The sequence below is a fragment of the Felis catus genome, chromosome X (genome assembly GCF_018350175.1).
Source record: "Felis catus isolate Fca126 chromosome X, F.catus_Fca126_mat1.0, whole genome shotgun sequence".
NCBI classification, from domain to species: domain Eukaryota; kingdom Metazoa; phylum Chordata; class Mammalia; order Carnivora; family Felidae; genus Felis; species Felis catus.
The window spans coordinates 82,463,594-82,565,413 of record NC_058386.1 but is presented as its reverse complement, the minus strand read 5'-3'; the positions used below and the strand labels follow the sequence as shown (position 1 = coordinate 82,565,413).

At 39.0% G+C, this 101,820-nt stretch overlaps 1 long non-coding RNA gene and 1 other non-coding gene across 3 annotated transcripts; one reads left to right on the top strand and one right to left on the bottom strand.

Annotated features, from left to right (window-relative positions):
• The first annotated feature begins 17,172 nt into the window (after nucleotides 1-17,172).
• On the top strand, nucleotides 17,173-93,148 carry LOC111558725. 2 transcript variants are annotated; one of them, XR_006593154.1, is made up of 7 exons: nucleotides 17,173-17,497; nucleotides 31,451-31,530; nucleotides 82,468-82,550; nucleotides 82,993-83,184; nucleotides 84,157-84,367; nucleotides 85,258-85,321; nucleotides 85,430-93,148. It is a non-coding gene; the product is annotated as an uncharacterized LOC111558725 (long non-coding RNA). The 2 variants fall into 2 exon arrangements; XR_002739848.2 differs by lacking the exons at nucleotides 85,258-85,321; nucleotides 85,430-93,148 and having other exon boundaries at nucleotides 17,176-17,497; nucleotides 84,157-84,551.
• Nucleotides 80,914-81,020, bottom strand: LOC111558908. The gene has a single exon (XR_002740018.1). It is a non-coding gene; the product is annotated as a U6 spliceosomal RNA (small nuclear RNA).
• Nucleotides 93,149-101,820: the final 8,672 nt, after the last annotated feature.

The following is a 101,820-nucleotide window of genomic DNA, read 5'->3' as shown; positions in this document are numbered from 1 at the left end:
CAAGATAAAAAGACAAGGGAAGAAATGTAATATTAGATACATTTTTTTTGACTGAACACCATGTTTGTCCATGCATTCACTCCTTCTAATATGAGTTAAATATATTCAGGTTCCCTTTTTGTGATCAGCACACAAAATGGTTAGCCAGTCCTATGCTTTTTGGCTTTGTTTTCATTTTTTCATTGTGATATAATTTGGGGGGATCTTCATGTCTCCAAACTATTCTTCAAAGTTGCAACAGCTGGATGGATGCTAGTTGGGCTCTACTCTGGTTGGAGTGAGATGAACTATGTCCTCATTGCACCAGTTCTACAAGACAGGGTAAATCCATTCTCCTGGTTCTCAGAGGGGCTGTGCTCAGGTAGTCACTGAGGTAGACTTGGCTGTGCTCACCCAAGTCACTCCTCCTGAGGGTGGCTCTATGATTTCTCTGTTCCAGCCTGCAGCAGGCACAGACTCTCTTAAGATGATGGCTGGGCTGCCCTGGACATACTTGGAGGACAACATCTGTCCTCATTGCAGATCAGAGCAGTTTACCTTTGCTTCCTTCTCCCCTTCTCTTTTAAGGAACTTTGTGTATGGGATGAGATAAAGCCCCAAAGATTCATAACCAGAAACATTGGTTTATGATCATCTTTGTCTATGCAATTGTCTGAACTGGGTTTGGCCAGGTAACTTGGAGATAAAGCTGAAGAGGTTGACTTTTCTTTCAGAGTCCAGTGAAGTAGCTCCCAAAACAATTGGGATGAAAATGGGTATAGATTTCAGGCAAGACCTCTATCATTCTCCTACTATCCAGCTTGCTCAGACTCCCAGAAGGCCTCGGTTGTGTCTGGGCCTGTTGGTGTGGTTCTGCAATAACTCTGTGTGTGTCTGGTGCAGTGCTTCTGATGTCTGTATCAGCCCTGGCTCAGGGATATAGGAAACCCCAGGTAAAGGAAGCTTACAAGAGTATGTGGTCCTACAGTTCAGGAGAAAAGGGGTGTCACCTCCTGTTTGAACAACATCCTTGCACTGTGGGCTCAGCCCCCAACTTGGGGGCTAGAGGAGTTAAGTCATAAGTTGGTATGAAGATGCATTTGAAGGCATTGATGGTAGAGGAAACAATTGTTACCGTTGCTTTTTTGGTCTGTCATCTGAGGAATTATTACTTTTTATTTTTCATATCCTGAAAAACTGGTTGGGCAATAAGGTGAAGATAAAATTCAAGTTCTTGGGTTTAGGAAGGCAAAGTGGTTAAGTGTATGGCCTTGGAGTCAGAAAAAACTTGGGTTCCAAGCTGGGCTCTTTCCCTTACAGCATGTAACATTGCATTAATCACTTATCATTTTTTCTTGGAGGACACCTACTATCTTTGAGACTAGACCATTCATGGGCTCTCTGGAAATGGGACTCTTAGACCAAAGAGGAAATTTCCTCTCCATCACCATCACTGCTGTTATCATCATCATCATCATCATCATCAATGTCATTATCATCATCAAGGGATGGTATTGAGTGAATACTCAGTGGATTCCTGTTGGGTACAGGCCACATACTGTGAAGATTTCTAATGATCAATGAGCAAGCCCTGGAAACCTATCATCTGAAAAATGAGGCCAGTATAATGGAAAAGCAGTGGCTAGAATTGGATTCTCTATGTATAAAAAGTGTGAGCCCAGAGTGGTCCATTCATCTCTAAAATGAGTATGACTCTACATAAACCCACAAGACTGTTGTGGGAAGTAAGTGCAGAAAACTATGAAATTCCTGGCTTACAACAGGCCCTCATAGAATGTTAGATCTTTGATCATCATTATCAAAATCATCATCATCATCATCATCATCCGGTGATACTGAGATAATACTCAAATACAAAGTCAGAAAGTCTGTGCTTCCTTGACTCCATATCACCCTTCCAAAGCAAAAGTCTATTCTTGTTCCTTTCATTCAACCTCATCCCTTGCATAAAAGAAGCAAATAGTGCATAAACTAAATGGAATAACTGTCATTCATTTAGAATTATAAAATAAATCATTGAATTCCATATACATTTCCAGCATTTATGCACTCTGGTGGTATGTGTGAATTGTAAAACGAGAAAATATCCCTTTTTACATTTCCATGTTATTTAGCTACCTGCCTTAAAATTTGAAATCATGAGGAAAGTCTTTCTTTCATGAATTACAAAATATGATGTGGAAACATCTCACTGACATGGAAAGGTATTTCTGACCATCATACTGTTTCATGAAAAAGCCAGCTGCAACACACACACACACACACACACACACACACACACACACAGAAGTTAAAGAGAAATATCAAAATACTTCTAAATGGCATTATTATGGAAAATTTATAGCTTCCTCTTTGTTCTCTGTATTTCCAGTTTTAACTGTTTCAATGAGCATATGGATTTTTTATAATTAGAAAAGGATCATAAAGGTGAAAGTAGTATAATTCTGTTTCTCCTATCTCTTTAGCTGAGATAGGGCCTGATGGCTCTTCCAGTTCTTTGCATTCTGTTCCATCTTACTTCTGAGAACAACCTGGTATAAGTGTTAGACCTCTGAGGGTACTGGCTGAGAAGCTTCCCCTCTCTGGGCCACTCTCCCTTGTGTGAAATGCTGTACTTCTGTCTTTGGTCACAAGGTGGCATTTCATAACTACTTTCTAAATATTCTACTACAAAGTGATAATTAATTTTTCAAAAAATAGCAATAAACATAATTTTCAAAGAACATTATGAAACTGATTCCTAATTCTGCTTTTAAAGATACACAGATATAGAAAAATACTGGTAGGATATACCTTCAGTTACATTTGCCAGAGCTTCCAAATTTACATTTCATTTATTTACTCATTCACTGGATGCCTACTGTGTATCAGACTGTGCTAGACAAAATCAGTTTATCCAACCCAGACTTTTCTCCTGAGACTCTATATTCAACTTCCTGCTAATACTGGCCACATGGACTAAGATAAATGTTAACTGACAATATTGCATAACTTTGTATGGACACATACTCATCACTTAGCGAATTTATCCCTTAATCCTGGAGGCTAACCACGTAAAGTGGAGGCAGTATGAAAAAAACTGGGAAAGTTTAGGTTTAGAGTAAGAAAAATTTCATTGAAATGGACATTTTCTTATTTCATAACACTTGTAATTGATCAAAAGGATTCTTACTAACCTAGGAAATGGATTAATAATATAAGGTTTCAAATACAAGACATACCTTTACATCTAGGGTTGAAAGTCAGAGTCTACATTACACATTTGACAACCATTGATGTAGATGATTTCCATGGTCTGCTTCCTTTCCTTCCTTTATTGAGTTCCTGCTAGGTGCCCTGTCCCTTGGCTAGGTCCTGAGACACAGCAGTGAACAAAAGAAAGTTCCTGCCTTTATGATGTGCATATTCAGATAGACACTCTTTTAAAAAAATTGAAGTAAAACTTACATACAGTGAAATGCACAGATCTTAAGTGTATACAATTGTGTGTAAAATAGGACATTTCCATTACTCCAAAAAATTTTCCATCACTCCAAAAAGTTTCCTGTCCTTTTCCATAGTGTGAATATACTACAATTTGTTTATGTACTCAGATATTTTGAACATTTGTGTTATCTCCATTTTTGTCTATTATAAATATAGCTGCTATGAACATTCTTGCACAAGTTTTTTTTATGAATATGTGTTCTTATTTCTTTTGGGTAAATATCTAGTAGTATAGTTGCTGGGGTATAGAAAGAGCAACTGTTTGACATTGTATGAAATTGCCAACAGTTTTCCAAATTGGTTGTACAACATTTTGTGCTCATACAATGTATGAGAATTTCATTGCTCCACATTCCACCAAAATGTCAATGCCATGAAAGAATGAAGGTGAGAGAACTATTCTAGATTAAAAGAGATTAAAAGACATACCAACTAAATATAATGTTTGAATAAGGATGGTAGATAAGAAAATAGTATTACATTAATACTAAATTTCCTGAAGCAATCATTGTATTGTGCTTGTTTAGGAGACTGTCCTTATTGTTAGGAGATAAAATGCTGAAGTATTATAATATCTGTGATTAGCTTCAAAATGTTTCAACACGAAGAAAGAGAAAGTAAATATGTAGCATAAGAGAGAAAGCAATTGGCAAAATATTAATTGCTGAATCTAATCTAGATGAAGGGATTACGAGTATATGGACATTCACTTTATTATTCTTGAAATATTTTGGAGGTTTGAACTTTTTCAAAATAAAAAGTTAGTGAAAATGGGGGGAGGTGGTGGGAGAAAGCATAGATATCTGGTCAGCTCTCCAGAAGAAAAGGTGGCTAATGAGAATCTAGAGTCAAGATTGACAAATTCGGTTATCTGCAAACATGAGGTGATAGATTATGCAAATTTAAAGGAACACAAAGACAGGGGCAGCTGCTTGAACTCTGCTTGTGGAAATAGTTTAAGAAATCATTCCAGAGGCCAACTTGTTGGGACAGCCCACTACATGTCATCAAGACTTTTTTGTAAAAGTTAAAATAGCAGGGAACCTGGGTGGCTCGGTTGATTGATCTCCTGACTCTTGATTTTGGCTCAGGTCATGATCCCAAGGTTGTGGGATCAAGCCCATGTCAGGGTGGAGGGTGGGGTGGAGCTCAGCATATAGTATGTTTAAGATTCTCTCTCTCTTTCTCTCTCTCTTTCTGCCCCTCTCCTCCTCTCACATGCTCTCTCTCTCTCTCTCTCTCTCTCTCTCTCTAAATTAAAAAAATAGGGGCTCCTTGGTGGCTCAGTCAGTTGAGCATTGGACTTTGGCTCAGGTCATGATCTTGTGGTTCATGGGTTCGAGACCTGAGTGGGGTACTGTGCTAACAGCTCAAAGCCTGGATCCTGCTTCAGATTCTGTATCCCCCTCTCTCTTTGCCCCTTCCCTGCTTGCTGTCTTTCTTTCTCTCAAAAATAAACATTAAAAATTAATTAATTAAATTTAATTTAAAAATAGCAATATCTACACACCATGGATAGGATTAGATTATTGTGGGAGGAAGAGTGGAGCTTGAGAACATCTAAATATCCAATTAAAGGAAACGACCTTAGAGAGTTAAGACAAAAAATATATAGTTTAATAAGAAGAATTGAATATATTGTATGAGATATTGGTGATGTGAAAAGACTATGTGAACTGCTTTGCCAGCAGGGAACATATCAAAAAAGGGGAGTCACGGAGACCAAGGTTGGACCTATCCCATTCAGCCACCATCCAAAACAGGATGAAAACAGTGGTCAGAAGCCCTAGAGCAAGTGTTCACAGTCAGGAAGAAAATACAGCAATGGTAGGAATAGAGTAACAAGCGGTGTGAGGATGCAGCAAGGATGGGAGTAAAGCAAAAGAATCCAAAATAAGAGTAACGTAACCTGTATTTACAGCAAAGCCAAAGGTGAAACTGGACTCAGACTAGAAATATATCAGGACTATAGTATAAGTGGTGTACATAAAGTTACCCTCCAAGAACAACATTTTATACTAATGTTCTAAACATTCCACAAACGGAGTTCATCTCCAATAACAGCTAAAAACTGATATGAAAATATATAAAAAAAATGTTTTTTGTTTGTCAGGTTCTTGTTTGAGAATTCTGTAAAGTAGAATGAAGATTTCCCAAAGTTATTCATAGAGCTGTTTAAGGATTATTGAATATGACATTCTGGAATCACCTTAAATTTTTTTTTAATGTTTTTATTTATTTTTGAAGGAGAGAGAGACAGAGCATGAGCGGGGGAGGAGCAGAGAGAGAGGGAGACACAGAATTTGAAGCAAGCTTCAGGCTCTAAGCTGTCAGCATAGAGCCTGATGCAGGGCTCCAACTCACGAACTGTGAGATCATGACCTGAGCTGAAGTTGGACGTTTAACCGACTGAGCCACCCAGGCGCCCCTGGAATCATCTTTTTTTTTTTTTTTTAAAGTATATTTATCTATTTTGAGAGAGAAAGAGTGAATGCCTGAGTGTGTGGGGTAGGGGCAGAGAGAGATGGAGAGAGAGAATGCCAAGCAGACAGTGTGGACCCTGATGTGGCTTGAATCCATGGATCATAAGATCATGACCTGAGCCAAAATCAAGAGTCAGACACTTAAACTGAGCTACACAGGCGTTCTTGGAATCAGCTTTTTGTAGGATAGGACAATACTTTAGGTGGGGAGCTCAGAAAGGAGGCTGTTGAGTAGTTTAAGGGAGGTACAATCAATAGGTCTTGGTAACTGATTGTATGTGGACACTAAGAAAGTCTGGTTTAGGAAGCTTGTTGAATCTTAGTGTTTTAATGTAACTTAATTTAATTTAATTTAATTAATTTAATTTAATTTATTTTACTTTAGACCAATATAGTTAACATATGGTGTTATATTAGTTTCAGGTGTACAATATAGTGATTCAACAATTCCATTTATCACCCAGTGCTCATCATGACAAGTGCACTCCTTAATTTGCATCACCCATTTACCCATCCCCCCAATCACCTCCCTTCTGGTAACCATCAGTTTGTTCTCTATAACCAAGCGTCTATTTCTTGGTTTCTCTCTCTCTCTTTTCTACTTTGCTCCTTTTTTCCCCTTAAATTCCACATATGAGTGAGATCATATGGTATTTGTCTTTCTCTGACTCACTTATTTTGCTTAACATTATACTCTTTAGCTCCATCCATGTCATTGTAAGTGACAAGATTTCATTTTTTTCCATGGCTGAATAATATTCCAATGTATATATCACTCCTTTATCCATTTATCTATTGATGGACATGTGGGTTGCTTCCATAATTTGGCTATTGTAAATAATGCTGCTATAAACACAGGGGTGCATGTATACCTTTAATGAGGGTTTTGTATTTTTTGGGTAAATACCCAGTAGGGTCATTACTAGATTATAGGGTAATTCTATTTTTAACTTTTTTGAGGAACCTCCATACTGCTTTCCACAGCGGTGGCACAGTTTGTATTCCCACTAACAATGTAAGAGGGTTCTTTTTTCTTCACATCCTTGTAAACATTTGTTGTTTCTTTGTTTTTGGCCATTTTGACAAGTGTGAGGTGATATTCATTGTAGTTTTGATTTGCATTCCCCTGATGATGAATGATGTTCAACATCTTTTCATGTGTCTGTTGATCATCTCTATGCCTTCTTTGGAGTAATGTCTGTTCATGTATTCTGCCAATTTTTAATTGGATTATTTGGTTTTTGGGTGTATAGTTGTAAAAGTTCTTTATATATTTAGGATACTAATCCTTTGTTGTATAAGTTCTTTATATATTTAGGATACTAATCCTTTATCAGATATGTCTTTTGCAAATATCTTCTCGCATTTAGTAGGTTGCCTTCTAGTTTTGTTTCTTTCACTGTGCAAAAGCTTTTAATGTTGACGTAATCCCAATAGTTTATTTTTGCTTTATTTCTCTTGTTTCAGGAGACATATCTAGAAAAATGTTGCTAGAGCCAATGTCATCAGAAATTACTACCTATGCTCTCTTTTAGGATTTTTATTATTTCACACCTTACATTTAAGTCTTTAATCTATTTTGAATTTTTGTATACGGTGTAAGAAAGTAGTCCAAGTTGGGGTGCCTGGGTAGCTTAGTTGGTTAAGTGTCGGACTTCGGCTCAGGTAATGATCTCACAGTTCATGGGTTTGAGTCCCATGTCAGGCTCTGTGCTGATAGCTCAGAGCCTGGAGTCTGCTTCTGATTCTGTATCTCCCTCTCTCTTTGCTCCTCCCCTGCTCATGCTCCATCTCTCTCTCTCTCTCTCAAAAATGAATAAACATTAAAAATTTTTTAGAAGGTAGTCCAGGTTAATTCTTTTTCATGTAGCTGTCTAGTTTTCCCAGCACTGTTTGTTGAAAAGACTGTTTTTCCCCCATTGGATATTCATTCCTGCTTTGTCAAAGATTAATTGACCATATAATTGTGGATTTATTTCCGGGTTTTCTATCTTCTTCTATTGATCTATATGTCTATTTTTGTGCCAGTACTATACTGCTTTCATTACTACAGCTTTGTTATATAACTTGAAGTCTGGAGTTGTGATACCTCCAGTTTTGATTTTCTTTTTCAAAATTGCTTTGGCTATTCGGGGTCTTTAAGGTTCCATACAAATTTTAGGACTGTTTTTTCTAGTTCTGTGAAAAAATACTTTGTATTTTTATAGGGATTGCATTAAATCTGTAAATATCTTTGGGTGGTATAGACATTTTAAGAATATTTGTTCTTCTAACCCATGAGCATGGAATATTTTTCCATTTCTACATTAATTAAGATAAAGATCCCAGAGAGATTTTGGGTAGGGAGAGAGAACTGAAAGAGAAGACATTTAGTACAAGGTAGAGAATATAGGTGGTGAAGTCCAAAAGTAAGTTGAATAAAATAGCATGGAGCTCAAAAGAGAGATATATGGTAGAGACACAGTTTTGGAAGTCAATGTTTATATGACAGTGTAAATCATAGGATCATTTGAACATTGTAGTAGGCTGAATATTGTTCACCAAGGATATCCAGTTTCTAAATCCCTGGAACAGGTAAATTTTACCTTACATGGTAAAAGGGATCCTGCTGATGTGATTAAGTTAAAAATCTTGTGATGGGGAGATTTTCTTGGATAATGCAAGTGGGTCCTAAATGTAAGTGTCCTTATAAGAGAGAGGCACAGGGAGATTTGACTTCAGAAAAGGAAAAAGCAATGTGATAATGGAAGCAGAAAATATAGTGGCACAACCATAAGGCAAAGAATGTCAGCAGTCAACAGAAGCTGGAAGAGGAAAGGAATGGATTCTCTCCTGGATCCTTTAAAAGGAATCAGACCTGACAACACCTTGAGTTTAGCCTTGTAGAACTCAAAATTTGGAGTTCTGGCCTCCAGAATTCTAAGAGAATACTGTTATTTTAAGTTTGTGGTAATTTGTTGCAGCAACAATAGGAAACTAAACACTAAAACCTTTTCATTTTTGAGAATAAAAAAAATTGTGAAAGAACTCAGATGGATACCAGTATTTCAGGGGGCCTATAGCTTACCGGCCCTCAATACAAGTGGTGGTGTCAAACAGAGCTGGATTCAAATTCAGGTCTGCTCTTAGTAGCAGTGTGATTATGGGCAAGCTATTTAAACTATATACCTAAGTTTCTCTGTAAAATTGAGACAATAACAGAGCATCTGTCAAAGATCTGTTGTGAGGATTAAAAGCAAATATCCAATTATGCCCCAGTGCATTGTAAGAACTTCATAAATGGTGATTTTGGAGATCCATATGTATAAGCATGAGTTACAGCTATTATTGTGTAGTTAGTAAACATTTTTAATGTGGAGATGAATCAACAATGCTATTTTTTTTTGGAAGAGTTGTATTACATTGTTCAGCTGAGTTCAACAATGTATGAGAGCATGTGGAGGCTTGGTGGCAAAGCCTGCACTGTTAATAAAAAGTTATTAACAGCATTCATTTAGACTGCTGTATGTGTGTGTTGCATATATATTTTTGGGAAAAAATAGGTCAAAATGCAACTTGTTAAGGATGTGAGATGGCATCAAAATCTTTTTCTACTTTAATAGTTACTTTTTCTATTAAGATCTTTCTCCTTCCTGGTCCCCTTAAAAATTTCATGTATTTACACAGAAGTTAATTATAGTTACAATGCTAGTGATAAGCTCCCTTTACATATGAACATAAACTGATTTTTAAATTTCTTGCTTCTTTCTGTGGTGCCTGGGTGGCTCAGTTTGTCACATGGGCCCTCTCCATCCTCCAAAGAAAGGTGAGGTAAACTACCTAAGACCCTCTGCCTTTCCCCCTAAAGGGAGGTGATGTTGCCTGAAACAATCTTTTCTTTTGATAATAACTTCTTTGTCCCACCCTCATTCTTAATAAAGCCAATTTTATCTTCAAATTTATTAGGTTGATTTTTTTTTAACACAGGTCAGAAGACTTACCTGAATATGTTAATTATAGAGTGGCACAGGATTTAAGTTCAAGCTAAAACATTACATTCCTTACTCTATACCACACAGTTTGTATCCCACAGATCAATCTATAAAGCTAAGTACTGTGTACAGCATCATTATTTCCCATATATTATGCCCAGTTAAAACAAAAACATCTTTTTTATCATGGTCTACTAAGTAGTGCCTAATAAGGTATATTACTACCTTGATATCATATACATATTAAGCAAACACCCCATCATGGCAGGAATATACTACTCTCTACCTTGGGATCAATTTTTTCAAAGAATCTTTCTTTTGATATTTGGCTCCTGTTCTTGTTATGGGACTGAATGCTTACTGTAATTTCATTACCGCTCTTGCAAGTTGTGGTAGCTTCACTACTTGCAGTAGTGGAGCATTGCAAGCTCCTCCTACCTTTCACGCTGTTTGGTGGACCAGTGACAAACGTGCTTGGAAATTTCCATCTTACAAAAACATGTGAAAAGGTATTAAGTACGTAATGCCATTTTATTGGTTCTCAGGTCTGTTCTGATTGAGTTCTCATGAGCCAAGTGCTTCATATTTGTAACCTTCAATCTATTTCTTCTACTTTGGGATCCATTATGACCCTCATGCCTACAGAAGTGGTTTTCAAACCTTAGCGTACTCATAATCAAATGGCCGACTTGGAAACACAAATAGTTGGGCCCCACCTCCAGAATTCTGATTCATTTGGGCTGGAGTGGGGCCTGAGAATCTGCAATTCTAACAAGTTCTTAGGTGATGCTGCTAGTCTGACAACAATACTTAAGAACTACTGGCCTTAGGGGTCCCTGGGTGGCCTTGTTGATGGAGCATCTGACTCTTGATTTTTGCTCAGGTCATGATCCTGGGGTTGTGGGATCAAGCCCCACATCAAGCTGAATGTGGAGCGTGCTTCAGGTTCTCTCTCTCTCTCTCTCTCTCTCCCTCCCTCTGCCCCTCTCCCCTGCTCATGCACACATGCTCTATCTTAAAAAACAAAAAACAAAAACAAAACAAAACAACTATTGGCCTTAAATAATAATTGGTAGGCACTCAATAAATTTCTTGAATAAATGAATCTTTTTTATGTTTATTTTTAATTTTTTTAAACATTTATTATTTTTGAGAGACAGAGAGAGACAGAGCGCAAGTGGGGGAGGGGCAGAGAGAGAGGGGGACACAGAATCTGAAGCAGGCTCTAGGGTCTGAGCTGTCAGCACAGAGCCTGCCATGGGGCTCGAATCCATGGACCATGAGATCATGACCTGAGCCAAAGTCGGATGCCTAACCGACTGAGCCACCCAGGCACCCCTTGTTTATTTTTTTGAAAGAGAGCTAATGAGTGGAGGAGCGGCCGAGAGAAAGAGAGAGAGAGAGAGAGAGAGAGAGAGAGAGAGATTGAGAGACAGAGAGAAGATCTGAAGCAGGCTCTGCACTGACAGCAGAAAGCCCAATGTGGGGCTTGAACCCAAGAACCATGAGATCATGACCTGAGCCGAAGTCAGATGCTTAACCTACTGAGCCACCCAAGTGCCCCAAATGAGTCTTAACAGTAACCATTTGAAATAGATCAGAATTACCTTTTACAAATAGGATACCTGAGTGACAAAAAAGTTAATTGTGTATAGGGACCAAGGGCTGGCTCCCCCAAAATGTGCCACTTGAGTATATTGATTATTTTACTTTAGATTTTATTTTTAAGTAATCTCTACACACAACATGAAGCTTGAACTCACAATCCTGAGATCAAGAGTCACATGCTCTACCAACTGAGTCAACCAGGTTCCACTGCATATTGTATTTTAAATAAAAGGTACTTCAGAGATGGCCTATGCAGGAAGGTTCAGATCTTCTTCTGTCCATCCTGAAAGCAAGAAATAAATATCCCGTGTGAAAGGCATTCTCCCTGTACCAGGAGACAAAGAGACATATTTATCACCAGAGATGAGAAATTTAGAACTGAAAAGGCTGTATAAACAACCCTTGTTACTTTTTACTAATTAACTACCCAAGTCCAAATTCTGTTTAGAATTCGTTACGAATTGAAGCTCCCAAAGTCGTTTTCTTTTTCCTGTCAATTCCTCACAGATTATTGTCTCCTTGTCTAAAAAGTATAAAAACTGCCCACCTTGGTTACTTCTTTAGGTGACAATTTCATTATTGGGGCTCTGTGCACACATAATAAAACTTTGTGGGTTTTTTTCTGTTAATCTGTCATATGTAAATTTAATTCTTAGTCCAGCTGCAAGAACTTGACAGGCAGAGAAGAATTTTCCCTTACCTTCATGTACAAGGTAAGAATTTAATCCAATTTGTCTAAATCCAAAGTCATGGTTTTAAACAACTATGTCATGTTGTATCCTCAGTGCCAATTCAATGGCTTTCACCTTAGAATATTAGAGAAGTTGTTACAACCACCAGTGTTTGAATATTTTTTTACTATTAATATGTTCAATTATTTTTTATTTTTCTGCTATGTACATATATTACTGCAATCAGAAAATTCCATGAAGATTATTATAAATGCCTCAAAACAAAGTAATATTATAAAGCATGTTAAAATACAAATAAACAATGCAATGCAATATTTACAACATGTATTACAGATTTGGAATTAACCTTAATATTTTAGTAGCTCTTATAACTCAATAGCAAAATGAAATGCCAACAAAGGAAAAAAAATGGTAGCTACAAAATAAAATATATATACTTATTTGTAGTTTTTGGGATTGCAATCCAGGAAACACAGATATGAACAACATCAAAAGCATGCTCCAGAGAGACAAAGAAAGTTAGAATTTTTGAAGAGGAATGAGGAGATTTATATAGGTTTTTTTGAAGAAAATGCAATTGGTGCTGGTATTGCTACAGTTACACTAATCTATGTTTGACTGGTTCCTAGGGCTAGTGTTAGGCAGAAAGCCCATTTATGTCCATTTTATCATATAGCAGATGCCTTGTCTTTTAGCTGAGTTGAGTAAAAATTCTGATAATTTGAGACAGAAGATGTGCATGAGCCCCACCTCTTCAATATCTTCCCAGCTGGCCCCATTTTAAATTATTCTCTTAGCAATGGTTACTCCATCTTATTCTTTTCATTGTCAGAACTAAAGATATGAATAGGAAATTTACAGTAAGGGAAACATAAAGGACCAATAAACAAGCAGAAACTGAACAGTGAAAGAAATACAAATGAAAACAAAATAAACCCTTCCTTTCCCTATCAAATCAGAAAAGATTAGAAAGACTGATATGATAAGATTCTGTGTTTGGGTGTCAGTAAATAGGACTAGCACATGTTGCTGGTGGGAATAATGTATAATCACAATTTTTATAAAGGTGAGGTTTGTTTATGAATGTCAATTAGAACAATAATGATAATACTAAAACTTGAAAGCAACACAAATATGCATGAGTAGAGGATTAACTCAAAACATTATTAGACACATCGAAAGAAATAGTATACAGAAAATCAAAATAATTAGGAAGACTTCTGATTAAATGTTGTAAGTTGACTACAAGCTTTTATCTTACCTTTTTCATAAGATCTCACAAGAATTAAGTAAACTGAGACCTACATTAAAAAAATCTTTTTATTTTGGAATATTTTTTTAAATGTTTATTTATTTCTAAGACAGAGAGAGACAGAACATGAGTTGGGGAGGGGCAGAGAGAGAGGGAGACATAGAATCTGAAGCAGGCTCCAGGCTCTGAGCTGTCAGCACAGAGCCCAAGGCGGGGCTCGAACTCACGAGCTGTGAGATCATGACCTGAGCCGAAATCAGTGGCTCAACCGACTGAGCCACCCAGGCGCCCCTATTTTGGAATATTTTACACAAGAGTTACAACGATGGTAAAGAGAGCTCCTGTATACTCTTAATCCAGATTTCCCAAATATTAACATATTTCACCTGTTAAAATTAAGAAATTAACAGTCAACACTATTAACTAAACTAGACACTTTATACAAATGTCAACAAGTTTTCCCAAAAGTCCTTTTTTTCTGTTCCTAAGGTTTAATCCAGGGTACTAACTGTATTTATTTAACATGTCTCCTGATTCTACTACATTTTCTGAAAGTTGTTCTTTTGTTTCATAACCTTGATATTTTTTTGAAGAGTACTGTCAGCTATTTTAGAGGATGTCCTTCAGTTTGGGCTTGTCTGATGTTTTCTCATGATTATTGAGATTATGGGATTTGGGGAAGAATACTACAGAGGCAATGTGTCCTTTCCTGTGATGTTCTGTGATATGATTCATGTGTTATGATATCAACATGATTTATTAGTGATGGTGTTAACTTTGATTCCTTGACTAAGATGATGTCTGCCAAGTTCTTCCTTTGTAGGATCTTTCTCCATTTTCATATTCTATTTCTTAGAAGTGAGTGAGTCACTAAGTCCAGGCCATACTCAAGAGAAGGGAAATTAAGCTTGACCTCCTGGGGGAGAAGTATCAAATAATTTGTGGGTGTATGTTTTTTTTTTAAAAAACATAGTAATTAATTAAAATTTGGAGAGGAGCTACTTTGAGGCTATGCAAATATCCTGTTTCTCCTTAAAGTTTTACTCATTAAGTTTAGCATTCATCAGTAGTTCTTACATGCAACAATTACTACCTTGGTGTTCTAATGGTGATTTTCTATATCTATCATACTGACTACATTTATTACTTGGAATTATTTAGTAAGGAAGTTCTATTTTATCTATTTTTCTATCTATCTATTTGTCTATCATTTATTTATCTATACATCTACCTATTTATCATCTACCTATCATCTATATATCTATTTATATCAGTATGGATGTTGTTATTCTTTGTGATATAATTCAATAATATCTTTATTTTTTTCAAATGGATCCAGTTTTGGCCACTAGAAGCTTATTTGGATTGGCTTAAGTTCCTTTAAATGCCCAATGTGTTAGGCAGAATTTTCAAGACACCCCAAAGATTCCTGTTTTTTGGTTATCCAGTAAAACACCAATGTAGGTACTGCTGTAAGGGGATTTTTCAGATGTAATTTAACACAATAAGCTGACTTTAACCTTGGGAAATTTTCCTGGATTATTCTGGTTGGCCCAAAATAATCACATGAACTGTTGAAGCATAGAACCTTCTCTAGCTGGTGGCAGAAGCGGAAGGCAGAAAAGAAAAGAAGAGAAAGTTAGGGATATTCAAAGAATGAAATGGATTTAATTTATCATTGCTGGCTTTGTAAATGGTGGTGGCCAGAAGTGAAGGAATATAGGGAGTCTCTAGAAGCTGAAAACAACCTGCACCTAACATCCAGGAAGAAAACAGGGACCTCAGTCCTACATCTGTATGGAACTGAATTGTGTTAACAACTTGAATGAGACTGAGAGCATGTTCTTTCTCAGAGTCTCCAGACAAGAGCCCAAGCTGGTTGGCCCTTAATTGCTGTTTTTTTGTTTTGTTTTGTTTCATTTTTTTGAGACTGTAAGTAAAGAATCTAGTTGAACCCATCTGGACTTCTGTTTTAAGCCACTAACTTGGTGGTTGTTATGTAGCAATAGAAAATGAATACACTTGCATACTGTTTTTAAATCACATCCTTACTTTCTGGTACTATAAGATGTTCCGGGTTAATCTTGTATTTTCCCTTCTCTGGCCCAAGAATCAGCGGTTTTTCTAAGAAGTCCTGATTCCTTTTATTAGAAAGTGGTATTTAGAAATGAAGATCTTGGCCTTACATGTGTTCATTGCTAGAGGGACAGCATTGTGTCTAGACCTTCTCAGTGGACAGAACTAGTAAATATATTTACACTACTCTGTGTACACACACACACACACACACACACACACACACAAGTTCATATTGATATCTCTAACTCTAAAACTTTCTTCTGTGCAACTTCTTTCTCTGACAGTGAGAAACTTGGCTCCCATTATCTATATTAACTTATTTGTTCAACCCTCATATGCATGCAATGTATTTCTATACATGTAATAAATTTCTATATAATATTCGGTGAGAAACAAATATACCAACGAGAGTATGGTTCTTTTTGTCTTTAGCTTTGCAGTCAGTCAAAACACTGTTTTCCAAAGTTACTTAGGTCAGCTCCATTATTCTTCATCCACTTTAGTGAAGTGACGGCATACATTTTGCTATGGTCTGAATGTTTGTGTCCCCATCACAACCAAATTTATATGTTGAAATCCTAATGCCCAGTGTGATGATATTAGGAAGTAGGGCCTTTGAGAGGTGCTTAGATCATGAGGGTAGAACACTCAAGAATGAGGTTTGTGTTCTCATAAAAGAGACTCCAGGGAGCTCCCTAGTCCCTTTCACCATGAGAGGACACAGTGAGAAATCAGCAGTCTGCAATGCAGGAAAGGGCCTTCGTCAGAATCCAAACATGCTGGCACACTTGTTCAAGCCTCTAGAACTGTGAAAAATAAATGTTTATTATTTATAAACTACCAAGTCTATAGTATTTTATTATAATAGCTCAAATGGACTAAGACACATTTATGATACAATTAAATGCATTTGTTACAGTCTGTATTCCATCCTGGGTTCTTCTTACAGTCTGGCCGATTTAAAAAATTTTTCCATGCATATATCAAGGTTTCTCAACTTTGGCATTATTGACATTTTAGGCTTGATCATTCTTTGTTTGGATGGCTGCCCTGTGAATTGTTGGATGTTTATCAGTATTCCTGGCCTCTACCCACTGGATGCCAGTAGCACACACCTCCACAGTGTGAGAACGAAAAATGTCTGCAGGCATTGCTAAATAACCCTTGGTGGGCAAAATTGCTCCCAGTTGAAAAATACTGGCATAGGGAAAGAGTCACCTTTGGTGGTGGTGTATGTTCTATGGGTTTTAACATGTACATTAACTACAACAGTAACATATAGCAGAGTTTCACCACCCTAAAAATTCTCTTGTGCAGACTCTGTTATCAGTCACATCCATCACCCCCAGCTCCTGGGAGCCACTGAACTGATTCTGATTCTATAGTTTTTCCTTTTTCAGAATGTCATAAACTGTGATCATATTATATGTAGCTTTTTTTTTTTTTACTAAATTTTAATTTATTTTTGAGAGACAGAGAGCACTAGTGGGGAGGGGGAGAGAGAGGGAGAAAGAGGATCCCAAGCAGGCTCCAAGCTGTCAGCATGGAGCCCGTTGCGGAGCTTGAACCCACAAACCATGAGATCATAACCTGAGCTGAAACCAAGAGTTGTACCTTAACTGACTGAACCACCCAGGTGCCCCCTATATGCAGCCTTTAAGATCTGATTTTATTCACTAACATAATGCTTCAAATTTATTCATAAAACAAGAGTTTGTTTCTTTTCATTGCTTAGTAGTATTCCATTTAATGGATGTGCCAAGGTTTATTTATATATTCACTTGTTGAAGGACATCTGGATTGTTTTCAGATTTTGGTGATTATGAATAATACTATAATGAACATTTTGTGTACAGGTTTTTGTGTGAATACACACTTGAAATTCACTTGGACAAATACATACAACTGAGATTCCTGGGTCATATGGTAAGTGTATGTATGATTAACTTTATATTAAACTGTGGATATGTTATCCAAAGTAGCTGTATCATTTACATTTCTACAAGCAATGCATGGAAATTCCTCTTGTTACAAATCTTCACAAGTATTTGCAATTGTGGAGTTTTTCAATTTTATCCATTCTAATAGGTGTACACCAGTATTTCATTGTGGTTTTAACATGCATTTCTCTAATGACTAACAATATCAAACATATTTTCATATGTGCTTAGGTACCATTTGGATATATTCAGATATTTTGACAATTTCTTAATTGAGTTTTTTTTCTTTTGGTGTGTTTTAACAGTTTTTAAAAATATTCAGGAAATGTGTTTTATAAAATATTTTCTCCTAGTGTGGCTGTCTTTTTACTCTTTTAACAGGCCTTTTATATAGCAAAAGATTTTCATTTTGTTTAAGTTCCATTTATCATTTTTTTTCTTTTACGGATGTCATACATAAAAACTTTTCTTTTGTTGTCACACCTTAAAACTCGTTGCCAAAGTCAACATCACACAAATATCTCCTATGTTTTCTTCCAGAATTTATATTTTTTGCTTTACATTTACATTTAATGCATTGACATATCTGTTTCATTTTGAGTTAATTTTTCTATAAGTTCTGAGGTATGTGTTGCAGTTCATATTTTTGGTTATGCATTTCTAGTTGTTTTTGTTTTATTTCTTCTTTTCCAATATCTGATTCTTGGGGTTTCCTACATAGAAAATAATGTCATCCACAAGAAGGAAACTTTACTTTGTTTATTTGTTAAAGTATAGTTGACACAGTGCTACACGGTATAATTTTATTTTTACATTCCAAACTATATGCTTTTCATTCCTTTTGTTGTTGTTGTTGTTGTTGTTTTGTTGCACTTGATAAGACTTTCATTATGATGTCAAAGGTGACTGCTGAGAGTGGATATGCTTGCCTTGCTCCCAGACTTGAGAGAAAATATTCAGCCCTCACCACTACATATGTTACCTGGATGTTTTTGTAGAAGCCCTTTATCAGGTTGTGGAAGTTAACTTCTATTTATACTTAATTGAAAGTTTTTATCATTAATAGATGTTGTATTTTGTCAAAAGATTTCTCTGCATCTATGGCTATGCTCATAGAGTTTTTCTTCTTTAGATTCTTAATGTGGTGGACTGATTTATTTTCAAATATTGAATTAGCCTTTCGTTCTTGGAATAAATCCCACTTGGGGAGAGAGTGGGAGTGAGAGAGAGAAAGAGTGAGAAAGAGAGAGAGATTTAATCTGGTAATATGAGGGATACTACTCTTAGTTTTCTTTATTTGTACTATATTTCTCTGGTTTGGTTGTTGTAAAATGAGTTGGAACAGATTTCTTCCTCTTCTGTATTAGTTTTCTATTGCTGCCATAAAACATTACCACAAACTTAGTATATTACTTTAAATATAAAGGTTTTATATTATTTCACAATTATCTAGGTCAGAAGTCCGACATAGGTCTCATTTGCAAAAAATAATGATGTTGGCAGAGCTGTATTCCTTTCTGGAGGCTCTAGGGAAACATCTCTTTCTTTGCTCTAAAGAATTAAATTATTTTTATGCTTTCTATTGCTTTGCTCATAATTTCAGGTTTAATTAGTTTTTTTTAAGTTTATTTATTTATTTTGAGAGAGAGAGAGAGAGTGCACGAGCAGGTGGGGGCAGAGAGAAGGAGAGACAGAATCCCAAGCAGGCTTCATGCCCTCAGCACAGAGCGCCATGCGGGGCTTGAACTCATGAACTGTGAGATCATGACGTGAACTGAGATCAAGAGTCAGATGCGTAACCCAATGAGCCACCCAGGTGTCCATAATCACTCCCTTTAAAAGGAGAAAGATTTATATGGCTGTTAACAAGTTAAAGTCAGAGAAATTCAAAGCATGATAATGCTTGGATGCATTACCATTGCTGGCTTTGAAAATGGCATGGACCAAATGCAAGGATATCAGAGAAACCTCTAGCAGCTGAGAGCAATGCCCTGTCAAAAGTCAGCAAGGAAAAGTAAACAAGGGTATGGGGACATTAATCCTACCACTTCAAGAGATTGAATTCTCCCAACCACCTGAATAAAGTTTGAAGGGGATTCTTCCCCCTGACCCTCCAGATAAGAGGCTAGAACAATCAACACCTTCATTTTAACCTCATGAGATCCTAAACAGGAAACTAGCCAAGTCCTCCCAGACTATTGAGCTATAGAACTGAGAGTTAATAAAGAGATGTTGTTTTAAGCTGCTGAATTCACTACTACCATCTAAACTCAGGCCCCAATAATTTTTTTGCCAGTTATTCAACAATATCTTTTACACTTGATCTTAGCCAAAAGGCTGAGAAGCGATCATCAATATCTTTTATAGCAAAATGACATTCTAGTTCAGAATCACCTGTTACATTTTGCTTTCAGATCTCTTTATCTCCTTCAGTATAGAATATACCCTCCATTTTTTTCTTGACTTTCATGAATCTGTAAGTTCATGAAGCTACAAGTCCAGTTATTTTCTACAGTGTCCTTCAATTTGATTTTGCCTGATCATTCTTCTAGAATGGATTCATATGTTATGCATCTTTGGCAGGAATATCACAGAAGCATTGCTTTGGTGTGCTGTTTATCCTATCAGGTGACACAATTTCAATTTGTTCCATTATTTACAATGTCTTCTTTGACCATTTGTTTAAGGTGGTGACTTCCAGATCATTCCAGTGTCTTTTCCCTTTGTAATTATTAAATATTTTATGGGTAGGTATTTTGAAACTATCTAAATGTTTATTTTTATATTTATTTATTTAGATACTGAATCATATTTTTTTTGATCCAATGGATTACACTATCTTCTATCATTATTTAATTTGATACTCATATTGTCCTTTATTTGATTTGTAGGAGCCTGTTAATACCGGCTTATATGTCCTTTTGGTATGCCATCATTTTTTTGCCACTTTGCTTTCTGGCATTGCAATATGTTCCAGGCTCATTATGTTCTTTACCTACCACAACCATGTAATCAGCCATTTCTCCAAGGAGTTCTTATTCTTTTTATTCAATAATAGTATTTAAAAGACATGATATGGACACTAGGTCTGTTTCTATTGGCATACTGGGCCCCTGGGCTCTCTCAGTGGAAAGAATTAGGCAATGTTTGTATATACATGTACACACACAGACATAGGTACTCACACTTATATGCATTTACACACTTACATGTATATTTCTATATTTCTATATCTTTATCAATTGAGAGCCATATAGGTATCCTCTTCAGATTACTAGCAGGCTTCTGCATGGACATGTTTCTCACCCTGCTCAGATCTGAAATCCTGCTCAAGTCTGCCACATATTGCCTCCACATGGACACTCTCTTCAACCAAATAAAAAGAATCCAATGCTCCTCACCTGGATAGTTTCCTACCTAGGAAGCTCTCTTTACAGTCTTAGGCACTAAATCTTTACAATGAGTCTCTCTCCAAGGTTGCCCAGGTTGGATGTCTTCTTCACCCTGCTCAGGCCAATATAACTCTGTTCTCTGGCAAAAACACCTATCTTCCTTTTCCCTATCTAATGGTGTTAGAACTGAATTGTCCAGGAAGAGAAGGGAAGGGCTGAGGAAAAGGAAAACAAATATATATTTTTGTTAAATAAAGTCATCAAACTTTTATTCATCATAATAAATGTACTCTTTAAAACCCATCACCTATTTCAGCCATCCTTCCATCCAATTCTCCTCTAGTAACCATCAGTTTCTTCTCTATAGTTAAGAATCTGTTTCTTGGTTTCTCTCTCTCTCTCTCTCTCTCTCTCTCTCTCTCTTATTTGTTTTGTTTCCTAAATCCCACATATTAGTTAGATCATATGGTGTTTGTCTTTCTTTGACTGGCTTATTTTCCTTAGGATAATCCTCTCTAGCCATGCTGTTACAAATGGTAAGATTTTATCCTTTTTTAATTTTTTTTAATGTTTATTTATTCTTGAGAGAGAGAGACAGAAGAGTGTAAGCAGGGGAGGAGCAGAGAGAGATGGAGACACAGAATCTGAAGCAGGCTCCAGGCTCTGAGCTGAGAGCCCGACATGGAGCTTGAACCCACAAACCATGAGATCATGACCTAAGCTGAAGTCAGACGCCCAACCAACTGAGCCACCCAGGCACCCCAAGATTTTGTTCTTTTTTATGGCTGAAAATTATTCCATTCTCTCTATATAAACACCACTTCTTTATTCATTCATCAGTCAGTGCACACATGGGCTGCTTCCATAATTTGACTATTGTAAGTAACACTGCTATAAACAAACATAAAGGTGCATGTATCCTGTTGAATTAGTGTTTTTGTATTTTTTGGGTAAATACCCAGTAGTGTGATTACTGGGTCATAGAGTAGTTGTATTTTTAACTTTTTGAAGAAACTCCACACTGTTTTCCACAATGGTGGCACCATTTTGCATTCCCACCAACAGTATAAGAGGGTTCTTTTTTCTCCACATCCTCACCAACACTTCCTATTTCTTGTGGTTTTTTTTTTATTCTATTTTAGCCATTCCGACAAGTGTGAGGGGATATCTCATTGTAGTTTTGACTTGCATTTCCCTGATGATTATTGACGCTGAGGATCTTTTCATGTGTCCGTTGGCCATCTCTATGTCTTCTTTGTTCATGTCTTCTGCCCATTTTTCAATTGGGTTATTTTTTGGGGGGGTCTTGAGTTGTATCAATTCTTTATATATTTAGGATACTAACTCTTTAATGGGTATGTCATTTGAAAATATATCCTCTCATTCAGTAGGTTGCCTTTTTGTTTTGTTGATTTTTTCCTTCACTGCGTAGAAACTTTTTATATTGATGTAATCCCAAAAGTTCATTTTTGGTTTTGTTTCCCTTGCCTCAGCAGACCTACCTAGAAAAATGTTGCTATGGTTGATGTCATAGAAATTACTACCTGTGCTCTCTTCAAGGATTTTTGTGGTTTCAGGTCTCAATTGGTCTTTAATCCATTTTTTTAAAACTCTTTAATGTTTATTTATTTTTGAGAGAATAGAGTGTGAGTAGGGAGGGGAAGAGAGAGAGGGAGACACAGAATCTGAAGCAGGCTCCAGGCTCTGAGCTTTCATCACAGAGCCAGAAGCGGAGTTCGAACTCATGGACTATGGGATAATGACCTGAGCTGAAGTCGTATGCTTAACTGACTGAGCCACCCAGTTGCCTCAGTCTTTAATCCATTTTGAGTTTATTTTTGTGTATGGTAAAAGAAAGTGGCTTAGTTTCATTCTTGTATGTAGCTTTCCAATTTTTCCCAACACCATTGTTTGAAGAGACTGTATTTTTCTCATTGTATATTCATTCCTCCTTTGTCAAAGATTAATTGACCATATAATATTGGGTTTATTTCTATTTTTCTAATATTCTATTTGATTGATCTGTCTATTTTTATGCCAGTACCATACTGTTTTAATTACTACCATTTTCAATGATATAACTTGAAGTGTGGAATTGTGATGCCTCCAGCTTTGCTTTTCTTTTTCAAGGTTCCTTTGGCTATTTGGGATCTTTTGTGGTTTTATACAAATTTTAGGATTGTTTGTCCTAGTTCTGTGGAAAATGCTGTTGGCATTTTAATAGGGATTGAACTAAATGTGTAGATTACTTTGGGTAGTATATATATTTTAACAATACAGTAAAACCTTGGTTTGCAAGCATAATTCATTCCAGAAACATGTTTGTAATACAAAGCACTTGCATAACAAAGCGAATTTCCCTATAAGAAATATAATACACAGTAATAAAAAATACAAAATATAAAAAAATAACAAATTAACCTGCATTTACCTTTGAAAAGCTTTGTGGCTGATGTGAGGGGGACAAGACAGAGGAGGGTTATTGTGTATGATGAATTTCACTACCACTAATGTAATCACCGTTATCTATTGGCTCAATGGAATCTTTTTATTTTCATGCAACTTTAACAAGGAATCTATCCAATGACACTTCCTTTTGCCTCCTTTTTAGGATTTCATGGAAATGTAACATTACTATGACGATTACCCAAAATCCTGCAGCGAGAGAGAGAAAGAAAGAGAATAGTTGTGATCAGAACCAGTTGTGATCATGTGGTGTTTGGCATCACGTATTAGTCCTATTGCAAGACATCGCTCATTTATCAAATTACAATTTATTAGAAATGTTTGCTTGTCTTGCAGAACACTCACAGAACAAGTTACTTACAATCCAAGGTTTTGCTGTATTTTTTCTTCCAATCCATGAGCATAGAATGTCTTTCCATTTCTTTATGTGGTCTTGAATTTCTTTCATCAGTGTTTTGTAGTTTTCAGAGTAGAAGACTTTCACCTCTTTGGTTAAGTTTATTCATAGATGTTTTATTATTTTGGTGCAATTATAAATGAAATTGTTTTCTTAATCTCACTTTCCACTCCTTCATGGAAATGCAACAGATTTCTGTATACGAATACAACAGATTTCTGTAAATTAATTTTGTATGCTGCAAATTTACTGAATTCACTTATCAATTTTAGTAATTTTTTGGTGAAGCCTTTAGGATTTTCTATATTGAGTATCATGTCATCTGCAAATAGTAAAAGTTTTACTTCTCCTTTACCAATTTGGATGCCTTTTATTTCTTTTTTTTTATATGAAATTTATTGACAAATTGGTTTCCATACAACACCCAGTGCTCATCCCAAAAGGTGCCCTCCTCAATACCCATCACCCACCCTCTCCTCCCTCCCACCCCCCATCAACCCTCAGTTTGTTCTCAGATTTTACCAGTCTCTTATGCTTTGGCTCTCTCCCACTCTAACCTCTTTTTTCTTTTTTTTTTCCTTCCCCTCCCCCATGGGTTCCTGTTAAGTTTCTCAGGATCCACATAAGAGTGAAACCATATGGTATCTGTCTTTCTCTGTATGGCTTATTTCACTTAGCATCACACTCTCCAGTTCCATCCACGTTGCTACAAAAGGCCATATTTCATTTTTTCTCATTGCCATGTAGTATTCCATTGTGTATATAAACCACAATTTCTTTATCCATTCATCAGTTGATGGACATTTAGGCTCTTTCCAAATTTGGCTATTGTTGAGAGGGCTGCTATGAACATTGGGGTACAAGTGGCCCTATGCATCAGTACTCCTGTATCCCTTGGATAAATTCCTAGCAGTGCTATTGCTGGGTCATAGGGTAGGTCTATTTTTAATTTTCTGAGGAACCTCCACACTGCTTTCCAGAGCGGCTGCACCAATTTGCATTCCCACCAACAGTGCAAGAGGGTTCCCGTTTCTCCATATCCTCTCCAGCATCTAGAGTCTCCTGATTTGTTCATTTTGGCCACTCTGACTGGCGTGAGGTGATACCTGAGTGTGGTTTTGATTTGTATTTCCCTGATAAGGAGCGACGCTGAACATCTTTTCATGTGCCTGTTGGCCATCCAGATGTCTTCTTTAGAGAAGTGTCTATTCATGTTTTCTGCCCATTTCTTCACTGGGTTATTTGTTTTTCAGGTGTGGAGTTTGGTGAGCTCTTTATAGATTTTGGATACTAGCCCTTTGTCCGATATGTCATTTGCGAATATCTTTTCCCATTCCGTTGGTTGCCTTTTAGTTTTGTTGGTTGTTTCCTTTGCTGTGCAGAAGCTTTTTATCTTCATAAGGTCCCAGTAATTCACTTTTGCTTTTAATTCCCTTGCCTTTGGGGATGTGTCGAGTAAGAGATTGCTACGGCTGAGGTCAGAGAGGTCTTTTCCTGCTTTCTCCTCTAAGGTTTTGATGGTTTCCTGTCTCACATTTAGGTCCTTTATCCATTTTGAGTTTATTTTTGTGAATGGTGTGAGAAAGTGGTCTAGTTTCAACCTTCTGCCTGTTGCTGTCCAGTTCTCCCAGCACCATTTGTTAAAGAGGCTGTCTTTTTTCCATTGGATGTTTTTTCCTGCTTTGTCAAAGATTAGTTGGCCATACGTTTGTGGGTCTAGTTCTGGGGTTTCTATTCTGTTCCATTGGTCTATGTGTCTGTTTTTGTGCCAATACCATGCTGTCTTGATGATGACAGCTTTGTAGTAGAGGCTAAAGTCTGGGATTGTGATGCCTCCTGCTTTGGTCTTCTTCTTCAAAATTCCTTTGGCTATTCGGGGCCTTTTGTGGTTCCATATGAATTTTAGGATTGCTTGTTCTAGTTTTGAGAAGAATGCTGGTGGAATTTTGATTGGGATTGCATTGAATGTGTAGATAGCTTTGGGTAGTATTGACATTTTGACAATATTTATTCTTCCAATCCATGAGCAGGGAATATCTTTCCATTTCTTTAAATCTTCTTCAATTTCCTTCATAAGCTTTCTATAGTTTTCAGCATACAGATCCTTTACATCTTTGGTTAGATTTATTCCTAGGTATTTTCTGCTTCTTGATGCAATTGTGAATGGGATCAGTTTCTTTATTTGTCTTTATGTTGCTTCATTAGTAGTGTATAAGAATGCAACTGATTTCTGTACATTGATTTTGTATCCTGCAACTTTGCTGAATTTCTGTATCAGTTCTAGCAGACTTTTGGTGGAGTCTATCGGATTTTCCATGTATAATATCATGTCATCTGCAAAAAGCGAAAGCTTGACTTCATCTTTGCCAATTTTGATGCCTTTGATTTCCTTTTGTTGTCTGATTGCTGATGCTAGAACTTCCAGCACTATGTTAAACAGCAGCGGTGAGAGTGGGCATCCTTGTCGTGTTCCTGATCTCAGGGAAAAAGCTTTCAGTTTTTCCCCGTTGAGGATGATGTTAGCTGTGGGCTTTTCATAAATGGCTTTTATGATCTTTAAGTATGTTCCTTCTGTCCCGACTTTCTCAAGGGTTTTTATTAAGAAAGGGTGCTGGATTTTGTCAAAGGCCTTTTCTGCATCGATTGACAGGATCATATGGTTCTTCCCTTTTTTTTTTTTAATGTGATGTATCACGTTGATTGATTTGCAAATGTTGAACCAGCCCTGCATCCCAGGAACGAATCCCACTTGATCATGGTGAATAATTCTTTTTATATGCCGTTGAATTCGATTTGCTAGTATCTTATTGAGAATTTTTGCATCCATATTCATCAGGGATATTGGCCTGTAGTTCTCTTTTTTTACTGGGTCTCTGTCTGGTTTAGGAATCAAAGTAATACTGGCTTCATAGAATGAGTCTGGAAGTTTTCCTTCCCTTTCTATTTCTTGGAATAGCTTGAGAAGGATAGGTATTATCTCTGCTTTAAACGTCTGGTAGAACTCCCCTGGGAAGCCATCTGGTCCTGGACTCTTATTTGTTGGGAGATTTTTGATAACCGATTCAATTTCTTCGCTGGTTATGGGTCTGTTCAAGCTTTCTATTTCCTCCTGATTGAGTTTTGGAAGAGTGTGGGTGTTCAGGAATTTGTCCATTTCTTCCAGGTTGTCCAATTTGTTGGCATATAATTTTTCATAGTATTCCCTGATAATTGTTTGTATCTCTGAGGGATTGGTTGTAATAATTCCATTTTTATTCATGATTTTATCTATTTGGGTCATTTCCCTTTTCTTTTTGAGAAGCCTGGCTAGAGGTTTGTCAATTTTGTTTATTTTTTCAAAAAACCAACTCTTGGTTTCGTTGATCTGCTCTACAGTTTTTTTAGATTCTATATTGTTTATTTCTGCTCTGATCTTTATTATTTCTCTTCTTCTGCTGGGTTTAGGCTGCCTTTGCTGTTCTGCTTCTATTTCCTTTAGGTGTGCTGTTAGATTTTCTATTTGAGATTTTTCTTGTTTCTTGAGATAGGCCTGGATTGCAATGTATTTTCCTCCCAGGACTGCCTTCGCTGCATCCCAAAGCGTTTGGATTGTTGTATTTTCATTTTCGTTTGTTTCCATATATTTTTTAATTTCTTCTCTAATTGCCTGGTTGAGCCACTCATTCGTTAGTAGGGTGTTCTTTAACCTCCATGCCTTTGGAGGTTTTCCAGACTTTTTTCTGTGGTTGATTTCAAGCTTCATAGCATTGTGGTCTGAAAGTATGCATGGTATAATTTCAATTCTTGTAAACTTTTGAAGGGCTGTTTTGTGACCCAGTATATGATCTATCTTGGAGAATGTTCCATGTGCACTCGAGAAGAAAGTATATTCTGTTGCTTTGGGATGCAGAGTTCTATATATATCTGTCAAGTCCATCTGATCCAATGTCTCATTCAGGGCCCTTGTTTCTTTATTGACCATGTGTCTAGATGATCTGTCCATTCCTGTAAGTGGGGTGTTAAAGTCCCCTGCAATTACCACATTCTTATCAATAAGGTTGCTTATGTTTATGAGTAATTGTTTTATATATTTGGGGGCTCCGGTATTCGGCGCATAGACATTTATAATTGTTAGCTCTTTCTGATGGATAGACCCTGTAACTATTATATAATGTCCTTCTTCATCTCTTGTTACAGCCTTTACTTTAAAGTCTAGTTTGTCTGATATAAGTATGGCTACCCCAGCTTTCTTTTGGCTTCCAGTAGCATGATAAATAGTTCTCCATCCCCTCACTCTCAATCTAAAGGTGTCCTCAGGTCTAAAATGAGTCTCTTGTAGACAGCAAATAGATGGGTCTTGTTTTTTTATCCATTCTGATACCCTATGTCTTTTGGTTGGCGCATTTAATCCATTTACATTCAGTGTTATTATAGAAAAATACGGGTTTAGAGTCATTGTGATGTCTGTATGTTTTATGCTTGTAGTGATGTCTCTGGTACTTTGTCTCACAGGGTCCCCCTTAGGATCTCTTGTAGGGCTGGTTTAGTGGTGACAAATTCCTTCAGTTTTTGTTTGTTTGGGAAGACCTTTATCTCTCCTTCTATTCTAAATGACAGACTTGCTGGATAATGGATTCTCGGCTGCATATTTTTTCTGTCTAGCACCCTGAAAATCTCGTGCCAATTCTTTCTGGCCTGCCAAGTTTCAAAAGAGAGATCAGTCACGAGTCTTATAGGTCTCCCTTTATATGTGAGGGCACGTTTACCCCTTGCTGCTTTCAGAACTTTCTCTTTATCCTTGTGTTTTGCCAGTTTCACTATGATATGTCGTGCAGAAGATCGATTCAAGTTACGTCTGAAGGGAGTTCTCTGTGCCTCTTGGATTTCAATGCCTTTTTCCTTCCCCAGATCAGGGAAGTTCTCAGCTATTATTTCTTCAAGTACCCCTTCAGCACCTTTCCCTCTCTCTTCCTCCTCTGGGATACCAATTATGCGTATATTATTTCTTTTTAGTGTATCACTTAGTTCTCTAATTTTCCCCTCATACTCCTGGATTTTTTTCTCTCTCTTTTTCTCAGCTTCCTCTTTTTCCATAACTTTATCTTCTAGTTCACCTATTCTCTCCTCTGCCTCTTCAAGCCGAGCTGTGGTGGTTTCCATTTTGTTATGCATTTTGTTTAAAGCATTTTTCAGCTCCTCGTGACTGTTCCTTAGTCCCTTGATCTCTGTAGCAATAGATTCTCTGCTGTCCTGTATACTGTTTTCAAGCCCAGCGATTAATTTTATGACTATTATTCTAAATTCACTTTCTGTTATATTATTTAAATCCTTTTTGATCAGCGCCTTTTATTTCTTTATGTTGTCTGATTGCTTTGGTTAGGACTCTAGTACTGTATTGAATAAAAGTGCTAAGAGTGGACATAGTTGTCTTGTTACTGACCTTAGGGGAAAAGCTCTAAGTGTTTCCTCACTGAGTATGATGTTCACTGTGGGTTTTTCATATAAGGCCTTTATTATGTTGAGATATGTTCCCTCTAGACCTACTCTGTTGAGGGGTTTTATCACGAATGGATGTTGTACCTTGTTGAATGCTTTCTCTGAATTTATTGAAATGATCATGTGGTGTTTATCCTTTCTCTTATTGATGTGACATATCATGTTGATTGTTTCATGAATATTGAACCACCCTCTTAATTATTTTTTATTATTGAATTGTATGAATACATTACCAATCTAAAACTATAAAATATGTTGTGTTTAAGTTAAACTCAAATGTAAATGGAGCTTATGTGCTGTGAAATTGTTCAGGACACAGCACCTGATCACAAAACAAGCACTTTCTTCATAATAAGGTGGGGATATCTTCTGCCAATAATTCCATTAATATGACGTTAATGTTGTCTCTGACTACATGTAAGCAGAATAAGCAGAAGAGGAGTCAGTAAAACTTCTGCTCCCAACTTTGTGTGGGGAGAAAGAAGGTGTAGTTGTAAGCCAATAAACAAATAGCTTCTTCTGAGCGTCCAAGATTTCTGGAGATGCACAATTTAAACATTAACAGAAGTCACTTAGGCAGAGTGAGGGTGGACCCCTGCTGTTACCCTAGTGCCTAACTTCCTGAGAAAGTAGCCCCTGCCTTCCACACACATACTGGAAAGAGGAAGAAGACAGACTATTCATTGTTAAGGACCATAAGAGTGGTTGAGACTCCATGTGCCTCAATGCCCATCAATGACAAAGATGGGAGAGTTCACTTCCAAGTAGCATGGTCTCAGATGCTGTGTTGTCAGTGCTAGGCCTTGAGGAATGAGCAGTACAAGGATTTGGGAGGAAGAGGAGATCAAAGAAGGAAGGGGAAAAATTGAACTCTAATAGTAAGCCCACTTTCATTCCTTACTATGTCTTCCTTACCAAATTAGTTTATCTTCCCCTTTATGGGTGAGAGTATTCCTGCTTTGTTTGAAAACCTGTAACAGCCTGTCTGAAGGCACCTTCCAAAGGAGACCAATTGTCTTCATTCTCTCCCCATTGCCTTCAGTCACTCATTTTCTCTAAATCTATAACCCAGCATGCCAGGTGGGGAAGGAGGACACTATAATTATAAAAAATGAAATAGACAGCTCATACATCAGATGAATTGCAGAATTTTATTCTCTCTCTCTCTCTCTCTCTCTCTATATATATATATATATATATATAAAATAACCTATTTCAGTCACATTTTTGGTTGAGGTCTCAAGATAATTGGTTTCCACTACTGTCAAATTCCAAAGTGTAAAACAAGGTGATAAAAACAGGTCATGCAAAGGACTTGGATGAGTACTGAGTTGGTTACCCCTAGATAACTACACATTTTTAGACTACAAAAGACTTTTGAGAGGCCAAAAAGATTGTCAGAGATTGAAGAGGATTTTTAGCGAGAACTATTGGCATTTCATGAGTGCTTCCACTGTAGAGAAGGAGTTGCTGTTCTTCACTGTCACCTCAGTCCTAAGGCAAAAAAGTCAATGGGTCTATTCAGTGTCCCCATAACTTGTTAACACAGTAGGTATCTAACTCATCCCTGAGAAATCTAAAAGGCAAGACTAATTTTTTTGACATTTCAAGAGAAGAGCAAGTAAGAGATTTTCAACAATGGAGGAAGCCCTAGAGAACCAAAAAAGGGAACCACACAAGGGAAAGAGTTAACTTTAGATACCTTCACAACATAGAAAGTGCCAGTACTATATGGCCATAATGGTACCAGTTATACAAGTTATACAATTATACAATTGTTATTTCTTTTCTGCCTTAATTGAACGGAAACTGTTTTGTGACTACAACTGACAGGAGGATATTTTTACTTACAGACATGCAAGGAAGTCATGGGACATACCCTAGATTCAACTCAAGGGACAGGAGAACTAGTGTGAAAAAGTAGGTTTACATAGACAGCAGGTAAAAAAAAATGTTTTATTATGGTATCCTACAAATCCTACTTTTTCAATTTATTTGTTACTTCGGCAAATCTTGAAAATATGTGTGAGAATATTAAAGCTGGGAAATGGCATAATTTTAGCTACTTTTTTCAGGCATGCTTTCAATTCAGGTCCATTGCATTGCTTTTCCCTCTGATTGGAAGACTCTACCCTCAAATATCTGCCTAGATCACTCCTTTGCCTCCTTCAGATGTTTCCTCCTGAGCTTTGTCTTGTTTTTCCAACAGGAATTCAAGTTCTATGAAGACATTTTTTTTTTGCTGTTTTGTTTAGTGTTGTGATTCCCCAATACCTAGAACAGCACCAGGTATGTAGTACATGCTAAACAATTTGTTAAATTAATAAATTAAATTGAATTCATAAATATTTTTGCACATAGCAGAGATTCTAAATTCAATGTGTTGTCTCATGCAGCTAGATTCTTATTGTTTGCTCAGTTGGTTGACTGAACTACGGCCTCCTGACAGATGACACAAAATGTTGGTGTATCAGAAATTGCTTAGTATGATGTAAATAGTCTAAATAGTTATGGAAAAGGGAATTTTGGAGTGTGATTATCATGTATTACATACTCATCTACTTCCTAACTGTGTCCAAAACATACCTAGTAAATGGCAGACCTGGGATTCAAGCTTATATTCCTTATTCTTAGATGACAAGACTGGTTATTACGAACTTTTGTCATATGGTACCCATGCTTTATCATGCATAGGTGGAAATTAACTTCTTAATAGGGAGGGATGTTGGAAATAAAATGCTTCCCCCTTGGGCTGAGAGGCCTAGTTCTGGGAGTTACATTAATTTGCTGGTTCCCAAGTTAGCATAACACAAAGAAATGAGAAAAATATATTGAGTGACACAGATTTCTTTTCAGATTGACATGTCAACTTTGTCATATAGTAAAAGACTTCTTGATTTTTTGAGAAACTTCCATACTGTTTTTGAGAGCAGCTGCACCAGTTTGTATTCCCGATGAACTCTTGCCATGTGCAACAACGTGGATGGAACTGAAGGTTATTATGCAAAGTGAAATAACTCAGAGAACGACAGATATCATGTTTTCTCTCATATGTGAAATTTGACAAACTTAACAGAAGACCATGGGGGGAGGGAAGAGGAAAAAATAGTTTCAAACAGAGGGAGGCAAATCGTAAGAGACACTTAAATACAGGGAACAAGTTGAGGGTTGATGGGGGGTGCAGGGAGAGGAAATGGGTGATGGGTATTGAGGGGGGCACTTTTTGGGATGAGCACTGGGTGCTGTAATGTAAGCAATGAATATAGGAATCTACTCCTGAAGCCAAGAGAACACTGTATACACTGTATGTTAGCTAACTTGATAATAAATTATATTAAAAAAAGACTTTGGGGCACCTGGGTGGCTCAGTCGGTTAAGTGTCTGACTTCAGATCAGGTCATGATCTCACAGCTTGTGAGTTCGAGCCCTGTGTCGGGCTCTGTGCTGGCAGTTCAGAGCCTGGAGTCTGCTTTGGATTCTGTGTCTTCTTCTCTCTCTACCATTTCCCCACTCATGCTCTCTCTCCTTCAAAAATAAATAAACACTAAAAAAAAAGACTTCTTTTACCTAAATATGTCCATGTTACTGTTTATATATTTTTGTTTTATTGGGAGATAATCAAACTGTTTTATTTATTAATAATAAATTGTTCCATCTGGTTATTGATGTTCTCCTTTTTAATACCCCAAAAGGAAACTTTATATATACCCTTTAGTAGTCAAGCCCACCCCCCACCCCCACCAGCTACCACCACTATTCTACTTTTTGTATCAACAGATTTGTCTATTCTGGGCACTTCATATAAATGGAATCATATAATACGTGCCCTTTAGGTTTGGTTTTCATTTAGATAGTGTCTTCAAATTTACCCACGTTGTAGCATTTATCAGGACTTCATTCCTTTTTATGTGTATTGAATATTTTGTTACAAGAATATACCACATTTTGTTTATTGATTTGTCAGTTGATGGATATTTGGGTTGTTGGCACTTTTGCTATTATGAACATTTGTGTACAAATATTGTGAACATATGCTTTCAATTATTTTGAGTATATACCTACAAGGAAATCGTTAGGTCACATGGTAGCTCTATGTATAACTTTTGGAAGAATTGCCAAACTGTTTTCAATGGCAAGTGCATGGTTATACATTCCTATCAGCAATGTATGAAGATTATAATTCTCCACATCTTCATGAATACTTGTTATTGTTTGCTTTTTGATAATAGCCTTGCTAGTGGATGCAAAGTGCCTAAAGGACACATCTCCAGTGGTCCTGTTCTTATCTAACCTTTCTTCTGAAATTGGTCCTCCTGACTGATTTACTACTGGACCAGAGTCTGTCATTCACTTGGAAATGTTTGGCCTAATGGTCAGAAACCAGTTACATTTACATTGCTCTCTACATATGTCTTGTTACTTTCCAAATCAGTTCTTGGACACTGGCATCCTTCTCAAATCCCCTTATCAGAAAGGACCTGAATATGTCATTTACATGAAGCTGTATTTGACTGTGATGATTGTGGGAAACTTCCAAGAATGAAAAAAGAGAGAAGATATCCTATGTGAAAGACACAGAGTTTTCAACTTCTTTCAGGGGCCTTGTCCTTTTCCTTGACTGCTGTGACATCTATTTGTGTTTTTCCTTATAAAAACACTGTCCCTACTTGTAGATGGTATAAATGCTTATGTAAAAAGCTGCAGGGAATCTAGAATTAGCGACTAGAATTAATAAATGAATTTAGCAATGCCATAGGATATGAGGTTAATATAGAAAAAATAAATTGTATTCTTATGTAGTAGCAGCAACAATCGAGAAATTAAATTTAAAAATTCCATATATAGCAGCAACAAAACCAATAAAATACCTAGGAGTAGATGTAACAAAATATGTCCCTTAGACCCCCATAATGACAACTACAAAACGTTGCTGGGAGAATTTAATAAGATTTATGTCAATGGAAGTGATACCATGTTCACATATTGAAAATCTATTAATATAGTTATTCTCACCAAATACATATATATATATATATATATATATATATATATATTCAAAACAATCCCAATAAAAATTCTTGCAAGCTTAATCTTAATTGAGGTTGTGGGAAGATGGCGGCATAGGAGGATGCTGGGTTCACCTCGTCCTGCTGATCACCTCATAGATTTGATCCATATCTGCATAAATAACCCAGAAAACCGTCAGAAGACTAGTAGAATGGACTCTCCAGAGCCAAGTGTAGACAAGAGGCCCACGGAAGAGGGTAGGAAGGGCAGAGAGGTGGTACATGCTACATGGACTGGCGGGAGGGAGCCAGGGCCTTGGAGGGGCAGCCCACCCGGCAAGGTGGAATCCCTGAGTCTGGCTTGCAAAAGCAGAAGGGATGGACTGCATGAGTTCTGACAGCCAGCGGGACTTAATATCTGGAATGTTATAAGTCAACAGCTCTGTTCGGAGAGTGGGAGGGCGAGAGGACACCAGGAGGGAGAGGTGTTGAGCCCTGGAAGACAGAGCTCAGCTCGGTGGGGAACAAAGGCACTGGACAGCGCCATCTCCCTCTCCCATCCCCAGGGGAAATTCCAAAGGGAACCAGTTCCCTTCACGTAACTTGCTTGCACCATGCGGAAACAAAATGCTGTGCTTCTGTGGATCCATCCCTCCAATGGGTGTGCCTCCTTCCCAGTGTTGCAGGGCCACTCCCACAGGGGACCACCGATGGCAAAGCGAGCTGTCCTCCTGTCCCTGTGCACCTTTCGGATCCACCCTGGCTAATACGCCAATCAAAGTAGCCCCACAAGCCTGGCAGTGTGCAAGTAGCCCATACAGGGGCCACACCACTCTACAGTGAGTCCTGCCCCTGGGAGATGGGAAGATAAGGTACACACCAGTCTGACTGTTGCCCCAGTGGAGGGCTGGGGACAGACATCAGGCCTGACTGCGGCCCTGCCCACCAACACAAGTTAATCCAGACAGCACAGGGGAAGAGCCCTGCAGTTACCCGCCACACCAGAGAATATCAAAAATGACGAAACAGAAGAATTCTCCTCAAAAGAAACTCCAGGAAGTAGAGACAGCTAACGAAGTTATCAAAAAGATTTAAGCAATATAACGGAACAAAGATTTAGAATAACAGTAAAAAAAAATTAGTCGCTGGGCTTGAAAAAAAGTATAGAGGACAGCAGAGAATCTATTGCTACAGAGATCAAAGGACTAAGGAATAATCATGAGGAGATAAAAAATGTTATAAATGAAGTTCAAAATAAAATGGAAGCAACCACAGCTCAGATTAAAGAAGCAGAGGAGAGAATAGGTGAATTAGAAGATAAAACTATGGAAAAAACGAAGGTGAGAAAAAGAGAGATAAAAATATCCAGGAGTATGAGGGGAGAATTAGGGAACCAAGTGATGCAATCAAATGGAACAATATCCATATAATAGGAATTCCAGAAGAGGAAGAGAGAAAGGGGCTGAAGGTGTAATTGAACAAATCATAACTGAGAACTTCCCTGATATGGGGAACGAAACAGTATTGAAATCCAATAGGCACAGAGAACTCCCTTCAGATGTAACTTGAATGGATCTTCTGCACGATATACCATAGTGAAACTGGCAAAATACAAGTATAAAGAGAAAATTCTGAAAACAGCTAGGGATAAACACGCTCTAACATATAAAGGGAGAAACATAAGACTAGTGGAAGACCAATCTACTGAAACTTGGCAGGCCAGAATGTAATGGCAGGAAACCTTCAATGTGATGAAGAGAAAAAAATATGCAGCCGAGAATTCTTTATCCAACAAGTCTGTCATTCAGAATAGAAGGAGACATAAAGGTCTTCCCAAGCAAACAAAAACTGAAGGAATTCATCAGCACTAAACCAGCCCTACAAGAGATCCTAAGGGGCATTCTGAGTGAAATGTTGCAAGGACCACAAAGTACCAGAGACATCACTACAAGCATGAAACCTACAGACATCACAATGACTTTAAACCCATATCTTTCCATAATAACACTGAATGTAAGTGGACTAAATGCTCCAACCAAAAGACACAGGATTTCAGAATGGATAAAAAAAAACAAGACCCATCTATTTGCTGTCTACAAGAGACTCATTTTAAACCTGAGGACATCTTCAGATTGAAAGTGAGGGGATGGGGAACTATCTATCATGCTACTGGAAGACAAAAGAAGGCTGGAGTAGCCATACTTATATCCGACAAACTAGACTTTAAATTAAAGGGTATAAAAAAAACTAAAGGCTATAATAAGAGATGAAGGAGGGCATTATATAATAATTACAAGGTCTATCGATCAGGAAGAGCTAACAGTTATCAATGTCTATGCACCTAATACGGAAGTCCCCAAATATATAAAAAAAATCACAAACATAAGCAACCATATTGATAAGAATGTGGTAATTGCAGCGGACGTTAATACCCCACTTACAACAATGGAAAGATCATCTAGACACATGGTCAATACAGAAACAAGGGCCCTGAATGATACACTGGATCAGGTGGAGTTGACAGATATACTTAGAACTCTGCATCCCAAAGCAACAGAATATACTTTCTTCTCGAGTGTACATTGAACATTCTCTAAGATAGATCACCTACTGGGTCACAAAACAGCCCTTCATAAGTATACAAGAATTGAGATCAGACCATGCATACTCTCAGACCACAATGCTATGAAGCTTGAAATCTACCACAGGAAAATGTCTGGAAATTCTCCAAAAGCATGGAGGTTAAAGAACACCCTACTAAAGAATGAGTGGGTCAACCAGGCAATTAGAGAAGAAATTTAAAAATATATGGAAACAAATGAACATGAAAATACAACAATCCAAAAGCTTTGGGATGCAGCGAAGGCAGTCCTGAGAGGAAAATACATTGCAACCCAGGCCTATCTCAAGAAACAAGAAACATCCCAAATACAAAATCTAACAGCACACCTAAAGGAAATAGAAACAGAACAGCAAAGACAACCTAAATCCAGCAGAAGAAGATAAATAATAAAGATCAGAGCAGAAATAAACAATATAGATTAAAAAGAAAAAACTGTAGAGCAGATCAACGAAACCAAGAGTTGGTTTTTTGAAAAAAGAAACAAAATTCATAAACCTCTATCCATGCTTCTCAAAAAGAAAAGGGAGATGACCCAAATAGATAAAATCATGAATGAAAATGGAATTACAACGAATCCCTCAGAGATACAAACAATTATCAGGGAATACTATGAAAAATTATATGCCAACAATCTGGACAATCTGGAAGAAATGGACAAGTTCTAAAACACCCACACGCTTCCAAAACTCAATCAGGAGAAAATAGAAAGTTGAACACACCCATAACCAGCGAAGAAATTGAATCAGTCATCAAAAATCTCCCAACAAATAAGAGTCCAGGACCAGATGGCTTCCCAGGGGAGTTCTACCAGACGTTTAAAGCAGAGATAATACCTATCCTTCTCAAGCTATTCCAAAAAATAGAAAGGGAAGAAAAACTTCCAGATGCATTCTATGAAGCCAGTATTACTTTGATTCCTAAACCAGACAGAGACCCAGTAAAAAAAGAGAACTACAGGCCAATATCCCTGATGAATATAGATGCAAACATTCTCAATAAGATACTAGCAAATCGAATTCAATGGCATATAAAAAGAATTATTCACCATGATCAAGTAGTATTCATTCCTGGGATGCAGGGCTGGTTCAACTTTCACAAATCAATCAACGTGATACATGACATTATTAAAAGAAAAGATAAGAACCATATGATTCTGTGAATCGATGCAGAAAAGGCCTTTGACAAAATTCAACAACGTTTCTTAATAAAAACCCTCGAGAAAGTCGGGCTAGAAGGAACATACTTAAAGATGATGAAAGCCATTTATGAAAAGCCCACAGCTAACATCATCTTCAATGGGGAAAAACTGAGAGCTTTTTCCCTGAGATCAGGAACACGACAGAGATGTCCACTCTCACCGCTGTCGTTTAACATAGTGTTGGAAGTGCTAACATCAGCAATCAGACAACAAAGGAAAACAAAGGTATAAAAATTGGCAAAGATGAAGTCAAGCTTTCACTTTTTGCAGATGACATGATACTATACATGGAAAATCCGATGGACTCCACCAGAAGTCTTCTAGAGCTGATACATGAATTCAGCAAAGTTGCCGGATACAAAATCAATGTACAGAAATCAGTTGCATTCTTATACACTAATAATGAAGCAACAGAAAGACAAATAAAGAAACTGATCCCATTCACAATTGCACCAAGAAGCATAAAATACCTAGGAATAAATCTAACCAAAGATATAAAAGATCTGTATGCTGAAAACTATAGAAAGCTTATGAAGGAAATTGAAGAAGATATAAAGAAATGGAAAAACATCCTGTGCTCATGGATTGGAAGAATAAATATTGTGAAAATGTCAATACTACCCAAAGCTATCTACACATTCAATGCAATCCCAATCAAATTGCACCCGCATTCTACATGAAACTATAATAAGCAATCCTAAAATTCATATGGAACCACAAAAGGCCCCGAATACCTAAACTAATTTTGAAAAAGAAGACCAAAGCAGGAGGCATCACAATCCCAGACTTTAGCCTCTACTACAAAGCTGTAATCATCAAGACAGCATGGTATTGGCACAAAAACAGACACATAGACCAATGGAATAGAATAGAAACCCCAGAACTAGACCCACAAACGTATGGCCAACTAATCTTTGACAAAGCAGGAAAGAACATCCAATGGAAAAAAGACAGTCTCTTTAACAAATGGTGCTGGGAGAACTGGACAGCAACATGCAGAAGGTTGAAACTAGACCACTTTCTCACACCATTCACAAAAATAAACTCAAAGTGGATAAAGGACCTGAATGTGAGACAGGAAACCATCAAAACCCTAGAGGAGAAAGCCGGAAAAGACCTCTCTGACTGCAGCCGTAGCAATATCTTACTTGACACATCCCCAAAGACAAGGGAATTAAAAGCAAAAATGAACTATTGGGACCTTATGAAGATAAAAAGCTTCTGCACAGCAAAGGAAACAACCAACAAAACTAAAAGGCAACCGACGGAATGGGGAAAGATATTTGCAAATGACATATCGGACAAAGGGCGAGTATCCAAAATCTATAAAGAGCTCACCAAACTGAACACCTGAAAAACAAATAACCCAGTGAAGAAATGGGCAGAAAACATGAATAGACACTCCTCTAAAGAAGACATCCGGACGGCCAACAGGCACATGAAAAGATGCTCAACGTCGCTCCTCATCAGGGAAATACAAATCACAACCACACTCAGATACTACCTCACACCACTCAGAGTGGCTAAAATGAACAAATCAGGAGACTATAGATGCTGGAGAGGATGTGGAGAAACGGGAACCCTCTTGCACTGTTGGTGGGAATGCAAATTGGTGCAGCTGCTCTGGAAAACAGTGTGGAAGTTCCTCAAAAAATTAAAAATAGACCTACCCTATGACCCAGCAATAGCACTGCTAGGAATTTACCCAAGGGATACAGGAGTACTGATGCATAGGGGCACTTGTACCCCAATGTTGATAGCAGCACTCTCAACAATAGCCACATTATGGAAAGAGCCTAAATGTCCAACAACTGATGAATGGATAAAGACATTGTGGTTTAGATACACAATGGAGTACTACGTGGCAATGAGAAAGAATGAAATATGGGCCTTTGTAGCAAGGTGGATGGAACTGAAGAGTGTTATGCTACGTGAAATAAGCCATACAGAGAAAGACAGATACCATATGTTTTCACTCTTTTGTGGATCCTGAAAAACTTAACAGAAACCCAAGGGGGAGGGGAAGGAAAAAAAAAGTAGAGGTTAGAGTGGAAGAGAGCCAAAGTATAAGAGACTCTTAAAAACAGAACAAACTGAGGGTTGATGGGGGGTGGGAGGGAGGAGAGGGTGGGTGATGGGTACTGAGGAAGGCACCTTTTGGGATGAGCACTGGGTGTTGTATGGAAACCAATTTGACAATAAACTTCATATATTAAAAAAAAAAGAACACCATACCAAAGAATGAATGGGTCAACCAGGCCATTAGAGATGAAATTAACAAATATATAGAAACAAATGACAATGAAAATACAACAATCCAAATGCTTTGGGATGCAGCGAACGCAGTCCTGAGAGGAAAATACATTGCAATCCAGGCCTATCTCAAGAAACAAGAAAAATCCCAAATACATAATTTAACAGCACACCTGAAGGACATATAAACAGAACAGCAAGGACACCCCAAGCCCAGCAGAAGAAGAGAAATAATAAAGATCAGACCAGAAATAAGCAATATAGAATCTAAAAAAAACTGTAGAGCAGATCAATGAAACCAAGAGTTGTTTTTGAAAAAAGAAACAAAATTCATAAACCTCTATCCATGCTTCTCAAAAAGAAAAGGGAGATGACCCAAATAGATAAAATCATGAGGGAGAATATAATTATTACAACCAATCCCTCAGAAATACAAGCAATTGTCAGGGAATACTCTCCAAAATTGTATGCCAAAAATTTGGATAACCTGGAAGAAATGGACAAATTCTTAAGCACCCACACACTCTCAAAATTCAAACAGGAAGAAATAGAAAACTTGAACAAACCCATAACCAGCAAAGAAATTGAATCAGTTATCAAAATTCTCCCAACAAATAAGAGTCCAGGACCAGATGGCTTCCCAGTGGAATTCTGCCGGACATTTAAGGCAGAGATAATACTCATCCTTCTCAAGCTTTTCCAAAAAATAGAAAGGGAAGGGAAACTTCCAGACTCATTCTATGAAGCTGGCATTCCTTTGATTCCTAAAGCAGAGAGAGACCCAGAAAAAAAAGAGAACCGCAGGCCAATATCCCTGATGAATATGGATGCAAACATTCTCAATAAGGAACTCGCAAATTGAATTCAACAGTATATGAAAAGAGTTATTCACCATGATGAAGTGGGATTCATTTCTGGGCTGCAGGCCTGGTTCAACATTCACAAATCAATCAATGTGACACATCACATTAATAAAAGAAAAGATAAGAACCATATGATTCTGTGAATCAATGCAGAAAAAGCATTTGACAAAATTCAGCATCCTATCTTAATAAAAACTCTCGAGAAAGTCGAGATAGAAGGAACATACTTAAACATCATCAGCGCCATTTATGAAAAGCCCACAGCTAATATCATCCTCAGTGGGGAAAAACCGAGAGCTTTCTCCCTGAGATCATGAACATGACAGGGATGTCCACTCTCACCGCTGTCGTTTAACATAGTGTTGGAAGTGCTTGCAATCAGACAACAAAAGGAAATCAAAGGCATCAAAATTGGCAAAGATGAAGTCAAGCTTTCACTTTTTGCAGATGACATGATAGTATACTTGGAAAACCTGATAGACTCCACAAAATGTCTGCTAGAACTGATACATGAATTTAGCCATGTCGCAGGATACAAAATCAATGTACAGAAATCAGTTGCATTCTTATACACTAATAATGAAGCAACAGAAAGACAAATAAAGAAACTGATCCCATTCACAATGCACCAAGAAGCATAAAATACCTAGGAATAAACCTAACCAAAGATGTAAAAGATCTGTATGCTGAAAACTATAGAAAGCTTATGAAGGAAATTGAAGAAGATATAAAGAAATGGAAAAACATCCTGTGCTCATGGATTGGAAGAATAAATATTGTGAAAATGTCAATACTACCCAAAGCTATCTACACATTCAATGCAATCCCAGTCAAAATTGCACCAGCATTCTTCTCGAAACTAGAACAAGCCATCCTAAAATTCATATGGAACCACAAAAGGCCCCGAATAGCCAAAGGAATTTTGAAGAAGAAGACCAAAGCAGGAGGCATCACAATCCCAGACTTTAGCCTCTACTACAAAGCTCTAACCATTAAGACAGCATGGTATTGGCACAAAAACAGATACTTAGACCAATGGAATAGCATAGAAACCCCAGAACTAGAGCCACAAAAATATGGCCAACTAATCTTTGACAAAGCAGGAAAGAATATCCAATGGAAAAAAGACAGTCTCCTTAACAAATGGTGCTGCGAGAACTGGACAGCAACATGCAGAAGAATGAAACTAGACCACTTTCTTACACCATTCACAAAAATAAACTCAAAGTGGATGAAGGACCTGAATGTGAGACAGGAAACTATCAAAACCCTAGAGGAGAAAGCAGAAAAAAACCTCTCTGACCTCAGCTCAGTGATTTCTTACTTGACACATCTCCAAAGGCAAGGGAACTAAAAGCAAAAATGAACTATTGGGATCTCATGAAGATTAAAAGCTTCTGCACTGCAAAGGAAACAATCAAGAAAACTAAAAGACAACCAACAGAATGGGAGAAGATATTTGCAAATGACATATCGGACAAAGGGCTAGTATCCAAAATCTATAAAGAGCTCACCAAACTCCACACCCAAAAAACCAATAATCCAGTGAAGAAATGGGCAAAAAACATAAATAGATACTTCTCTAAAGAAGACTTCCAGATGTCTAACAGGCACATGAAAAGATGCTCAACGTCGCTTCTCATCAGGGAAATAGAAATCAAAACCACACTCAGATACCATCTCACGCCAGTCAGAGTGGCCAAAATGAACAAATCAGGAGACTCTAGATGCTGGCGAGGATGTGGAGGAACGGGAACATTCTTGCACTGTTGGTGGGAATGCCAACTGGTGCAGCCACTCTGGAAAACAGTGTGGAGGTTCCTCAAAAAATTAAAAATAGCCCTACCCTATGAGCCAGCAATAGCACTGCTAGGAATTTACCCAAGAGATACAGGAGTGCTGATGCATAGGGGCACTTGTACCCCAATGTTTACAGCAGCACTTTCAACAATAAGCAAATTATGGAAAGAGCCTAAATGTCCATCAACTGACGAATGGATAAAAAAATTGTGGTTTATATGCACAATGGAATACTAGGTGGCAATGAGAAACAATGAAATATGGTCTTTTGTACCAACGTGGATGGAACTGGAGAGTGTTATGCTAAGTGAAATAAGCCATACAGAGAAAGACAGATACCATATATTTTCGCTCTTATGTGGATCCTGAGAAACTTATCAGAAGACCATGGGGGAGGGGAAGGGAAAGAAAAGTTAGGGAGGGAGGCAAACTATAAGAGTGTCTCAAAAACTGAGAACAAACTAAGGGTTGATGGGGGATGTGAGGGAGGGGAGGGTGGGTGATGGGTATTGAGGAGAGCACCTGTTGGCAGGAGCACTGGGTGTTGTATGGAAACCAATGTGACAATAAATTTCATATTAAAAAAAAGAAAAAGAAGCAGAAAAGCTTGAGGGTACAATTTTATATTTTCAGACAGTTCTTATTCATACCCTAAGACTCAGACATTCCATGATTAGACATATAACACTTGGAAATGTGTGTGTGTGTGTGTGTGTGTGTGTGTGTGTGTGTGTACACAGAGAGAGATATAAATTTCCACCAAGAAGAAATAAGGTAAAAGTAGAGTATACACTCATACAAGTGACTAGTATACTCTGGTACTGGTTACCCTTCCCTACTCCACACATGTAAATGAAAAATAATTCAAATCTTCTTGAGCAATTGGCTCCTTTATCATCATGTAATACTTCTTTTTATCCCTGATAAATTTTCTTGCTCTGAAGTCCTTTGTTTGAAATCAATATGACTATTCTAGCTTTCTTTTGATTATTGTTAGCATGACATGTCTTCCTCTAAACCTTTAGTTTTAATCTACCTGTGTCTCTTTTTTTTTTCAAATTTTTTTTTCAACGTTTTTTTTTTTTTTAATTTTATTTTTGGGACAGAGAGAGACAGAGCATGAACGGGGAAGGGGCAGAGAGAGAGGGAGACACAGAATCGGAAACAGGCTCCAGGCTCCCAGCCATCAGCCCAGAGCCTGACGCGGGGCTCGAACTCACGGACCGTGAGATCGTGACCTGGCTGAAGTCGGACGCTTAACCGACTGCGCCCCCCAGGCGCCCCCCTGTGTCTCTGTTTTTAATATGGGTTTTGTGAAGACAACATATAGCTGGATCTCTTTTTTGTTATTGTTTTTGTGTTTTTTTTTTTTTTGTCTACTCTCAGTCTCTGTCTTTTAATTGGTGTAGGTAGGCCATTGTTGTTCAAAGTGATTATTGATATGGATGGACTAATATCTACCATATTTGTTATTGTTTTCTATTTCTTGCCTTTCTTCTTTGTTTCATTATTTTCCTTTTTTTCTGTTTTCTCTGGTTTAAATTGAATATTTTATATGATTCCATTTCCTCTCCTCTCTTAGCGTATCAATTATACATATTTTTACATTTTTAGAGGTTGCCCTTGAATTTGCAATATACATTATAACAATCCAAGTCCTTTTTAGAATAACACTATACCACTTAAAGAGTAGTGCAAGTATTTTATAACAGTGTTCCCAATTCCTCCCTTCCATTATTTATACCATTTCTGTCATCCACTTAATTTATCCATAAGTTATAATCACCCAATACGTTGTTGCTATCAATAGTTTAAACAAACGATTATCTGTTAGATAAATTAAGATCAATAATAAGGACAAATTTTATTTTACTTTCATTTATTCCTTCTCTAGCACTCTTCCTTTCATTATATAGCTCTGAGTTTCTGACCTATATCAGTTTGTTTATCTCTAAAGAACTTTTGAAATATTTCTTGTAGAAGAGGTCTACTGTTTACAAATGAATTTTTCTTTGAGAAAGTCTTTCTTTCTCCTTCACTTCTGAAGGATAACTTCACTGGTCCAGAATTCTAGGTTGATGATTATTCTTCCAACAATTTAAGTATTTCACTTAAATTCCACTCTGTTCTTGAATGCATGATTTCTGAAGAGATATTCAATGTAATTTTTATCTTTTCTCCTCTATAGATAAGGTCTGCCCACCCCCAGTTTCTTTCAAGACTTTCTCTTTGTCTTTCTACAATTAGAATATGATGTTTTCTTGGATTTACCAGTCTACTGATAAGCCCATGAAAAGTATTCTTCATTTCTGTTACAGTTTTTCTTTTTTATTTCTGTCGTTTCCCTTTTTTAAAGTTTTTTATTTAAATTCCTTTTAACATACAGCGTAATGCTAACTTCAGGTGTACACTATAGTGATTCAACACTGTCATACTACACCAAGTGCTCATTACAACAAGTGTACTCCTTAATCCCCAGCACCTGTTTAACTCATCTCCCCACCTACCTCCCATTTGGTAACCATCAGTTTCTCCTCTATAGCTAAGAGTCTGTTTCGTTGTTTGCCTCTTCTTTCCTCTTTTCTCATTTGTTTTGCTTTTAAATTCCACTTATGAGTGAAATCATACAGAATTTGTCTTTCTCTGACTGACTTATTTTTGTTTAGCATAACACTCTCTAGCTCCACCCACTTTGTTATAAATGGCAAAATTTCATTCTTTCTTATGACTGAGTAATATTCCATTGTATATATGTACACGCCACTTCTTCATCCATTCATCAGTCAATGCACACTTGGGCTCTTTCCATAGTTTGACTATTATAGATAATGCTGCTATAAACATTGGGGTGCATGTATCCCTTTGAATTAGTATTTTTGTGCTCTTTTTGTAAATACCTAGTAGTGCAATTGCTGGATCACAAGGTAGTTCTATTTTTAATTTTTTAAGGAACCTCCGTACTACTTTTGAGTGCGGTAGCACCAGTTTACACTTCCACTAGCAGTGCAAGAGTGTTCCTCTTTCTCCACACCCTTGCCAACACTTATTGTTTCTTATGTTGTTTATTTTAGTCATTCTGACAGGTGTGAGATGATATTTTATTGTAGTTTTGATTTGCATTTTGCTGATGATAAGTGATATTGAGAATTTTTCATGTGTCTGTTGGCCATTCGTATGTCTTCATTGGAAAATGTCTATTCATGTCTTCTTCCCATTTTTCAATTGGATTATTGAAAATAATTCTTCCCATTTTTCAATTGGATTATTTTTTTGGGGGGGGATGTTAAGTTGTATAAGTTCTTTATTTATTTTGGATGCTAACCATTTATCAGATATGTCATTTGCAAATATCTTCTCCCATTCCATAGGTTGACTTTTAATTTTGTTGATTGTTTCCTTTGCTGTACAGAATCATTTTATTTTTAAGCTTTTTATTTTTATTTTTATTTTAAGACCCAATAGTTTATTTTTTCTTTTGTTTTCATTGCCTCAAAAGACATATCCAGAAAGAAATTGCTATGGCTAATGTCAAAAAGTTTACTGCCTGGGTTCTCCTCTAGGATTTTTATGGTTTCAGGTCTTACATTTAGGTTTTAATCCATTGTGAATTTATTTTTGTGTATGGTGCAGGAAAGTGGTCCAGTTTCATTTTAGTTTTTGCATGTTGCTGTCCAGTTTTCCCAACAGTATTTATTAAAGAGACTGTCTTTTCCCCATTGGATATTCTTCCCTGCTTATTGAAGATTAATTGATCTTATAGTCGTGGGTTCATTTGTGGGTTTTTTATTCTGTTCCATTCTATCATTTCCCTTTGATTCCTTCTTAGAGTTTTTATGTCTCTGCTTACATTACCCATCTATCTTGTATGTTGTCTGCTTTTTCCATTAGAGTCCTTAGCATATTAATCATACTTGTTTTAAATTCCCAATATGATAATGTACATGTTCCTGCTATATCTGAATCTGATTTTGAGGCTTGCTCAGTCTTTCCAAACTGTGTTTTTGTATTTTTTCATGCCTTGTACTTTGTTTGAAAGCTAGATATAATGTTCTAGATAAGTGGAACTGTAGTAAATAATCCTTTAGTGAGAGGTTTTATGTTTGTCTGGATAGGCTTAGGCTATGTTTACTGATGAGGGAGCATAGTGCAAGCTGAGAGCAACGTACAAGCTAGCACCCCCCACACAACCGGTGGAATATGTGTGATATTCTTTGAACACATCTGGCTACCCAAGAACAAACAAAAGGGGTTTAAGTGCTTGTCATGGTGATGTGGGAAACTAAGGCAAATGAAACATTAAATTCCCTTACTGCCTACAACCCATTGAAAAGCCCTTGAAACAGGTAGAGTGACCGCCCTCTAGAAGCTCAGCTGTGTTGATGATGACACTTTGCTAGGGGCAAAAGGGATTTCTGATTTCTTCTGATTTCTGAAGCCTCAAAATCAGTTTCAGATATAGCAGGAACTTGTACATTATCATATTGGGAATTTAAAACAAGTATGATTAATATGCTAAGGACTCTAATGGAAAAAGCAGACAACATGCAAGACAGATGGGTAATGTAAGCAGAGAGATACAAACTGTAAGAAAGAATCAAAGGAAAATGATAGAATTGAACAGAATAAAAAACCCACAAATGAACCCACGACTATAATGACCCACGATCACTATACTGACACCCTCCCCCCCCCCCAGGATCCTGTAAGTCTATTTTAACATATAAAAATTCCCTTGGAAACTTCCTTTATCTTAACTTCCCCAAGATATATGCTGGCAATTGTACTCCAGGCATGTAGCCCCCCGATATGCATCTGAAGGGTCTCATGACTGAGGTTTCACTAAGCGGTAATAAATGATGATTTGTCCTAACAACAGCTAGCGCCTCAAGGTCTCGGAAACCTTGCCTCCACAATTCCTTAAAGATTTACTCTATCTCTAACCCCTCCCAACCTGAAGGTATATGACCAGTTACCCATCACAACTCCAGGGCAGCTCTTTCTGCACATGGGTCCTGTCCCCGTGCTTTAATAAAATCACCTTTTTGCACCAAAGATGTCTTTAAGAATTCCTTCTTGTCCATCATCCCTGAACCCCACCATCACCCCCAAGCCCCATCATTTACTGCTTGCTTTCCTATAGTTTTCAGAGGCTAAAATTTCCATAAACATTGGTTTTTCTCTCTCCTATTGTGTTTCGGTTTCCCTAGGGACTTTTCTTAAATAAAATATCAGACATACAGTTCTTTCAGTTGTATTCCCCTATAATTATACAAAAACCTTATTGATATAGTGGTAAGATGTGGGGTGGGGTAAGCGTCCTATAATCCTCTGATATGGTCAGAGTTTAGTGAGCCTGTGACCCTGGGCTTTGAACTTCTCAAGTGCTTCTCAGTTTTTCCGTGTTGAGATGGGAAGGCCAGAGGTGGCTGGGGTTCAGTGTTTTCCTTCCTTCACATGAAAGACTAGAAGGGATGGGAATTGGGTATTTCCTTGCCTGCATGTCAAATACTAAAGGGGTTGGAGTTGGGTATTTCCTTTCCCTCAGGCCAGTTAAGTTCCAGTAAAACCACAACAGACTCTGGAAAAATAGTTTCCCTTGAGGGCAGGATTTGTTAAGAATGGAGTGGTCTGGGGGTGTCTGGGTGGCTCAGTCAGTTGAGCGTCTGACTCTTGATTTCAGCTCAGGTCATGATCCCATGGTTCAGTTCGTGAGTTTGAGCCCCACACTGGGCTCTGCACTGAGAGCATGGAGCCTGTTTGGGATTATGTCTCCCTCTCTCTCTGCCCCTCCCCCACTCACTCGCTATTTCTCTCTCGAAAATAAATAAAAAATAAACTTAAAAAAAGAAGAAAGCTCTGGATGTATTGCTTTCTTTTTTTTTTTTAAATATCATGTTTATTTTTGAGAGAGAGAGAGAGAGAGAGAGAGAGAGAAACAGAGCACAAGCAGTGGAGGGGCAGAGAGAGATAGAGACACAAATCAGAAACAGGCTCCAAGCTATCAGCACAGAGTCCGATGAGTGGCTCAAACTCATGAACTGTGAGATCATGACTTGAGCCGGAGTAGAATGTTCAACTGCCTGAGCCACCCAGGCACCCCTGGATGTATTTCATAATGACTACTTTTTCTCTTGCCATACCAGAAGCATGAAGGGATTTTTCTTTAATCTTCACTGTGAGAACTTGGTAGAGCTCCTGTAGGTAAAACTCATGAAAGTTTTGGAGCCCTTCCTGATATCAGGCACTCCTTGAGTTGTTAATTCTCAGACTTGCCCACACTGGGTTTCCAGCAATTTGTCAATTATAGTTTATGCTTTCCTTTGTCGGTACTGGTTTTAGCAGGGGCTTTGCTCCTGGGTACTACTCTGGGGAATTCTGATCTTCTATATCTGTCTGTATGTTTCTCCAATCTTGGGGGGCAGTAATTTGTCTTGTGACCTCAATTGTCTGACTGATCTAAGAGGTATTGATTTTCAGTTTGTTCTGCTCTTTTCTTGTGAGAACTGAACTGGAAACTTCCAAGCTCATTACATGCCAGACTGGAACTCACAGTATATACACTTTGGCTTATGCTAATAATTGCCAAAGGGTGATATCTTAGCTGTATTTAGGGTTTTTAGAACAGATACAAATGCAGGCAGGATGTCATATTATGGTACCTGAATGCTGAGCCAGTGTATGCAGGTGAGGAGTTATTCCAGTAAGAACCAATGGTGCAAACATAGTTGTGATGTCAGTCAAGTGCTGCTAAGTCAGATCTCTGGTTTATCCACTAAGAAGATCCTTAAAATATTGTGGGGACATGATACAGGGTATCCCCACCTCCCAGAACCCCATATATTATATAAAGTGGACTAGTCCAAGCATGCTGTGTGATTGGTACATACTTCACTCAAAGCAAACTTGGAGTCTCTTTTCCAAAATAGCTCCTTAAATAAGTTATTCAGTGTTCTGGGTCTCTCCCATGTATACAGGAGTTATACATGCTGTTAAACTTCTGTTTGTTTTTCTCCTATTAATCTGTCTTATAAAAGAAACAAAATGGGTCTTGAAACAAAGCAAGTCATAGTCCAATAAGGTAATTGACTGGATACTTTTGCAAGTCCTATGGCCTTAACCCAAGTGGACTCTACTGAAGTTCAGAGAGGAGATGTATACTTTTCAAGGCTCTGCAGCTTGGGAAGAGGCATTACAAGGATTGTGATACTGATTTTTTCTTACTCTCTTCTACCACACTACTTTCTCTGAAGACAGTTACTTTCCAGGTCTCAAAGTCATATTTGTGTCAACTTATTTGATGTGAAAATTGTGGTAGAATCTTGAAGTTTAATAGGACAGGTACACTAGGTAGACAGTTGTATGGATAATTTTGGGGCTGAACACAGAGGTGTGAAAATGGAGTATTTATGTAGGTTGCCAGTGCCTGCAACATAGAGGTTGCTTATAAATAAGTAGTGGTAGGATAAATGAATGCAATGTTGATTTTGGAGTGATGAGCCTCTTTCCAACCCTTTCCTAAGTATTTGAGATGGAGGCTTATTTCATATTTCCTTTCATATTTTCTTTTTACAAAGAAGCTGCTTTGTAAAAATTATTTAATTTTTTGTTGCTTTGACAATGTAAAATATCAACTCTGGGTGATAATGGGTGTGTCAGTACAGTTTCTTTGATTGTAACAAATGTAGCACTCTGAGGCATGATGTTGATAGTGGGGGGAGATTGTGGGAGTACAGGAACAAAGGGTATATGGGAACTCTCTGTACTTTCTGTTCAAGTTTGCCTTGAACCTAAAACTGTTCTACAAAATAGTCTATTTAAACAAGCAAAAATGTTTATTGCTTTCATTTTCTCTCCTTGCTATTGAAGCATTATGCTGGATAAAATTTAGAAAGTAGAGGTCTTTCACCATCTGGTGACAAGCACTAGAACTGCAACTTGTACCTCAGTTAACAGATTAGGAGGGGATGAGGGAGGACCAGGGGTTCCTTAAATCTACCAAATGTACCTATATAGATGTGAAATGTGGCACAAGACCCTGTACTGTCACTTCTGTCTGTAAGCCTCATGACAGACAGACCCTGTCTGGTTAGCAATGTTTGGAATGATGCTATACACAGTTTCTAATCTGCCTTTTTCCACTCCAATTCACAATTAGTTGTAGATGTATTTTTAAATAAGTAAATCTTTCTCTACAACAATTCTGCAAATACATTTAAGAGCAAATTCTCACCTCTCATTTAAAAAATATTATTTTTTTTCTTATAATTACATAAGTAGTAAATCCTAGTTATAAGGCAAATTCAAGCAGCATAAAAAATTTAACTTCTATATTTCCCCACAGCTCTGGTGATATTCATTTCTGTAGTTTTGTGTATGTTTTGGCCAAATATATTTAGGTGAATGTAATTATATGTATAATAATTCTTATATAAATATCAACATGTCATCAATTATTAAAATATCAATTTATTAAAAGCAAGATCTTTTCTAGGAGAGCATCCTGCACACCCAGCCCTTTGAAAATACTGAATTGAATGTTTTCTCATTGTCCTGTCAATACAGAAGAGTCAGAAAAACTAAAGGCTGAGTGTACTTCAACTTCATCTGAACTGTTAGGCCTTCAACCTCTTAATTTCTAAGTCATCCCTTTTCATCATTAATATGAACTTGTTTCTGTCTTTTCTTCCAATAAACAAAGATATTAAAAAATTCTTCCCTACGAGTCAACTCCCTTACGATCCACTCTCTCCTCTTCTCATTTTCACAAACAACAAACTTTTCAAAGGGGGGAATGTATTCACTGTCTCCACTTTCCAATCTCCCTATCATTCTTCAAACCACCCCTGTTTATTGCCTCTCCATTATGCTGAATCTGCTCTCAAGGTTAGCAATGTAAACACTGTTATAAAACCCAAAGGGGTTCCTTTCAGCCTTTATCTATAGTTTAAGCCCGTATTAATTTTTATTGTTTTTGATGAAAACAATAAATACTCCTTATTTTGTTGTCGTCGTTGTTGTTGAAAAAATGCACACTTGCAGGAAAATAATTGGTATAAAACAAAGAATCCAAACTCCTCCCTGGACCATATGAGAATAAGTTGCCAAAGTTATACCCCATAGCTCCCAAATACTTTAGTGTGTATGTCTTACAGATAAGAACATTCTCCTATATTAGCCACAAGTCAACCATCAAAATCAGGAAATTATCATTAATAAGACTTACCACAAGCTAATCTTAAGACCTTGTTTAAATTTTTCCAAATGTTCTAATAATGGTCTTCATAGCAAAAGGATCCAGGATAGAATCCTGTACTGTATACAATTGTCATGTCTCTTTGGTTTCCCATAGTCTAAAAAATTCTCCAGTTTTGCCTTGACTTTAATGACCTTGACATTTTTTTAAGATTGTGGGCCAGTTATTTTGTAGCCCACATCTTGATTTGAGTATGTCTGATGTTTGGTAATGATTATATGTAGAGATATTATAGAAGTGATGCTGTGTTTTTCACATTGTACCCTAGAAGACAGTGTGTAATTTGGATTTTTTAGTTATATATTGTACTTTGATTACTTTATTAGAGTATTGTCTCCCAGGTTTTCTCACTGTAAAGATACACTCTCTGCAATCAATAAGTATTTGATGATGCACAAAGGTACTGTTCTTAATCATTTGAAATTAATTATTTAAATATATTTATTAAATGTATTTATATCATGGACTCATGTTTTCCTGTGTAATTGAATTGGTTATATATAATATATCCTATCATATTTGTTTTGTGCTCAAAATTGTTCCTCTTTGGGCTGCTTTTTGTGTCCTTTGGATAAACTCTCAATCTTTGAGAAGATATGCTCTCAATTTTCCTTATTATCTGGCACATTATATGCCAGAAACAATTTGTATTTTCCCTGCCCCAAACCTGGAATTAATTTTTTTAATTAAGAAATTAAAATTAATTTCATCAAGAAACCCTGGTTCATTATAGTGAGCATAAATATTTAAAAACCAAAATATAGTCACTAGGTGGGCCCAACTGCTATTTGACTGTTGCTGTTTCCAGGTCCTCTTAGTGGACAGAGCTAGGGAAGACACATACACATACAATTTTCCATTGGATGTTCTTTCCTTCTTTCTCAAAGATTAGTTGGCCATACACTTGTGGGTCCAATTCTGGGTTCTCTATTCTATTCCATTGGTTTATGTGTCTGTTTTTGTGCCAGTACCATACTGTCTTGATGATTTCAGCTTTGTAGTAGAGGCTAAAGTCTGGGATTGTGATACCTCCTGCTTTGGTTTTCTTCTTCAATATTACATTGGTTATTTAGGGCCTTTTGTGGTTCCATACAAATTTTAAGATTGTTGTTGTAGCTCTGAGAAGAATGCCAATGCAGTTTTGAATGGGATTGCATTGAATGTGTAGATTGCTTTGTCTAGTATTGACATTTTGACAATATTTATTCTTCCAATCCATGAGAATGAAATGTTTTCCATTTCTTTGTGTCTTCTTCAATTTCCTTCATAAGCTTTCTATAACTTACAGCATACAGATATTTTACATCTTTGGTTAGGTTTATTCTTAGGAATTTTATAGTTCTCGGTGCAATTGGAAATAGGATCAGTTTCTTTATTTCTCTTTCTGTTGCTTCATTATTGGTGTATAAAAATGCAACTGATTTCTGTACACTGATTTTGTACCCTGCGACTTTGCTGAATTCATTTATCAGTTCTAGCACTCTTCTGGTGAAGTCTTTCGGGTTTTCTATGTAAAATATCATGTCGTCTGCAAAAGTTAAAGGTTTTTTTTTTTTTTTGCTACTTTTGATATCTTTTAGTTCATTTTGTTGTCTGATTGCTGATGCTAGGACTTCCAACACTGTGTTAAACAGCAATGGTGAGAGTGGACATGTCGTGCTCCTGATCTCAGCTCTAAGTTTTTCCCCATTGAGGATGGTATTACCTGTGGGTTTTTCATATATGGTTTTTATGATGTTTATATATGTTCTTTCTATCCCCACTTTCTTGAGGGTTTTATTAAGAAAGGATGTTATATTCTGTCAAATGCCTTTTTATGTATCTATTGGCAGGATCATATGGTTCTTATCTTTTCTTTATTGATGTGGTGTATCACATTGATTGATTTGCAAATATTAAACTAGCTCTGCAGCCCAGGAATGAATCCCACTTGATCATGTTGAATACTTATTTTTATATGCTGTTGAATGTGATTTGATAGTATCTTCTTGAGAATTTTGCATCCATTTTCATTGGGGATATTGGCCTGTAATTCTCTTTTTCAGTGGGGTCTCTGTCTGGTTGGGGAATAAAGGTAATGCTGGCTTCATAGAATGAGTCTGGAAGATTTCCTTCCTTTTTTATTTTTTTGGGAATAGCTAGAGAAGGATAGGTATTAACGCTGCTTTAAATGTCTGGTAGAATTATTGAGGGAAGCCATCTGGTTCAGAACTTTTATTTGTTGGGAGATTTTTGATAACTGATTCAATTTCCTCACTAGTTACAGATCTGTTCAAGTTTTCTATTTCTTCCCGTTTGAGTTTGGATAGTGTTTGGGTGTCTAGGAATTTGTCCATTTCTTCCAGGTTGTCCAGTTTGTTGGCATATAATTTTTCATAGTATTCTTTGATAATTGCTTGTATTTCTAAGGGATTAGTCATGATAAATCCATTTTCATTCGTCATTTTATCTATTTGGGTCTTCTTTATTTTCTTTTTGAGAAGTCTGGTTAGGGGTTTATAAATTTTCTTTATTTTTTCAAAAAACCATATCTTCATTTCATTTTTCTGTTCTACTGTTTTTTTATTCTATATTCATTTCTGCTCTGATCTTTATTATTTCTCTTCTTCTGCTGGGTTTGGGGTGTCTTTGCTGTTCTGCTTCTATTTCCTTTAGGTGTGCTGTTAGATTTTGTATTGGTTATTTTTCTTGTTTCTTGAGATAGGCCTGGATTGCAATGTATTTTCCTCTCAGGACTGCCTTTGCTGCATCCCAAAGGGTTTGGATTGTTGTGTTTTCATTCTCATTTGTTTCCATATATTTTTTAAATTTCTTTTTTAATTGCCTGGTTGACCCATTCATTCTTTAGTAAGATGTTCTTTAACCTCCATGCATTTGGAGGTTTTCCAGACTTTTTCCTGTGGTTGATTTCAAGTTTCATAGCATTGTGATCTGCAAGTGTGCATGGTATGATCTCAATTCTTTTATATTTATTGAGGGCTGTTTTGTGTCCCAGTGTGTGATCTATCTTGGAGAATGTTCCATGTACACTCGAGAAGAATGCATATTCTGCTGCTTTAAGAAAAAAGTTCTGAATATATCTGCCAAGTCCATCTGGTCCAGTGTATCATTTGGGGCCATTATTTCTTTATTGATTTTCTGTCTAGATGATCTGTCCAATGTTGTAAGTGTAGTATTAAAGTCCCTTGCAATTACCACATTCTTACCAATAAGGTTGCATATGTTTGTGATTAATTGTTTTATATGTTTGGGTGCTCCCGAATTCCATGCATAGACATTTATAATTGTTAGCTCTTCTTGATGAATAGACCCAGTAATATATAACACCCTTCTTCATGTCCTGTTACAGCCTTTAATTTAAAATCTAGTTTGCTTGTTATAAGTATGGCTAGTCCAGATTTTTTTTTTTTACTTCTAGTAGCATGTCTCCATCCTCTCACCTTCAATCCGAAGGTGTTCTCAGGTCTAAAATGGGTCTCTTATAGACAAAAAATAGATGGGTCTTGTTTTTTATCCATTATGATACCCTATGTCTTTTGGTTGGAGCATTTAGTCCATTTACATTCAGTGTTATTATTGAAATATATGGATTCAGTGTCAATGTGTTACCAGTAGTTTTCATGTTTGTAGTGATGTCTCTGGTCCTTTGTAGTCTTTGCAACATTCCACTCACAGAGTCCCCCTTAGTATCTCTTGTAGGGCTGATTTAGTGGTGATGAACTCCTTCAGTTTTTGCTTATTTGGGAAAACCTTTATCTCTCCTATTTTGATTGACAGGCTTGCTGGATAAAGGATTCTTGGCTGCAAATTTTTCCTATTCAGCACGTTGAATATTTCCTTCCACTCCTTTCTGGACTGCCAAGTTTCATTAGATAGGTCTGCTACTAGCCTTATGTGTCTACCTTTGTATGTTAAGGCTCGTTTATCCCTAGCTGTTTTCAGAAATCTCTCTTTATCTTTGTATTTAGCCAGTTTCACTATATATCAGGCAGAAGATCAATTCCTGTTATGTCTGAAGGATGTTCTCTGAGCCTCCTGGATTTCAACATCTGTTCCTTCCCCATATTGGGGAAATTCTCAGCTATGAGTTGTTCAAGTACACCTTCTGCCCATTTCTCTCTCATTTCTTCTTCTGGAACATCTATGATACAGATATTATTGTTTCATTGAATCACTTAGTTCTCTCATTCTTCCCTTGTGGTCTAGAATTTTTTAATCTCTTTTTTCTCAGCTTCATCTTTTTCCTTGTTTTTATCTTCTATTTAACTTATTCTCTCTTCTGCTTCTTCAATCCTCGCTGTCACCACATCTAGTTTACTTTGCACCTCATTTACAGCAGTTTTAAATTCATAATGACTGTTTTTTAATTCCTTGATCTTTGCAGCAATAGATTCTCTGCTGTCTTCTTCAAGCCCAGCTATAATCTTATGACTATTATTCCAGATTCTTGATCAGATATATTGTTTATATCTGTTTTGAGCAATTCTCTAGCTGTCATTTCTTTCTGAAATTTCCTTTGAGGAGAATTCTTCTGTTTTGTCATTTTGGCTAGTTTTCTGTCCCTTATATGTTTCAAAAGCTTTTATGTGTCCTGCACCTGTAAGCACTACGATATTAAAAATGGGTCATACACTGTCCAGGGCCTCGCCCTTCAGGAGGTTTTTTTTTTGGAGTGTGTTACTTGCTATCCCTTGTTGTGACTCTGGTTGCTTTATCTCCCTACTTGTAGTGATGTTTGGATGCTCCATCAAGTGTGCTTTGATTTGTTCATTGAAGCAGCCTTGGAAAAAAAATTAGAAAAAAAAGAAAGAAAAAAAAATGGGGCCGGGGGTGGTGGTGGAAGAGGCCTTATCCCATACAAAGGGAGAAATGACAGGGGCTGGGAAAAAGAAAAGAAAAGAAAATTGATGAGGCAGAAAAACTATACCGCTTAATCCAGAGAGAGAGAGAGGAAAATAAAGATGGAGATATAGAACAGGTATAAAGAGAATAGATTAAATATGTCTGCTTAAACAAACCAACAACCAAAATAACCAGACTAGAGGAGGGAAGAAATAAGGAAAAAGGAAGAAAAAAATATATATGCAATAAGAATTGTCTAAGAATTAAATCAGAAAATTCCAAACTTCTGGGTGCCTTGGAACAGGTGGCAGTGCTGGTCTGGAGGAGGGGATGTCTGGTTGGTCAATGTCAATCTCGCTCCAGTAGGTACCCAGTTACCAGGCGGGAAGGAGCGTGGTTTGGTGTAGGTGGTACTGCCTATACTGTGGGCCTGCTGTCCATTCCTTGAAATCCCACCTTGTTGGTGATGGGGAGAAAAATAGCGACAAGCTTGTGTCACCTCCCTGGACCAGGTATCCCAAATATTCTGTTCAGGCATTCTTCATGGTGCTGTGCAGGTGTGAGTGGCCCATTGTTTGTTTGTTTGTTTGTTTGTTTGTTTTTCCACTCCACAGTCTCCTGTTCCTCCTTGGGGCTCCTCTGAGATTCAAACCTAGATATCCTAAAGGATCCTGCTCCACATGCTCTGGTTGCAAAGCAATTCCACTCCTCCCACTGAAGGGCCTCCTCACAGTGCCACTGGCATGAACAAGGTGGTTTGTCCTGCTCCTCTGACTCCTGTACCTCCATGGTGCTTGGCTGGGATTTAAACCCTGATGTCATAAAGGGTCCTGCTCTGTGTGCCCTCGTTCAGGGGAAGCGCCACTCCATCCTGCTGATAAATGGCTAATGGCTGGTGGGTGCAGGCAGAGTCTTTTGTCCTTTGAATGGATAAATACCTTCTTCCCACAGCATTAGAGGGAGGGGATTGCTTTCTTCTACTGTGGACTCTGCTTCTGAACTGGTTACTGAGGCCAGGCTGGCTCCCCTCCTCCCCAGGTGTGCAAACAAGGCAGCCAGCCCCAGTCCTGAGAAAGCCCCACAGTTAGAGATTGGATCTTTCCCTGTTTTTTCCCAATCCCGGTCCATGGTTTTTCTCTTGTCCAAATACAGTCCTACACTTCCACAGCCTCTCTTTCTCTTCCTTTTGTCTCTCTGCAGAAGTGGACCCCTCCCCTCCATGCCTAAGTCACTCATTTTATCTCTCCCAGTTTGCAACCATGCACCTACAGCCTGCCAGGTTGTCTCTGTGGGCCCCTGGAGATGTCTCTGTCACTCAGTAGCCCAGACTCTTGGAATTCAAAGTCCTGGCCTCTAGACTGCTGTCTGAGTGATGAGGGAAGTTCAGGTATTCCTACTTCTCCACCATGTTGGATCTCTTCTGCCTGACTGATCATCTTCTTATTCATCCACTCAACCTATATTGATTGAAACTCACAATGAAGGATTACAGGGAAGATGAAAGAAGTTAGTCAAAGTAAAAAGAGGACAGGGTGTGAGAGACTGTTCTGGACAGAAGGAAACACACTTTGCAAAGCCTCTGAGAGAAGCGTGACACACATGGAGCAGAAGGAAGGGAAATATGGCCAGGACTCAGAACCCAAGACAGAGAGAACATGACCTAGCAACCTTAATCTTAGGTATTAACCCTGCAGAAATGCAAAATTATGTTCACAATGAAACCTGCACACAAATGTTCATAGTGCCTTCATTTATAATTGTCAAAGCTTGAAACAACCTAAATATCCTTCAAATAGAAAATGGATAAACAACTGCAGTTCTTCTACACTATGGAATACTATTTAGGAATATTAATGAACAAACTATTTATATAGAAAATAGCATGGATGAAAATGCAATACATTATAGTAAGTGAAAAAAGCCAGATTTAAAAATGCTTCACTATGTATGATTTCATTAGTGTGACATGCTGGCAAAATATATATATATATATATATATATATATATATATGAGCAATAAACAGATAAGGGTTGCTAGTAGCTGGGGTGGGGATAATGGGTGACAATGAAGGGGACAGGGGAATCTTTCAGAAAGATGGAACTTCTCTATCTTAATTGTGGTGGTGGTTACTCAATTGTTTGGATTTGTAAGACTCTCAAAATAGTACACTGAAAGGAATAAATTTAACTTTATCTAAATTACAGTTTAATGAAAATAATTTTAAAAGTTTATATTTTGTTAACTGAAAAGCAGATCATGTTATACTGGGATTCCAATATGGTGCCTAGAAACCAAATAAATAAATCAGTCAGTGAGTAGACAAATGTATCTATGCATCTATGTGCATTTGCATATGCATAGAAAAAATTTGCCAAGTAATAACAGTGATGATATTTGGGAAATGGGGTGTGAGAACATTTAGTAGAGAAGACTTCTTATTTTAATTCCAAAAAAATAACATAGTGTTATGTTAGTTACAGGTATACAATATAGTGATTCAACAATTCCATAAATCACCTGGTGCTCATCACTGCAAGTATACTCCTTAATCCTCATCTCTTATTTCGCCCATCCTCCCAACCCACTTCCCTTCTCATAACCATCAGTTTGTTCTCTATAGTTAAAAGTCCGTTTCTTGAATTTTCTCTCTCTACACATTTGTTTTGTTTCTTAAATTCCACATATGAGTAAAGTCATGTGGTATTTGTCTTTCTCTACCTGACTTATTGCCCTTAGCATTATGCTGTCTAGTTCCATCCATGTCGTTGCAAATGGTAAGACTCCATTCTTTTTCATGGTTGAATAATATTCCACTGAATATGTATGCCACATATTCTTTATCCATTCCTTTCTAAATGGACCCATGGGCTGCTTTCATATCTTGGTTATTGTAAATAATGTTGCAATAAATATAGGGTGCATGTATCTCTTTGAATTAGTGTTTTTGTATTTTTTGGGTAAATATCCACTAGTGTGTTTACCGAATCATAAAATAGTTCTATTGTCAACTTTTTGAGGAAACTCCATAGTGTTTTCCACAGTGGTGGCACCAGTTTGCATTCCCACCAACAGTTCACAAAGGTTCTTTTTCCTCTACATTCTCATTGACACTTGTTTCTTGTGTTTTGTATTTTAGCCATTCGATAGTTATGAGATGATATCTCATTGTTTTGACTTGTGTTTCCCTGATGATGAGTGATGTTGAGTACCTTTTCATGTGTTTGTTGGCCATCTAGATATCTTTGAAATGTCTGCTCATGTCTTCTGCTCATTATTTAATTAGATTATTTGTTTTTTTTTTTAATTTTTTTTATTTTCAACGTTTATTTATTTTTGGGACAGAGAGAGACACAGCATGAACGGGGGAGGGGCAGAGAGAGAGGGAGACACAGAGTCGGAAACAGGCTCCAGGCTCTGAGCCATCAGCCCAGAGCCTGACGCGGGGCTCGAACTCACGGACCGCGAGATTGTGACCTGGCTGAAGTCGGACGCTTAACTGACTGCGCCACCCAGGCGCCCCAGATTATTTGTTTTTTGAGTGTTGAGTTGTATAAATTCTTTATTTTGGATACTAATCATTTATCAGATATGCCATTTGCAGATATCTTCTCCCATTCTGTAGGTTTGGTTGCCTTTTAGTTTTGTTGATTTTTTTCTTTGCTGTACAGAAGCTTTTTATTTTGATGAAGCTCTAATAGTTTACTTTTGCTTTAGTGTCCCTTTCTTCAGTAGACAGATCTAGAAAAATGCTGCTATGGCTGATGTTAGAGACATTACTGCCTGTGCTCTCTTCTAAGATTATTATTATTTCAGTCTCACATTTAGGTTTTTAATCCATTTTGAGTTTATTTTTGTGTGTGATGTATGAAAATTGTCCAGTTTTCTTCTTTTGCATGTAGGCAACAGGTTTTCTGAACATTATGTTTTGGAAGAGACTGTCTTTTTCCCATCGGATATTCATTCATTCATCCATTGTTTGAGATTAATTGACTATATAACTGTGGGTTTATTTCTGTTTTTTTTTTTCTGTTCCATTGATCCATGTGTCCATTTTTATGCCAATACCATACTGTTTTGATTACTACAGCTTTGTAATTTAACTTGAAGTCTGGAATTGTGATATTTACAAGTTTTTTTTTTTTCAAGATTGCTTCAGTTATTCAGGGTCTCTATTGCTCCATACAAAACTTAAGATTGTTTGTTCTTGTTCTGTGAAAAATGCTGTTGGTATTCTGATAACGATTATGCTAAATGTGTAGATTGTTTTGGGTAGTATAGACATTTTAACTTGTATTTGTTCTTCCAATCCATGAGCATAGGGTGTCTTTACATTTTCTGTGTCATCTTGAATTTCTTTCATCAGTGTTTTACACTTTTCATAGTTCAAGTCTTTCACCTGTTTGGTTAGGTTTATTCCTAGGTGTTTTATTATGTTTGGTGTTATTGTAAATGAGATTGTTGTCTTAATTTCTTTTTCTGATGATTCTTTAGTAGTGTATAGAAATTCAACAGATTTCTGCACATTGATTTTTTATCTTATGACTTTACTGAATTCATTTCAGAGTCTTAGTAGTTTTTTGTAGAGTCTTTTGGGTGTTTTATATATAGTATCATGCCATCTGAAAAATAGTGAACACTTTATTCTTTTTTACCAATTTGGATAACTTTCATTTGTTTTTGTATGTTTGATGGCTGTGGCTAAGAGTTCTAGTACTATGTTGAATAAAAGTAGTGAGGGTGGACATCCTTGTCTTGTTCCTGCTCTTAGGGAAAAAGCTCTTGGTTTCTCTCCATTGCATATGATGTTCACTGTGGATTTTTCATATATGGCCTTTATTATGTTGATGTATGTTCTTTCCAAACCTATTTTGTTGAGGGTATTTATCATGAATGGATGTTGTATTTTGCCCAATGGTTTTTTCTGAATCTATTGAATTGATCATATAGTTTTTTTCTTTTCTCTTATTGCTGTGCTGTATCAGGTTGATTGATTTTCAAATATTGATTCACACTTGCATATTGGGAATAAATTCCACTTGATCATGGTGAATGTTTTTTTAAATGTATTCTTGGATTCAGTTTGCTAGTGTTTTGTTGAGGATTTTTGCATCTATGTTCATCAGAGATATTTGTTTGTAGTTCTCTTTTATTGTGGTGTCTTAATCTGGTTTCAGTATCAGGGTGATACTGGCCTCATAGAATGAATTTGGAAATTTCTCTTCCTCTTTTATTTTTTTGGAATACTTCGAGAAGAATAGGTATAAACTCTTCTTTATAAGTTTAGTACAATTCACCAGGGAAGCTGTCTGGTCCTGAATTTTGTTGGGAATTCTTTTTTAATTTTTTTAATATTTATTTATTTTTGTGAGAGAGAGACAGAGCGTGAGTGGGGGAGGGGAAGAGAGAGAGGGAGACATAGAATCCGAAGCAGGCTCCAGGCTCTGAGCTGTCAGCACAGAGCCCAGTGTGGGTCTTGAACGCACAAACTGTGAGATCATGACCTGAGCCGAAGTCAGACACTCAACTGACTGAGCCACCCAGGCCGCCCCTGAAAATTACATTTCTTTCTGCCTCCTTCTGCCCCTTCATGGTGTTGCTTCACACTTGGTCTTCCTTCCCAAATCCAGGCCCTGAGTAAAAAGAAGAAATTATCAGGAGGGCAATCCATATAATCAATACTTTACTGCCATCTTTATGTCCTGAAGATAAACTTCTAACAGGGAAATTGTTGGTGCAAAGGATGTGCACCTATGTAGCCCTTTAAAAAGTCCTGCCATACTGACACACACAAAGATAGTTCTAGTTTGGCTCCCTCAAAGTAGAGTCATGTGAGAAAAGCCGCAGAGCAGTGAAGAAAGCAGTAATGCTAAAGTCGTGTCACACCAGACAGGCTCTGGACTGTCATGGACCTACTCTCAAGCCACTATCATGGCCAGAAGATGTGGAAGCAATAAATCACACCTTGCACACAAGAGCAACCTGAGGTGGCATGTGTGTGTGTGGGGAAGGTCATTGCTTGAAGAAACACAGGACATAAAATCAGCAGGTCTGAGATACAGTGGCAGTTTTATTAGATTCATTTTTATATAAAACCCAAGCATGAAGACCTTTTTTATTAAGAGGCTGGTGTCCACTGTGGTACAACAGGAGACCAGGCCAACATCATGTTGTAAACAACTTTACTAAGATATAATTTAGACAATAGAGGTCATACATTTTAAGGGTACAATTTAATGATTTTGGTAAATGTATGGAGTTATGCAGTCATCAGCTTAAGTGAGCATCTGTTTCTAAGGATTTGTCTATTTTTGGTATTTTATATTAATGGAATTACAAAAAAAATGTGGTCTTTTGCATATTTGGCTACTTCACATGTTTTTATGGTTCATACATATTGTATCATGTGCCAGTAGTTCATTACTTTTTATGAATGAATAATCTACTGTGAATATACTACATTTTGTTTTATCTATTCATCTACTGATAGTCATTTAGGTTACTTTTACTTTTTGGTTATTATGAATAATGATGATATGTGCATTTGTTTACAAGTTTTTATGTTGACATGTGTTTTCATTTCTCTTGGGTATATACTTTGGATTGGAATTTATTGGTCATGTGGTAATTATGTTTAACTCTGAGGGACTGCCATACTATTTTCATGACCCTGACGGTCTTGGTGGGTACAGGCTTGGTTTGTTGCTTTTCTCATGATTAGACTAGGATTAAGGGTTTTCTGAAAGAATACCACAGAGTTGCAGGGCCTTTCTTGTCACAACCTACCTGGGAGGACATAATACCCACATGATGTCTCTGGAGATGTTCACATTCATTGCTAGTTTAAGGTGATGTTTGCTGAATTTCTCTATTGTACAGTAACTATTTTCCATTAGGGAAATTATTTCCATTTCCCTACTCTATTCTTTAGAAGTGAGGTATTAAGTTTTCCCTGCCCTATATATATATGCATAGGGAATTAAGGAGGAAGGTGAGGAGGGAAGGAGAGAAGGGTGGAGAGAAAGAGAGAGAAAGAGAGAGATTGAGATTGGTTGATTATGAGGAATTAGCTCATGCCATAATGGACAATAAGAAGTCCCATGATCTGGTGACTCTTTGCTTGTGACCCAGCAAAGCTGATTATGTAGTTACAGTCCAAATCCAAAAGCCTGAGAATCCAAGCACAGATGGTGTAAATCCAAGTCTGATGGCAAGAGAAAACCAATGTCCAGTTCAGTGATTAAGGCAGAGAGAACAAATCCTCCCTTCCTCCACGTTTTTGTTCTATTTAGGCCCTCAATGGATTGGATCATGCCCACCCACATTGGGAAAGGTGATCTGGTTTAATTAATTTACCAATTTCAATGCTAATTGCATCCAGAAACACCCTCACAGAATACCCAGAAATAATGTTTAACCAGATATCTGAGCATCCCAGGACCCAGTAAAGTTGGCACATAAAATAAAACATACACCTCATGGAGGGAGCATATCCACATATACTATTTGAAATTGTTAAATGAAGATAACTTGACACCTTTCAACCATATTTTTATTAATTCAAGCATTTACTTAATTAGCATGGATATGTGTATATTTATTATATAGGCTGGGTTACTGAATGGACACATCCCCCGAAACGTCCAGCACTATGATTTATGTTGTGCAGTATAAGTATTTTGGCTTAAGATCCCAGAACATGCAAAAGAGTTCCCTATCACCACCATTATTTTTCAGCACTGTCTTAGTCCATTCAGGCTGCTAGAACAAAAATAGCAGCCTAGGTGGCTTATAATGATAGGAATTTATTCTCATAGTTCTGGAGGCTAGAAGTTCAAGTCCATGATGACATCATGATTGAGTTATAGTGAAGACCCTCTTCTGGGTTGCAGACTGCCAACTTATGCTGTATCCTCACATGATAGAAGGGACAAGCAAGCTTTCTGGAGCCTTTTTAATAAGGGAAGTAATCCCATTCATGAAGGCTCTGCCCTTGTGACCTGATCACCTTGTAAAGACTCCACTTCCTAATACCATCAGTTGGGGGTTATGGTATATGTATTTTGGGGGGACACAATCGTTCAGATCATACTAAGCACTATTACATTGTCTAATTATGGTATATTAAAGAATGTTTTTAGATGGTGCATTTAGCCATGATATAATATAAAAACAACATTATAAATTCACTTGATTTCATTGCACACTTGGAAATCCCTTGAAAAAAGGGGAAAAAAGACAAAGTTTATTGAAAGGATCATGGAAATTTATTGCTACCATTCAGTAAACCTATTAGCAAAATTCCTTATGATGGAGCCGAAGTATGTGAGGTAGGGAAAAATATTTCCTTTATTTGAAAGCCCATTGTCTTGGGCACAACCTTCCCCATTCTCTGACTCTGACTCTATGGAAAGTATTTTAAACTCTAGATATTAGGTAACTTATAGCATTGTAATATAATATTTGTTTATACACAAGCAAATGAATTCTGTCTTAGAAAGGAAATCTTTGTCTTCATTTGAGTCTTCATTTCAACACTCATGATGTACAAATGTGACAAAGGTGGTTGCCGACCTTGTTAAGATTAATTTCAGTAAAAACATGGAGGGACACAGCCCTATTGGTTGAAGGATAAAAGGTGAGGCAAAGTTTTGAGATGGTGTGTATTGTCAATGGGACAGACGCAGTGCTGTACTAGACAAAACCAGGTAGAGATGGATCCAATGAGGACAACCAGTCCAGTTACAAAGGCCCTCCATAGTTTTGTTCATCTGAGCTGAGTGCATGGTGAGCAAACTTGGGCACTACTGTGCTAGTAAGTAATGGGACCAGAGCTCAAACTCAGATCTCCTTTACTCCAATGCACTTACCCCTAGCCACTACGATTTGGTGCTTTCCTTTGTAAGTGAGGTCAGCATAAGGGAAGGGACTTTACACATCCAGAGGAAGGGGCTTCTTGTGTGTGTGTAAGGAAGTGGGAAGAGAGGCAGATTCTAGATTACCACAGCAAGTTAAGGCTGAGGCTCTGGTTGGGCTAAGTGAAGTGTGGCTGTCTGTGCTCATACAGGGCACTATCTCACACACTTGGAATTTGTACAGGGAAACATTTGTCATAAACCAAGCTTTCAACCCTTTTCTACTCAAGCTTAGTTTAGTGCTCAGTCCATTACAGAATGAGTGCATCATAGTTTTGTCGGTAGAAAGTTAATTTCCTTTCCACTGTGGATATTCATCTCTGCACTATCGCTAGCTCCTGAAAATGGAGTGGCCCGCTGATAGGACAAGAACTGCTTTGTATCCAGCCACATTTGCTTTGAGAAAGTAATAGGTGGTACTTAAACTGGGTCTTGGTAGATCAATAATTTAGGCACGTTAAAGTTTTCTTTCAAGATTCCTTATGAATATGTCTGAAAGTCACTTAAGTTTTGGTTTAAATTTATATAGTCTGGCTTAAATTTAAATTTAAATTTTGGCTTAAATTTATATATATAGCATTGCCTATAAGCAAACATGTCATTATATAGACTTCAATTGTAATTTGCTTTAAGAGGAAGCTCTTTAACTTGAGAAACAAGGGATTATGTTCTTTGAATGTTTCTGTTCAGGTTTTGCCTATCATACTCTTGCAATGGTTAATTCATTTTCCAAGATGAATTCGAAGATAGCTTTCTTTCTTTGTTAGAAACATCTGTGTGATACGCTTTAAAAGAGGAGAAATGAAGACAAAAGAGTTGGTCCAAATAGTCACAGTAAATTGAAATTCGATTTTAAACAATGTTCAAATGTCAGGAAGGGAACGCCAAGAGTTAACTGTTCATCAGTGGGCTGTGGAGTTGCTGGTTATTTATGTTTTTCCCTCCATACTTGAATGTATTTTCCACACTGTCTAAACTGAGTGGGAATAGCTATGACAGTCAGAAACAAAGCCCATAATGATATACTCAATGGGAAGAGTAAGAGAAAGACATGGGTTCTAGTCTGGGCTCTGCCAATGGCAAATGGAAGGATGGGGCACTAAGCTCCCTAAGCCTCAGGCCCCCCATCCAGGGGCTGAGCAGAGGACCCTCCCTCACAGGGTCCTTGTGGGCAATTGATGAAATCACAAAAGCAGCATAGGTCACAGAGGTGTTTTGGTCTCAGCCATGCCTGGGAGGTGAGGCTCAGCTTCTGCATCTGTAAAGAGGGGGAAACACCATGTGGACCCCTGCAGTTATGTCAAGAGATTCAACGCTATTATGTAGATTAAGAGATAAGTCAGTGTCATATTATGCACCGTTAATAAGAATGTAGAGAATGATTATATGTAATGATAATGTAATAGAGAATTTTGCTGGCTTCTTTAATTTTTCCTCTTTTCCAAATTCATTTATACACTTTGGAAATATATTTTCAACAGTATTCCACAAAGTAAATCGTTTAAAACTTGCAACTCTACCTCTAGAATATTCACGTGGTCTTTGCCATGGAAAACCGTGTGTGGTAAAAAGAAGAGTCACATCAGAGCTCTCATTGGATCTTTTAGAGGAGGAAGCATCAATCCGCAGCCTCCACAGGTTCTCTACAGTACATGCCCCAGTTGTTCTCTATGGAACAGCTCTGCAGTTCCATTACTCAAATGGCCCGTGTCCTGGGCATCCTTCTCAAAAGTGGAAGAGGTGAATCCTGGGGCAAAGCTCCAAATAAGCCATTTGAAAGCTCTAGGGTTCTCAGCGCATTGTGTGAAGCCACAGCCCATGAGAAATTTTGAACTCACTCCCATTGGATCCCTTGCAAATGAAAAAAGTGTATCTGGCAATGGTGAGCTAGTGGAGTTACCAGATGACTAAGGATAATCAAACCACTAGGCTGAGGACACTTCCCACAGGAAGCAAGGCTTAAACTGAGACCAGAGGGGTAAGGGGGCACTAACCAGGGAAAGAGGGGAGTATGGAGCTAACCTGAGACCCTAACTGGGTATCACAGTCAGGAAATACTCTATGACTTGCTTTGTCCCTGAGGAAATCCCGTGTGGAGATCCACTACCCGGCTGTTGGGCATCTCTGGAAAACTGTGTGTATCACAGCGCAATGGTAGAGGTACCTGAACCCCTTCTCCCTTTGCCCTGACCCCAGGCCTGCAGTATCCACCAGTGTTCTCAGCAAGTGTGATACTAGTCCTGTGCTTTACACCTGTGGAACCATAGAGAAGAAAACTACTGAGAAAAGGGATTTGATTATGATTTTCGTTTTACATACACTTTGACCACTCGCAATGCGTTATTCCTCGCAATAACGTTTGATAGATATTTGTTTCATTTTCTCTGACAATTGTTTTGTTTGGAGGAAATTCAGAAATTGGTGGTCACTGCCATCTAGTGACCGGGTCGAGAATAGCGTCTTGGACATCATGTAGCAGGAGGCCTTGGAAGGAGGGAGAGGAGAGCCCCATCACAGGGAATTTTCTGGACGTTTATATGACAAACTCAGCATTAAAGGGTGACTCGGACAGAGCCCAAGGACAATAAACCCCATGTCAGGAAGTTTTCGTCAGTCCCTCTCACCAATGATTCATTCCCAGAAATCTGCACCTATGTGTCTGTGAGACTGTGAACTATATAAATATGTGTACATACATACATATAGACATATAGACATACACACACACACACATATGTAGTTGAGGTGCATTAAAACGTTATTTTTGTAAAGAAATTCCCAACAAAGAATATACTACAATTTTCTGTAATTTTATCTGTTATTTTTCTGATTTCAAAATTAATATAAATGTCCTGAAAATAAATGCACTGCAGAATGTATATTTATTAGGGAATTTTTCTTGTATATTTACCTATCCTTCATAATTAAATTTGTATTTTCCAGCTATTATTTTCTGTGTAGAGTCACAGGAATGTATATATTTCTTCAAAATTTGGATTGCATACTATACTTCAATATGCTTTATACATACACAGACATATACATATACAATTTGCTTTTTTATTTTTATTTTTATTTGAGAGAGAGAGTGGGAGAGCACATGAGCATACACTCACCCATGCGAGCAGGGGAGGAGCAGAGGGAGAGAGCGAGAGCGAGAGTGAGAGCGAGAGAGAGAGATATTCTTAAGCAGGCTCAGCACAGAGCCTGATGCGGGGCTCCATCCCATGTCCCTGGGATCATGACCTGAGCTGAAATCAAGAGTCGGAGGCTCTACCAACTGAGCCAGCCAGGCACTCCATGTTTTTATACTTTGATCTTTATATATGTGACTGTGATGGATAGTTTGAATTGCTTCACTATGGACTTTGAACAACACTTTCCCAGGTAATCAGATTTATTTACATATGATAATAATAAACATTTGCTTCTAAAATATGTTCCAAATATTTTTCTAATAATTCACATTTCTTTATATGTAATGTTTTGTTTGGGATAGACAGGTGTTTTTTTTTTTAACTCCCCTTTAACTTGTCTAATTAAATTTGTAACGTAAAGTGTTTCCAGGGTTGCAGATCTAGTTTTAAATTACTCTGGTGTGTATATCATGCCCACGGGGTTTTCAAACAACCCACCCTCTTGGTGCTGAAGATGACTGTGGAGGTGCAATGCTGGCCCTTCAGCCTAGAGGCCTGGATATAGGGCCCCTTTGAATGGTCTGTCTGAAGCCAGGCGTGTGGCCTAGGCAGAAGCACAGGAAAATCAAACCTCCATGGCAGGAATGAAATTATGATTTACAGAATCACTTTGATCCAGATACACATTACATAGCCACCTTAAGCCACACAAGTGTTCAGATATCATCCCCATTTTCCGATATAAAGCCTTTTCCACTGTGCCCTGATGCCTTTATGGCTTTGAATGATTGAAGCCCGAGGGGACTGGTATTTGATGAAACCTTGTGTATTATTCACTTTTGCTATATTATTTTTAAAACACAAAATCAACGAAACTGGAAAACCAAGGTATGCACCGTCAAAGTAAAAAAAAAAAATAAAGTGTGAAAAGCTGGAAATAAATATGTGCAAACATTATTACAGACCTTGTGCTAATACGCATTGACCTAAAGGACTGTTGGTAACCAGTCAATAGAGAAAAAGAGCCAAAAGATAGGAATAAATAATTCACCTAAAAAGGAAAATGTTTCTGTAATAAATATTGGACAGCTGCCAAACGATATTAGCTGAAGAAGTGAAAATCTGGAGAAGTCAAAACAAGTGAAAAATGCAGTTTGCATAAAAGTACATATGTGTTTGATAATTTAAAAATAATGTGTGTGCATATAAAATACTTATATTTTAAGGTGCATGATCACAGTACCTAAAGAGAATACATCTGGAAAATGAGCACCAATCTATTTATAGTGGGTATTTGTGGGTCACAGTGAAGGGATCATTTAGTTGGAGGGTGCAGAGTGATTTCATTGTCTAAATGTATATTTGGAGGGTTTAATATTTTGACATTAGGTAAGATTGTTTAAACTCTTAAAGTATACAATAAATAACAGAGGGAAAAGTTCACATATATTTTTACAGTTTATAAACATGTTCACTTGACACTGTTTTATAAAATTCAAAAAACTTCCACTCTTCACTTGAACAGTTTATCTGTGTAGGTGTGTTCACACGCTATCGTGTGCAAATTTCTTTTTAGCTCACTCAGGCTGGACTTGTCCTCTCAGAGCATAGAGACTTGGGAAAGAATTGCTGAAAGAAGGTGGGAAATTCCAGAGAGTTCTGGCTGATGCCCCAGAGCCCAGGCCCTCTCCTCCTCCTTTCCCTTTATGGTGCCCCTGATCCAAGACTTTCAGAGCTACGATTCTAGAGCTGACCACCAGAGGGCATTTGTCTACACTGACTATATTTTTATTTATTTATTTGTTGTTGCTGTTGCTTCATTTTTTTTTTAATTTATTTTTATTTTTTAATTTAAATTCAAGTTAGTTAACATACACTACAGTCTTGGCTTCAGGAGTAGAACTCAGTGATACATCCCTTACATATGACATCCAGTGCTCATCCCAAAAGGGCCCTCCTTAATGCCCATCACCCATATAACCCATCACCCACACCCGCCCCCCTCCAGCAACCCTCAGTTTGTTCCTATGCATATGAGTCACTTATGGTTTGCTTCCTTCTGTTTTTATCTTATTTTTCTTTTCCTTCCCCATATTCATCTGTTGAGTTTCTCAAATTCCCATTATGAGTGAAATCATACAATATCTGTCTTTCTCTGACTGACTTATTTTGCTTCACATAATATCCTCTAGTTCCATCCACGTTGTTGCACCTGGCAAGATTTCAATCTTTTTCATAGCCGAGTAGTATTCCATTGAATATACATACCACATCTTCTCTATCCATTCATCACACAATGGACATTTGGGCTCTTTTCATAATTTGGTTATTGGTGATAGCGCTGCTATAAACTTTGGGGTGCATGTGCTCCTTCGAATCAACATTTTTGTATCCTGTGAATAAATTCCTAGTAGTGCAATTGCTTGGTCATAGGGTAGTTCCATTTTTAATTTTTTGAGGAATCTCCACACTGTTTTCCAGAGTGGCTGCACCAGTTTGCAGTCCCACCAACAGTGCAAAAGAGTTCCCCTTTCTCCGCATCCTCGCCAACATCTGTTGTTTCCTGAGTTGTTAATTTTAACCATTCTGACAAGTGTGAGGTGGTGTCTTATTGTGTTTTGATTTGTACTTCCCTGATGATGAGTCATGTTCAGCATCTTTTCATGTGTCTGTTAGCCATCTGGATGTCTTCTGTGGAAAAGTTTCTATTCATGTCTTCTTCTCATTTCTTCACTGGATTATTTGTTTTTTGGGTGTTGACTTCAGTAAGTTCTTTATAGATTTTGGATACTAACTCTTTATCTGATATGTCATTTTCAAATATCTTCTTCCATTCCGTTGGTTGCCTTTTAGTTTTGTTGACTGTTTCCTTTGCTGCACAGAAGCTTTTTATCTTGACGAGGTGCCCATAGTACATCTTTGCTTTTATTTCCCTTGCCTCCAGGGAGACATGTCAAGTAAGAAGTTGCTGTGGCCGAGGTGAAAGAGGTTGCTGCCTGCTTTCTCCTGTAGGATTTTGATGGTTCCAATCTCACATGTAGGTCTTTCATCCATTTTGAATTTACTTTTCTGGATGGTGTAGGAAAGTGGTCCAGTTTCATTCTTCTGTATATCACCATCCAGTTCTCACAGTACCATCTGCTAAAGAGACTGTCTTTTTTCCATTGGATACTTTTTGCTGCTCTGTCGAAGGTTAGTTGGCCATATATTTGTGTGTTCATTTCTGGGTTCTCTATAATATTCCATTGATCTATGTGTCTGTTTTTGTGCCAATACCATACTGTCTTCATGATTACAGCTTTGTAATACAGATTAAATCCTGGAATTGTGATTCCTCCGTCTTTGGTTTTCTTTTTCAACATTACTTTAGCTATTCAGAGTCTCTTCTGGATCCACGCAAATTTTAGGATGGTTTGTTCTAGCTCTGTGAAGAATACTGGTGCTATGTTGACAGGGATTGCATTGAATGTGTAGACCGCTTTGGGTAATATTGACATTTTAACAATATTTGTTCTTCCAATTCATGAGCGTAGAATGTTTTTCCTTTTCTTTGTGTCTTTTTCAATTTCTTTCATAAGCTTTCTATACTTTTCAATGTACACATCCTTTACGTCTTTGGTTGGGTTTCTTCCTAGGTATTTTATGGGTTTTGGTGTAATTGTAAATGGGTTCGATTCCTTGATATCTCTTTCTGCTGCTTCTTTATTGGTGTATACAAATACGACTGACTTCTGTACTTGATTTTATGTCTGGCAACTTTACTGAATTCATGTATCAGCTCTAGCAGTTTTTTGGTAGAGTTTTTAGGGTTTTCCACGTAGACTATCATGTCATCTGTGAAGAGTAAAAGCTTGACTTCTTCCTTGGCAATTTGGATGCCTTTTATTCCTTTTTGTTGTCTGATTGCTGAGGCTAGGATCTCAAGTACTATGTGAAACAACAGTGGTGCGAGTGGATGTCCTTGCCGTGTTCCTGATCTTAGGGGGAAAGCTCTCAGTTTTCCCCATTGAGGATGATATTAGCTGTGGACCTTTAATAAATGGCTTTTATGATGTTAAGGTATGTTCCTTCTATCCTTAATTTCTTGAGGGTTTTTATTAAGAAACGATGCTGTATTTTGTCAAATGCTTTTTCTGCGTCCATTGAAGGGATCATATGGTTCTTATCCTTTCTTTTATTAACATGGTGTAGCACGTTGGTTGATTTGCGAATATTGAACCAGCCCTTGTAGCCCAGGAATGATTCTGACTTGACCATGGTGAATAATTCTTTTAATGTACTGTTGAATTCAATTTCCTAGTATCTTGTGGAGAATTTTTGCATCCAGGTTCATCTCAGATATTGACCTGTATTCTCCTTTTTAGTGGGGTCTTTGTCTGGTGTTGGAATCATGGCAATGCTGGTTTCATAGAATTAGTTTGGAAGCTTTCTTTCTCTTTCTTTCTTCTTTCTTTCTTTCTTTCTTTCTTTCTTTCTTTCTTTCCTTCTTCTTTCTTTCTTTTCTTTTCAGGAATAGTTTTAGAAGAATAGGTATTAACTCTGCTTTAAATGTCTGGTAGAATTTCCCTGGGAAACCTTCCGGCCTAGGACTCTTATTTGTTGGGAGATTTTTGATAACTGATTCAGTTTCTTTGCTGGTTTTGGGCCTGTTCAAATTTTGTATTTCTTCCCATTTGAGTTTTGGTAGTAGGTGAGTTTCTAGGAATTTGTCAATTTCTTTAAGATTGTCCAGTTTGTTGGACAATACTTTTCGTAGTATTCTCTTATGATCGATTGTATTTCTGTGGTGTTGGTTGTGATCTCTCCTCGTTCATTCGTGATTTTATCTATTTGGGTCCTCTTTTCTTTTTGAGAAGTCTGGCTAGATGTTTATCAATTTTGTTTATTCCTCCAAAAAAATCAGCTCTTAGTTTCATCGATCTGTTCTGTTGTTTTTGTTCTTATTTTTTTTATTCTGTCTTTATTTCTGCTGTAATCTTTATTATTACCATTCTTATGCTGGCTTTGGGCTTTATTTGCTGCAACTTTCCTAGCTCCTTTAGGTGTAAGGTTAGGTTGTATATTTGGGACCTTTCTTGCTTCCTGAGATAGGCCTGAATTGCAATGCAATTTCCTTTTAGAACTGTCTTCACTGCATCCCAAACAGTTTGAACTGTTATGTTTTCTTTTTCATTTGCTTCCATGTATTTTTTAATTTCTTCTTTAATTTCGTGTTTAATCCATTAATTTTTTATTAAGATGTTCTTTAACCTCCATGTATTTAGGGATTTTCCAAATTTTTTCTTGTGGTTGATTTCAAGTTTTATAGTGTTGTGATCTGAAAAAATGCATGCTATGATCTCATTCTTTTTGTACCTGTTGAGGGCTGTTCTGTGACCCAATATGTGATCTATTCTGGAGAATTTTCCATGTGCACTTGAGAAGAATGTTTATTCTGATGCTTTAGGATGAAAAGTTCTGAATATATCTGTTAAGTCCATCTGGTCCAATGTGTCTTTCAGAGCCATTCTTTCCTTGTTGATTTTCTGCTTAGATGATTTGCCCATTGTTGTAAGTGGAGTATTAAAGTCTGCTACAATCATGGTATTATTATCAATGAGTTTGTGATTATTATGTTTGTGATTAATTTGATTTATGTTTGGGTATTTCCAAACTGGGGGCATACATGTTTCCAATTGTTAGATATTCTTGACAGAGATACCCTTTAATTATGATTTAATGCTCTTCCTCATCTCTTGTTACATTAGTTGTTTTATTTTATTTTCAAAAAAAAATTAATGTTTATTTATTCTTGAGAGAGAGAGAGAGAGAGAGCATGAGCAGGGGAGGGGCAGTGAGAGAGGGACACAGAATCCAAAGCAGGCTTCAGGCTCTGAGCTGTCAGCACAGAGCCTGATGTGGGGCTCGAACTCACAAGGTATGAGATGATGATCTGAGCTGAAGTCAGACATTTAACCGACTGAGCCACCCAGGTGCCCCACAGTCTTTGTTTTAGAATCTAGTTTGTCTGATATAAGTATGGATATTCCAGCTTTCTTTTGACACTCATTAGCATAATAGATGGTTCTCCATTCCATCACTTTCAGTCTGCAGGTGTCCTCAGGTCTAAAATGAGTCTCCTGTGGGCAGCATATAGATGGATCTTGGGTTTGTTTGTTTGTTTGTTTGTTTTCTCTTCTCCACTCTGATACCCTGTGTCTTTTGATTGGAGCATTTAATCCATTTACATTCAGAGTGATTATTGAAAGATAAGAATTTAGTGCCATTGTGTTATGTATAGATCTCATACTTGTAATGATATTCTCTCCTCCTTTGTAGTCTTTGTAGCTTTGCACTCACAGAGCTCCCCGTAGGATGTCTTTCATGGGTGGTTTAGTGGTCACAAATTCCTTTAGGTTTTGTTTGTCTACGAAAGTCTTTATCTTTCCTTCTATTCTAAATGGCCGCCTTGCTGGGTAAAGGATTCTTGGTTGCGTATTTGTCCTGTTCAGCACGTGGAATATTTCCTGCCACTCCCTTCTGGACTGCAAGTTTCAGTGGAGAGGTCTGCTATTACCCTTATGTGTTCTACCCTTGTAGGTTAAGGCCTGTTGTCCCTAGCTGCTTTCAGAATTCTCTCTTTATCTTTGTATTTTGCCAGTTTTGTTATGATATGTTGTGGTGTTGAGCTATTTTTGTTGATTTTGAAAGGAGTTCTCTGTGCCTCTTTGACTTGGATGCCTGTGTCCTTCCCCAGATTAGGGAAGTTTCCAGCTATAATTTGTTCAAATAAACCTTCTGTACCTCTTTCTTGCTCTTTTTCTTATGGGACTCCTGTGATATGAATATGGTTTTCTTTCCTGGAGTCACTTAGTTCTCTAATTCTCCCCCTGTGATCTAGTAATTTCCTTTCCATCTTTTTTTTAAAAAACTTCATTTTTATCATAATTTTATCTTCTATTTCACCTATTCTCTCCTCTGCTTCCTCAGTCCTCACTGTCACCGTATCTAGTTTATTTTGCATTTCAATTATAGTATTTTTTAATTCATCCTGACTAGTTCTTAGGTCTTTGATCTCTGAAGCAAAGGTTTCTCTGGTGTCTTCTATGCTTTTCTCAAGCCCATAAGATGTTAGTCTTATGACTGTTACTCTAAATTCTATATATATTGTTTATATCTGTCTTGAGCAATTCTCTGGCTGTGATTTTTTCGTGAACATTCTTTTTGGGAGAATCCCTCCATTTGTCATTTTGGCTGTTTCTGCCTTTTGTGGGTTTTAAAACTTGTTATGTGTCTTGCACCTGAGGATGCTACTATATTATAAAAGGGTCATACCCTGTTCAGGGCATGGCACTTCAGGAAGTGTTTTCGGTGTATGTTGTGTGCACTCTGTTGTTGCATTTTGGCTGCTCTATTCCACTTGTCTGTCCTCTGCAGACTCCTCTTTTCTTGTAGGGGTGAAGTTTTTGGACCTTTAACTAGGTGTGCTTTGATTTGTTTGTTGAAGTGATATTAAACAAACAAAAGATAAAAAAAAATGGGGGAAGCCTGATCCCATAAAAAGAGAAAAAAAAAAGAGGAAGAAAAAACCCAGAGAATCAAAAACTTATAAAGCTAATTCCAGAGAAAGGGAAAGGAAAATAAAGAAGAAGAAAGAGATAAGATGAAAAAAAAACAGAATAAAAATGCCTGATGAAATATATACATATATATATTTGACCAAAAACAAATCAGAAACTATGAGCCTGGTGCCAAGAGAAAAAAAGAAGAGGGAGGAAAGAAAAACAAACAAACAAAAAAGAGTTCTCTGTTGGTGCCTAGGGCTGTTGGCTGTGCTGGTCTGGGAGAGAGACTGGCTGTATTGGGTCAGTCAGTCTTGCTCTAGTAAATAAGCTGTTGTCAGGTATGGAGGGGCACGGTTTGATATCAGCATCTCCCACCTCCACTGGACACAGCTATGCTACTCTCTCAAGTCCAATTGTGTTGTTGTGGGGGAAAATGGTGACATCCCAATCTTTCCTCCCTTGACTGGGTGTCTCAAACCATGCAGCCTTTTCAGGCAGCCCTCACAGAAAAAAGAGGGCACTCAGCTTGTCCTGCTCTATAGTTCTGTGCCTTCTTGGCGCTTGGCTGGGATTCAAAACCAGTGTCTTAAAGGACCCAGCTCAGTGGCTCCTCTCCCCTGCTCTGGATTAGCGCCTCTCCATCCTGCTGATAAAAGGCCTTTGGCTCCTGTAAGGTCTTTTGTCCTTGGAGAGGCAATAAACCCTCTTCCCAATGTTCTCCAGTAAGGGGACTATTCTCTCCCAGTGTGTCCCTGAGATCGCTACACCACAATATGCGCTCTGGGGCTGGCTCCCTGTACCCCAGGAGCATGGCTCCTGGCTCCGTCCATGAGAAAGTCACACACTTAGGAAACCTCTGAGGTTTGGCTCCAAAGGCTGTTTGTAAACCAAACCAAACCAAACCAAACCAAACCAAACAAAAAAACAAACAAAAAACTGGCACTCTCCGTATTTCCCATTCCCTAGTCTGTGGTCCAGAGAGGTTTTCCTCTTGTGCTAACTAGATGCTGCACTTTCACAACACCTCTCTCTTTCTCTCCCCTTTGTCTCTCCACAGAAAGGATTCCCTCCCTTCCATGGTTGTGCCATTTTATCTCCCCCAATTCACATACATGCACCTTGATCCGGCCAAACAGTCTTCCTTGAACAGTGGAGATCCTTCTGCCACTCTGCAGATCAATTTTCTGGGTATCCCAAGTGATCTGACCTCAATATGGCTGTGTTTGTGGGATGAGGAAAATCTCCATCTCCCCACTTCTCTGCCATTTTTAAAGGGAAAAACTACATTTTTAAAAGGAAAAACCAATCTTTTCTTCCTATTCTTCTCATAGTGACCCACCAAATGTTTGCTGTTTCCTTTAGACCCTCCAGCTGTTTTGTGTGTAACCTCTTTGGAATGTGCTGGAGTTTTTTCCTGCCATGTGGCTATTTTGAAATGTTTCTGTTACTTTACACTTATTTCAGAAAACCTCATATACAGTTGTCCCTTGAACAATGTGGAAGTTAGGAGCGCTGACCCCCTGCCCCCCTAGAGTTGAAAATCTACGTATAACTTTTACTCCCCCCAAAACTTAACTGCTAATAGCCTACTGCTGACTGGAAGCCTTACTGATAACATAACTAGTCGATCAACACATATTTTGTATATGTATTATATACTTTATTTATTTATTTTTTAATTTTTTTTCAACGTTTTTTATTTATTTTTGGGACAGAGAGAGACAGAGCATGAACGGGGGAGGGGCAGAGAGAGAGGGAGACACAGAATCGGAAACAGGCTCCGGGCTCCGAGCCATCAGCCCAGAGCCTGATGCGGGGCTCGAACTCACGGACCGCGAGATCGTGACCTGGCTGAAGTCGGACGCTTAACCGACTGCGCCACCCAGGTGCCCCTATATACTTTATTTAAAAAAATATTTATGGGGCGCCTGGGTGGCTCAGTCTGTTGAGCATCCGTCTTCGGCTCAGGTCATGATCTCACAGTTCGTGAGTTCGAGCCTCACATTGGGCTCTGTGCTGACAGCTCAGAGCCTGGAGCCTGCTTTGGATTCTGTGTGTCTCTCTCTCTGCCCCTTTACCACTCATGCTCTGTCTCTCTCTGTCTCTCAAAAAATCAATAAGTGTTAAAAAATATTTAAAAAATATTTAATTATTTTCAGAGAGAGAGAGAGACAGACAGAGCACTGGGGAGGGGAAGGAGAGAGAGAGGGAGAGAATCCCAAGTAGGCTCTGTGCTGTCAGCACAGAGCTCAACACAGGGCTTGATCCCATGAACTGTGAGATCATGACCTGAGCTGAAATCAACTGTCAGACACTTAATTGACTGAGCTACTCAAGTGCCCCTATATACTGTATTCTTATAAGAAAGTAAGATGGAGAAAAGAAAATGTTATGAAGAAAATCGTAAAGAAGAGAAAATACATTTATAGCACTGAAGTGTAAAAAAGAAATATTCTTATAAATGGACCTGTGCAGTTGAACCCTGTGTTCAAGGGTCAACTGTATTGCAGAAAGAGTTAGTTGCAGCTATGCATGGCAGCGTCATTGTATCTCATGGAGCTCAGTTCTGGTCTAGATTTCTCTGTAGTATCTGAATGGCCCCAGAGAAACTCCGGTAGCTAAAACTCAGCAACCTCAGCAAAGGCAAGGAGCTGGTGACTATGTGGTCAGAATCCCCTTTTGAGGAAAAATGAAGGAACATCATGTTATACAGTAGGCCACAGAATCTCCTATATTTGCAGTTACAAGTACTTGGGTCTTAGGCTTCCTGGACTCTGGTTGGCCTCCTGTGTAAGAGTGGTGCAGTTGGAAATAGCTCCTGGGGCATTAGGCTGGTCACAAAACTCAGGGGGAAGTAAGAACTGGAAGGTGTGTGTGTGTGTGTGTGTGTGTGTGTGTTTCTGGCTGCCAGCACTCTCTTCCTTATGCCCCTGGGGAAGGGTTTTCCTATCAGGACTCCATCTTGTTTGTGTGGCCCTGACAAAGTGGTTTGGGGTCTGCTCTTGCCTTCTTCAGCAGCCCTCCTGGATCTTCTCCAAACCTCCAGCCTCAGACCCTCATAAGCGCCCTGTGAATACATTGGTGATGGGTCACTGCCTGCAGGTCACTCCATGGGTGGGTTGTTCAGTGCTGGTCCTCAGTCTCAGGACCCCACAGGCCAGGAGGGTTCTGGGCCCCCTCTCCAACTCCATCCAACAGGAACCCAGTAATCCCCCTTTGGGTGGGAGGTGGCAAGTGCCCAGGCTGAGTGTTTTACTTTCTTCTGAAGACATGACCCCAATGGGCCATGACACATCTATCCTAGTTCTACATGGAAAACCTCTCCTCCTATGGCTATGGTTATGACTGAGGTGAAATCTTACCCTCGGTGTATTCATCATGTTTTCTATTAACTATATTTTCTGATGGTTTGATACCACAAGAGCCTGTGGACCTGGTGAGGAACTGGGTCTCCTAGGGTGAGCTAATTCCTTGAGCTAGCAATCAACTTGCCTATGAGCATGGTTTTGATATGTAAACCAGCAAATCCAGAGCCCACACCCCCAGCCACCTCCTTTATCAAACTCTCACACCCCAGTCCAATATTCTCCTTTCCCTAAATCACCCCAAGTCCAGACGCTGGACAACTAGGGGCCACCCTTATCACTCAGAGCCCACCAAAATTATTCCAACTTTTCAATCCAAAGTTTTACTCAGCATACCGATCCTGCTTCTCCCGTCCCTTTCCATAAAACCAGAATAAAGATTCTGGTTCATGTTTTCCCCTCATTCTGTCTGCCACCTGACAGCTCCACCAGGAGCTTCCTCGTGTGGCCCTGAGTGTTATTGTATGTCCCCTCCTCTTGGGACCTGTAGGTAAAAAACTCTTCTTTCAAGGACATTGGCTCCATGTCTGCCATCTCACTATACCTGATTGCAGCAAATCTCAGGTATATTTTAAGACATCTAGTTGAGGGTAAAAGCCAGAGTCATGTTATCCTCTCAGGTCCGGGTTTGGTATGTGGAGAGGGTCTTTTGGAGCCAGGGGGTTGTTGGAGATTAATGTTCTTGCGATTGATGTAAAGGTAGGAGAGTGGCAGAGAACCCAACATTATCCTTGAATCTTCACACCAACCACTCAGGCTAGATTGCATTATGCTCTTGGAAGTTTCCCAAGGCTTCCTTTATGCCCCAGCATGTGACTTATTCTGCCATGTTTCATGTCAGTTAAGTAAATAAATTGGTTAATAACATTTTTAAAAAATATACAGAATACTTCACAAATTTGAGTGTCATCCTTGTTCAGGGGCCATGCTAATCTTCTCTGTATCATTTCAATTTTAGTATATGTGCTGCTGAAGCAAGCACTTGTTACTAACATTGTTTAAATCTAATTCATCTAACTGAATTTTTGTTTCCTTGTTTTAGCTATCACTCAGTGAGATGTGTTAAAATTTCCAGTTGTGATAGTGGATTTGTCCATTTTTCCATTTACTTCTGTCAGTTTTAGGTGTTAATATACTGTACCCAATTCCAATGTGTGGGTTTCCCCCCACACATATTCAAGCAAGTCTCCTACACAAGCTGTGTGTCTTATAAGGTAACTCAATTCTGACACCATCTGCCTGGAGATGGCATCAGATTCCACAGGTTAAGGGCTCATTCCCACAAGGCTGCCCTGTACTTTAGATGCTAATCTCGAGTCCAAGTTGTTACCTGTGCTTCTGACACTCTGGCTATAAGTCAGAGGTTCCCACAACCCCTTCCTTGGGTTCGATTAATTAGCTAGAGTGGCTTACAGAACTCGGGAAACTTGTTTATTCACTACATCACTGGTTTATTACAAAGGATATTAAAGAATAGGAATTGACAGCCAGATGAAGGGATACATAGGGTGAGGCCCCAAACGCAGAAGCTTCTGTCCCCGTGAGGTTTGGGGCACGACACAGTGGCACATGGAGGCATTCCGGTTTACCAACCTGGAATCTCTGAACCCGGTCCTTTGGGGTGTTTCATGGAGGCTTAATTACATGGTCAGGATTAAATTATTGGCCATCGGTGACTGGACTCAGTCTCCAGCCCCTTGCCTTGCCTAGAGGTCAGGGAAGTAGGACTGAAAGTTCTAACCCTCTAATCTCATGGTGGGTTCTTCTGGCAACCAACCCCCAACCTTAGGTGTTTTCCAAAAGTCATCTCACTAACATAAAAAAGACAGATTTATCATTTTCAACATAGAATATTCCAAGAATTTTCGGAGCTTTGTAGCAGGAGGGGCAAAAAGACCAATTAAGATGGGTATAGTAGCATACCCAATTAAGATGGGTATACTAGATTTCTGTTGGTTAATGTTTAAATTGCCATTTCCCCTAATTTTCTGTATCAATAAACTTTACATGTGTCTCTTCTAAGGTGCATTTGACGGAATTTTTATCTAGCCTGATGTTTGCCTTTCGATTTGGAATATTTCATCTGCTTACATGTAATGGCATTAACATACATAATTTGGCTTAAACATGTCATCCTAATATTTGCTTTATATTTATTTTTACCTGCTCTAATTTCCTTTTCCTTTCCTTTCTTTTGAGATAATCAATAAGGCCTAGGTTTGGTTTTCCTCATACCCCTGTAGGCTTGACAAACACAGAGCTTCGTGAATCTGTGATTTGATGTCTTTGGCCACTTTTTAAACTTCCCAACTATCATTTATTTAAATATATCTTCTGTACTGTTGCCTTTCCTTTTTATCTGGGACCAATTGAACATACGTTGTTATTATTTTCTACGACACCTTGAACTCTTGTCCTTTCTCTTTCAGGATCCTCCATCATTTTGTCTCACCAGGCTTAATGCTGGGCATTTCTTCAGACTAATTGTTTGTTTATAGAATTCTCCATCCAGGTGGGTAACTTGCCTTTGACTCTTGAAACATAGCACCACACAGTCAGGGTAGATTCTGTTATTGCTTTAGAGCTCAGGTTGGAGTAGGGGTTTATAGACAGTAATTAACTTGTGCCAGGTCACCCAGCCTGGAAATGTCAGAGCAGGAACTAAGATCTCAGAATGGAGCCTCTGCCCAACCCTTCTTTGTGTGCTTGTTCTCTCCCGGGCTGAGGATGCTCCCTACCTCTCATCTTCCAGGAAGCAGATCCACAGTGGAGGTTTCCAAACTTTAAGCATGTTGTTGTTATATTTCTTTTTAGATGAAAAAAGTCAACGATATTTCTTCATTACCCACAAAAGTTATCACAGGACTTTTCTCTGTTATTCAGGCCATTGATGTGTTTTCTACCTTGATTTGGTTTTAATTTTGCTGTTTTTATACCGTTCTTCCTGATTTCAGAGTACATTGATAGACATCATTCCTTTCAAAGAGGACCTAGATACCTGGGTGTTTCCCAAGGAAGTATGAAAGCTGATATAAACATGGCATTTCTGGCATTCATCTTCATGAATCCATGAACAAGAAGGAGAAGCAGCAATGGATGATACTTATGTACAACCCCAAATAAGATAGTGTTAAAAATAAATTCAAGTGAGTAAATTTTAAAGATATTATTGGATTTATTCAACAATCCATGAATTAGGCAGCATGCCATCTAGCAAATGGAAAGAAGTTCCTAAGAGCTGGTCAAAATGGAAGACCTTTACAGGCAGAAAGCAACAGGGCAAGGAAATTACTGACAAATAGTGGATTGTTTCAGACAAGGTGACTTTCCTTTTGGGGGATGGCAGGGGCCTATTAAGCAGATTACCTCACTAGTACTGACCAGGAGATGCCAGACTGACTAGTTAAGATTACATTCCTGAGAGAGGCTGAAACTGCAATTAGGTTAGGTATTAAGTCAATGAGGTGACCTGTATTAGGTGTAATCACCTGAAATTAGGTGACACAAGCATAGCATTAGTGACTCCATTTGGGGCCTGTTGTCTCTTCTTTAACAATGTTAAGTGATCAGTCATCATGGTTGATTTGTACTAGGCAGTGGAATACGTAACCCTGTAGTTAACTATATCTTTTTTTTTTCCTACAACATGACAGAGTGTAGGCATTAATTAATGGTTGAGCAACCTTAATGGTAGTCTTGGTATTCGTAGGGCAAAAGTGTAGAAATCATTTTTAGAACTCATGGATTTCTTCTTTCTCTCCACTTCCCCACAGCATCCACTAGGCCAACGAACTGTACCATAGGAGGGGCCAGGGGCATTATTAAAGTTTTGTCCATGCTAATGTGGACATAAGGAAAGAAAGAATTACTCCATGGAGATAAATGAGGGTGAATGGGCAAGATGGAACCATGGGAGTAGGTTCAAGATCACAGTTCTGGCAAGACATATGGAATGTGCAGGAGAGACAGGTCAGGGCAGCTGTGATGGTCTTGTGTAGAGATGCTAGATTATTTTGCTGGGAACAGGTGAGATTTGTAACGTGTCTCTTTCTTTCTTTCTTTCTTTCTTTCTTTCTTTCTTTCTTTCTTTCTTCTTTCTTTCTTTTTCTTTCTTCTAGGAGTTATCTGCCTCGGTCACCTAAGGGTAGGTTCAGAGAAATGATGTAAAGGGATAAGAGTAGAGGATGGCTAAAAGCAAAGGTGAAAACTGCACCCAAGGCGATGGAGCAACTTTCCACTGGATGTCTCAGCTTGGCTCAAGATGAGTGCGGGAGATGGAGGTCGAGTCTCTGGAGACTTTATCTGAGGGGCAAGCAGGGTCTTCATGAGGTAGAATCTCCTGGAAATTTATAAAAGGAAGATCACGTCTAATATCTTAAGTGTTTATTTGGAGGAGAGCTTTGAATGGAGAGAAAAGGAATTTAATAAATCCCTATTTGGGGGAGCACCTGGGTGGCTAATGTCAGTTGAGTGTCCAACTTTGGCTCAGGTCATGGCCTCACAGTTCATGAGTTCAAACCCTACATCGGGCTTACTACTGTCAGCACAGAGCCGGCTTTGGACCCTCTGTCCCCCTCTCTCTGCCCCTGATCCACTTGAGCATGCTTTCTCTCTCTCTCTCAAAAAAAATAAATAAATAAAACAATAAAAATAAATCCATATTTGGTACAAAATATGAAATTATGTCAATGATCCTTTTTTTTAGCACTTTCTTTTCAAGCTCAGTAGGTGGTTGGAAAAGGATCTGTTCTCTAGTCTTAATTCTATGTTGCCACTCTTCTCTCCTATCCTCTCTTTTACCCCCTACATGCCCTATGGAAGAAAGTATGACAATACATGGCTACTGATTTCAATCCTAAGCCATTGCAGTGTACCCTTCACCCCTTTTGATGTATAAGAGAATGCTGAAGCCAGAGGAGTGGGCACAGGGAAGGGGGAGAGCTGGTTATCCAGCACTTTTTCTGTTGCTTCTGCCACCTGTAGTTCCACTATGTGAAAACACAAGCCTAGAACTTTGTCCAAGATGCTGACACTGCCTCTGCATTGAAGGGTGTCAGCTCTAAGATGTGTAACGAGGAGAACCAGAAGGTTTGTGTCAAGGACATTACCTGTACCTAGTCCTGGGGAAGGAGGACAGGCCAGGGGTTAGCTGTCTTCTTTAGAATGAGAGTTCCTAGTGCTTACCCCACCCCTCCTTTCTGTGGATATCTCTTTGTCAGTCATTCTGCTGTACCCTACTCTGTGTGGTATGAGTTGGAGCCAGAAGAAATGGAACATCTAAAGGTAATGCAGACTCAAGGCCCATTGTGTGTTCACACCCAGACCTACTTCTTCTTCCTCCAGCCCCCGATTTCCCTATCCCCACCAGACCCTCTCCATCTCTCTCTGCAGCTGACCATGAACAAACACTATGATGTCTCCCAGCAAACTCTTGACCTCCAGAGGCTCTGCTTTGACCCAGGTACAGTTGACAGCAGTAATGCTAGGAATGCTAGGGCAGGGATCTTCCTGGGAGGGAGACTTAAAGGATGACAATGTGGGGAGGGGTTGGTACTGGCCCTGGACCCCTCTCAGCCTTCCTATTGCCTCTTCTCAGATTGTTGAAGACTTGGTGGGCCATGATATTGATATAATCCTGAATTCAAGAAAATGCATGGCTGCCACCCTGAAGATCATTGAAAAGAGTTCCCCCTGATGTGAGGCCTTATGCCCAGTGCTGTTTTTATGGTAGAGGATGGTACGAATGGTGTGGAGGGAAGACTTGTTTCTGAGGCCCTAGATAGTAACTGTCACTCTAACTCCTTCTCACAAAAAGCTGTTGTCCTTGAACTCGATCAACAACAAACTGTACAGGCTGGATGGCCTGTCTGACATTATACAGATGGTCCCCACAGTCAAGATCCTGAAGCTCTCCAAGAATGAGGTGGGAAGAGGGAGCCAGATCAAAGTTGGGGTTGACGGTGGGTGGTAGTGTTTATCAGTGATGACAGGAGGCAGGAGAAGGTACCTGTGTGGAAAAGTGGGGGCTGGGGGTGCAGGGGCCCACATGTCTCTCTTTCTCTGGGACTCGTTTCCAGCTTCCTCCCCATATTTCTCAGCAGACGTCAGCCTGAGAGCTGGACAAAGTGAGGGAGCTGTGGCTAGAGGGGAATCTGTGACACCTTTCCTGGGGACCTCTGCCCCTGGGAGCATGAGCTACCTGACAGTGCCCATATGCAGGAGGCAGCAGCTATGAGGAGGACCATGTGCCCTGACTTCTCTACTCTCTCTCTCACCTGTGCTTAGAGGTCTCCTTTCCTTCCTGTGACCTGCTTACCTGTTTTCCTGGTCTGGGGTCTGTTTCTTACCCTTCTGCACTTAGCTTTCCCTAACATACTGCTATGTTCTGACTGTGTCCCCCACCTCACCGCATTCATTTGTTGAAATCCTGACACCCAAAGATGATAGTATCAAGAGGTGGTTTTTTGGGAGGTGCTAAGGGCATGAGGGTGCAACCTTCCTGAATGGAATGAGTACCATTATGTAAAAGGCTCCAGAGAGATCCCTAACACCTTGTACCATGTGAGGACACAGCAAAACGATGCCAGGAATGAACCAGGAAGAGGGCCCTCACAAGAAAGCGACCATGCTGGTGACTTGATCTAGACTTTCCAGCCTACAAAGTGGATAGCAGAAAATTACTGTCATTTATCAGATACCAACTTGGTAGTATTTTGTTATAGCAGCCTGAACAGACTAAGACACATGCCTTCCCATGAGTGTGTTCCAGGAAGCGGGGCTCCATCTCCTCTCCAGAACCAGAGTGACCACTTTGGGCCAGGTGATGGTGCCTGGGACTGAGAAGGGCCCTCAACCCCAGGGCTTCATGCTGAGACAGGCCTTCCTACTCCCTGCTGAGATGGTGCTTCCCTCCCTTGTTCTGAGAGGGACCCTCTTTTCCTTGAACCAAATGTGTCCCCTCCTCCAATTCCAGGATGCCATAGTGGCTTTTCCTGCCCATGCTGAGGGCTGAGGTCTTGGGGGGCTGCCATCATGACATCCGTTCCTATGACCCAATGCCAGGAGCTGGGCCCTCCTTGAGACAAACCAGGGTTCCCTGAGTCAGGGGGCCAGAAGTGGGAGACTGCCATGGAGCAGAGGACTTCCTGAGGCAGGAATGGAAGTCAGAGAGCAGAGGTGTTTGAGGAGACAGATGGAGAGGCTTCTCAGAGGCACTGTTCCCTCCCCACCCCCACACATGTCACATCATCCAAACCGGCCCTTCAGAGGATCCATGGGTAGCCCGACAACGAATATAATCCCTCAGGCAAGGAACCGACTGAGGCAGACACAGGTGCACTGGGACCATCAGGAGGGAAGGCGGTGATCATAAGAGGGGACCACAGACCCTCAGCTTCATGCTGACCTGGGACTTGACCCTCTACTCCTTCTGGGGATGGTCGCCTGCCCCTGTGGCTGCCTCGTTCCCCATGCCCAGCTCAGACTGAGTTCACACAGGTGACAAACCTTCAACCAGCACCCATCCAGTGGGCCCCCAGCCCAACACCTGCATGTTTTTCATTCCTACCTTGGGTGCCAGGGTGTTAGGGAAACAGGCTGTGGGGTTTGATGGTTCTCACCCTAAATCCTTACCTTTCAAACTTGGACCTATTACCTAACCTCTCATTTTCCTCATTTGCAGAAGGGGCCCAATAATATCCATCTCTTGGGCAGCTGTGAAAATTGAATCAAATGAACTTGTGGAGTGGCTGTCACAGAGTCTGCACATAGTAACATTCCTGTCACTGAGAGCAGATCGCTCCTATTGTTGCTCTCCCAATTCCTGACACCTCGATTCCCAGGAACTTTTGTCCCCTTCAGCATGAGTATCATGTAAGATCCTGACTGGGGAATGCTGTGTGAGTGTGTCAAGCATGTGCAACTCTAAGGGGGTATTGTTTGTTGTTGAAGTGGAAAGAAATTCTCAGGGTTCTGTTCATAACCTATTTTCCCTCTCCCCCCACCAAGTGTCATTGACATATAAGTGACATTCAACCACATTCACTTATTGTACCTTGTATCTGTACCTTCACCCAGACTTTCACTGCTACCCCTGTCAGCAATTCCAAGTGAGTGCTGTGTTTTGGGTGGCACTCCCAGCCCAGCCTTGGTTCAGGGGTGTGGGAATGTGGTTGTGTAGCCCTTGGGATTTTATCAATATTGCTGAAAGCTATCAGGTAGATCCAAGGAGTCTAGCCTAGTGGTAAGGGCATGGGCTCTGGAATCGGAATATGGGTTCTCTTCCAGACCCCAACACCCACTAGCTGTGTGACCTTGGTCAAGTCATAGGACCCCTCTGTGACCCAGTGTCTTCCTCTGAAAATGAAGATTATACAGTCCACTCCTTGGGCTGTTTTACAGACGAAATGAGAGTATAAAACCATCTCTGAGGTGCGGTTAAGCCTCCTAATCTAGCGAAACTGGTAGATAATCTCTCCAAAGGTGGTCTCTGTGGCAGGGGTAGAGGTATCAGCCAAGCAATCTGGGGGGGGGGGTGGAGCAAGCACAGTAGGGGTATGAAAGGAATGGAGTTGCTGAGTGGCAGTGGAAGCAGGACATTGTTGAGGGAGTGGGGCTGCCTATGTGTCCAGCTGTCCCAGGGCTCATATTGGCTTAGTGTATGCATCGTGAATGATAACTCTGCTTGTGAGGGACGTCAGCCCTAAGGAGACCCAGAACACATTCTCTATCCCAGTTCCCACACCTTCCTGAAGCTTCTTGACCACCTTCTCTCAAGAGCAGCAGGAATGATGCACTTTTTCACCACCCAGTCTGGGATGAACCTCCAGTGGTCTAAGAAGTGAGTGGTCAGGCGGCATGCAGATAGGAGCTGGCAGGAGCCAAGAAGGGAATAATGGGAACTTGCAGGTAATTGTTTTGCTTGGTTATTTCTCTCATTGTCACCCTGAACATTCCTGTCTCCATACACATTAAATTACCTAGTTGTTTTGAACAGGTTTACAATTATGTTGGCCTCATTCCTTTATTGACAGATGTTTTGGTTTCAGGAGTTTTCCCAGTACACACTGACACAGGGCTCATTCTACTGCATATGTTGCAGTAAATGTGGGGCCATATTTTCCTTGCATAGATTGGGAAATGGCAGCCCTAATGGATGTCATCTGACTTTTCTCTACCCCAGGGGACTTTGTGACAACCACTGGGACCACACTGGTTCTCACTTGGCCCAAGGTGAGGTCCAGGTATTCAGGCCAAGTGAGTGGAGACTGGGTGACCTGGGGATGAGACTCAGGGCTCATGGCTCTGCTGATCTCCCACCTTCCTCCCTTTACTTCCTCCAGGCCAAGCACACGATTCCAGAGGAGGCCCTCACCTAAGCTGATTCAGGATGCTGAGAACACAGCCCTGACAAGAAACTCTTGGATGTGGTCATCTTTGTTGTGTTTCTCCTCCGGTCTTAGTATAACCCTGTGAAAGAGCAGGAGGTCTGCTTGGGGTTGGGAAGCCAACAGTTAACTGACACTAATCCACCCAAAGGGCTAGTTGTTGTGCATATTTGTCTCACTCAGAATTCCTGATTCTTTTGATAATAAAGAATGATGTTGCCTGTTATGTCAAATCCCTGCAAAATCCATTTTGAGGCAGGCATTTTTTGTACTACAGGCAAAGGTAAAGTCAGAGAGGGTCAGAGACTCCTTGAGAACAGCGGGGTAGGGTCTCAAATCTTGGACCCCCTAAATCCCAGGCTGTGTGTGTGCTCCCTAGGGCCACGTAGCTGTCGAGGTGTGGAATGTTACCCTGGTAAACCTGGAGATGGTGTTCTGTGCCCCTAGCATATGACTAAAATGTTTTTATACAGAGAACAGTATAATTGCTTAGCCATACAAATGAACTTAGATACCTTTTGTGGGGCGGGAGGGAAATGGCATTAAAGAGCACATGAAAACCTGGGAACTAAAAATTACCCATATACATGGATGACATAGGATAAATGTCCTTGATATCAAAAGAAATCAATAAAGAGATCATAAATTGATATTAACCTAGAATTGTTATTAAAAGCAATAAGAGTGTCCAACCAATCTATGAAAAGCTATACAACCACGATAACTATAAAAATGTAACTGCAAACATTAGATGAGATACTAAATGAGAAAAGAAAGCTGAAGATTGTTATTTTCAGTAAAATACACATACAGAGAGAGAGAGAGAGAGAGAGAGAGAGAGAGAGGAGTCTATATCGATAGGTTGTGTATAGGAAATGTATAAAGTCATTACTTATAAAAGTCAGGTCAGGTATACACAATGTGGAGATGACCTATCTCTGAGAGGTAGGCATTTCCGTCTTTACCTCAGAGTCCCTTCCACTCCTTTGCTGGTGTGCAGGGCAACTTTCAAAGACTGCAGGGTTTGAAACTCATTTGTATGGGGAAAACTCTTCAGGGTTAGTTCTGGGAGGTTCCACAGGTAGACCTTCCTTGATAACCCAGGAGAAAAGGGAAAAGAGGTGGGTTTAGATGGAGGGTGAATGTTGGTGGCCCTTGAAGGGGGAAGGAGCTGATGAGGACTTAGCTCTTTAGCCCCATAGCTCCAGGGAAGCCCTCAGGTTGTGGCTGTCTTCAGTTGAAAATCAAGAGTGCTCTTGGGTCAGAACCTTCCCAGGGTCATGAGGGGATGGGCACAGGAAATGGTACCCAGAGAGCCTTGTGCTTCTCTACTTCACTTTTATTCTCTGTCTTGACTTTTTGTATTCCCCACCCTCAGCTGAGTTCATCTGTAACTTTGTACTGTCTGGCAGTTAATCCCCACTTCTATCATTCACACTTTGGCTGGGTGGTAGGAATAATTAAAGCAAGTACACTAACAACAATAATAAAAGATACCAACAATTATAGCACATATAGTAGATAAATTACTTGGTCAAGATCATGGAAGTACTGGTTCCCAGCATCAAATGCAGGTCTTTCTGACCCAAAAGCCCCTGCCCTAACCCCTGTGTATACATTGAGTGTTCTTCTGTGTTAGGCTGGAGGCCAGCACAGGGGAGGGAAGTCACCCAAGGTCCTGTGGTCAGTGATGGGTCTGGCAACTGGGACACATGCTTGATGACTCCCATCTTCTATAGTTGACCTGTTACTATTATTATTTCTCCCATATTATTTCTTCTTCCTGAGGGCTCAGTAAAAAATTGTTTCATCCATGTCAAAGTAGAAGGAAACTAAGGAGACAGGAAAGCATGAAGGGAATAGGAAATGATGAAATGGGACCAAAGTTCACTTCTTGCTGCTACATTTCCAGATAATGTTTCAAATCTTCTACTTTATGGGCAGAGGAGGCAGTGTGGTCCAGAAGTAATACACCTCAAGTCCTGCTACATGCCAGACATTCTTTGAGGTTTTCTCCCTTTCTTCTTACAAGTCTGGAAGTAGGCACCCTTAGTCCCATTTTACAGATGACCAACCTCAGACTCGCAGAGCTGTGTAAATGTTCCAGAATCAAACATCTACCCCTTGCCATCTGCACAGGCCAACCAGAAGTCTCCCATTTGGGTGATGGATTTTGAGGGCTTAAGGACTGATAGTGGGAAACTCTCCTGATATAGAAACTGGGCGGTGTCACGTCCTCATTTGGCATGAAGATGATGGTGGGGATGAAATCCTGCACCATGAGTCATGAGCCAAGAGGCCTGGCTATGGGGGCCACATAGACTGGCTGATTCTTGGGGTGTTGAATTGGACCCAGGAAGCAGCACAAATGGTTGCCTTTTGGAAAGGGAACCTGAACTATAGGATATTAACATGGACAACTACTATATGAAAGGTGTTTTACAGTTCATCTCATTGAATCCCAACTACTCTATGCGAGACCAATACTTACCAATGATCAGGGAACAGACATTAAAAGTTAAGTAACAAAATCCAAGAAACGGTATTGTAATTAAATTCTTTAATACACAAAGATTAGGTTCTTCCTTGTTTGTCCTATGAGCCATCATTCCACATCTCGGAAGGCATTATTATTCACTTGTTCTTGTTCAAACAGTGCACGGAAATACTTTTAAAATACGAAAACTCATTAAAAATAATCAAATGTTGTCTGCACAGCAAACATTAAAAGGCATGTGAAAAGCTGGAGTAGATCATTTCTAACCTACCTTCAGACACTTGTTTACGTATTCAATGTACAAAATATTCTTAAACAATAGAGATAGGTCAATGATATCAGGAGTGGATGCACATAAGAAGGAACATAAATTCTTTATAATCACGTGAAAACATGCTACTCTAAATAAGTAAATAAGTAGAAAATAAACCATATCAAGTGAAACAGGGATATCACAATGTATAAAGCAAAATATGACCCCATTTCTGCAAAAAGTATATATCAACATAGGTGTATAGGTATGAGTGTGATTAGATTTGTGCAATACATACAGAGAAAAATTTGGGAAATAGGCACCGCTAAGTTAACAGAGACTATCTTTGTGTTACGGTGGGCAAAAGGTAGGGACAGAAGGGAGCGACATAACAATTTCAGCTTTTAAATATGCATTTTATATGTTTCTCGTATGTGTCAGACAAAGAGAAGTATTAACTGGCAATCTGGCAAAGTATGGGGATAAAGTTTTGTGAAACAGGCATATCAGCAACTGAGTCACAAGATAATAGTGTAGCTATATGTTTATTTAGCAACTTAGAAACCTGTTCATATCCTGTAGAATGCAAATAGTTTGCTAAATAGATGTCTATGATAATTCACTGTGTATGCATTGTTGGGGAGAGAGATATGTTTATTTTATAAATTTGCATTTTTATAGTGTCTGAAATATGGAAACATTGAATAAAATATCAAAAACATAAAATAATTGCGAGGTGATTACAAATATGATACATATTCATGGCCTTGGAAGCAGATCAAAACAATTTATTTGACAGTTTTCTGTATGCATATGTGTTTGTGTATGTTTCTTTGTTTCAAACTTCTTCACACCAATTATTCATACACTAAGTCATGCAACTTTCTACTTAGTTCACTGAGGGGCTGGATTTCCCGACCAGAGCTTAAGGATCCCAGGATGGGAATGAAAGTAGAAGGATTGGTGCCAGTGAGTAGAAAAGTCTAGAAATCTTGGCCTATATTATGGTATCTATTCACCTTCCTCCCTCACCACCAATGCCACAGCCCTTTCCATCCCCTATCCTTTGCCAATCTCCATAGTTGAGACTTTCACACCTGCATTGCTGGCTCCGGTCATCAGGTAGCACTGTTCTCCATTTTCTAAAGCTCCCTTCCCCTGCCACCCCGGGCCCTTTTTATAAACAGAAACAAAATGTTTCTTCAAAGCACATTACAGAATGACAAGTACAGTATGATACAAATTCTTTATGAAAACTTTATATGTACATAAAAAGACCAAAAGGATACATGCATGGTTTCGCTTCCTGTTTATGCCTACATCTACATCTAATTAATTAACTAACCAATTAATTAATTAATTCTATATTGGGTGTCTACTATGTGCCAGACACTATCAGTCTAAGACTACATCTGCATCGTAACCTTACCTCTCTTCATCTCCAGACCTGCATTGTTGGAAATGCCCACAGGAGCAACATGGATGTTAGTGCCCACCCCATAAGGTATGATCTCCATTCCAAGCAAGATCAGTACAAGCTTGACCCCCGAGTCCTAGAAACCCACCATCCAAATGGGAAATTATAGGGTTGAGTGGGAGAGGTTGTAACCTGACAAAAGGTACCACCTTACAACTCACACATCTGTACTCTTGCATAGGACTAGCAGACTATAACCTTCTCCTGATTAAACTTCACTCATAGAGAGTAAAGGATGAGTTGGAGGTTTTACTTCCCCTTTAGTCCTTTGCTCTGTTAGAATGGTACATTTTGGAATTGGCTTTATGTCTGTCATATCCCTAGGAGGGTGGTTCCACCCATTTAGTCATCTGACAGGTCGATCTGAGATGACATGGAGTTTCTGCTTCATGTAAGACCTTCTCTGTCAGTTATGGGGGTCTGGATCCATATCCACGGAACACAGAAAATAATAGATACCAAGTTCTCAAAGACAAGCACAGGACAAAGATTCTGGTCTGAACATCTAACTCTCCTGATTTAGTAAAATGGTTTTTACAGATTTCTCACATGATGGTTCCTCAGAGTTCCTCTTACACCTGACACTCATGTGACCCTTTTCCATCTCCTCTCCCTCCTGTCCACAAAGGCACACACAGTGAAATTCCTCTATAAGCTAGCAGTGAAGAAAACTTTTTGAAATATGATTTCAAATCCAGAAGTAATAAGAGAAAACAGTGATACACTTGATTTCATTAAAAATTGCACAGCAAAAAAAAAAAAAGTTAGAAAGGGAGGGAGCCAAACCATAAGAGACTCTTAATAACTGAGAATAGGGGAGAAGGCTGTGGCATAGGAGGATACTGGGCTCACCACGTCCTGCTGATCACTTAGATTCCACCCACATCTGCCTAAATAACCCAGAAAACTGCCAGAAGACTAGCAGAAAGGACTCTCCAGAGCCAAGCGTACACAAGAGGCCCACGGAAGAGGATAGGAAGGGCAGAGAGGTGGTGCACACTACACAGACTGGCGGGAGGGAGCCAGGCAGTGGAGGGGCAGCCCGCCAGGCAAGGCAGAGCCCCCAAAGTCTGGCTTGCAAAAGTGGAGGGGCCAGACTCTGTGAGTTCTGACGGCCAACAGGACTTAACATCTGGAATGTTAAAAGTCAACAGCTCTGCTCGGAGAGCGGGAGGGTGAGAGGAAACCAGGAGGGAGAGGTGTTGAGCCCCAGAAGACAGAGCTCAGCTGGGCGGGGAACAAAGGCATTGGCCAGCACCATCTCCCTCTCCTATCCCCCAACCGAAATCCCAAAGGGAACCAGTTCCCGTCACTGAACTTTCTTGCACCATGCAAACACCCAACACTATGCCTCTGTGGATCCATCCCTCTGACGGGTCTGCCTCCATCCTGGTGCTGCAGGGCCCCTCCCACAGGGGACCACTGATGGCAAAGTGAGCTAAGCCTGTCTCTCATGCCCCTGTGCACGTTTCGGATCTACCCCGGCTAATACGCCAGATTCCACCAAAGCAGCACCACAAGCCTGGCAGTGTGCAAGTAGCCCAGACAGGGGCCACATCACTACACAGTGATTCCTGCCCCTAGGAGAGGGGAAGATAAGGTACACATCAGTCTGTGGCCCCAGCAGTGGGCTCGGGATAGACATCTGGTGTGACTGCGGCCACACCCACCAACATAAGTTACTCCAGACAGCACAAGGGAAGTGCCCCACAGTTCTGAGCCACTCCAAGGACTGTCCAAAATGATGAAACGGAAGAATTCTCCTCAAAAGAAACTCCAGGAAGTAGTGACAGCTAATAAATTGATCAAGAATGATTTAAGTCTTATAATGGACCACGAATTTAGAAAAATAGTCATAAAATTAATCGCTGGGATTGAAATAAGTATATAGGGCAGCTGAGTATCTATTACTACAGATATCAAGGGACTAGGAAACAGTCATGAGGAGCTGAAAAATGCTATAAATGAGGTGCAGAATGAAATGGAGGCGAGGGGAAGATGGCAGCGTAGGAGGACACAGAGCTCACCGCGTCCTGCGGATCACTTAGATTCCACCCACACCTGCTTAAATAACCCAAAAAATCACCAGAAGACTAGCAGAATGGGTTTTCCGGAGGCAAGTGTAGGTGAGATGTCCAAGGAAGAAGGTAGGAAGGGCGGAGAGGCAGCGCGCACTACACGGACTGGCGGGAGGGAGCAGAGGCAGAGGGGCAGCCCACCGGCCAAGCAGAGACCCCAGCTCTGGCTTGCAAAAGCAGAGGGGCCGGACGGAGTGTGTTCTGACAGCAAGCAGGACTTAACATCTGGAAGGTTATAAGTTAACAGCTCTGCTCGGAGAACGGGAAGGCTGGAGGACAACGGGAGGGAGAGTTTTTGAGCCCTGGACGAGAGAGCGCAGCTTGGCGGGGAAGAAAGGCGCTCGCCAGTGCCATCTCCCTCCCCTATCCCCCAGCCAAAATTCCAAAGGGAACCAGTTCCTGCGAAAGAACTTGCTTGCACCACGCAAACACCAAATGCTGTGCTTCTGTGGATCCATCCCTCGGGGGGTCTGACTGCCTCCAGGTGCCACAGGGCCCCTCCCAAAGCGGATTTCCGAAGGAAAAGTGAGCTGAGACTGTCCCTCCCGCCCCTGTGCACCTTGCCGATCCACCCCAGCTAATACGCCAGATCCCCAGCACCACAAGCCTGGCAGTGTGCAAGTAGCCCAGACGGGCCACGCCACCCCACACTGAATCCTGCCCCTAGGAGAGGGAAAGAGAAGGCACACACCAGTCTGACTGTGGCCCCAGCGGTGGGCTGGGGGGCAGACATCAGGACTGACTGTGGCCCCGCCCACCAACTCCAGTTATTCAAGAGAGCACAGGGGAAGTGCCCCGCAGTCCTGCACCACTCCAGGGACTATTCAAAATGACGAAACAGGAGAATTCCTCTCAAAAAAAAAAAAAAAAGTCCCGGAAATAACGACAACTAATGAACTGATCAAAAACGATTTAAACAATATAACAGAAAGTGAATTTAGAATAATAGTCATAAAAATTAATCGCTGGGCTTGAAAACAGTATAAAGGACAGCAGAGAATCTCTTGCTACAGAGATCAAGGGACTAAGGAACAGCCAGGAGGAGCTAAAAAATGCTATTAATGATCTGCAAAAAAAATGGAGACAACCACGGTTCAGATTGAAGAGGCAGAGGAGAGAATAGGTGAACTAGAAGATAAAATTATGGAAAAAGAAAAAGCTGAGAAAAAGAGAGATAAAAATTCCAGGACTATAAGGGGAAAATTAGAGAACTAAGTGATGCACTAAAGAGAAATAATCTATGCATAATTGGTATTCCAGAGGAGGAAGAGAGAGGGAAAGGTGCTGAAGGTATACTTGAAGAAATAATAGCTGAGAACTTCCCTGATCTGGGGAAGGAAAAAGGCACTGAAATCCAAGAGGCATAGAGAACTCCCTTCAGATGTAACTGGAATCAATCTGCACGACATATCATAGTGAAACTGGCAAAATACAAGGATAAAGAGCAAATTCTGAAAGCAGCTAGGGATAAACGTGCTCGAACATATACAGGGAGACCGATAAGAATCGTGACTGATCTCTCTACTGAAACTTAGCAGGCCAGAAAGGAATGGCCGGAGATCTTCAATGTGATGAACAGAAAAAGTATGCAGCCGAGAATCCTTTATCCAGCAAGTCTGTCATTTAGAATAGAAGGACAGATAAAGGTCTTCCCAAACAAAAACTGAAGGAATTTGTCACCACTAAACCAGCTCTACAAGAGATCCTAAGGGGGATCCAGTGAGACAAAGTAGCAGAGACATCGCTACAAGCATGAAACTTATGGACATCACATTGACTCTAAACCCATATCTTTCTATAATGACACTGAATGTAAGTGGACTAAATGCCCAAAGAAAAGACATAGGGTATCAGAATGGATAAAAAAACAAGACCCATCTATTTGCTGTCTACAAGAGACTAAGTTTTGACCTGAGGACACCTTCAGATTGAGAGTGAGGGGATGGAGAACTATTTATCATGCCACTAGAAGTCACAAGAAAGCTGGAGTAGCCATACTTAGAGCAGAAAAAATAGACTTTCAGTCAAAGAATGTAACTAGAGATGAAGAAGGGCATTATATAATAATCACAGGGTTTATCCATCAGGAAGAGCTAACAATTATAAATGTCTATGCGCCGAATATGGGAGCCCCCAAATGCATAAAACAATTACTCACAAACATAAGCAACCTTATTGATAAGAAAGTGGTAATTGCAAGGGACTTTAATACTCCACTTAGAACAATGGATAGATCATCTAGACACACGGTCAATAAGGAAACATGGGCCCTGAATGATACATTGGATCAGATGGACTTGACAGATATATTTAGAACTCTGCATCCCAAAGCAACAGAATATACTTTCTTCTCGAGTGTACATGGAACATTTTCCAAGATAGATCACTTACTGGGTCACAAAACAGTCCTTCATAAGTATACAAGAATTGAGATCAGACCATGCATACTTTCAGACCACAATGCTATGAATCTTGAGATCAACCACAGGAAAAAGTCTGGAAAACCTTCAAAAGCATGGAGGTTAAAGAACACCCTACTAACGAATGAGTGGGTCAACCAGGCAATTAGAGAAGAAATTAAAAAATATATGGAAACAAACGAAAATGAAAATACAAGAATGCAAACACTTTGGGATGTAACGAAGGCAGTCCTAAGAGGAAAATACACTGCAATCCAGGCCTATCTCCAGAAACAAGAAAATTCCAAATACAAAATCTAACAGCACACCTAAAGGAAATAGAAGCAGAACAGTAAAGACAGCCTAAACCCAGCAGAAGAAGAGAAACAATAAAGATCAGAGCAGAAATAAACAATATAGAGTCTAAAAAAACTGTAGAGCAGATCATCGAAATCAAGAGTTGGCTTTTTGAAAAAAGAAACAAAACTGATACACCTCTAGCCAGGCTTCTCAAAAAGAAATGGGAGATGCCCCAAATAGATAAAATCATGAATGAAAATGGAATGATTACAACCAATCCCTCAGAGATACAAGCAATTATCAGGGAATACTATGAAAAATTATATGCCAACAAACTGGACAACCTGGAAGAAATGGACAAATTCCTAAACACCGATACGCTTCCAAAACTCAATCAGGAGGAAATAGAAAGCTTGAACGGACCCATAACCAGCGAAGAAATTGAATCAGTCATCAAAAATCTCCCAAGAATTAAGAGTCCAGGACCAGATGGCTCCCCAGGGGAGTTCTACCAGACGTTTAAAGCAGAGATAATACCTATCCTTCTCAAGCTATTCCAAAAAATAGAAAGCGAAGGAAAACTTCCAGACTGATTCAAGGAAGCCAGTATTACCTTGATTCCTAAACCAGACAGAGACCCCGTAAAAAAAGAGAACTACAGGCCAATATCCCTGATGAATATGGATGCAAAAATTCTCAATAAGATACTAGCAAATCGAATTCAATAGCATATAAAAAGAATTATTCACCATGATCAAGTGGGATTCATTCCTGGGATGCAGGGCAGATTCAACATTCGCAAATCAATCAACGTGATACATCACATTAACAAAAGAAAATATAAGAACCATATAACCTTGTGAATCGATGCAGAAAAGTCCTTTCACAAAATTCAGCACCCTTTCTTAATAAAAACACTTGAGAAAGTCGGGATAGAAGGAACATACTTAAACATCATAACAGCCATTTATGAAAAGCCCACAGCTAACATCATGCTCAATGGGGAAAAACTGAGAGCTTTCTCCCTAAGATCAGGAACACGACAGAGATGCCCACTCTCACTGCTGTTGTTGAACATAGTGTTGGAAGTTCTAGCATCAGCACTCAGACAACAAAAGGAAATCAAAGGCATCAAAATTGGCAAGATGAAGTCAAGCTTTCACTTTTTGCAGATGACATGATATTATACATGGAAAATCCGATAGACTCCACCAAGAGTCTACTAGAACTGATACATGAATTCAGCAAAGTTCTGGATACAAAATCAATGTACAGAAATCAGTTGCATTCTTATACACTAATAATGAAGCAATAGAAAGACAAATAAAGAAACTGATCCCATTCACAATTGCACCAAGAAGCATAAAACACCTAGGGATAAATCTAACCAAAGATGTAAAAGATCTGTATGCTGAAAACTATAGAAAGCTTATGAAGGAAATTGAAGAAGATATAAAGAAATGGGAAACATTCCGTGCTTATGGATTGGAAGAATAAATATTGTCAAAATGTCAATACTACCCAAAGCTGTCTACACATTCAGTGCACTGCCAATCAAATATGGACCAGCATTCTTCTCAAAGCTAGAACAAGCAATCCTCAAATTCATATGGAACCACAAAAGGCCCCGAATAGCCAAAGTAATTTTGAAGAAGAAGACCAAACCAGGAGGCATCACAATCCCAGACTTTAGCCTCTACTACAAAGCTGTCATCATCAAGATAGCACGGTATTGGCACAAAAACAGACACATAGACCAATGGAATAGATTAGACACCCCAGAACTATACCCACAAACGTATGGCCAACTAATCTTTGACAAAGCAGGTAAGAACATCCAATGGAAAAAAAGACAGTCTCTTTAACATATGGTGCTTGGAGTACTGGACAGCAACATGCAGAAGATTGAAACTAGACCACTTTCTCACACCATTCACAAAATAAACTCAAAATGGATAAAGCACCTGAATGTGAGACAGGAAACCATCAAAACCTTAGAGGAGAATGCAAGAAAAGACCTCTCTGACCTGAATCGTAGCAATTTCTTACTTGACACATCCCCAAAGGCAAGGGAATTAAAAGCAAAAATGAACTACTGGGACCTTATGAAGATAAAAAGCTTCTGCACAGCAAAGGAAACAACCAACAAAACTAAAAGGCAACCAACGGAATGGGAAAAGATATTTGCAAATGACATATCGGACAAAGGGCTAATATCCAAAATCTATAAAGAGTTCACCAAACTCAACACCTGAAAGATAAATAACCCATTAACAAATCGGCAGAAAACATGAATAGACACTTCTCTAAAGAAGACATCCGGATGGCCAACAGGCACATGAAAAGATGCTCAACGTTGTTCCTCATCAGGGAAATGCAAATCAAAACCACCTTCAGATATAGTGTCCAAAATGAACAAATCAGGACACTATAGATGTTGGAGAGGATGTGGAGAAAAGGGAACCCTCTTGCACTGTTGGTGGGAATGCAAATTGGTGCAGCCACTCTGGAAAACAGCGTGGAGGTTCCTCAAAAAATTAAAAATAGACCTACCCTATGACCCAGCAATAGCACTGCTAGGATTGTACCCAGGGATACAGGAGAACTGATGCATGGGGTACTTGTACCCCAATGTTTATAGCAGCACTCTCAACAATTGCCACATTATGGAAAGAGCCTAAATGTCCATCAACTGATGAATGGATAAAGAAACTGTGGTTTAGATACACAATGGAGTACTACGTGGCAATGAGAAAGAATGAAATATGGCCCTTTGTAGCAAGGTGGATGGAACTAGAGAGTGTGATGCTAAGTGGAATAAGCCATACAGAGCAAGACAGATACCATATGGTTTCACTCTTTTGTGGATCCTGAGAAAGTTAACAGAAACCCATGGGGGAGGGGAAGGAAAAAAAAAGAGGTTAGAGTAGGAGAGAGCCAAATGATAAGAGACTCTTAAAATATGAGAACATACTGAGGGTTGATGGGAGGTGGGAGGGAGGGGAGGGTGGGTGATGGGTATTGAGGAGGGCACCTTTTGGGATGAGCACTGGGTGGTGTATGGAAACCAATTTGACAATAAATTTTATATATTGAAAAAAAAGAAAAAAAAATGGAGGCGACCCCAGCTCGGATTCAAGAGTCAGAGGAGAGAATAGGTGAATTCGAAGATAAAACTATGGAAAAAGAGGAAGCTGAGAAAAAGAAAGATAAAAAATCCAGGAGTATGAGGAGAGAATTAGAGAACTGAATGATGCAATCAAACGGAACAATATGCGTATCAGAGGAATTCCAGAAGAAGAAGAAGAAGAAGAAGAAGAAGAAGAAGAGAGAACGGGGCTGAAGGTGTACTTGAACAAATCGTAGCTGAGAACTTCCCTGATCTGGGGAGG